Source organism: Somniosus microcephalus, chromosome 28, assembly GCF_052327205.1.
Source record: "Somniosus microcephalus isolate GS21.2 chromosome 28, FLI_Smic_1.0, whole genome shotgun sequence".
Taxonomy (NCBI): Eukaryota; Metazoa; Chordata; class Chondrichthyes; order Squaliformes; family Somniosidae; genus Somniosus; species Somniosus microcephalus.
In genome coordinates this window covers 784,102-928,280 of record NC_141014.1, presented here as the reverse complement: position 1 = coordinate 928,280, position 144,179 = coordinate 784,102, and positions in this window count along the sequence as shown.

Here is a 144,179-nt window from a genome sequence, read left to right as displayed (position 1 = left end):
GAACTGGAGATCGGGGAGTGTGCATACTTTAAATAAAACTGGAGATCGGGGAGTGTGTGTACATTAAATGGAACTGGAGATCGGGGAGTGAGGTTACATTAAATAGAACTTGGGATTGGGGAGTGTGTGTACATTAACTAGAACTGGAGATCAGGGAGTGTGGATACATTAAATAGAACGGGGGATCGGGGAGTGCGTGTACATTAAATAGAACTGGAGATCGGGGCGTGTGTGTACATTAAATAGAGCTGGAGATCGCGGAGTGTGGGTACATTAACTAGAGCTGGAGTTCGGGGAGTGTGTGTACATTAAATAGAACTGGAGATTGGGGAGTGTGTACATTAAATAGAACTGGAGTTCGGGGAGTGTGTGTACATTAAATAGAAGTGGAGATCGTGGAGTGTGGATACATTAAATAGAACTGGAGATCGGGGAGTGTGTGTACATTAAATAGAACTGGAGATCGGGGAGTGTGTGTACATTATATAGAACTGGAGATCAGTGAGTGAGTACATTAAATAGAACTGGCGATCGGGGAGTCTGTGTACATTAAATTGAACTGGAGATCGGGGAGTGTGTGTACATTAAATAGAACTGGAGATCGGGGAATGTGTAGATTAAATAGAACTGGAGATCGGGAAGTCTGTGCACATTAAGTAGAACTGGAGATCGGGCAGTGTGTGTACTTTAAGTAGAACTGGAGATCGGAGAGTGTGTTTACATTAATTGGAACTGGAGAGAGGGGAGTGAGGGTACATTAAATAGAACTGGAGGTCGGGGAGTGTTTGTACAGTAAATACAACTGGAGATCGGGGAGTGTGTGTACATTAAGTAGAACTGGAGATCGGGGAGTGTGTGTACATTAAATAGATCTGGAGATCGGGGAGTGTGTGTACATTAAATAGAACTGGAGATCGGGGAGTGTGTGTACATTAAATAGAACTGGAGATCGCGGAGTGAGGGTACATTAAATAAAACTGGAGATCAGGGAGAGTGTGTACATCAAATAGAACTGGAGATTGGGGAGTGTGTGCACATTAAATAGAACTGGAGATCGCGGAGTGTGGTACATTAACTAGAACTGGAGTTCGGGGAGTGTGTGTACATTAAATAGAACTGGAGATCGGGGAGTGTGTGTACATTAAATCGAACAGGAGATCACGGAGTGTGAATACATAAAATAGAACTTGAGATCGGGGAGTGTGTGTACACTTAATTGAACTGGAGATCACGGAGTGTGTGTGCATTAAATAGAACAGGTGATCGGGGAGTGTGGGTACATTAAATAGAACTGGAGATCGCAGAGTGTGTGTACATTAAATAGAACTGGAGATCGGGGAGTGTGTGTACATTAAGTAGAACTGCAGATCGGAGAGTGCGTACATTAAATAGAACTGGAGATCGGGGAGTGTGTGTACATTAAATAGAACTGGAGATCGGGGAGTGTGTGTACATTAAATAGAACTGGAGATCGGGGAGTGTGTGTACATTAAATACATCTGTAGTTTGGGGAGTGTGTGTACATTAAATAGAACTGGAGATCGGGGAGTGTGTGTACATTAAATAGAACTGGAGATCGGGGAGTGTGTGTACATTAAATAGTACTGGAGATCGGGGTGTGTACATTAAATAGAACAGGAGATCGGGGAGTGTGTGTACATTAAATAGAACTGGAGATCGGGGAGTGTGTGTACATTAAATAGAACTGGAGATCGGGGAGTGTGTGTACATTAAATAGAAGTGGAGATCGGGGAGTGTGTGTACATTAAATAGAACTGGAGATCGGGGAGTGTGTGTACATTAAATAGAACTGGAGATCGGTGAGTGTGTGTACATTAAATAGAACTGGAGATCGGGGAGTGTGTGTACATTAAATAGAACTGGAGATCGGGGAGTGTGGGTACATTAAATAGAACTGGATATCAGGGAGTATGTGTACATTAAAGAGAACTGGTGATCGGGGAGTGTGTGTACATTAAATAGAAGTGGAGATCGGGGAGTGTGTGTACATTAAGTAGAACTGCAGATCGGAGAGTGCGTACATTAAATAGAACTGGAGATCGGGGTGTGTGTGTACATTAAATAGAACTGGAGATCGGGGAGTGTGTGTACATTAAATTGAACTGGAGATCGGGGAGTGTGTGTACATTAAATAGATCTGTAGTTTGGGGAGTGTGTGTACAATTCATAATGAGAGTGTGAAAAAAGCAAGCCTGAAGGCTTTGTATCTTAATGCTAGAAGCATTAGGAACAAGGTGGATGAATTAGTTGTGGAAATAGAGGTAAACAAGTATGATTTGATTGGGATTACAGAAACGTGGCTGCAGGGTGGGCAAGGCTGGGAACTTAACATCCAGGGATATACAATATTTAGGAAGGATCGGCAAAAAGGTAGGGGAGGTGGGGTAGCATTACTGGTAAAGGAGGGGATTAATGCAATGGAAAGGAAGGATATTAACTCGGATGAAACGGAATCTGTATGGGTAGAAATGAGAAATAGCAAGGGGAGGAAAACGTTAGTGGGTGTGATATATAGGCCTCCAAATAGTAATATGGAGGTGAGGGAAGGCATAAAAAGGGAAATTAGAGAAGCGTGCGATAAGAGCACAGCTGTCATCATGGGTGACTTTAATTTACATATTGATTGGACTACCCAAATTAGTAAAAATTCTGAGGAGGAGGAATTCCTGGAATGTTTTCGGGACGGTTATCTGGACCAATATGTCGAGGAGCCGACTCGAGATCAGGCCATTTTAGACTGGGTATTGTGCAATGAGAAGGGACTTATCAGCAATCTTCTTGTACGAGGCCCCTTGGGTCAGAGCGATCATAATATGATCGAGCTCTCAGTCGAGATGGAGAGTGAGGAAATTGAATCAGAGACTAAGGTCCAGAACTTAAATAAAGGGAATTACGAGGGTATGAGACGGGAATTGGGTAAGATTGATTGGGTGGTGTTTCTGGGGGGATTGACAGTGGATAGACAATGGCAAGCATTCAAAGATAGAATGGAAGAATTCCAGAACATGTTTATACCGGTTTGGCATAAAAATAAACCTAAAAAGGTGACTCAACCGTGGATAACGAGGGAAATTAGGGACAGCATAAAATCAAAAAAAAGGGCATATCAACTGGCAAAAAAAAGCACCAGACCGGAAGATTGGGGGCAGTACAGGATACAGCAAAAGAGGACAAAGGGATTAATCAGGAAGGGGAAAATAGAATACGAAAGTAAACTTGCAGCAAACATAAAGACAGACTGCAAAAGCTTTTATCGGTATATCAGGAGGAAAAGACTGGTAAAATCCCAAGTCGGTCCCTTGCAGTCCGATTCGGGAGAATATATAATGGAGAATAAGGAAATGGCAGACCAATTAAACTCATACTTTGGTTCTGTATTCACAAAGGAGGACACAAATAACCTCCCAGGAATATCGGCAAACATAGGGACTAATGAGAGGGAGGAGCTGACAGAAATTAGTATCTCTAGGGATATGGTGTTGGGTAAGTTGAGGGGACTGAAGGCCGACAAATCCCCGGGGCCTGATAAACTACATCCTAGGGTACTTAAGGAGGTGGCCCTGGAGATAGCAGATGCTCTAAGGATCATCTTCCGGAACTCCATTGACTCGGGAACAGTACCCGTGGATTGGAGGGTAGCTAATGTTACCCCAATATTTAAAAAGGGGGGTAGAGAGAAAGCAGGGAATTATAGACCAGTAAGCCTTACATCGGTTGTGGGCAAAATGCTAGAGTCCATTATTAAGGATAAAATAGCGGAGCACTTGACAAATGGGGAAAGGATCGGACAGAGTCAACATGGATTTACAAAGGGTAAATCGTGTTTGACTAATCTGCTGGAATTTTTTGAGGAGGTAACTGGTAGAATAGATGGGGGAGAGCCAGTGGATGTGGTGTACCTTGACTTCCAGAAAGCCTTCGATAAGGTTCCACACAAAAGATTATCATGCAAAATTAAGGCTCATGGGATTGGGGGCAAAGTATTAACGTGGATAGAGAACTGGCTGGCGGATAGAAAACAGAGAGTTGGAATAAACGGCTCGTTTTCGGAGTGGCAGGCAGTGACCAGCGGGGTGCCGCAAGGATCTGTCCTGGGACCCCAGCTGTTCACAATATATATAAATGATCTGGATCAGGGAATTGGATGCAATATTTCCAAATTCGCTGACGACACTAAACTAGGAGGAGGGGTGGGCTCTGATGAGGATGTCAGGAGGCTACAGTGTGATTTGGACAGGTTGGGGGAATGGGCGGATACGTGGCAGATGCACTATAATGTGGATAAATGCGAGGTTATCCACTTTGGGGGTAAAAACAGGAGGGTAGATTATTATCTAAATGGCAATAGATTGGGAGATGGGGAAGTGCAGAGGGACCTGGGTGTTCTTGTGCACCAGTCACTGAAGGAGAGCATGCAGGTGCAACAGGCGATTAAGAAGGCAAATGGTATGTTGGCCTTCATATCAAGGGGGTTCGAGTATAGGAATAGGGATACCTTACTACAGCTGTACAAGGTGCTGGTGAGACCGCATCTGGAGTATTGTGTACAGTTTTGGTCGCCCCATCTGCGGAAGGATGTTCTTGCCATGGAAAGAGTGCAACGGCGATTCACCAGGCTGATACCTGGAATGGCGGGAATGACCTACGAAGAGAGATTAAATAGTTTGGGCTTGTACTCACTGGAGTTTAGAAGATTGAGAGGGGATCTCATCGAAACATATAAAATTATGGCAGGCCTGGACAGGCTGAATTCAGAGAGAATGTTTCCAATGGCCGGGGAGCACAGAACCAGGGGCCACAGTCTAAAAATAGCGGGCAAATCATTTAAAACAGAGATGAGGAAGAATTTCTTCACTCAAAGAGTGGTGAGCCTGTGGAATTCCCTGCCACAGAGGGCTGTGAAGGCTAATTCAATAAATATTTTCAAGAGAGAATTGGATATATTTCTGAAGGCTAAGGGGATTAAGGGTTACGGAGAAAAGGCGGGGACGGGGTACTGAACTGGTAAGATCAGCTATGATCTCAGACGAAGATCAGCCATGATCTCATTGAATGGCGGAGCAGGCTCGAAGGGCTGAATGGCCTACTCCTGTTCCTATCTCTATGTATCTATGTATTAAATAGAACTGGAGATCGGGGAGTGTGTGTACATTAAATAGAACTGGAGATCGGGGAGTGTGTGTACATTAAATAGAACTGGAGATCGGGGTGTGTACATTAAATAGAACAGGAGATCGGGGAGTGTGTGTCCATTAAATAGAACTGGAGATGGGGGAGTGTGTGTACATTAAATATAACTGGAGATCGGGGAGTGTGTGTACATTAAATAGAACTGGAGATCGGGGAGTGTGTGTACATTAAATAGAACTGGAGATCGGGGAGTGTATGTACATTAAATAGAACTGGAGATCGGGGAGTGTGGGTACATTAAATAGAACTGGAAATTGGGGAGTGTGTGTACATTAAATAGAACTGGAGATCGGGGAGTGTGGGTACATTACATAGAACTGGAAATCGGGGAGTGTGTGTCCATTAAATAGAACTGGAGATCGGGGAGTGTGTGTACATTAAATAGAACTGGAGATCGGGGAGTGTGTGTACATTAAATAGAACTGGAGATCACGGAGTGTGTGTACATTAAATAGAACTGGAGATCGGGGAGTGTGCATACTTTAAATAAAACTGGAGATCGGGGAGTGTGTGTACATTAAATGGAACTGGAGATCGGGGAGTGAGGTTACATTAAATAGAACTTGGGATTGGGGAGTGTGTGTACATTAACTAGAACTGGAGATCAGGGAGTGTGGATACATTAAATAGAACGGGGGATCGGGGAGTGCGTGTACATTAAATAGAACTGGAGATCGGGGCGTGTGTGTACATTAAATAGAACTGGAGATCGCGGAGTGTGGGTACATTAACTAGAGCTGGAGTTCGGGGAGTGTGTGTACATTAAATAGAACTGGAGATTGGGGAGTGTGTACATTAAATAGAACTGGAGTTCGGGGAGTGTGTGTACATTAAATAGAAGTGGAGATCGTGGAGTGTGGATACATTAAATAGAACTGGAGATCGGGGAGTGTGTGTACATTAAATAGAACTGGAGATCGGGGAGTGTGTGTACATTATATAGAACTGGAGATCAGTGAGTGAGTACATTAAATAGAACTGGCGATCGGGGAGTCTGTGTACATTAAATTGAACTGGAGATCGGGGAGTGTGGGTACATTAAATAGAACTGGAGATCGGGGAGTGTGTGTACATTAAATAGTAATTGAGATCGGGGAGTGTGTACATTAAATAGAACTGGAGATCAGGGAGTGTGTGTACATTAAATATGACTGGAGATCGGGGACTGTCTGTACATTCAATAGAACTGGAGATCGGGGAGTGTGTACATTAAATAGAATTGGAGATCTGGGAGTGTGTGTACATTAAATGGAACTGGAGATCGGGGAGAGTGTGTACATTAAATAGAACTGGAGATCGGGGACTGTGTGTACATTAAATAGATCTGGAGATCGGGGAGTGTGTGTACACTAAATAGAACTGGAGATCGGGTAGTGTGTGTAGATTAAATAGAACTGGAGATCGCGGAGTGTGTGTACATTAAATAGAAGAGGAGATCGGGGAGTGTGTGTATATTAAATAGAACTGGAGATCGCAGAGTGTGGGTATATTAACTAGAACTGGAGATCGGGGAGTGTGTACATTAAATAGAACTGGAGATCGGGGAGTGTGTGTACATTGAATAGAACTGGAGATCGGGGAGTGTGTGTACATTAAATAGAACTGGAGATCGGGGAATGTGTAGATTAAATAGAACTGGAGATCGGGAAGTCTGTGTCCATTAAGTAGAACTGGAGATCGGGCAGTGTGTGTACTTTAAGTGGAACTGGAGATTGGGGAGTGTGTTTACATTAATTGGAACTGGAGATCGGGGAGTGAGGGTACATTAAATAAAACTGGAGATCGGGGTGTGTGTGTACATTAAATAGAACTGGAGGTCGGGGAGTGTTTGTACAGTAAATACAACTGGAGATCGGGGAGTGTGTGTACATTAAGTAGAACTGGAGATCGGGGAGTGTGTGTACATTAAATAGATCTGGAGATTGGGGAGTGTGTGTACATTAAATAGAACTGGAGATCACGGAGTGTGTGTACATTAAATAGAACTGGAGATCGGGGAGTGTGTGTACATTAAATAGAACTGGAGATCGGGGAGTGTGTGTACATTAAATAGAACTGGAGATCGGGGAGTGTGGGTACATTAAATAGAACTGGAGATCGGGGAGTGTGTGTACATTAAATAGTAATGGAGATCGGGGAGTGTGTACATTAAATAGAACTGGAGATCAGGGAGTGTGTGTACATTAAATATGACTGGAGATCGGGGACTGTCTGTACATTCAATAGAACTGGAGATCGGGGAGTGTGTACATTAAATAGAATTGGAGATCTGGGAGTGTGTGTACATTAAATGGAACTGGAGATCGGGGAGAGTGTGTACATTAAATAGAACTTGAGATCGGGGACTGTGTGTACATTAAATAGATCTGGAGATCGGGGAGTGTGTGTACACTAAATAGAACTGGAGATCGGGTAGTGTGTGTAGATTAAATAGAACTGGAGATCGCGGAGTGTGTGTACATTAAATAGAAGAGGAGATCGGGGAGTGTGTGTATATTAAATAGAACTGGAGATCGCGGAGTGTGGGTATATTAACTAGAACTGGAGATCGGGGAGTGTGTACATTAAATAGAACTGGAGATCGGGGAGTGTGTGTACATTGAATAGAACTGGAGATCGGGGAGTGTGTGTACATTAAATAGAACTGGAGATCGGGGAATGTGTAGATTAAATAGAACTGGAGATCGGGAAGTCTGTGTCCATTAAGTAGAACTGGAGATCGGGCAGTGTGTGTACTTTAAGTGGAACTGGAGATTGGGGAGTGTGTTTACATTAATTGGAACTGGAGATCGGGGAGTGAGGGTACATTAAATAAAACTGGAGATCGGGGTGTGTGTGTACATTAAATAGAACTGGAGGTCGGGGAGTGTTTGTACAGTAAATACAACTGGAGATCGGGGAGTGTGTGTACATTAAGTAGAACTGGAGATCGGGGAGTGTGTGTACATTAAATAGATCTGGAGATTGGGGAGTGTGTGTACATTAAATAGAACTGGAGATCACGGAGTGTGTGTACATTAAATAGAACTGGAGATCGGGGAGTGTGTGTACATTAAATAGAACTGGAGATCGGGGAGTGTGTGTACATTAAATAGAACTGGAGATCGCGGAGTGAGGGTACATTAAATAAAACTGGAGATCAGGGAGTGTGTGTGCATTAAATAGAACTGGAGATCGGGCAGTGTGTGTACATTAAAAAGAACTGGAGATCACGGAGTGTTTGTACATTAAATAGAACTTGAGATCGGGGAGTGTGTGTACATTTAATAGAACTGGAGATCGGGGAGTGTGTGTCCATTAAATAGAACTGGAGATCGGGGAGTGTGTGTACATTAAATAGAACTGGAGATCGGGGAGTGTGTGTACATTAAATAGAACTGGAGATCGGGGAATGTGTAGATTAAATAGAACTGGAGATCGGGAAGTCTGTGTACATTAAGTAGAACTGGAGATCGGGCAGTGTGTGTACTTTAAGTAGAACTGGAGATCGGAGAGTGTGTTTACATTAATTGGAACTGGAGAGAGGGGAGTGAGGGTACATTAAATAGAACTGGAGGTCGGGGAGTGTTTGTACAGTAAATAGATCTGGAGATCGGGGAGTGTGTGTACATTAAATAGAACTGGAGATCGGGGAGTGTGTGTACATTAAATAGAACTGGAGATCGCGGAGTGAGGGTACATTAAATAAAACTGGAGATCAGGGAGAGTGTGTACATCAAATAGAACTGGAGATTGGGGAGTGTGTGCACATTAAATAGAACTGGAGATCGCGGAGTGTGGTACATTAACTAGAACTGGAGTTCGGGGAGTGTGTGTACATTAAATAGAACTGGAGATCGGGGAGTGTGTGTACATTAAATCGAACAGGAGATCACGGAGTGTGAATACATAAAATAGAACTTGAGATCGGGGAGTGTGTGCACACTTAATTGAACTGGAGATCGGGGAGTGTGTGTACATTAAATAGAACTGGTGTTCGGGGAGTGTGTGTACATTAAATAGAACTGGAGATCACGGAGTGTGTGTGCATTAAATAGAACAGGTGATCGGGGAGTGTGGGTACATTAAATAGAACTGGAGATCGCAGAGTGTGTGTACATTAAATAGAACTGGAGATCGGGGAGTGTGTGTACATTAAGTAGAACTGCAGATCGGTGAGTGCGTACATTAAATAGAACTGGAGATCGGGGAGTGTGTGTACATTAAATAGAACTGGAGATCGGGGAGTGTGTGTACATTAAATAGAACTGGAGATCGGGGAGTGTGTGTACATTAAATACATCTGTAGTTTGGGGAGTGTGTGTACATTAAATAGAACTGGAGATCGGGGAGTGTGTGTACATTAAATAGAACTGGAGATCGGGGAGTGTGTGTACATTAAATAGTACTGGAGATCGGGGTGTGTACATTAAATAGAACAGGAGATCGGGGAGTGTGTGTCCATTAAATAGAACTGGAGATGGGGGAGTGTGTGTACATTAAATAGAACTGGAGATCGGGGAGTGTGTGTACATTAAATAGAACTGGAGATCGGGGAGTGTGTGTACATTAAATAGAACTGGAGATCCGGGAGTGTATGTACATTAAATAGAACTGGAGATCGGGGAGTGTGGGTACATTAAATAGAACTGGAAATCTGGGAGTGTGTGTACATTAAATAGAACTGGAGATCGGGGAGTGTGGGTACATTAAATAGAACTGGAGATCGGGGAGTGTGTGTCCATTAAATAGAACTGGAGATCGGGGAGTGTGTGTACATTAAATAGAACTGGAGATCGGGGAGTGTGGGTACATTAAATAGAACTGGAGATCGGGGAGTGTGTATACATTAAAAAGAACTGGAGATCGGGGAGTGTGTGTACATTAAACAGAACTGGAGATCGGGGAGTGTGTGTACATGAAATAGAACTGGAGAGCACGGAGTGTGTGTACATTAAATAGAAGTGGAGATCGGGGAGTGTGTGTACATTAAATAGAACTGGAGATCGGGGAGTGTGTGTACATTAAATAGAACTGGAGATCGGTGAGTGTGTGTACATTAAATAGAACTGGAGATCGGGGAGTGTGTGTACATTAAATAGAACTGGAGATCGGGGAGTGTGGGTACATTAAATAGAACTGGATATCAGGGAGTATGTGTACATTAAAGAGAACTGGTGATTGGGGAGTGTGTGTACATTAAATAGAAGTGGAGATCGGGGAGTGTGTGTACATTAAGTAGAACTGCAGATCGGAGAGTGCGTACATTAAATAGAACTGGAGATCGGGGTGTGTGTGTACATTAAATAGAACTGGAGATCGGGGAGTGTGTGTACATTAAATTGAACTGGAGATCGGGGAGTGTGTGTACATTAAATAGATCTGTAGTTTGGGGAGTGTGTGTACATTAAATAGAACTGGAGATCGGGGAGTGTGTGTACATTAAATAGAACTGGAGATCGGGGAGTGTGTGTACATTAAATAGAACTGGAGATCGGGGTGTGTACATTAAATAGAACAGGAGATCGGGGAGTGTGTGTCCATTAAATAGAACTGGAGATGGGGGAGTGTGTGTACATTAAATATAACTGGAGATCGGGGAGTGTGTGTACATTAAATAGAACTGGAGATCGGGGAGTGTGTGTACATTAAATAGAACTGGAGATCGGGGAGTGTATGTACATTAAATAGAACTGGAGATCGGGGAGTGTGGGTACATTAAATAGAACTGGAAATCGGGGAGTGTGTGTACATTAAATAGAACTGGAGATCGGGGAGTGTGGGTACATTACATAGAACTGGAGATCGGGGAGTGTGTGTACGTTAAATAGAACTGGAGATCGGGGAATGTGTACATTCAATAGAACTGGAGATCGGGAAGTGTGTGTACATTAAATACAACTGGAGATCGGGGAGTGTGTGTACTTTAAATAGAACTGGAGATCACGGAGTATGTGTACATTAAATAGAACTGGAGATCGGGGAGTGTGTGTACATTAAACAGAACTGGAGATGAGGGAGTGTGGATACATTAAATAGAACTGGAGATCGGGGAGTGTGTGTACATTAAATAGAACTGGAGATCGGGGAGTGTGTGTACATTAAATAGAACTGGAGATCGCGGAGTGTGGGTACATTAACTAGAACTGGAGTTCGGGGAGTGTGTGTACATTAAATAGAGCTGGAGATCGGGGAGTGTGTGTACATTAAATAGAACTGGAGATCGGGGAGTGTGTGTACTTTAAATAGAACTGGAGATCGGGGAGTGTGTGTACATTAATTGGAACTGGAGATCGGGGAGTGAGGGTACATTAAATAAAACTGGAGATCGGGGAGTGTGTGTACATTAAATAGAACTGGAGATCGCGGAGTGTGGGTACATTAACTAGAACTGGAGTTCGGGGAGTGTGTGTACATTAAATAGAACAGGAGATCGGGGAGTGTGTGTACATTAAATAGAACTGGAGATCGGGGAGTGTGTGTACATTAAATAGAACTGGAGATCACGGAGTGTGTGTACATTAAATAGAACTGGAGATCGGGGAATGTGTGTACATTCAATAGAACAGGAGATCGCGGAGTGTGAATGCATTAAATAGAACTTGAGATCGGGGAGTGTGTGTACATTTAATTGAGCTGGAGATCGGGGAGTGTGTACATTAAATAGAACTGGTGTTCGGGGAATGTGTGTCCATTAAATAGAACAGGTGATCGGGGATTGTGGGTACATTAAATAGAACTGGAGATCAAGGATTGTGTGTACATTATATAGAACAGGTGATCGGGGATTGTGGGTACATTAAATAGAACTGGAGATCGCAGAGTGTGTGTACATTAAATAGAACTGGAGATCGGGGAGTGTGTGTACATTGAAAAGAACTGGAGATCGGGGAGTGTGTGTACATTAAATAGAACAGGTGATCGGGGACTGTGGGAACATTAACTAGAACTGGAGATCGGGGAGTGTGTGTACATTAAATAGAACTGGAGATCGGGGAGTGTGCGTACATTAAATAGAACTGGAGATCGGGGAGTGTGTGTACATTAAATAGAACTGGAGATCGGGGAGTGTGGGTACATTAAATAGAACTGGATATCAGGGAGTATGTGTACATTAAAGAGAACTGGTGATCGGGGAGTGTGTGTACATTAAATAGAAGTGGAGCTCGGGGAGTGTGAGTACATTAATTAGAACTGGAGATCGGGGAGTGTGTGTACTTTAAATAGAACTGGAGATCGGGGAGTGTGAGTACATTAAATAGAACTGGAGATCGGGGAGTGTGTGTACGTTAAATAGAACTGGAGATCGGGGAATGTGTACATTCAATAGCACTGGAGATCGGGAAGTGTGTGTACATTAAATACAACTGGAGATCGGGGAGTGTGTGTACTTTAAATAGAACTGGAGATCACGGAGTATGTGTACATTAAATAGAACTGGAGATCGGGGAGTGTGTGTACATTAAATAGAATTGGAGATGAGGGAGTGTGGATACATTAAATAGAACTGGAGATCGGGGAGTGTGTGTACATTAAATAGAACTGGAGATCGGGGAGTGTGTGTACATTAAATAGAACTGGAGATCGCGGAGTGTGGGTACATTAACTAGAACTGGAGTTCGGGGAGTGTGTGTACATTAAATAGAGCTGGAGATCGGGGAGTGTGTGTACATTAAATAGAACTGGAGATCGGGGAGTGTGTGTACTTTAAATAGAACTGGAGATCGGGTATTGTGTGTACATTAATTGGAACTGGAGATCGGGGAGTGAGGGTACATTAAATAAAACTGGAGATCGGGGAGTGTGTGTACATTAAATAGAACTGGAGATCGCGGAGTGTGGGTACATTAACTAGAACTGGAGTTCGGGGAGTGTGTGTACATTAAATAGAACAGGAGATCGGGGAGTGTGTGTACATTAAATAGAACTGGAGATCGGGGATTGTGTGTACATTAAATAGAACTGGAGATCACGGAGTGTGTGTACATTAAATAGAACTGGAGATCGGGGAATGTGTGTACATTCAATAGAACAGGAGATCGCGGAGTGTGAATGCATTAAATAGAACTTGAGATCGGGGAGTGTGTGTACATTTAATTGAGCTGGAGATCGGGGAGTGTGTACATGAAATAGAACTGGTGTTCGGGGAATGTGTGTCCATTAAATAGAACAGGTGATCGGGGATTGTGGGTACATTAAATAGAACTGGAGATCAAGGATTGTGTGTACATTAAATAGAACAGGTGATCGGGGATTGTGGGTACATTAAATAGAACTGGAGATCGCAGAGTGTGTGTACATTAAATAGAACTGGAGATCGGGGAGTGTGTGTACATTGAAAAGAACTGGAGATCGGGGAGTGTGTGTACATTAAATAGAACAGGTGATCGGGGACTGTGGGAACATTAACGAGAACTGGAGATCGGAGAGTGTGTGTACATTAAATAGAACTGGAGATCGGGGAGTGTGTGTACATTAAATAGAACTGGAGAGCGGGGAGTGTGTGTATATTAAATAGAACTGGAGATCGGGGAGTGTGTACATTAAATAGAACTGGAGATCGGGGAGTGTGTGTACATTAAATAGAACTGGAGATCGGGGAGTGTGTGTACATTAAGTAGAACTGCAGATCAGAGAGTGTGTACATTAATTAGAACTGGAGATCGGGGAGTGTGTGTACATTAAATAGAACTGGAGATCGGGGAGTGTGAGTACATTAATTAGAACTGGAGATCGGGGAGTGTGTGTACATTAAATAGAACTGGAGATCGGGGAGTGTGAGTACATTAAATAGAACTGGAGATCGGGGAGTGTGTGTACATTAAATAGAACTGGAGATCGGGGAATGTGTACATTAAATAAAAATGGAGATCGGGGAGTGTGTGTACATTAAATAGAACTGGAGATCGGGGAGTGTGTGTCCATTAAATACAACTGGAGATCGGGGAGTGTGTGTACATTAAATAGAACTGGAGATCGGGGAGTGTGTGTATATTAAATAAATCTGGAGATCGGGGAGTGTGTGTACATTAAATAGAACTGGAGATCACGGAGTGTGTGTACATTAAATAGAACTGGATATCGGGGAGTGTGTGTACTTTAAATAAAACTGGAGATCGGGGAGTGTGTGTACATTAAATGGAACTGGAGATCGGGGAGTGAGGGTACATTAAATAGAACTTGGGATTGGGGAGTGTGTGTACTTTAAATAGAACTGGAGATCGGGGAGTGTGTGTACATTAAATAGAACTGGAGTTCGGGGAGTGTGTGTACATTAAATAGAACTGGAGATCGGGGAGTGTGTGTACATTAAATAGATCTGGAGATCGGGGAGTGAGTGTACATTAAATAGAACTGGAGATCACGGAGTGTGTGTACATTAAATAGAACTGGAGATCGGGGAGTGTGTATACTTTAAATAAAACTGGAGATCGGGGAGTGTGTGTACATTAAATGGAACTGGAGATCGGGGAGTGTGGACACATTAAATAGAACTGGGGATCGGGGAGTGTGTGTACATTAAATAGAACTGGAGATCGGGGAGTGTGTGTACATTAAATAGAACTGGAGATCGCGGAGTGTGGGTACATTAACTAGAGCTGGAGTTCGGGGAGTGTGTGTACATTAAATAGAACTGGAGATCGGGGAGTGTGAGTACATTAAATAGAACTGGAGATCGGGGAGTGTGTGTACATTAAATAGAACTGGAGATCGGGGAGTGTGTGTATATTAAATAAATCTGGAGATCGGGGAGTGTGTGTACATTAAATAGAACTGATGATCACGGAGTGTGTGTACATTAAATAGAACTGGATATCGGGGAGTGTGTGTACTTTAAATAAAACTGGAGATCGGGGAGTGTGTGTACATTAAATGGAACTGGAGATCGGGGAGTGAGGGTACATTAAATAGAACTTGGGATTGGGGAGTGTGTGTACTTTAAATAGAACTGGAGATCGGGGAGTGTGTGTACATTAAATAGAACTGGAGTTCGGGGAGTGTGTGTACATTAAATAGAACTGGAGATCGGGGAGTGTGTGTACATTAAATAGATCTGGAGATCGGGGAGTGAGTGTACATTAAATAGAACTGGAGATCACGGAGTGTGTGTACATTAAATAGAACTGGAGATCGGGGAGTGTGTATACTTTAAATAAAACTGGAGATCGGGGAGTGTGTGTACATTAAATGGAACTGGAGATCGGGGAGTGTGGACACATTAAATAGAACTGGGGATCGGGGAGTGTGTGTACATTAAATAGAACTGGAGATCGGGGAGTGTGTGTACATTAAATAGAACTGGAGATCGCGGAGTGTGGGTACATTAACTAGAGCTGGAGTTCGGGGAGTGTGTGTACATTAAATAGAACTGGAGATCGGGGAGTGTGTACATTAAATAGAACTGGAGTTCGGGGAGTGTGTGTACATTAAATAGAAGTGGAGTTCGGGGAGTGTGGATACATTAAATAGAACTGGAGATCGGGGAGTGTGTGTACATTAAATAGAACTGGAGATCGGGGAGTGTGTGTACATTATATAGAACTGGAGATCAGGGAGTGAGTACATTAAATAGAACTGGCGATCGGGGAGTGTGTGTACATTAAATTGAACTGGAGATCGGGGACTGTCTGTACATTCAATAGAACTGGAGATCGGGGAATGTGTACATTAAATAGAATTGGAGAACTGGGAGTGTGTGTACATTAAATGGAACTGGAGATCGGGGATAGTGTGTACATTAAATAGAACTGGAGATCGGGGACTGTGTGTACATTAAATAGATCTGGAGATCGGGGAGTGTGTGTCCACTAAATTGAACTGGAGATCGGGTAGTGTGTGTAGATTAAATAGAACTGGAGATCGCGGAGTGTGTGTACATTAAATAGAAGAGGAGATCGGGGAGTGTGTGTATATTAAATAGAACTGGAGATCGTGGAGTGTGGGTATATTAACTAGAACTGGAGATCGTGGAGTGTGTACATTAAATAGAACTGGAGATCGGGGAGTGTGTGTACATTGAATAGATCTGGAGATCGGGGAGTGTGTGTACATTAAATAGAACTGGAGATCAGGGAATGTGTAGATTAAATAGAACTGGAGATCGGGAAGTCTGTGTACATTAAGTAGAACTGGAGATCGGGCAGTGTGTGTACTTTAAGTAGAACTGGAGATTGGAGAGTGTGTTTACATTAATTGGAACTGGAGATCGGGGAGTGAGGGTACATTAAATAAAACTGGAGATCGGGGTGTGTGTGTACATTAAATAGAACTGGAGGTCGGGGAGTGTTTGTACAGTAAATACAACTGGAGATCGGGGAGTGTGTGTACATTAAGTAGAACTGGAGATCGGGGAGTGTGTGTACATTAAATAGATCTGGAGATCGGGGAGTGTGTGTACAGTAAATAGAACAGGAGATCACGGAGTGTGTGTACATTAAATAGAACTGGAGATCGGGGAGTGTTTACATTGAATATAACTGGAGATCAGTGAGTGTGTGTACATTAAATAGAACTGGAGATCGGGGAGTGTGGGTACATTAAATAGAACTGGAGGTCGGGGAGTGTTTGTACAGTAAATACAACTGGAGATCGGGGAGTGTGTGTACATTAAGTAGAACTGGAGATCGGGGAGTGTGTGTACATTAAATAGATCTGGAGATCGGGGAGTGAGTGTACATTAAATAGAACTGGAGATCACGGAGTGTGTGTACATTAAATAGAACTGGAGATCGGGGAGTGTTTACATTGAATATAACTGGAGATCAGTGAGTGTGTGTACATTAAATAGAACTGGAGATCGGGGAGTGTGGGTACATTAAATAGAACTGGAGGTCGGGGAGTGTTTGTACAGTAAATACAACTGGAGATCGGGGAGTGTGTGTACATTAAGTAGAACTGGAGATCGGGGAGTGTGTGTACATTAAATAGATCTGGAGATCGGGGAGTGAGTGTACATTAAATAGAACTGGAGATCACGGAGTGTGTGTACATTAAATAGAACTGGAGATCGGGCAGTGTGTATACTTTAAATAAAACTGGAGATCGGGGAGTGTGTGTACATTAAATGGAACTGGAGATCGGGGAGTGTGGACACATTAAATAGAACTGGGGATCGGGGAGTGTGTGTACATTAAATAGAACTGGAGATCGGGGAGTGTGTGTACATTAAATAGAACTGGAGATCGCGGAGTGTGGGTACATTAACTAGAGCTGGAGTTCAGGGAGTGTGTGTACATTAAATAGAACTGGAGATCGGGGAGTGTGTACATTAAATAGAACTGGAGTTCGGGGAGTGTGTGTACATTAAATAGAAGTGGAGTTCGGGGAGTGTGGATACATTAAATAGAACTGGAGATCGGGGAGTGAGTGTACATTAAATAGAACTGGAGATCGGGGAGTGTGTGTACATTATATAGAACTGGAGATCAGGGAGTGAGTACATTAAATAGAACTGGCGATCGGGGAGTGTGTGTACATTAAATTGAACTGGAGATCGGGGACTGTCTGTACATTCAATAGAACTGGAGATCGGGGAATGTGTACATTAAATAGAATTGGAGAACTGGGAGTGTGTGTACATTAAATGGAACTGGAGATCGGGGATAGTGTGTACATTAAATAGAACTGGAGATCGGGGACTGTGTGTACATTAAATAGATCTGGAGATCGGGGAGTGTGTGTCCACTAAATTGAACTGGAGATCGGGTAGTGTGTGTAGATTAAATAGAACTGGAGATCGCGGAGTGTGTGTACATTAAATAGAAGAGGAGATCGGGGAGTGTGTGTATATTAAATAGAACTGGAGATCGTGGAGTGTGGGTATATTAACTAGAACTGGAAATCGTGGAGTGTGTACATTAAATAGAACTGGAGATCGGGGAGTGTGTGTACATTGAATAGAACTGGAGATCGGGGAGTGTGTGTACATTAAATAGAACTGGAGATCAGGGAATGTGTAGATTAAATAGAACTGGAGATCGGGAAGTCTGTGTACATTAAGTAGAACTGGAGATCGGGCAGTGTGTGTACTTTAAGTAGAACTGGAGATTGGAGAGTGTGTTTACATTAATTGGAACTGGAGATCGGGGAGTGAGGGTACATTAAATAAAACTGGAGATCGGGGTGTGTGTGCATTAAATAGAACTGGAGGTCGGGGAGTGTTTGTACAGTAAATACAACTGGAGATCGGGGAGTGTGTGTACATTAAGTAGAACTGGAGATCGGGGAGTGTGTGTACATTAAATAGATCTGGAGATCGGGGAGTGTGTGTACAGTAAATAGAACAGGAGATCACGGAGTGTGTGTACATTAAATAGAACTGGAGATCGGGGAGTGTTTACATTGAATATAACTGGAGATCAGTGAGTGTGTGTACATTAAATAGAACTGGAGATCGGGGAGTGTGGGTACATTAAATAGAACTGGAGGTCGGGGAGTGTTTGTACAGTAAATACAACTGGAGATCGGGGAGTGTGTGTACATTAAGTAGAACTGGAGATCGGGGAGTGTGTGTACATTAAATAGATCTGGAGATCGGGGAGTGAGTGTACATTAAATAGAACTGGAGATCACGGAGTGTGTGTACATTAAATAGAACTGGAGATCGGGGAGTGTTTACATTGAATATAACTGGAGATCAGTGAGTGTGTGTACATTAAATAGAACTGGAGATCGGGGAGTGTGGGTACATTAAATAGAACTGGAGGTCGGGGAGTGTTTGTACAGTAAATACAACTGGAGATCGGGGAGTGTGTGTACATTAAGTAGAACTGGAGATCGGGGAGTGTGTGTACATTAAATAGATCTGGAGATCGGGGAGTGAGTGTACATTAAATAGAACTGGAGATCACGGAGTGTGTGTACATTAAATAGAACTGGAGATCGGGCAGTGTGTATACTTTAAATAAAACTGGAGATCGGGGAGTGTGTGTACATTAAATGGAACTGGAGATCGGGGAGTGTGGACACATTAAATAGAACTGGGGATCGGGGAGTGTGTGTACATTAAATAGAACTGGAGATCGGGGAGTGTGTGTACATTAAATAGAACTGGAGATCGCGGAGTGTGGGTACATTAACTAGAGCTGGAGTTCAGGGAGTGTGTGTACATTAAATAGAACTGGAGATCGGGGAGTGTGTACATTAAATAGAACTGGAGTTCGGGGAGTGTGTGTACATTAAATAGAAGTGGAGTTCGGGGAGTGTGGATACATTAAATAGAACTGGAGATCGGGGAGTGAGTGTACATTAAATAGAACTGGAGATCGGGGAGTGTGTGTACATTATATAGAACTGGAGATCAGGGAGTGAGTACATTAAATAGAACTGGCGATCGGGGAGTGTGTGTACATTAAATTGAACTGGAGATCGGGGACTGTCTGTACATTCAATAGAACTGGAGATCGGGGAATGTGTACATTAAATAGAATTGGAGAACTGGGAGTGTGTGTACATTAAATGGAACTGGAGATCGGGGATAGTGTGTACATTAAATAGAACTGGAGATCGGGGACTGTGTGTACATTAAATAGATCTGGAGATCGGGGAGTGTGTGTCCACTAAATTGAACTGGAGATCGGGTAGTGTGTGTAGATTAAATAGAACTGGAGATCGCGGAGTGTGTGTACATTAAATAGAAGAGGAGATCGGGGAGTGTGTGTATATTAAATAGAACTGGAGATCGTGGAGTGTGGGTATATTAACTAGAACTGGAGATCGTGGAGTGTGTACATTAAATAGAACTGGAGATCGGGGAGTGTGTGTACATTGAATAGAACTGGAGATCGGGGAGTGTGTGTACATTAAATAGAACTGGAGATCAGGGAATGTGTAGATTAAATAGAACTGGAGATCGGGAAGTCTGTGTACATTAAGTAGAACTGGAGATCGGGCAGTGTGTGTACTTTAAGTAGAACTGGAGATTGGAGAGTGTGTTTACATTAATTGGAACTGGAGATCGGGGAGTGAGGGTACATTAAATAAAACTGGAGATCGGGGTGTGTGTGCATTAAATAGAACTGGAGGTCGGGGAGTGTTTGTACAGTAAATACAACTGGAGATCGGGGAGTGTGTGTACATTAAGTAGAACTGGAGATCGGGGAGTGTGTGTACATTAAATAGATCTGGAGATCGGGGAGTGTGTGTACAGTAAATAGAACAGGAGATCACGGAGTGTGTGTACATTAAATAGAACTGGAGATCGGGGAGTGTTTACATTGAATATAACTGGAGATCAGTGAGTGTGTGTACATTAAATAGAACTGGAGATCGGGGAGTGTGGGTACATTAAATAGAACTGGAGGTCGGGGAGTGTTTGTACAGTAAATACAACTGGAGATCGGGGAGTGTGTGTACATTAAGTAGAACTGGAGATCGGGGAGTGTGTGTACATTAAATAGATCTGGAGATCGGGGAGTGTGTGTACATTAAATAGAACTGGAGATCACGGAGTGTGTGTACATTAAATAGAACTGGATATCGGGGAGTGTTTGTACAGTAAATACAACTGGAGATTGGGGAGTGTGTGCACATTAAATAGAACTGGAGATCGCGGAGTGTGGGTACATTAACTAGAACTGGAGTTCGGGGAGTGTGTGTACATTAAATAGAACTGGAGATCGGGGAGTGTGTGTACATTAAATAGAACAGGAGATCGGGGAGTGTGTATACATTAAATAGAACTGCAGATCACGGAGTGTGTGCACATTAAATAGAACTGGAGATCGGGGAATGTGTGCACATTAAATAGAACTGGAGATCGGGGAGTGTGTGTACATTAAATCGAACAGGAGATCGCGGAGTGTGAATACATTAAATAGAACTTGAGATCGGGGAGTGTGTGTACACTTAATTGAACTGGAGATCGGGGAGTGTGTGTTCATTAAATAGAACTGGTGTTCGGGGAGTGTGTGTACATTAAATAGAACTGGAGATCACGGAGTGTGTGTGCATTAAATAGAACAGGTGATCGGGGAGTGTGGGTACATTAAATAGAACTGGAGATCGCAGAGTGTGTGTACATTAAATAGAACTGGAGATCGGGGAGTGTGTGTACATTAATAGAACTGCAGATCGGAGAGTGCGTACATTAAATAGAACTGGAGATCGGGGAGTGTGTGTACATTAAATAGAACTGGAGATCGGGGAGTGTGTGTACATTAAATAGAACTGGAGATCGGGGAGTGTGTGTACATTAAATAGATCTGTAGTTTGGGGAGTGTGTGTACATTAAATAGAACTGGAGATCGGGGAGTGTGTGTACATTAAATAGAACTGGAGATCATGGAGTGTGTGTACATTTAATAGTACTGGAGATCGGGGTGTGTACATTAAATAGAACAGGAGATCGGGGAGTGTGTGTACATTAAATAGAACTGGAAATCGGGGAGTGTGTGTACATTAAATAGAACTGGAGATCGGGGAGTGTGGGTACATTAAATAGAACTGGAGATCGGGGAGTGTGGGTACATTAAATAGAACTGGAGATCGGGGAGTGTGTATACATTAAAAAGAACTGGAGATCGGGGAGTGTGTGTACATTAAACAGAACTGGAGATCGGGGAGTGTGTGTACATTAAATTGAACTGGAGAGCACGAGGTGTGTGTACATTAAATAGAAGTGGAGATCGGGGAGTGTGTGTACATTAAATAGAACTGGAGATCGGGGAGTGTGTGTACATTAAATAGAACTGGAGATCGGTGAGTGTGTGTACATTAAATAGAACTGGAGATCGAGGAGTGTGTGTACATTAAATAGAACTGGAGATCGGGGAGTGTGCGTACATTAAATAGAACTGGATATCAGGGAGTATGTGTACATTAAAGAGAACTGCTGATCGGGGAGTGTTAGTACATTAAATAGAAGTGGAGATCGGGGAGTGTGTGTACATTAAGTAGAACTGCAGATCGGAGAGTGCATACATTAAATAGAACTGGAGATCGGGGCGTGTGTGTACATTAAATAGAACTGGAGATCGGGGAGTGTGTGTACATTCAATAGAACTGGAGATCGGGGAGTGTGTGTACATTAAATAGATCTGTAGTTTGGGGAGTGTGTGTACATTAAATAGAACTGGAGATCGGGGAGTGTGTGTCCATTAAATAGAACTGGAGATGGGGGAGTGTGTGTACATTAAATAGAACTGGAGATCGGGGAGTGTGTGTACATTAAATAGAACTGGAGATCGGGGAGTGTGTGTACATTAAATAGAACTGGAGATCGGGGAGTGTATGTACATTAAATAGAACTGGAGATCGGGGAGTGTGGGTACATTAAATAGAACTGGAAATCGGGGAGTGTGTGTACATTAAATAGAACTGGAGATCGGGGAGTGTGTGTCCATTAAATAGAACTGGAGATCGGGGAGTGTGTGTACATTAAATAGAACTGGAGATCGGGGAGTGTGGGTACATTAAATAGAACTGGAGATCGGGGAGTGTGTATACATTAAAAAGAACTGGAGATCGGGGAGTGTGTGTACATTAAACAGAACTGGAGATCGGGGAGTGTGTGTACATTAAATAGAACTGGAGATCACGGAGTGTGTGTACATTAAATAGAAGTGGAGATCGGGGAGTTTGTGTACATTAAATAGAGCTGGAGATCGGGGAGTGTGTGTACATTAAATAGAACTGGAGATCGGGGAGTGTGTGTACATTAAATAGAACTGGAGATCGGGGAGTGTGGGGACATTAAATAGAACTGGATATCAGGGAGTATGTGTACATTAAAGAGAACTGGTGATCGGGGAGTGTGTGTACATTAAATAGAAGTGGAGCTCGGGGAGTGTGAGTACATTCATTAGAACTGGAGATCGGGGAGTGTGTGTACATTCAATAGAACTGGAGATCGGGGAGTGTGAGTACATTAAATAGAACTGGAGATCGGGGAGTGTGTGTACATTAAATAGAACTGGAGATCGGGGAATGTGTACATTAAATAGAACTGGAGATCGGGATGTGTGTTTACATTAAATACAACTAGAGATCGGGGAGTGTGTGTACTTTAAATAGAACTGGAGATCACGGAGTGTGTGTACATTAAATAGAACTGGAGATCGGGGCGTGTGTGTACATTAAATAGAACTGGATATCGGGGAGTGTGTGTACATTAAATAGAACCGGAGATCAGGGAGTGTGTGTACATTAAATAGAACTGGAGATCGGGGAGTGTGTGTACATTAAGTAGAACTGGATATCGGGGAGTGTGTACATTAAATAGAACTGGAGATCGGGGAGTGTGTGTACATTAAATAGAACTGGAGATCGGGGAGTGTGTGTACATTAAATAGAACTGGAGATCGGGGAGTGTGTGTACATTAAATAGATCTGTAGTTTGGGGAGTGTGTGTACATTAAATAGAACTGGAGATCGGGGAGTGTGTGTACATTAAATAGAACTGGAGATCATGGAGTGTGTGTACATTTAATAGTACTGGAGATCGGGGTGTGTACATTAAATAGAACAGGAGATCGGGGAGTGTGTGTACATTAAATAGAACTGGAGATCGGGGAGTGTGTGTACATTAAATAGAACTGGAGATCCGGGAGTGTATGTACATTAAATAGAACTGGAGATCGGGGAGTGTGGGTACATTAAATAGAACTGGAAATCAGGGAGTGTGTGTACATTAAATAGAACTGGAGATCGGGGAGTGTGGGTACATTAAATAGAACTGGAGATCGGGGAGTGTGTGTCCATTAAATAGAACTGGAGATCGGGGAGTGTGTGTACATTAAATAGAACTGGAGATCGGGGAGTGTGGGTACATTAAATAGAACTGGAGATCGGGGAGTGTGTATACATTAAAAAGAACTGGAGATCGGGGAGTGTGTGGACATTAAACAGAACTGGAGATCGGGGAGTGTGTGTACATTAAATTGAACTGGAGAGCACGAGGTGTGTGTACATTAAATAGAAGTGGAGATCGGGGAGTGTGTGTACATTAAATAGAACTGGAGATCGGGGAGTGTGTGTACATTAAATAGAACTGGAGATCGGTGAGTGTGTGTACATTAAATAGAACTGGAGATCGGGGAGTGTGTGTACATTAAATAGAACTGGAGATCGGGGAGTGTGGGTACATTAAATAGAACTGGATATCAGGGAGTATGTGTACATTAAAGAGAACTGCTGATCGGGGAGTGTTAGTACATTAAATAGAAGTGGAGATCGGGGAGTGTGTGTACATTAAGTAGAACTGCAGATCGGAGAGTGCATACATTAAATAGAACTGGAGATCGGGGCGTGTGTGTACATTAAATAGAACTGGAGATCGGGGAGTGTGTGTACATTCAATAGAACTGGAGATCGGGGAGTGTGTGTACATTAAATAGATCTGTAGTTTGGGGAGTGTGTGTACATTAAATAGAACTGGAGATCGGGGAGTGTGTGTCCATTAAATAGAACTGGAGATGGGGGAGTGTGTGTACATTAAATAGAACTGGAGATCGGGGAGTGTGTGTACATTAAATAGAACTGGAGATCGGGGAGTGTGTGTACATTAAATAGAACTGGAGATCGGGGAGTGTATGTACATTAAATAGAACTGGAGATCGGGGAGTGTGGGTACATTAAATAGAACTGGAAATCGGGGAGTGTGTGTACATTAAATAGAACTGGAGATCGGGGAGTGTGTGTCCATTAAATAGAACTGGAGATCGGGGAGTGTGTGTACATTAAATAGAACTGGAGATCGGGGAGTGTGGGTACATTAAATAGAACTGGAGATCGGGGAGTGTGTATACATTAAAAAGAACTGGAGATCGGGGAGTGTGTGTACATTAAACAGAACTGGAGATCGGGGAGTGTGTGTACATTAAATAGAACTGGAGATCACGGAGTGTGTGTACATTAAATAGAAGTGGAGATCGGGGAGTTTGTGTACATTAAATAGAGCTGGAGATCGGGGAGTGTGTGTACATTATATAGAACTGGAGATCGGTGAGTGTGTGTACATTAAATAGAACTGGAGATCGGGGAGTGTGTGTACATTAAATAGAACTGGAGATCGGGGAGTGTGGGGACATTAAATAGAACTGGATATCAGGGAGTATGTGTACATTAAAGAGAACTGGTGATCGGGGAGTGTGTGTACATTAAATAGAAGTGGAGCTCGGGGAGTGTGAGTACATTAATTAGAACTGGAGATCAGGGAGTGTGTGTACATTCAATAGAACTGGAGATCGGGGAGTGTGAGTACATTAAATAGAAGGGGAGATCGGGGAGTGTGTGTACATTAAATAGAACTGGAGATCGGGGAATGTGTACATTAAATAGAACTGGAGATCGGGATGTGTGTTTACATTAAATACAACTGGAGATCGGGGAGTGTGTGTACTTTAAATAGAACTGGAGATCACGGAGTATGTGTACATTAAATAGAAGTGGAGATCGGGGAGTGTGTGTCCATTAAATAGAACTGGAGATGAGGGAGTGTGGGTACATTAACTAGAACTGGAGTTCGGGGCGTGTGTGTACATTAAATAGAACTGGAGATCGGGGACTGTGGGTACATTAAATGGAACTGGAGATCGGGGAGTGAGGGTACATTAAATAAAACTGGAGATCGGGGAGTGTGTGTACATTAAATAGAACTGGAGATCGCGGAGTGTGGGTACATTAACTAGAATTGGAGTTCGGGGAGTATGTGTACATTAAACAGAACAGGAGATGGGGGAGTGTGTGTACATTAAATAGAACTGGAGATCGGGGAGTGTGTGTACATTAAATAGAACTGGAGATCACGGAGTGTGTGTACATTCAATAGAACTGGAGATCGGGGAATGTATGTACATTAAATAGAACAGGAGATCGCGGAGTGTGAATGCATTAAATAGAACTTGAGATCGGGGAGTGTGTGTACATTTAATTGAGCTGGAGATCGGGGAGTGTGTACATTAAATAGAACTGGTGTTCGGGGAATGTGTGTCCATTAAATAGAACAGGTGATCGGGGATTGTGGGTACATTAAATAGAACTGGAGATCACGGAGTGTGTGTACATTAAATAGAACAGGTGATCGGGGATTGTGTGTACATTAAATAGAACTGGAGATCGGGGAGTGTGTGTACATTAAATAGAACTGGAGATCGGGGCGTGTGTGTACATTAAATAGAACTGGAGATCGGGGACTGTGGGTACATTAAATGGAACTGGAGAGCGGGGAGTGTGTGTATATTAAATAGAACTGGAGATCGGGGAGTGTGTACATTAAATAGAACTGGAGATCGGGGAGTGTGTGTACATTAAATAGAACTGGAGATCGGGGCGTGTGTGTACATTAAATAGAACTGGATATCGGGGAGTGTGTGTACATTAAATAGAACCGGAGATCAGGGAGTGTGTGTACATTAAATAGAACTGGAGATCGGGGAGTGTGTGTACATTAAGTAGAACTGGATATCGGGGAGTGTGTGTACATTAAATAGAACTGGAGATCGGGGAGTGTGTGTACATTAAATAGAACTGGAGATCGGGGAGTGTGTGCACATTAAATAGAACTGGAGATCGGGGCGTGTGTGTACATTAAATAGAGCTGGAGATCGGGGCGTGTGTGTACATTAAATAGAACCGGAGATCGGTGTGTGTGTGTACATTAAATAGAACCGGAGTTTGGGGAGTGTGTGTACATTAAATAGAACTGGAGATCGGGGAGTGTGTGTACATTCAATAGAACTGGAGATCGGGGAGTGTGTGTACATTAAATAGATCTGTAGTTTGGGGAGTGTGTGTACATTAAATAGAACTGGAGATCGGGGAGTGTGTGTCCATTAAATAGAACTGGAGATGGGGGAGTGTGTGTACATTAAATAGAACTGGAGATCGGGGAGTGTGTGTACATTAAATAGAACTGGAGATCGGGGAGTGTGTGTACATTAAATAGAACTGGAGATCGGGGAGTGTATGTACATTAAATAGAACTGGAGATCGGGGAGTGTGGGTACATTAAATAGAACTGGAAATCGGGGAGTGTGTGTACATTAAATAGAACTGGAGATCGGGGAGTGTGTGTCCATTAAATAGAACTGGAGATCGGGGAGTGTGTGTACATTAAATAGAACTGGAGATCGGGGAGTGTGGGTACATTAAATAGAACTGGAGATCGGGGAGTGTGTATACATTAAAAAGAACTGGAGATCGGGGAGTGTGTGTACATTAAACAGAACTGGAGATCGGGGAGTGTGTGTACATTAAATAGAACTGGAGATCGGGGAGTGTGTGTATATTAAATAAATCTGGAGATCGGGGAGTGTGTGTACATTAAATAGAACTGGAGATCACGGAGTGTGTGTACATTAAATAGAACTGGAGATCGGGGAGTGTGTGTACTTTAAATAAAACTGGAGATCGGGGAGTGTGTGTACATTAAATGGAACTGGAGATCGGGGAGTGAGGGTACATTAAATAGAACTTGGGATTGGGGAGTGTGTGTACTTTAAATAGAACTGGAGATCGGGGAGTGTGTGTACATTAAATAGAACCGGAGATTGGGGAGTGTGTGTACATTAAATCGAACTGGAGATCGGGGAGTGTGTGTACATTAAATAGAACTGGAGATCGGGGAGTGTGTGTACATTAAATAGAACTGGAGATCGGGGAGTGTGAGTACATTAATTAGAACTGGAAATCGGGGAGTGTGTGTACATTAAATAGAACTGGAGATCGGGGAGTGTGAGTACATTAAATAGAACTGGAGATCGGGGAATGTGTACATTAAATAGAACTGGAGATCGGGAGTGTGTGTACATTAAATAGAACTGGAGATCGGGGAGTGTGTGTACATTAAATACAACTGGAGATCGGGGAGTGTGTGTACATTAAATAGAACTGGAGATCGGGGAGTGTGTGTATATTAAATAAATCTGGAGATCGGGGAGTGTGTGTACATTAAATAGAACTGGAGATCACGGAGTGTGAGTACATTAAATAGAACTGGAGATCGGGGAGTGTGTGTACTTTAAATAAAACTGGAGATCGGGGAGTGTGTGTACATTAAATGGAACTGGAGATCGGGGAGTGAGGGTACATTAAATAGAACTTGGGATTGGGGAGTGTGTGTACTTTAAATAGAACTGGAGATCGGGGAGTGTGTGTACATTAAATAGAACTGGAGTTCGGGGAGTGTGTGTACATTAAATAGAACTGGAGATCGGGGAGTGTGTGTACATTAAATAGATCTGGAGATCGGGGAGTGAGTGTACATTAAATAGAACTGGAGATCACGGAGTGTGTGTACATTAAATAGAACTGAGATCGGGGAGTGTGTATTCTTCAAATAAAACTGGAGATCGGGGAGTGTGTGTACATTAAATGGAACTGGAGATCGGGGAGTGTGGATACATTAAATAGAACTGGGGATCGGGAAGTGTGTGTACATTAAATAGAACTGGAGATCGGGGAGTGTGTGTACATTAAATTGAACTGGAAATCGCGGAGTGTGGGTACATTAACTAGAGCTGGAGTTCGGGGAGTGTGTGTACAATAAATAGAACTGGAGATCGGGGAGTGTGTACATTAAATAGAACTGGAGTTCGGGGAGTGTGTGTACATTAAATAGAACTGGAGATCGGGGAGTGTGTGTACATTGTATAGAACTGGAGATCAGGGAGTGAGTACATTAAATAGAACTGGCGATCGGGGAGTGTGTGTACATTAAATTGAACAGGAGATCGTGGAGTGTGGGTACATTAAATAGAACTGGAGATCGGGGAGTGTGTGTACATTAAATAGTACTGGAGATCGGGGAGTGTGTACATTAAATAGAATTGGAGATCAGGGAGTGTGTGTACATTAAATATGACTGGAGATCGGGGACTGTCTGTACATTCAATAGAACTGGAGATCGGGGAGTGTGTACATTAAATAGAATTGGAGATCTGGGAGTGTGTGTACATTAAATGGAACTGGAGATCGGGGATAGTGTGTACATTAAATAGAACTGGAGATCGGGGACTGTGTGTCCATTAAATAGATCTGGAGATCGGGGAGTGTGTGTACACTAAATAGAACTGGAGATCGGGTCGTGTGTGTAGATTAAATAGAACTGGAGATCGCGGAGTGTGTGTACATTAAATAGAAGAGGAGATCGGGGAGTGTGTGTACATTAAATAGAACTGGAGATCGCGGAGTGTGGGTATATTAACTAGAACTTGAGATCGGGGAGTGTGTACATTAAAAGCACTGGAGATCGGGGAGTGTGTGTACATTAAATAGAACTAGAGATTGGGGAGTGTGTACATTAAATGGAACTGGAGTTTGGGGAGTCTGTGCATTAAATAGAGCCGGAGATCGGGGAGTGTGTGTACATTAAATAACACTGGTGATCGGGGAGAGTGTGTACATTAAATAGAACTGGAGATCGGGGAATGTGTGTACATTAAATAGAACTGGAGATCGGGGAGTGTGTCTACATTTAATTGAACTTGAGATCGGGGAGTGTGTGTGCATTAAATAGAACTGGATATCGGGGAGTGTGTGGACATTAAGTAGAACGGCAGATCGGGGCATGTGTACATTAAATAGAACTGGAGATCGGGGAGTGTGTGCACATTAAATAGAACTGGAGATCGGGGAGTGTGTGTACATTAAATAGAGCTGGAGATCGGGGCGTGTGTGTACATTAAATAGAACCGGAGATCGGTGTGTGTGTGTACATTAAATAGAACCGGAGTTTGGGGAGTGTGTGTACATTAAATAGAACTGGAGATCGGGGAGTGTGTGTACATTCAATAGAACTGGAGATCGGGGAGTGTGTGTACATTAAATAGATCTGTAGTTTGGGGAGTGTGTGTACATTAAATAGAACTGGAGATCGGGGAGTGTGTGTCCATTAAATAGAACTGGAGATGGGGGAGTGTGTGTACATTAAATAGAACTGGAGATCGGGGAGTGTGTGTACATTAAATAGAACTGGAGATCGGGGAGTGTGTGTACATTAAATAGAACTGGAGATCGGGGAGTGTATGTACATTAAATAGAACTGGAGATCGGGGAGTGTGGGTACATTAAATAGAACTGGAAATCGGGGAGTGTGTGTACATTAAATAGAACTGGAGATCGGGGAGTGTGTGTCCATTAAATAGAACTGGAGATCGGGGAGTGTGTGTACATTAAATAGAACTGGAGATCGGGGAGTGTGGGTACATTAAATAGAACTGGAGATCGGGGAGTGTGTATACATTAAAAAGAACTGGAGATCGGGGAGTGTGTGTACATTAAACAGAACTGGAGATCGGGGAGTGTGTGTACATTAAATAGAACTGGAGATCGGGGAGTGTGTGTATATTAAATAAATCTGGAGATCGGGGAGTGTGTGTACATTAAATAGAACTGAAGATCACGGAGTGTGTGTACATTAAATAGAACTGGAGATCGGGGAGTGTGTGTACTTTAAATAAAACTGGAGATCGGGGAGTGTGTGTACATTAAATGGAACTGGAGATCGGGGAGTGAGGGTACATTAAATAGAACTTGGGATTGGGGAGTGTGTGTACTTTAAATAGAACTGGAGATCGGGGAGTGTGTGTACATTAAATAGAACCGGAGATTGGGGAGTGTGTGTACATTAAATCGAACTGGAGATCGGGGAGTGTGTGTACATTAAATAGAACTGGAGATCGGGGAGTGTGTGTACATTAAATAGAACTGGAGATCGGGGAGTGTGAGTACATTAATTAGAACTGGAAATCGGGGAGTGTGTGTACATTAAATAGAACTGGAGATTGGGGAGTGTGAGTACATTAAATAGAACTGGAGATCGGGGAATGTGTACATTAAATAGAACTGGAGATCGGGAGTGTGTGTACATTAAATAGAACTGGAGATCGGGGAGTGTGTGTACATTAAATACAACTGGAGATCGGGGAGTGTGTGTACATTAAATAGAACTGGAGATCGGGGAGTGTGTGTATATTAAATAAATCTGGAGATCGGGGAGTGTGTGTACATTAAATAGAACTGGAGATCACGGAGTGTGAGTACATTAAATAGAACTGGAGATCGGGGAGTGTGTGTACTTTAAATAAAACTGGAGATCGGGGAGTGTGTGTACATTAAATGGAACTGGAGATCGGGGAGTGAGGGTACATTAAATAGAACTTGGGATTGGGGAGTGTGTGTACTTTAAATAGAACTGGAGATCGGGGAGTGTGTGTACATTAAATAGAACTGGAGTTCGGGGAGTGTGTGTACATTAAATAGAACTGGAGATCGGGGAGTGTGTGTACATTAAATAGATCTGGAGATCGGGGAGTGAGTGTACATTAAATAGAACTGGAGATCACGGAGTGTGTGTACATTAAATAGAACTGAGATCGGGGAGTGTGTATTCTTCAAATAAAACTGGAGATCGGGGAGTGTGTGTACATTAAATGGAACTGGAGATCGGGGAGTGTGGATACATTAAATAGAACTGGGGATCGGGAAGTGTGTGTACATTAAATAGAACTGGAGATCGGGGAGTGTGTGTACATTAAATTGAACTGGAAATCGCGGAGTGTGGGTACATTAACTAGAGCTGGAGTTCGGGGAGTGTGTGTACAATAAATAGAACTGGAGATCGGGGAGTGTGTACATTAAATAGAACTGGAGTTCGGGGAGTGTGTGTACATTAAATAGAACTGGAGATCGGGGAGTGTGTGTACATTGTATAGAACTGGAGATCAGGGAGTGAGTACATTAAATAGAACTGGCGATCGGGGAGTGTGTGTACATTAAATTGAACAGGAGATCGTGGAGTGTGGGTACATTAAATAGAACTGGAGATCGGGGAGTGTGTGTACATTAAATAGTACTGGAGATCGGGGAGTGTGTACATTAAATAGAATTGGAGATCAGGGAGTGTGTGTACATTAAATATGACTGGAGATCGGGGACTGTCTGTACATTCAATAGAACTGGAGATCGGGGAGTGTGTACATTAAATAGAATTGGAGATCTGGGAGTGTGTGTACATTAAATGGAACTGGAGATCGGGGATAGTGTGTACATTAAATAGAACTGGAGATCGGGGACTGTGTGTCCATTAAATAGATCTGGAGATCGGGGAGTGTGTGTACACTAAATAGAACTGGAGATCGGGTCGTGTGTGTAGATTAAATAGAACTGGAGATCGCGGAGTGTGTGTACATTAAATAGAAGAGGAGATCGGGGAGTGTGTGTACATTAAATAGAACTGGAGATCGCGGAGTGTGGGTATATTAACTAGAACTTGAGATCGGGGAGTGTGTACATTAAAAGCACTGGAGATCGGGGAGTGTGTGTACATTGAATAGAACTGGAGATCGGGGAGTGTGTGTACATTAAATAGAACTAGAGATTGGGGAGTGTGTACATTAAATGGAACTGGAGTTTGGGGAGTCTGTGCATTAAATAGAGCCGGAGATCGGGGAGTGTGTGTACATTAAATAACACTGGTGATCGGGGAGAGTGTGTACATTAAATAGAACTGGAGATCGGGGAATGTGTGTACATTAAATAGAACTGGAGATCGGGGAGTGTGTCTACATTTAATTGAACTTGAGATCGGGGAGTGTGTGTGCATTAAATAGAACTGGATATCGGGGAGTGTGTGGACATTAAGTAGAACGGCAGATCGGGGCATGTGTACATTAAATAGAACTGGAGATCGGGGAGTGTGTGTACATTAAATAGAACTGGAGATCGGGGAGTGTGTGTACATTAAACAGAACTGGAGATCGGGAAGTGTGTGTACATTAAATAAAACTGGAGATCGGGGCGTGTGTGTACATTAAATAGAACTGGAGATCGGTGTGTGTGTGTACATTAAATAGAACCGGAGATCGGGGAGTGTGTGTACATTAAATAGAACTGGAGATCGGGGAGTGTGTGTCCATTAAATAGAACTGGAGATCGGGGAGTCTGTGTACATTAAATAGAACTGGAGATCGGGGAATGTGTACATTAAATAGAACTGGAGATCGGGGAGTGTGTGTACATTAAATAGAACTGGAGATCGGGGAGTGTGTGTACATTAAATACAACTGGAGATCGGGGAGTGTGTGTACATTAAATAGAACTGGAGATCGGGGTGTGTATATATTAAATAAATCTGGAGATCGGGGAGTGTGTGTACATTAAATAGAACTGGAGATCACGGAGTGTGTGTGCATTAAATAGAACTGGAGATTGGGGAGTGTGTGTACTTTAAATTAAACTGGAGATCGGGGAGTGTGTGTACATTAAATGGAACTGGAGATCGGGGAGTGAGGGTACATTAAATAGAACTTGGGATTGGGGAGTGTGTGTACTTTAAATAGAACTGGAGATCGGGGAGTGTGTGTGCATTAAATAGAACTGGAGATCGGGGAGTGTGTGTACATTAAATAGATCTGGAGATCGGGGAGTGTGTGTACATTAAATAGAACTGGAGATCACGGAGTGTGTGTACATTAAATAGAACTGGAGATCGGGGAGTGTGTATACTTTAAATAAAACTGGAGATCGGGGAGTGTGTGTACATTAAATGGAACTGGTGATCGGGGAGTGAGGTTACATTAAATAGAACTTGGGATTGGGGAGTGTGTGTACATTAACTAGAACTGGAGATCAGGGAGTGTGGATACATTAAATAGAATTGGGGATCTGGGAGTGTGTGTACATTAAGTAGAACTGGAGATCGGGGAGTGTGTGTACATTAATTAGAACTGGAGATCGCGGAGTGTGGGTACATTAACTAGAGCTGGAGTTCGGGGAGTGTGTGTACATTAAATAGAACTGGAGATCGGGGAGCGTGTACATTAAATAGAACTGGAGTTCGGGGAGTGTGTTTACATTAAATAGAAGTGGAGATCGGGGAGTGTGGATACATTAAATAGAACTGGAGATCGGGGAGTGTGTGTACATTAAAAAGAACTGGAGATCGGGGAGTGTGTGTACATTATATAGAACTGGAGATCAGGGAGTGAGTACATTAAATAGAACTGGCGATCGGGGAGTGTGTGTACATTAAATTGAACTGGAGATCGGGGAGTGTGGGTACATTAAATAGAACTGGAGATCGGGGAGTGTGTGTACATTAAATAGTACTGGAGATCGGGGAGTGTGTACATTAAATAGAACTGGAGAGCAGGGAGTGTGTGTACATTAAATATGACTGGAGATCAGGGACTGTCTGTACATTCAGTAGAACTGGAGATCGGGGAGTGTGTACATTAAATAGAATTGGAGATCTGGGAGTGTGTGTACATTAAATGGAACAGGAGATCGGGGAGAGTGTGTACATTAAATAGAACTGGAGATCGGGGACTGTGTGTACATTAAATAGATCTGGAGATCGTGGAGTGTGTGTACACTAAATAGAACTGGAGATCGGGTAGTGTGTGTACATTGAATAGAACTAGAGATTGGGGAGTGTGTACATTAAATGGAACTGGAGTTTGGGGAGTCTGTGCATTAAATAGAGCTGGAGATCGGGGAGTGTGTGTACATTAAATAGAACTGGAGATCACGGAGTGTGTGTACATTAAATAGAACTGGAGATCGGGGAATGTGTGTACATTAAATAGAACTGGAGATCGGGGAGTGTGTCTACATTTAATTGAACTTGAGATCGGGGAGTGTGTGTGCATTAAATAGAACTGGATACCGGGGAGTGTGTGGACATTAAGTAGAACGGCAGATCGGGGCATGTGTACATTAAATAGAACTGGAGATAGGGGAGTGTGTGTACATTAAATAGAACTGGAGATTGGGGAGTGTGTACATTAAATAGAACTGGAGATCGGGGAGTGTGTGTACATTAAATAGAACTGGAGATCGGGGAGTGTGTGTACATTAAATAGAACTGGAGATCGGGGAGTGTGTGTACATTAAATAGAACAGGAGATCGGGGAGTATGTTTACATTAAATAAAACTGGAGATCGGGGAGTGTGTGTACATTAAATAGAACTGGAGATCGGGGAGTGTGTGTACATTAAATAGAACTGGAGATCAGGGAGTGAGTACATTAAATAGAACTGGCGATCGGGGAGTGTGTGTACATTAAATTGAACTGGAGATCGGGGAGTGTGTACATTAAATAGAATTGGAGATCTGGGAGTGTGTGTACATTAAATGGAACTGGAGATCGGGGAGAGTGTGTACATTAAATAGAACTGGAGATCGGGGACTGTGTGTACATTAAATAGATCTGGAGATCGTGGAGTGTGTGTACATTAAATAGAACTGGAGATCGGGGAGTATGTGTACATTAAATAGAACTGGAGATCAGGGAGTGTGTGTACATTAAATAGAACTGGAGATCGGGGAGTATGAGTACATTAAATAGAACTGGAGATCGGGGAGTGTGTGTACATTAAATAGAACTGGAGATTCGGGAGTGTGTGTACATTAAATAGAACTGGAGATCGGGGAGTGTGTTTACATTATAAAGAACTGGAGATCGGGGAGTGTGTGTATATTAAATAGAACTGGAGATCGGGGAGTGTGTGTACATTAAATAGAACAGATGATCGGGGAGTGTGTGTCCATTAAATGGAACTGGAGATCGGGGAGTGTGTGTGCATTAAATCGAACTGGAGATCGGGGAGTGTGCGTACATTAAATAGAACTGGGATCGGGGAGTATGTGGCGGTCCCACTGGTTGTCCCTTACATTGAGATACATAATTCCCTTTAACTTACCTTTGTAGGAGTCTACGTACTCCTTGTAGAAAATACTGAACTCGGAGAGATTCAACAGAATAGGTTTAATTGTTGAGGCTGCATGCTGAACACTAACTGGAGTCAGAGACTACACAAAGTACAACTGCCTTTCAGCAGTGCACAGCTTCGACTGCTCCTCCCCCGCTCTGGGCTTAACTATGTTGCAGATCGAGTTTCTTAAAGGTGTGATCCTTCTTAAAGGCATGACGCCTGATTTATAGTCTACGGACCGGAAAGCGGATTGTGTCCGTTCTGTGCTCGGTACGCCACACAGCTCCCCCCACAATCCACTAGTAGGGAGTGTACGAACCGGTGTGGCGGCTTGATGGCACGGCCGGAACGGCTCTTGGCGGTTGGTGTCGGGTGCGGGGCGGTCGGACGCGTTGGGCTCTTAGGTGGTCTGCCCCGCGGTGGGGGTTGGCCCACTTGAACGGGTTCATCGGGCTCTAGGTGCACCAGCTTGAGCCGGTCGACCGACACCTTGTCAGTTCTGCCGCCCACTTCGAGAAGGAAGAACTTGTTCCCCATCTGGAGTACCTTGTAGGGTCCGTCGTATGGGGGCCGTAGTGGTCCTCGGAGCGCGTCATGGCGCACGAAAACAAATTTGTCCATGTGCAGGCTAGGTGGTACGCGGGTTGCTGGTTCGCCGTGCCGGCTGGTGGGCACCGGAGCGAACTGCTGTGCTCGGTTGGCAAAAGCGTGGCATTGCTGGTCAGCCGACCAGGGGGTCGTGGTGGTGGGCAGGAACTCTCCAGGTACGCGCAGCGGCTGGCCGTACACGAGTTCCGCTGCCGAGGCTTGCAGGTCTTCCTTGACCGCGGAGCGTAGGCTGAGTAGCACCCACGGGAGGCGGTCGATCCAAGCCTCATCCTCGAGGCTGGCGCAGAGGGACGCCTTCATGGACCTGTGGAAACGCTCGCACAGTCCGTTGGCTTGGGGCTGGTAAGCCGTTGTGCGGTGAATGGCCACCCCGAGGTTTCGGGCGATGGCGGCCCACAGATCAGAGGTGAACTGTGGGCCTCTATCCGACGTCATGTCGGAGGGGACGCCGAACCGAGTGACCCAGGTACCGATGAACACCCTCGCGATGTCGGCGGTGGTGGTGGACGTCAGTGGAATGGCCTCGGGCCAGCGGGTGGTACGGTCCACGATTGTCAGCAGGTGCGTGTGACCTTGTGATAGCGGCAGGGGGCCGACGAGGTCGATGTGGACGTGGTCGAACCTTCTTTCTGGCACGGTGAACTCCTCGAGTGGGGCTTTGACGTGCTGGTGGATTTTGGCACGCTGGCAAGCTATGCAGGATCTGGCCCAGACGCGCACATCTTTGCGCAGGCTGCGCCAGACAAATCGGTTGGCCTCCAGTCTAATGGACGCGTGGGTGCCGGGGTGTGAGAGGCCATGGACGATGTCGAACACCCGTTTTCGCCAGGACGCCGGGACTCCGGGGCGGGGTTGCGCCAAGGAGGTGTCGCATTTGACTGTGACCGGGGAACGGGCCGCAGGCGACTTCGGTCAGTCGCAGCCCTGGGAGGGTAGTGGGCGCAGAGAGCAGATCGGGGTCGGTGCGTTGCTCCGCTGCCAGTTGAGCATACTCCACTGCCAGGTGGGCGCCGTGGACGGCGGGGCGGGATCGGCAGTCGGCCACCACGTTGTCTCGACCGGAGACGTGCCGGATGTCCGTGGTGAATTCGGACACCGCGGCGAGCTGGCGTTGTTGCCTGGCTGACCACGGGTCCGCAGATTTCACCATCGCGAATGTCAGGGGTTTGTGGTCGACAAACGCGGTGAAGGGGCGGCCCTCCAGAAGAAATCTAAAATGGCAGACTGCCAGGTACAGTGTGAGGAGCCCGCGGTCAAAGGCGCTGTATTTGGCCTCCGGGGGGCGCAGTTGGCGGCTGAAAAAGACCAGCGGTTGCCAGGCCCCGTCGACCCACTGTTCGTACACGGCGCCGACCGCGTGGTCGGAGGCGTCCGTGGTGAGGGCCACCCTGGCGTTGGGCTGTGGGTGAGCGAGCATGGTGGCGTCGGCGAGCGCCTTTTTGGTCGAGTCGAAAGCGGTCAACATGTCCGTCGACCACTCGATCGACATTCTGTCTTTCTTACCCCGGAGGGCTTCGTATAGGGGCCGCATGAGGGAGGCCGCTCCGGGAATGAAGCAGTTGTAAAAGTTGATCATCCCCAAGAACTCCTGGAGGCCTTTGATGGTGGTAGGCCGGGGGAACTGCTGGACGGCTTGCACCTTGGCGGGCAGGGGAATGGCTCCATCCTGCGTGATGTGGTGGCCGAGGAATTCGATCCTGCTGAGGCCGAATTGGCACTTGGCTGGGCTGATGATGAGCCCGTGCTCACTGAGCCGCTGGAACAGGGTGCGGAGGTGCTCGATGTGTTCCTGCTTGGAGGAACTAGCTACCAGGATGTCATCCAGGTAGACAAAGAGGAACTTCAGGTCCCGGAGGACCGAGTCCATGAGCCGCTGGAAGGCCTGGGCCGCGTTTTTGAGGCTGAAGGGCATTCGGAGGAACTCGAATAGCCCAAAAGGGGTGATTATGGCCGTCTTGGGAACGTCTGTGGGGTGGACTGGCACCTGATGGTAACCGCGCACCAGGTCGACGTTGGAGAAGACTGAGCGGCCGGCCAGTCTAGCCGAGAAGTCTTGAATGTGCGGTATGGGGTACCGATCCGGCGTGGTGGCGTCGTTTAGGCGCCGGTAGTCCCCGAAGGGGTGCCATCCCCCGTTGGGTTTGGTGACGATGTGGAGTGGGGAGGCCCAGGGGCTGTTGGAGCGGCGGATGATGCCGAGCTGTTCCATTGTGGCGAACTCGGCCCGCGCGATCTCCAGCTTGGCCGGGTCCAGCCTGCGGGCGTGGGCATACACCGGTGGGCCTGTGGTGGGGATGAAGGCCTAGAAATTCAGTGGGTTGCGCCAGCCGCTAACGCCATAAAAGGGCTATATTTCCAGCGCTAGACATTTAGCGCCTGAACGCAGTCCGATCTGCGCCGATGCCCAAATTCAGTTGACTTTTAGCGCCGGAGCAAAGTGTTTGCGCCCGCTCAGGTGCGCACGCAGCTTATGACGTCATATCGTCGCGCAACGCTGTTTGTGCGCCCCAAACCGGAAATTCAGTGGCGCCCGCCCAATGTGGGCGTGGCGCTGCTAAGAACTGTGAGGTGGAACGCAAAAGAGGCCCTGTGGGCCTCGGGGAGCGCAAATTAAAGGGCACTTACACTGACCTATAAAGCCCAGCCATTTTGCTGCAATGACTTTACTGCTTTGGATTTCTGGACAGAGACCAAGGGACAGAGGTTACTGATTTGGGACAACATAGGAGAGGTATTTTTGGCTTCTGGCCAGTGCTTTGACATTTGATTCATTGTGATTTATCTGTTCTCAACTTTATTATGGGGGCTGTATGGGGGGCCAACCCTCAGTTGCAGCATTATGTGCGAAGGGCTAGCAGACGCTGTGAGAGAGGGCCAGCCATGCCTAGACACAGAGGGGCCATCAGGCGTCGGCAACGTAGGCCTTACCCACTCAGGCAATACCGGCAGCAGGTGTCCTATCTCACCATGACTGCGGCGCATTGTGTGAAGAGGCTGCGCTTCAGAAGGGAGATGGTTGCAGAGATCTGCCAGCTGCTTCACACAGATCTGCGTCCACAGCTGATGTGCAGGACGTCTCTGTCGGTGGAAGTGAAGGTCACGGTGGCTCTGAACTTTTATGCAAGCGGCTCCTTCCAAGCCGCTGCTGCGGACATAGCGAACATCTCCCAGTTCGCCGCGCATCGCTGCATCCGGCAGGTCACCGATGCACTTTACGCGAGGAGACACCAATTCATTTCCTTCCCCATGACCCGACAGAGGCAGGAGCAGCGTGCAGTCGGATTTGGCAGGATCGCGGGCTTCCCCATGGTGCAGGGCGCCATTGACTGCACGCATGTGGCTATGCGGGCACCTATCCACAATGCCGAGGATTACCGCAACCGGAAGGGCTACCATTCCCTAAATGTACAGCTGGTGTGTGACCACAGGCAACGCATCCTAGCTGTCAATGCCCGCTTCCCAGGAAGCAGCCACGATGCATTTATCCTGCGCCAGACTACTGTGGCTGACATGTTCGAGGCACAGCCTCCACCAAGGGGATGGCTTATCGGGGACAAGGGCTACCCTTTGTGTACATGGCTCATGACCCCGCTCCGCGCGCCCAGGACCCCAGCGGAGGAGGCATACAACGAAAGCCATCAAGCCACAAGGAACATCATAGAGCAAACGATAGGCGTCCTCAAGCAACGGTTCCGCTGCCTGGATCGTTCCGGAGGATCTCTTCAGTATTCACCGGATAGAGTCTCCCAGTTCGTCGTCGTGTGCTGCATGCTGCACAACCTGGCTATCCGCAGGACTCAGGCACTGCCACCTGGCATTGCACCACCACCTCAGGAGGACGAGCAGGAGGAGGAGGAGGAGGAGGACCAGCCCAGGAGGGAGCGACAAGGGCCAAGGGCCGTCTGCCGGGGGCTTATTGATCGACACTTCTAGGCCCCCTGTCAGGGAATGGCCTGTGGCAATGAACGCATCTGAGGCAGCCGCTCCGCAAGCCCTCAGCCGGTTAACGCAACAACCACTTCAAACATGACACCTGGACATGCTGAATAAATCAAAAGCTTTATTTCACAAACTCAGGGCCCTTCCCACATGAAACAGAAAAACAGACAAGACCCCCAAAAAACAGTCAAAAACATCTGTCACCCCCAAAACCTGGGGAAGACTAACAAAACTTGCCCATCCAAAAGGCCTTCAACAGCAGCCTTACAAAAATAAGCCCCCCCCCACAACAGAGACACCCCCATGAGAGCAAAAAATGCCTTGATCCTTGGCCTTAAGAAAATAATGCCCCCCACAACACAAGCCCCCCAATATAAAAGAAACCGCTCTCACCACACTCATTAGAGTGTGCCGAGAGGGCGAGTCCTTAGACAGGCTTCTCTGGCCCCTGGCCGACCTGCTGCTCCACCTCAACCTGGGCCCTGCGGGTGTGGCGAGGCTGGGGGAAGGCTCATGAGGGCCACAAAGCGTGTCAGCAGATGCCCTTGGGGGTCGGCCTAGACGAGGCCTGGCCCGGGAGGGGCCGCCTGCTGACTGCTGCAGCTGTGGCTGGGCAGCATCAGTCTTAGCAGCAGCTCGTCGCACCTTGGCTGGGGGAGTGGCAGTGTCGGCAGCACCATTGGGGGCAAGCTGGCTGATGGCAGGTGCGCGCTGCTCGCCAGAGACACTGGCACTCGGCCGGGCTGGCAGTGTAGCAAGCGCAGCAATCTGGGGGAGGCCAGACCGCTGTGCTGCAGCAGGGCGGCGGGTGCCATGGCGATGCCTCCGTGCCACAGCGAGTGTGGCAGAAGTGAGTGCCCGAACTGCCCTGGTATGTGCCCGCATCAGCTCTGCCAGTGTCTGGACGGCACCACTCATCTCGCGAGTCACGTCCTGCGCTGCCGCCAGTTGCTGCACACCCGCGTCCTGCGCTGCCGCCAGTTGCTGCACACCCGCGTCCTGCGCTGCCGCGAGTTGCTGCACACCCCTGTCGTGCGCTGCGGCCAGTTGCTGGACACCCCTGTCGTGCGCTGCCGTGAGTTGTTCGAACCCCCTGGCCTGTGATTCCCCGAAAGCCACCACACTCTGAGCCAGGGACTCAATGGCGTGAGGCATCTGTTCGACCACCCCCATGAACTCTTGGTGGCGCCGCTCGGACGCCGCCGACATCTCATCGAGGACGCGCACCTCCTGGGCGAGGACCGTGTCCGGACTGGAGGGCGGACTCTCCCTCCGGGGAGAAGGCCGCCGAGCTGGCCGACCCTTCCCGCGTGCGTCGACCCCACTTGGGCCAGGTTGTGCCCTCCCCTCCAACACCTCCCCCCTCTGGGCAGAAGGCCGGCGTGCTGCCGGAGCCTTCCCGCGTGCGTCCACCCTACTGGGACCAGCTTCGGCCCTCCCCTCCAACACCTCCCCCTGGCTCTCCTGCAGGCCAGACGTCTCCCCTCCATTGCCATCCCCTGGCACGGAGGAGGGTTCCCCCGATGGGCCGCCTTCCTCCTGGTCCTCGACGTCCTCCTCCTCCAAGGGCCTGGCTCTCTGCGCTTCAGGGACCACCTCCTCCTCACCAGCTGAAAGCAGGAAGGCACAAGAGTAGCTTTAGAGTGAGGACAGGCCGTCAGCGAGGGAGGCCTGAGTGGTGCATTATGCGCATTTGTCGGTCAGTGGGAAAGGATGTAGATCTGAAGCGCGAGGGCAACGAGAGAGGTGCAACCGGTCATGTCCTTACCAGTGGGTACCAGTACAGGGTCCACCTCGCCGATCGCGACAGGGCCAGTCACCCGGCCACGCATGAGTCGTGCCACGCTCTCCTCCAGATCAGTGAGCGCCTGGTACTCGGGACGGCCTCCACCAGTGACAGCCTGGCTCCTTACATTGCTCGCCAGCTTGGCCTGCAAGAGAAAGGACGGCCTCTAAGTACAGTGTGGTGCCCTGTCGCTGTGTGCACTGCCTCCCATGGTGGAATAGCTTGGCCAGTGTGGTGCCCTGCTGCTGGGTGCACTGCCTCCCATGGTGGAATAGCTTGGCCAGTGTGTTAAGTGCAGAAAGTGCTATTGATGAACATGCAAGCGCCATTCTGCGGGAGGAGGGCTGCCCATTAGGCCTTTGAGGTCCCTTTGCCCATAATGTGAGGTGCACATGCAAGGATGAGGGGGACACTGGAAAGGGTACTCACCTTCACCATCCGAGTGAGGTCGTTGAACTTCTTGCGGCATTGGTCCGCACTCCTGGGGACATCACAGGTGGATGACACCCTGCGGGCGATCTTGCCCCAGGCTCTCCTGTACTGGCTCCTGGGAGCCTTCCTGCCACTGTCCGGGCACAGGATCTCTCTTCTCTTCTCCACACCATGAATGAGCACACTCAGAGCATGCTCTGAGAAGCGCTGCGCTCGCTCACGGGCCCTCTCCATTGCTCCAGGCGCTATTTTGGCACACCAGTAGTGCTGAGGCCTAGCTGCAGGGCTCCAGTATGCAGGGCGTGGCAGCAGTCAAAGTTGACCCTTCCCCCTTTAAGAGCTGGCCGGCGTCAGGGTGTCTGCTGTCAATCAAAACATGACCGCACCTGCGCTGCACCCGGCTTCGGCGTTATTAGGCCGCATCGCCGGCTTAGTGCCGGAACACAGCATTTCAATGCCAGTTTCAGCGCTCGGCCAAACTTAGGGCCAACTCTACTGAATTTCGGCGATGTGGCCTACACTTTCCGGCGGGCGCTAACTTTAGCGAGCGCCCGACTTTAGCGCCCCAAAAGTGTCCAGACTGAATTTCTAGGCCGAAGTGTTCTACCCCGTGCTTAGCAACCTTCGCGGAGAAGGTCGGGTTGGTGAGGGCTGGGAACTCAGCCAGGAGTGCTGAGTAGTCGTTCGTTGAGCGGGCGCGGCACTGCCACGCCATTTCGGCAGGTTGGGGGGGGCCATGGCGCCCGGGACAGGTGACATGGTGTTCATGTCCACGAGGCGGCGCCGAGGCATGTCGACCAGCAGGCCGTGGGTGCACAGGAAATCCGCACCGAGGAGCGGGGAGAGCACCTTGGCGGTGATAAACTCCCAGTGGTAGCGGCGGCCTGCGAGGCGTTGTCCGTAACGTACAGCAGCGCGCCTGCTTGCCCCACGGCCATCGTGTAGGCCGGTGTAGGGGCGGTTGGAAACGTGCAGGGATGGCTGCAGCGGCGTGCCCGTGCGCCGAACCGGGTATGGAAGTAGCAGTAGCCCTGGGTCGGAGGGCTTGGGGGACGTGGGGGCCTGGGGGGCCTCGTGGCCGAGCTGTGTGGCCGCGCGATAGAGGGTGGAGCGCGCGCCGACGCTGCGGAGGCCAGGTCGGGGGTGACGGCGTGGTAGGAGCTGGCGGACAGGAGCTTATTGGCTTCGTCGGCCAGGGCCTCGAGGTCTGTGAGGCTGGACGCCATGATCGCTGGCGGATGCTGGGAGGTAGTTGATGGATAAAGAGCGTGCGGAAGAGGGAGCCGGGTGGTTTCTCATCGGTTAGAGCAAGCATGTGTGAGAGCAAGTCTGACGGCGTGGCGTCACCGAGGCCCGGGAGGTCGAGGAGGTGACAGTTGCGCACGAATTGGGAGGCTGTGAATTTTTTAATGAGCGCGGCCTTGAGATGTGCGTACTTGCCTTCCTCCGGAGGGTTTTGTAGTGTTGTCCAGACTTTCGTGATTGTGGAGCTGCCCAGGGAGGTGAGGAGGTAGTCGTACATCGTTGCGTTGGCGGTGATGCCGTGGAGTCGGAATTGCGATTCGGCTTGACGGAACCAGGCGGTGGCCAGGTTCTCCCAGAACTCCGGCAGCTTCACAGAAACTGCGTTTGTGTCAGCCATGGTTACGCTTAGGAGTCGTCCTGAGCGTCAGGGTCACCAATGTAGGAGTCTATGTACTCCTAGCAAAAAATACTGAACTCGGAGAGGTTCAACAGAAAAAGTTTAATTGTTGAGGCTGCATGCTGAACACAAAATGGAGTCAGAGACTACACAAAGTACAACTGTCTTTCATCAGTGCACAGCTTCAACTGCTCCTCCCTCGCTCTGGGCTTAACTATGTTGCAGATCGAGTTTCTTAAAGGTGTGATCCTTCTTAAAGGCATGACGCCTGATTTATAGTCTATGGACCGGAAAGCGGATTGTGTCCGTTCTGTGCTCGGTACGCCACACCTTACTGTATGTTTAACTTGCCTTTTGGGGCCGTTGCCCTTTTAAATTACCTGTTGGGGCCATTGCCCCTTTAAGACGCGCGCTAGCGCGCTGACGTCACGTCACGTACGACGTGATTTGCGTGCGCCGGCACAGCCCGCCTAGCGTCTTCGGCCTCAACGGCCAGCCGACGGGAGCGATGCGATCTTCCGCTCCCGCGGCAAGCACCGGCACAGCCCGGCCTCCCGACTTCGGCCTCAACGGCCAGCGACGCAACGGCACGCATCACGTGACGCCCTAAGCGCGGGAAACACGAACAACGTGATGACGTCACGACACAAACGCGATGACGTCATCACGGTCCCCACAGGACTGCGAACTCAGTCCTCGTGGAGTCCCCGCTGGCACAAGACCTAAACCACGGAGCTCCTACAGTCAGCCATCTTACCTGCTATCTTACCTGCTGTAATTAGCCTGAACCTGTAAATAAACAACTTATTTATAGTTCGTCGAAGTCAAACTCTCTTATTTAGTGGCGATCTACACGAACCGCTACAAGTGTGTACATTAAATAGAACTGGAGATCGGGGAGTGTGTGTACATTAAATAGAACTGGAGATCGGGGAGTGTGTACATTAAATAGAACTGGAGATCGGGCAGTGTGTGTACATTAAATAGAACTGGAGATCGGGGAGTGTGTGTACATTAAACAGAACTGGAGATCGGGGAGTGTGTGTGCATTTAATAAAGCTGGAGATCGGGGAGTGTGTGTGCATTAAATAGAACTGGAGACCGGGGAGTGTGTGTACATTAAATAGAATTGGGATCGGGGAGTGTGTGTACATTAATAAGAACTGGAGATCGGGGAGTCTGTGTACATTAAATAGAACTGGAGATCGCGGCGTGTGGGTACATTAAGTAGAACTGGATGTCGGGGAGTGTGAACATTAAATAGAACTGGAGAGCGGGGAGTGTGTGTACATTAAATAGAACTGGAGATCGGAGAGTGTGTGCACTTTAAATAGAACTGGAGAGCGGGGAGTGTGTGTACATTAAATGGAACTGCAGTTCGGGGAGCGTGTACATTAAATAGAACTGGAGTTCAGGAGTGTGTGTACATTAAGGAGAACTGGAGATCGGGGCAGGTGTGTACATTAAATAGAACTGGAGATCGGGGCGTGTGTGTACATTAAATAGAACTGGAGATCGGGGATTGTATGTACATTAAATAGAGCTGGAGATCGGGAGTGTGTGTACATTAAATAGAACTGGAGATCGGGGAGTGTGTGTACATTAAATACAACTGCAGTTCGAGGAGTGTGTGTACATTAAATAGAACCGGAGATCGGGGAGTGTGTGTACATTAAATAGAACTGGAGATCGGGGAGTGTGTGTACATTAAATAGAACTGGAGATCGGGGAGTGTGTGTACATTAAATGGAACTGGAGATCGGGGAGTGTGTGTACATTAAATGGAACTGGAGATCAGTGAGTGTGTGTACATTAAATAGAACTGGAGATCGGGGAGTGTGGGTACATTAAATAGAACTGGAGTTCGGGGAGTGTGTGTACATTAAATAGAACTGGAGATCGGGAGAATGTGTACATTAAATAGAACTGGAGATCGGGGAGTGTGGATACATTAAATAGAACTGGAGATCAGGGAGTGTGGGTATGTTAAATCGAACTGGAGATAGGGGAGGGTGTACATTAAATAGAACGGGAGAACACGGAGTGTGTTTACATGAAATAGAACTGGAGATCTGGGAGTGTGTGTACATTAAACTGAACTGGAGATCGGGGAGTGTGTGTACATGAAATTGAAGTGGAGATCGGGGAGTGTGGGTACGTTAAATAGAACTGGAGATCGGGGAGAGTGGGTACATTAAATAGAATTGGAGATCGTGCAGTGTGTGTACATTAAATAGAACTGGAGATCGGGGAGTGTGTGTACATTAAATAGGCCTGGAGATCGGGGAGTGTGTGTACATTCAATAGGACTGGAGTTCGGGGAGTGTGTGTACATTAAATAGAACAGGAGATCGGGGAGTGTGTGTACATTAAATAGAACTGGAGATCGGGGAGTGTGTGTCCATTAAATGGAACTGGAGATTGCGGAGTGTGGGTATATTAACTAGAACTGGAGATCGGGGAGTGTGGGTACATTAACTAGAACTGGAGATCGGGGAGTGTGGGTATATTAACTAGAACTGGAGATTGGGGAGTGTGTTTACATTAAATAGAACTGGAGATCGGGGAGTGTGTGTACATTAAATAGAACTGGAGATAGGGGAGTGTGTACATTAAATAGAACAGGAGATCGCGGACTGTGGGTACATTAACTAGAACTGGAGATCGGGGAGAGAGTGTACATTAAATAGAGCTGGAGATCGGGGAGTGTGTGTACATTGAATAGAACTGGAGATGGGGGAGTGTGTGTACATTAAATAGAACTGGAGACCGGGGTGTGTGTGTACATTAAATAGAACTGGAGATCGGGGAGTGTGGGTACGTTAAATAGTACTGGAGATCGGGGCAGGTGTGTACATTAAATAGAACTGGAGATCGGGGAGTGTGTGTGCATTAAATAGAACTGGAGATCGGGGAGTGTGTGCACATGAAATGGAACTGGAGATCGGGGAGTGTGGCTACATTAAATAGAACTGGAGTTCGGGGAGTGTGTGTACATTAAATAGAACTGGAGATCGGGGAGTGTGTGTACATTGAATAGAACTGGAGATGGGGGAGTGTGTGTACATTAAATAGAACTGGAGACCGGGGAGTGTGTGTACATTAAATAGAACTGGAGATCGGGGAGTGTGGGTACGTTAAATCGAACTGGAGATCGGGGAGGGTGTACATTAAATAGAACTGGAGAACACGGAGTGTGTTTACATGAAATAGAACTGGAGATCTGGGAGTGTGTGTACATTAAACTGAACTGGAGATCGGGGAGTGTGTGTACATGAAATTGAAGTGGAGATCGGGGAGTGTGGGTACGTTCAAAAGAACTGGAGATCGGGGAGAGTGGGTACATTAAATAGAATTGGAGATCGTGCAGTGTGTGTACATTAAATAGAACTGGAGATCGGGGAGTGTGTGTACATTAAATAGGCCTGGAGATCGGGGAGTGTGTGTACATTAAATAGAACTGGAGATCGGGGAGTGTGTGTACATTAAATAGGCCTGGAGATCGGGGAGTGTGTGTACATTAAATAGAGCTGGAGATCGGGGAGTGCGTGTACATTAAATAGAACTGGAGATCGGGGAGTGTGTGTACATTAAATAGAACTGGAGATCGGGGAATGTGTGTACATTAAATAGAACTGGAGATCGGGGAGTGTGTGTACATTAAATAGAGCTGGAGATCGGGGAGTGCGTGTACATTAAATAGAACTGGAGATCGGGGAGTGTGTGTACATTAAATAGAACTGGAGATCGGGGAGTGTGTGTACATTAAATAGAACTGGAGATCGGGGAGTGTGTGTACATTAAATAGATCTGGAGATCAGGGAGTGTGTGTACATTAAATAGAACTGGAGATCGGGGAGTGTGTATATTAAATAGAACTGGAGATCAGGGAGTGTGTGTCCATTAAATAGAACTGGAGATCGGGGAGTGTGTGCACATTAAATAGAGCTGGAGATCGGGGAGTATGTGTACATTAAATAGAACTGGAGATCAGGGAGTGTGTGTACATTAAATAGAACTGGAGATCGGGGAGTGTGTGTACATTAAATAGAACTGGAGATCGGGGAGTGCGTACATTAAATAGAACTAGAGATCAGGGAGTGTGTGTACATTAAATAGAACTGGAGATCGGGGAGTGTGTGTACATTAAATAGAACTGGAGATCAGGGAGTGTGTGTACATTAAATAGAACTGGAGAAAGGGGAGTGTGTGTACATTTAATAAAACTGGAGATCGGGGAGTGTGTGCGCATTAAATAGAACTGGAGATCGGGGACAGTGGGAACATTAACTCGAATGGGAGATCGGGGAGTGTTGTTTACATTAAATAGAACTGGATATCATGGAGTGTGTACATTAAATAGAACTGGATATCGGGGAGTGTGTGTTTATATTAAATAGCACTGGATATCGGGGAGTATGTGTACATTAAATAGAACTGGAGATCGGGGAGTGTGTGTACATTAAATAGAACTGGAGATCGGGGAGTGTGTGTACATTAATTAGAACTGGAGATCGGGGAGTGTGTGTACATTAAATAGAACTGGGGATCAGGGAGTGTGCGTACATCAACTAGAACTGGAGATCGGGGAGTGTGGGTACATTAAATGGAACTGGAGATCGGGGAGTGTGTACATTAAATAGAACTGGAGATCGGGGAGTGTGTACATTAAATAGAACTGGAGATCGGGGAGTGTGTTTTTTCATTAATTAGAACTGGGATCGGGGAGTGTGTGTGCATTAAATAGAGCTGGAGATCGGGGAGTGTGTGTAAATTAAATAGAACTGGAGATCGGGGAGTGTGTGTACATCAAATAGAACTGGAGTTCGAGGAGTGTGTATACATTAAATAGAACTGGAGATCGGGGAGTGTGTGTACATTAAATAGAACTGGAGATCGGGAAGTGTGTGTACATTAAATAGAACTGGAGATCGGGGAGTGTGTGTCCATTAAATAGAACTGGAGATCGGGAAGTGTGTGTACCTTAAATTGAACTGGAGATCGGTGAGTGTGTGTACATTAAATAGAACTGGAGATCGGGGAGTGTGTGTACATTAACTAGAACTGGAGATCGGGGAGTGTGTGTACATTAAATAGAACTGGAGATCGCTGAGTGTGTGTACATTAAATAGATCTGGAGATCGGGGAGTGTGTACATTAAATAGAACTGGAGATCAGGGAGTGTGTGTACATTAAATAGAACTGGAGTTCGGGGAGTGTGTACATTAAATAGAACTGGAGATCGGGGAGTGTGTACATTAAATAGAACTGGAGATCAGGGAGTGTGTGTACATTAAATGGAACTGGAGATCGGGGAGTATGTGTACATTAAATAGAACTGGAGATCGCTGAATGTGTGTACATTAAATAGATCTGGAGATCTGGGAGTGTGTATATTAAATAGAACTGGAGATCAGGGAGTGTGTGTCCAATAAATAGAACTGGAGATCGGGGAGTGTGTGCACATTAAATAGAGCTGGAGATCGGGGAGTGTGTGTACATTAAATAGAAGTGGAGATCGCGGAGTGTGAGTACATTAAATAGAACTGGAGATCGGGGAGTGTGTGTACATTAAATAGAACTGGAGATCGGGGAGTATGTGTACATTAAATAGAACTGGAGATCGGGGAGTGTGTGTACATTAAATAGAACTGGAGGTCGGGGAGTGCGTACATTAAATAGAACTGTAGATCAGGGAGTGTGTGTACATTAAATAGAACTGGAGATCGGGGAGTGTGTGTACATTAAATAGAACTGGATATCAGGGAGTGTGTGTACATTAAATAGAACTGGAGATTGGGGAGTGTGTGTACATTAATTGGAACTGGAGATCGGGGAGTGTTTACATTAAATAGAACTGGAGATCAGGGAGTGTGTGTACATTAAATAGAACTGGAGAAAGGGGAGTGTGTGTACATTTAATAAAACTGGAGATCGGGGAGTGTGTGCACATTAAATAGAACTGGAGATCGGCGAGTGTGTGTTTACATTAAATAGAACTGGAGATCGGGGAATGTGTGTAAATGAAATAGAACTGGAGATCATGGAGTGTATACATTAAATAGAACTGGAGATCGGCGAGTGTGTGTTTACATCAAATAGAACTGGAGATCGGGGAGTGTGTCTACATTAAATAGAACTGGAGATCGGGGAGTGTGTGTACATTAAATAGAACTGGAGATCGGGAAGTGTGCGTACATTAAATAGAACTTGGATCGGGAAGTGTGTGTACATTAAAGAGAACTGGAGATCAGCGAGTGTGTGTTTACATCAAATAGAACTGGAGATCGGGGAGTGTGTCTACATTAAATAGAACTGGAGATCGGGAAGTGTGCATACATTAAATTGAACTGGGATCGGGGAGTGTGTGTACATTAAAGAGAACTGGAGATCGGGGAGAGTGGGTACATTAAATTGAACTGGAGATCGCGGAGTGTGTGTGCATGAAATAGAACTGGAGATCGGGGAGTGTGTGTACATTAAGTAGAACTGGAGATCGCGGAGTGTGTGTACATAAAATAAAACTGCAGATCGGGGAATGTGTGTACAGTTAATAGAACTGGAGATCGGGGAGTGTGTGTACATTACATAGAACTGGAGATCGGGGAGTGTGTGTACATTAAATAGAACTGGAGATCGGGGAGTGTGTTTTTTCATTAAATAGAACTGGGATCGGGGAATGTGGGTACATTAAATGGAATTGGAGATCGGGGAGTGTGTGTACATTAAATAGAACTGGAGATCGGGGAGTGTGTGTACATTAAATGGAACTGGTGATCGGGGAGTGTGTGTGCATTAAATAGAGCTGGAGATCGGGGAGTGTGTGTAAATTAAACAGAACTGGAGATCGGGGAGTGTGTGTACATTAAATAGAACTGGAGTTCGAGGAGTGTGTGCACATTAAATAGAACTGGAGATCGGGGAGTGTGTGTACATTATATAGAACTGGAGATCGTGGATTGTATGCACATTAAATGGAACTGGTGATCGGGGAGTGTGTGTGCATTAAATAGAGCTGGAGATCGGGGAGTGTGTGTAAATTAAATAGAACTGGAGATCGGGGAGTGTGTGTACATTAAATAGAACTGGAGTTCGAGGAGTGTGTGTACATTAAATAGAACTGGAGATTGGGGAGTGTGTGTACATTAAATAGAACTGGAGATCGGGGAGTGTGGGTACATTAAATAGAACTGGAGATCGGGGAGTGTGTGTACATTAAATAGAACTGGAGATTGGGGAGAGTGTGTACATTAAATAGAACTGGAGATCGGGGAGTGTGTGTACATTAAATAGAACTGGAGATCGGGGAGTGTGTGTACCTTAAATTGAACTGGAGATCGGGGAGTGTGTGTACATTAAATAGAACTGGAGATCGGGGCGTGTGTGTACATTAAATAGAACTGGAGATCGGGGAGTGTGTGTACCAAAAATAGAACTGGAGATCGGGGAGTGTGTGGACATTAAATAGAACTGGAGATCGGGGAGTGTGTGTACATTAAATAGAACTGGAGATCGGGGAGTGTTTATATTAAATAGAACTGGAGATCAGGGAGTGTGTGTACATTAAATAGAACTGGAGATCAGGGAGTGTGTGTACATTAAATAGAGCTGGAGATCGGGGAGTATGTGCACATTAAATAGAACTGGAGATCGCGGAGTGTGTGTACATTAAATAGATCTGGAGCTCGGGGAGTGTGTGTACAGTAAATAGAACTGGAGATCGGGGAGTGTGTGTACATTAAATAGATCAGGAGATCAGGGAGTGTGTGTACATGAAATAGAACTGGAGATCAGGGAGTGTGAATATTAAATAGAACTGGAGATCAGGGAGTGTGTGTCCATTAAATAGAACTGGAGATCGGGGAGAGTGTGTACATTAAATAGAGCTGGAGATCGGGGAGTATGTGTACATTAAATAGAACTGGAGATCGCGGAGTGTGGGTACATTAACTAGAACGGGAGATCGGGGAGTGTGTGTACCTTAAATAGAGCTGGAGATCGGGGCGTGCCTACCTTGAATAGAACTGGAGATCAGGGAGTGTGTGCACATTAAATAGAACTGGAGATCGGGGAGTGTGTGTACATTAAATAGAACTGGAGATCGGGGAGTGTGTTTACATTAAATGGAACTGGAGATCAGGGAGTGTGTGTACATTAAATAGAACTGGAGATCGGGGAGTGTGTACATTAAATAGAACTGGAGATCGGGGAGTGTGGGTACTTTAAATGGAACTGGAGATCGGGGAGTGTGGATACATTAAATAGAACTGGAGTTCGAGGAGTGTGTGTACATTAAATAGAACTGGAGATCGGGGAGTGTGTGTACATTATATAGAACTGGAGATCGTGGATTGTATGTACATTCATTAGAACTGGAGATCGGGGAGTGTGTACATTAAATAGAACTGGAGTTTGGGGAGTGTGTGTACATTAAATAGAACTGGAGATCGGGGAGTGTGTGTACATTAAATAGAACTGGAGATCGGAGAGTGGGTACATTAAATAGAACTGGAGATCGGGGAGTGTGTGTACATTAAATAGAACTGGAGATCGGGGAGTGTGTGTACCTTAAATTGAACTGGAGATCGGGGAGTGTGTGTACATTAAATAGAACTGGAGATCGGGGAGTGTGTGTACATTAAATAGAACTGGAGATCGGGGAGTGTGTGTACATTAAATAGAACTGGAGATCGGGGAGTGTGTACATTAAATAGAACTGGAGATCGGGGAGTGTGTGGACATTAAATAGATCAGGAGATCAGGGAGTGTGTGTATATTAAATAGAACTGGAGATCGGGGAGTGTGTATATTAAATAGAACTGGAGATCAGGGAGTGTGTGTCCATTAAATAGAACTGGAGATCGGGGAGTGTGTGTACATTAAATAGAGCTGGAGATCGTGGAGTATGTGTACATTAAATAGAACTGGAGATCGCAGAGTGTGAGTGCATTAAATAGAACTGGAGATCGGGGATTGTGTGTACATTAACTAGAACGGGAGATCGGGGAGTGTGTGCATTAACTAGAACTGGATGTCGGGGAGTGTGTGTACCTTAAATAGAACTGGAGATCGGGGCGTGCTTACCTTGAATAGAACTGGAGATCAAGGAGTGTGTGCACATTAAATAGAACTGGAGATACTGGAGTGTGTGTACATTAAATAGAATTGGAGATCGGGGAGTGTGTTTACATTAAATGGAACTGGAGATCAGGGAGTGTGTGTACATTAAATAGCACTGGAGATCGGGGAGTGTGTACATTAAATAGAGCTGGAGATCGGGGAGTGTGTGTACATTAAATAGAAGTGGAGATCGCGGAGTGTGAGTACATTAAATAGAACTGGAGATCGGGGAGTGTGTGTACATTAAATAGAACTGGAGATCGGGGAGTATGTGTACATTAAATAGAACTGGAGATCGGGGAGTGTGTGTACATTAAATAGAACTGGAGGTCGGGGAGTGCGTACATTAAATAGAACTGTAGATCAGGGAGTGTGTGTACATTAAATAGAACTGGAGATCGGGGAGTGTGTGTACATTAAATAGAACTGGATATCAGGGAGTGTGTGTACATTAATTGGAACTGGAGATCGTGGAGTGTTTACATTAAATAGAACTGGAGATCAGGGAGTGTGTGTACATTAAATAGAACTGGAAAAAGGGGAGTGTGTGTACATTTAATAAAACTGGAGATCGGGGAGTGTGTGCACATTAAATAGAACTGGAGATCGGCGAGTGTGTGTTTACATTAAATAGAACTGGAGATCGGGGAATGTGTGTAAATTAAATAGAACTGGAGATCATGGAGTGTATACATGAAATAGAACTGGAGATCGGCGAGTGTGTGTTTACATCAAATAGAACTGGAGATCGGGGAGTGTGTCTACATTAAATAGAACTGGAGATCGGGGAGTGTGTGTACATTAAATAGAACTGGAGATCGGGGAGTGTGTGTACATTAAATAGAACTGGAGATCGGGAAGTGTGCGTACATTAAATAGACCTGGGATCGGGAAGTGTGTGTACATTAATTAGAACTGGAGATCGGGGAGTGTGGGTACATTAAATTGAACTGGAGATCGGGAAGTGTGCATACATTAAATAGAACTGGGATCGGGGAGTGTGTGTACATTACATAGAACTGGAGATCGGGGAGTGTGTGTACATTAAATAGAACTGGAGATCGGGGAACGTGGGTACATTAAATAGAACTGGAGATCGGGGAGTGTGTGTACATTAAATAGAACTGGAGATCGGGGAGTGTGTGTACATTAAATAGAACTGGAGATCGGGGAGTGTGTGTACATTAAATAGAACTGGAGATCGGGGAGTGTGGGTACATTAAATAGAACTGGAGATCGGAGAGTGTGTGTACATTAAATAGAACTGGAGATCGGGGAGTGTGTTTTTTCATTAAATAGAACTGGGATCGGGGAATGTGGGTACATTAAATGGAATTGGAGATCGGGGAGTGTGTGTACATTAAATAGAACTGGAGATCGGGGAGTGTGTGTACATTAAATGGAACTGGTGATCGGGGAGTGTGTGTGCATTAAATAGAGCTGGAGATCGGGGAGTGTGTGTAAATTAAATAGAACTGGAGATCGGGGAGTGTGTGTACATTAAATAGGACTGGAGATCGGGGAGTGTGTGTACATTAAATAGAACTGGAGATCGGGGAGTGTGTACATTAAATAGAACTGGAGATCAGGGAGTGTGTGTACATTAAATAGAACTGGAGATCGGGGAGTGTGTGTACATTAAATAGAGCTGGAGATCGGTGAGTATGTGCACATTAAATAGGACTGGAGATCGCGGAGTGTGTGTACATTAAATAGATCTGGAGCTCGGGTAGTGTGTGTACATTAAATAGAACTGGAGATCGGGGAGTGTGTGGACATTAAATAGATCAGGAGATCAGGGAGTGTGTGTACATTAAATAGAACTGGAGATCGGGGAGTGTGTATATTAAATAGAACTGGAGATCAGGGAGTGTGTGTCCATTAAATAGAACTGGAGATCGGGGAGTGTGTGTACATTAAATAGAGCTGGAGATCGTGGAGTATGTGTACATTAAATAGAACTGGAGATCGCAGAGTGTGAGTGCATTAAATAGAACTGGAGATCGGGGAGTGTGTGTACATTAAATAGAACTGGAGATCGGGGAGTGTGTACATGAAATAGAACTGGAGATCGCTAAGTGTGGGTACATTAACTAGAACGGGAGATCGGGGAGTGTGTGCATTAGCTAGAACTGGATGTCGGGGAGTGTGTGTACCTTAAATAGAACTGGAGATCGGGGCGTGCTTACCTTGAATAGAACTGGAGATCAAGGAGTGTGTGCACATTAAATAGAACTGGAGATACTGGAGTGTGTGTACATTAAATAGAATTGGAGATCGGGGAGTGTGTTTACATTAAATGGAACTGGAGATCAGGGAGTGTGTGTACATTAAATAGCACTGGAGATCGCGGAGTGTGAGTACATTAAATAGAACTGGAGATCGGGGAGTGTGTGTACATTAAATAGAACTGGAGATCGGGGAGTATGTGTACATTAAATAGAACTGGAGATCGGGGAGTGTGTGTACATTAAATAGAACTGGAGGTCGGGGAGTGCGTACATTAAATAGAACTGTAGATCAGGGAGTGTGTGTACATTAAATAGAACTGGAGATCGGGGAGTGTGTGTACATTAAATAGAACTGGATATCAGGGAGTGTGTGTACATTAATTGGAACTGGAGATCGGGGAGTGTTTACATTAAATAGAACTGGAGATCAGGGAGTGTGTGTACATTAAATAGAACTGGAAAAAGGGGAGTGTGTGTACATTTAATAAAACTGGAGATCGGGGAGTGTGTGCACATTAAATAGAACTGGAGATCGGCGAGTGTGTGTTTACATTAAATAGAACTGGAGATCGGGGAATGTGTGTAAATTAAATAGAACTGGAGATCATGGAGTGTATACATGAAATAGAACTGGAGATCGGCGAGTGTGTGTTTACATCAAATAGAACTGGAGATCGGGGAGTGTGTCTACATTAAATAGAACTGGAGATCGGGGAGTGTGTGTACATTAAATAGAACTGGAGATCGGGGAGTGTGTGTACATTAAATAGAACTGGAGATCGGGAAGTGTGCGTACATTAAATAGAACTGGCATCGGGAAGTGTGTGTACATTAATTAGAACTGGAGATCGGGGAGTGTGGGTACATTAAATTGAACTGGAGATCGGGAAGTGTGCATACATTAAATAGAACTGGGATCGGGGAGTGTGTGTACATTAAAGAGAACTGGAGATCGGGGAGAGTGGGTACATTAAATTGAACTGGAGATCGCGGAGTGTGTGTGCATGAAATAGAACTGGAGATCGGGGAGTGTGTGTACATTAAGTAGAACTGGAGATCGCGGAGTGTGTGTACATTAAATAAAACTGCAGATCGGGGAGTGTGTGTACAGTTAATAGAACAGGAGATCGGGGAGTGTGTGTACATTACATAGAACTGGAGATCGGGGAGTGTGTGTACATTAAATAGAACTGGAGATCGGGGAACGTGGGTACATTAAATAGAACTGGAGATCGGGGAGTGTGTGTACATTAAATAGAACTGGAGATCGGGGAGTGTGTGTACATTAAATAGAACTGGAGATCGGGGAGTGTGTGTACATTAAATAGAACTGGAGATCGGGGAGTGTGGGTACATTAAATAGAACTGGAGATCGGAGAGTGTGTGTACATTAAATAGAACTGGAGATCGGGGAGTGTGTTTTTTCATTAAATAGAACTGGGATCGGGGAATGTGGGTACATTAAATGGAATTGGAGATCGGGGAGTGTGTGTACATTAAATAGAACTGGAGATCGGGGAGTGTGTGTACATTAAATGGAACTGGTGATCGGGGAGTGTGTGTGCATTAAATAGAGCTGGAGATCGGGGAGTGTGTGTAAATTAAATAGAACTGGAGATCGGGGAGTGTGTGTACATTAAATAGAACTGGAGTTCGAGGAGTGTGTGCACATTAAATAGAACTGGAGATCGGGGAGTGTGTGTACATTATATAGAACTGGAGATCGTGGATTGTATGCACATTAAATGGAACTGGTGATCGGGGAGTGTGTGTAAATTAAATAGAACTGGAGATCGGGGAGTGTGTGTACATTAAATAGAACTGGAGTTCGAGGAGTGTGTGTACATTAAATAGAACTGGAGATTGGGGAGTGTGTGTACATTAAATAGAACTGGAGATCGGGGAGTGTGGGTACATTAAATAGAACTGGAGATCGGGGAGTGTGTGTACATTAAATAGAACTGGAGATCGGGGAGAGTGTGTACATTAAATAGAACTGGAGATCGGGGAGTGTGTGTACATTAAATAGAACTGGAGATCGGGGAGTGTGTGTACCTTAAATTGAACTGGAGATCGGGGAGTGTGTGTACATTAAATAGAACTGGAGATCGGGGCGTGTGTGTACATTAAATAGAACTGGAGATCGGGGAGTGTGTGTACCAAAAATAGAACTGGAGATCGGGGAGTGTGTGTACATTAAATAGAACTGGAGATCGGGGAGTGTGTGTACATTAAATAGAACTGGAGATCGGGGAGTGTTTATATTAAATAGAACTGGAGATCAGGGAGTGTGTGTACATTAAATAGAACTGGAGATCAGGGAGTGTGTGTACATTAAATAGAGCTGGAGATCGGGGAGTATGTGCACATTAAATAGAACTGGAGATCGCGGAGTGTGTGTACATTAAATAGATCTTGAGCTCGGGGAGTGTGTGTACAGTAAATAGAACTGGAGATCGGGGAGTGTGTGTACATTAAATAGATCAGGAGATCAGGGAGTGTGTGTACATGAAATAGAACTGGAGATCAGGGAGTGTGAATATTAAATAGAACTGGAGATCAGGGAGTGTGTGTCCATTAAATAGAACTGCAGATCGGGGAGTGTGTGTACATTAAATAGAGCTGGAGATCGGGGAGTATGTGTACATTAAATAGAACTGGAGATCGCGGAGTGTGGGTACATTAACTAGAACGGGAGATCGGGGAGTGTGTGTACCTTATATAGAGCTGGAGATCGGGGCGTGCTTACCTTGAATAGAACTGGAAATCAGGGAGTGTGTGCACATTAAATAGAACTGGAGATCGGGGAGTGTGTGTACATTAAATAGAACTGGAGATCGGGGAGCGTGTTTACATTAAATGGAACTGGAGATCAGGGAGTGTGTGTACATTAAATAGAACTGGAGATCGGGGAGTGTGTACATTAAATAGAACTGGAGATCGGGGAGTGTGGGTACTTTAAATGGAACTGGAGATCGGGGAGTGTGGATACATGAAATAGAACTGGAGTTCGAGGAGTGTGTGTACATGAAATAGAACTGGAGATCGGGGAGTGTGTGTACATTATATAGAACTGGAGATCGTGGATTGTATGTACATTCATTAGAACTGGAGATCGGGGAGTGTGTACATTAAATAGAACTGGAGTTTGGGGAGTGTGTGTACATTAAATAGAACTGGAGATCGGGGAGTGTGTGTACATTAAATAGAACTGGAGATCGGAGAGTGGGTACATTAAATAGAACTGGAGATCGGGGAGTGTGTGTACATTAAATAGAACTGGAGATCGGGGAGTGTGTGTACCTTAAATTGAACTGGAGATCGGGGAGTGTGTGTACATTAAATAGAACTGGAGATCGGGGAGTGTGTGTACATTAAATAGAACTGGAGATCGGGGAGTGTGTGTACCATAAATAGAACTGGAGATCGGGGAGTGTGTGTACATTAAATAGGACTGGAGATCGGGGAGTGTGTGTACATTAAATAGAACTGGAGATCGGGGAGTGTGTACATTAAATAGAACTGGAGATCAGGGAGTGTGTGTACATTAAATAGAACTGGAGATCGGGGAGTGTGTGTACATTAAATAGAGCTGGAGATCGGTGAGTATGTGTACATTAAATAGAACTGGAGATCGCGGAGTGTGTGTACATTAAATAGAACTGGAGATCGGGGAGTGTGTGTACATTAAATAGAGCTGGAGATCGTGGAGTATGTGTACATTAAATAGAACTGGAGATCGCAGAGTGTGAGTGCATTAAATAGAACTGGAGATCGGGGAGTGTGTGTACATTAAATAGAACTGGAGATCGGGGAGTGTGTACATTAAATAGAACTGGAGATCGGGGAGTGTGGGTACTTTAAATGGAACTGGAGATCGGGGAGTGTGGATACATTAAATAGAACTGGAGTTCGAGGAGTGTGTGTACATTAAATAGAACTGGAGATCGGGGAGTGTGTGTACATTATATAGAACTGGAGATCGTGGATTGTATGTACATTCATTAGAACTGGAGATCGGGGAGTGTGTACATTAAATAGAACTGGAGTTTGGGGAGTGTGTGTACATTAAATAGAGCTGGAGATCGTGGAGTATGTGTACATTAAATAGAACTGGAGATCGCAGAGTGTGAGTGCATTAAATAGAACTGGAGATCGGGGAGTGTGTGTACATTAAATAGAACTGGAGATCGGGGAGTGTGTACATTAAATAGAACTGGAGATCGCGGAGTGTGGGTACATTAACTAGAACGGGAGATCGGGGAGTGTGTGCATTAACTAGAACTGGATGTCGGGGAGTGTGTGTACCTTAAAAAGAACTGGAGATCGGGGCGTGCTTACCTTGAATAGAACTGGAGATCAAGGAGTGTGTGCACATTAAATAGAACTGGAGATACTGGAGTGTGTGTACATTAAATAGAATTGGAGATCGGGGAGTGTGTTTACATTAAATGGAACTGGAGATCAGGGAGTGTGTGTACATTAAATAGCACTGGAGATCGGGGAGTATGTGTACATTAAATAGAACTGGAGATCGGGGAGTGTGTGTACATTAAATAGAACTGGAGGTCGGGGAGTGCGTACATTAAATAGAACTGTAGATCAGGGGGTGTGTGTACATTAAATAGAACTGGAGATCGGGGAGTGTGTGTACATTAAATAGAACTGGATATCAGGGAGTGTGTGTACATTAATTGGAACTGGAGATCGGGGAGTGTTTACATTAAATAGAACTGGAGATCAGGGAGTGTGTGTACATTAAATAGAACTGGAGAAAGGGGAGTGTGTGTACATTTAATAAAACTGGAGATCGGGGAGTGTGTGCACATTAAATAGAACTGGAGATCGGCGAGTGTGTGTTTACATTAAATAGAGCTGGAGATCGGGGAATGTGTGTAAATTAAATAGAACTGGAGATCATGGAGTGTATACATTAAATAGAACTGGAGATCGGCGAGTGTGTGTTTACATCAAATAGAACTGGAGATCGGGGAGTGTGTCTACATTAAATAGAACTGGAGATCGGGGAGTGTGTGTACATTAAATAGAACTGGAGATCGGGGAGTGTGTGTACATTAAATAGAACTGGAGATCGGGATGTGTGCGTACATTAAATAGAACTGGGATCGGGAAGTGTGTGTACATTAATTAGAACTGAAGATCGGGGAGTGTGGGTACATTAAATTGAACTGGAGATCGGGAAGTGTGCATACATTAAATAGAACTGGGATCGGGGAGTGTGTGTACATTAAAGAGAACTGGAGATCGGGGAGAGTGGGTACATTAAATTGAACTGGAGATCGCGGAGTGTGTGTGCATGAAATAGAACTGGAGATCGGGGAGTGTGTGTACATTAAGTAGAACTGGAGATCGCGGAGTGTGTGTACATTAAATAAAACTGGAGATCGGGGAGTGTGTGTACAGTTAATAGAACTGGAGATCGGGGAGTGTGTGTACATTACATAGAACTGGAGATCGGGGAGTGTGTGTACATTAAATAGAACTGGAGATCGGGGAACGTGGGTACATTAAATAGAACTGGAGATCGGGGAGTGTGTGTACATTAAATAGAACTGGAGATCGGGGAGTGTGTGTACATTAAATAGAACTGGAGATCGGGGAGTGTGTGTACATTAAATAGAACTGGAGAGCGGGGAGTGTGTGTACATTAAATGGAACTGCAGTTCGGGGAGCGTGTACATTAAATAGAACTGGAGTTCAGGAGTGTGTGTACATTAAGGAGAACTGGAGATCGGGGCAGGTGTGTACATTAAATAGAACTGGAGATCGGGGCGTGTGTGTACATTAAATAGAACTGGAGATCGGGGATTGTATGTACATTAAATAGAGCTGGAGATCGGGAGTGTGTGTACATTAAATAGAACTGGAGGTCGGGGAGTGCGTACATTAAATAGAACTGTAGATCAGGGAGTGTGTGTACATTAAATAGAACTGGAGATCGGGGAGTGTGTGTACATTAAATAGAACTGGATATCAGGGAGTGTGTGTACATTAAATAGAACTGGAGATCGGGGAGTGTGTGTACATTAAATGGAACTGGAGATCGGGGAGTGTGTGTACATTAAGTAGAACTGGAGATCGCGGAGTGTGTGTACATTAAATAAAACTGGAGATCGGGGAGTGTGTGTACAGTTAATAGAACTGGAGATCGGGGAGTGTGTGTACATTACATAGAACTGGAGATCGGGGAGTGTGTGTACATTAAATAGAACTGGAGATCGGGGAACGTGGGTACATTAAATAGAACTGGAGATCGGGGAGTGTGTGTACATTAAATAGAACTGGAGATCGGGGAGTGTGTGTACATTAAATAGAACTGGAGATCGGGGAGTGTGTGTACATTAAATAGAACTGGAGAGCGGGGAGTGTGTGTACATTAAATGGAACTGCAGTTCGGGGAGCGTGTACATTAAATAGAACTGGAGTTCAGGAGTGTGTGTACATTAAGGAGAACTGGAGATCGGGGCAGGTGTGTACATTAAATAGAACTGGAGATCGGGGCGTGTGTGTACATTAAATAGAACTGGAGATCGGGGATTGTATGTACATTAAATAGAGCTGGAGATCGGGAGTGTGTGTACATTAAATAGAACTGGAGATCGGGGAGTGTGTGTACATTAAATACAACTGCAGTTCGAGGAGTGTGTGTACATTAAATAGAACCGGAGATCGGGGAGTGTGTGTACATTAAATAGAACTGGAGATCGGGGAGTGTGTGTACATTAAATAGAACTGGAGATCGGGGAGTGTGTGTACATTAAATGGAACTGGAGATCGGGGAGTGTGTGTACATTAAATGGAACTGGAGATCAGTGAGTGTGTGTACATTAAATAGAACTGGAGATCGGGGAGTGTGGGTACATTAAATAGAACTGGAGTTCGGGGAGTGTGTGTACATTAAATAGAACTGGAGATCGGGAGAATGTGTACATTAAATAGAACTGGAGATCGGGGAGTGTGGATACATTAAATAGAACTGGAGATCAGGGAGTGTGGGTATGTTAAATCGAACTGGAGATAGGGGAGGGTGTACATTAAATAGAACTGGAGAACAAGGAGTGTGTTTACATGAAATAGAACTGGAGATCTGGGAGTGTGTGTACATTAAACTGAACTGGAGATCGGGGAGTGTGTGTACATGAAATTGAAGTGGAGATCGGGGAGTGTGGGTACGTTCAATAGAACTGGAGATCGGGGAGAGTGGGTACATTAAATAGAATTGGAGATCGTGCAGTGTGTGTACATTAAATAGAACTGGAGATCGGGGAGTGTGTGTACATTAAATAGGCCTGGAGATCGGGGAGTGTGTGTACATTAAATAGGACTGGAGTTCGGGGAGTGTGTGTACATTAAATAGAACAGGAGATCGGGGAGTGTGTGTACATTAAATAGAACTGGAGATCGGGGAGTGTGTGTCCATTAAATGGAACTGGAGATCGGGGAGTGTGTGCACATTAAATAGAACTGGAGATCGGGGAGTGTGTGTACATTAAATAGAACTGGAGATTGCGGAGTGTGGGTATATTAACTAGAACTGGAGATCGGGGAGTGTGGGTACATTAACTAGAACTGGAGATCGGGGAGTGTGGGTATATTAACTAGAACTGGAGATTGGGGAGTGTGTTTACATTAAATAGAACTGGAGATCGGGGAGTGTGTGTACATTAAATAGAACTGGAGATAGGGGAGTGTGTACATTAAATAGAACAGGAGATCGCGGACTGTGGGTACATTAACTAGAACTGGAGATCGGGGAGAGAGTGTACATTAAATAGAACTGGAGATCGGGGAGTGTGTGTACATTGAATAGAACTGGAGATGGGGGAGTGTGTGTACATTAAATAGAACTGGAGACCGGGGAGTGTGTGTACATTAAATAGAACTGGAGATCGGGGAGTGTGGGTACGTTAAATAGTACTGGAGATCGGGGCAGGTGTGTACATTAAATAGAACTGGAGATCGGGGAGTGTGTGTGCATTAAATAGAACTGGAGATCGGGGAGTGTGTGTACATGAAATGGAACTGGAGATCGGGGAGTGTGGCTACATTAAATAGAACTGGAGTTCGGGGAGTGTGTGTACATTAAATAGAACTGGAGATCGGGGAGTGTGTGTACATTGAATAGAACTGGAGATGGGGGAGTGTGTGTACATTAAATAGAACTGGAGATCGGGGAGGGTGTACATTAAATAGAACTGGAGAACACGGAGTGTGTTTACATGAAATAGAACTGGAGATCTGGGAGTGTGTGTACATTAAACTGAACTGGAGATCGGGGAGTGTGTGTACATGAAATTGAAGTGGAGATCGGGGAGTGTGGGTACGTTCAAAAGAACTGGAGATCGGGGAGAGTGGGTACATTAAATAGAATTGGAGATCGTGCAGTGTGTGTACATTAAATAGAACTGGAGATCGGGGAGTGTGTGTACATTAAATAGGCCTGGAGATCGGGGAGTGTGTGTACATTAAATAGGACTGGAGTTCGGGGAGAGCGTGTACATTAAATAGAACTGGAGATCGGGGAGTGTGTGTACATTAAATAGAACTGGAGATCGGGGAGTGTGTGTCCATTAAATGGAACTGGAGATCGGGGAGTGTGTGTACATTAAATAGAACTGGAGATCGGGGAGTGTGTGTACATTAAATAGAACTGGAGATTGCGGAGTGTGGGTATATTAACTAGAACTGGAGATCGGGGAGTGTGGGTACATTAACTAGAACTGGAGATCGGGGAGTGTGGGTATATTAACTAGAACTGGAGATAGGGGAGTGTGTACATTAAATAGAACAGGAGATCGCGGACTGTGGGTACATTAACGAGAACTGGAGATCGGGGAGAGAGTGTACATTAAATAGAACTGGAGATCGGGGAGTGTGTGTACATTGAATAGAACTGGAGATGGGGGAGTGTGTGTATATTAAATAGAACTGGAGACCGGGGAGTGTGTGTACATTAAATAGAACTGGAGATCGGGGAGTGTGGGTACGTTAAATAGTACTGGAGATCGGGGAGTGTGTGTACATTAAATAGAACTGGAGATCGCGGTGCGTGTGTACATTAAATAGAACTGGAGATCGGGGAGTGTGGGTGCGTTAAATAGTACTGGAGATCGGGGAGTGTGTGTACATTAAATAGAACTGGAGATCGTGGAGTGTGTGTACATTAAATAGAACTGGAGATCGCGGAGTGTGTGTACATTAAATAGAACTGGAGATCGGGGAGTGTGTGTACATTAAATAGAAGTGGTTTTCGGGGAGTGTCTGTACATTAAATTGAACTGGAGATCGGGGAGTGTGTGTACATTAAATACAACTGGAGATCGGGGAGTGTGTGTACATTAAATAGAACTGGAGATCGGGGAGTGTGTGTACATCAAATAGAACTGGAGATCGGGGAGTGTGTGCACATTAAATAGAGCTGGAGATCGGGGAGTGTGTGTACCTTAAATAGAACTGGAGATCGGGGAGTGTGTGTACGCTAAATAGAAGTGGAGATCGGGGAGTTTGTGTACATTAAATAGACATGGAGATCGGGGAGTGTGTACATTAAATAGAACTGGAGATCAGGGAGTGTGTGTACATTAAATAGAACTGGAGGTCGGGGAGTGTGTACATTAAATAGAGCTGGAGATCGGGGAGTCTGTGTACATTAAATAGAACTGGAGATCGGGGAGTGTGTGTACATTAAATAGAACTGGAGATCGGGGAGTGTGTGTACATTAAATAGAACTGGAGATCGGGGAGTGTGTGTACATTAAATAGATCTGGAGATCAGGGAGTGTGTGTACATTAAATAGAACTGGAGATCGGGGAGTGTGTATATTAAATAGAACTGGAGATCAGGGAGTGTGTGTCCATTAAATAGAACTGGAGATCGGGAAGTGTGTGCACATTAAATAGAGCTGGAGATCGGGGAGTATGTGTACATTAAATAGAACTGGAGATCAGGGAGTGTGTGTACATTAAATAGAACTGGAGATCGGGGAGTGTGTGTACATTAAATAGAACTGGAGATCGGGGAGTGCGTACATTAAATAGAACTAGAGATCAGGGAGTGTGTGTACATTAAATAGAACTGGAGATCGGGGAGTGTGTGTACATTAAATAGAACTGGAGATCAGGGAGTGTGTGTACATTAAATAGAACTGGAGAAAGGGGAGTGTGTGTACATTTAATAAAACTGGAGATCGGGGAGTGTGTGCACATTAAATAGAACTGGAGATCGGGGACAGTGGGAACATTAACTCGAATGGGAGATCGGGGAGTGTTGTTTACATTAAATAGAACTGGAGATCATGGAGTGTGTACATTAAATAGAACTGGATATCGGGGAGTGTGTGTTTATATTAAATAGCACTGGATATCGGGGAGTGTGTGTACATTAAATAGAACTGGAGATCGGGGAGTGTGTGTACATTAATTAGAACTGGAGATCGGGGAGTGTGTGTACATTAAATAGAACTGGAGATCGGGGAGTGTGTGTACATTAATTAGAACTGGAGATCGGGGAGTGTGTGTACATTAAATAGAACTGGGGATCAGGGAGTGTGCGTACATCAACTAGAACTGGAGATCGGGGAGTGTGGGTACATTAAATGGAACTGGAGATCGGGGAGTGAGTACATTAAATAGAACTGGAGATCGGGGAGTGTGTACATTAAATAGAACTGGAGATCGGGGAGTGTGTTTTTTCATTAATTAGAACTGGGATCGGGGAGTGTGTGTGCATTAAATAGAGCTGGAGATCGGGGAGTGTGTGTAAATTAAATAGAACTGGAGATCGGGGAGTGTGTGTACATCAAATAGAACTGGAGTTCGAGGAGTGTGTATACATTAAATAGAACTGGAGATCGGGGAGTGTGTGTACATTAAATAGAACTGGAGATCGGGAAGTGTGTGTACATTAAATAGAACTGGAGATCGGGGAGTGTGTGTCCATTAAATAGAACTGGAGATCGGGGAGTGTGTGTACCTTAAATTGAACTGGAGATCGGTGAGTGTGTGTACATTAAATAGAACTGGAGATCGGGGAGTGTGTGTACATTAAATAGAACTGGAGATCGGGGAGTGTGTGTACATTAAATAGAACTGGAGATCGCTGAGTGTGTGTACATTAAATAGATCTGGAGATCGGGGAGTGTGTACATTAAATAGAACTGGAGATCAGGGAGTGTGTGTACATTAAATAGAACTGGAGATCGGGGAATGTGTACATTAAATAGAACTGGAGATCGGGGAGTGTGTACATTAAATAGAACTGGAGATCAGGGAGTGTGTGTACATTAAATGGAACTGGAGATCGGGGAGTATGTGTACATTAAATAGAACTGGAGATCGCTGAATGTGTGTACATTAAATAGATCTGGAGATCTGGGAGTGTGTATATTAAATAGAACTGGAGATCAGGGAGTGTGTGTCCAATAAATAGAACTGGAGATCGGGGAGTGTGTGCACATTAAATAGAGCTGGAGATCGGGGAGTGTGTGTACATTAAATGGAAGTGGAGATCGCGGAGTGTGAGTACATTAAATAGAACTGGAGATCGGGGAGTGTGTGTACATTAAATAGAACTGGAGATCGGGGAGTATGTGTACATTAAATAGAACTGGAGATCGGGGAGTGTGTGTACATTAAATAGAACTGGAGGTCGGGGAGTGCGTACATTAAATAGAACTGTAGATCAGGGAGTGTGTGTACATTAAATAGAACTGGAGATCGGGGAGTGTGTGTACATTAAATAGAACTGGATATCAGGGAGTGTGTGTACATTAAATAGAACTGGAGATTGGGGAGTGTGTGTACATTAATTGGAACTGGAGATCGGGGAGTGTTTACATTAAATAGAACTGGAGATCAGGGAGTGTGTGTACATTAAATAGAACTGGAGAAAGGGGAGTGTGTGTACATTTAATAAAACTGGAGATCGGGGAGTGTGTGCACATTAAATAGAACTGGAGATCGGCGAGTGTGTGTTTACATTAAATAGAACTGGAGATCGGGGAATGTGTGTAAATTAAATAGAACTGGAGATCATGGAGTGTATACATTAAATAGAACTGGAGATCGGCGAGTGTGTGTTTACATCAAATAGAACTGGAGATCGGGGAGTGTGTCTACATTAAATAGAACTGGAGATCGGGGAGTGTGTGTACATTAAATAGAACTGGAGATCGGGAAGTGTGCGTACATTAAATAGAACTTGGATCGGGAAGTGTGTGTACATTAAAGAGAACTGGAGATCGGCGAGTGTGTGTTTACATCAAATAGAACTGGAGATCGGGGAGTGTGTCTACATTAAATAGAACTGGAGATCGGGAAGTGTGCATACATTAAATAGAACTGGGATCGGGGAGTGTGTGTACATTAAAGAGAACTGGAGATCGGGGAGAGTGGGTACATTAAATTGAACTGGAGATCGCGGAGTGTGTGTGCATGAAATAGAACTGGAGATCGGGGAGTGTGTGTACATTAAGTAGAACTGGAGATCGCGGAGTGTGTGTACATAAAATAAAACTGCAGATTGGGGAATGTGTGTACAGTTAATAGAACTGGAGATCGGGGAGTGTGTGTACATTACATAGAACTGGAGATCGGGGAGTGTGTGTACATTAAATAGAACTGGAGATCGGGGAGTGTGTTTTTTCATTAAATAGAACTGGGATCGGGGAATGTGGGTACATTAAATGGAATTGGAGATCGGGGAGTGTGTGTACATTAAATAGAACTGGAGATCGGGGAGTGTGTGTACATTAAATGGAACTGGTGATCGGGGAGTGTGTGTGCATTAAATAGAGCTGGAGATCGGGGAGTGTGTGTAAATTAAACAGAACTGGAGATCGGGGAGTGTGTGTACATTAAATAGAACTGGAGTTCGAGGAGTGTGTGCACATTAAATAGAACTGGAGATCGGGGAGTGTGTGTACATTATATAGAACTGGAGATCGTGGATTGTATGCACATTAAATGGAACTGGTGATCGGGGAGTGTGTGTGCATTAAATAGAGCTGGAGATCGGGGAGTGTGTGTAAATTAAATAGAACTGGAGATCGGGGAGTGTGTGTACATTAAATAGAACTGGAGTTCGAGGAGTGTGTGTACATTAAATAGAACTGGAGATTGGGGAGTGTGTGTACATTAAATAGAACTGGAGATCGGGGAGTGTGGGTACATTAAATAGAACTGGAGATCGGGGAGTGTGTGTACATTAAATAGAACTGGAGATCGGGGAGAGTGTGTACATTAAATAGAACTGGAGATCGGGGAGTGTGTGTACATTAAATAGAACTGGAGATCGGGGAGTGTGTGTACCTTAAATTGAACTGGAGATCGGGGAGTGTGTGTACATTAAATAGAACTGGAGATCGGGGCGTGTGTGTACATTAAATAGAACTGGAGATCGGGGAGTGTGTGTACCAAAAATAGAACTGGAGATCGGGGAGTGTGTGTACATTAAATAGAACTGGAGATCGGGGAGTGTGTGTACATTAAATAGAACTGGAGATCGGGGAGTGTTTATATTAAATAGAACTGGAGATCAGGGAGTGTGTGTACATTAAATAGAACTGGAGATCAGGGAGTGTGTGTACATTAAATAGAGCTGGAGATCGGGGAGTATGTGCACATTAAATAGAACTGGAGATCGCGGAGTGTGTGTACATTAAATAGATCTGGAGCTCGGGGAGTGTGTGTACAGTAAATAGAACTGTAGATCGGGGAGTGTGTGTACATTAAATAGATCAGGAGATCAGGGAGTGTGTGTACATGAAATAGAACTGGAGATCAGGGAGTGTGAATATTAAATAGAACTGGAGATCAGGGAGTGTGTGTCCATTAAATAGAACTGGAGATCGGGGAGAGTGTGTACATTAAATAGAGCTGGAGATCGGGGAGTATGTGTACATTAAATAGAACTGGAGATCGCGGAGTGTGGGTACATTAACTAGAACGGGAGATCGGGGAGTGTGTGTACCTTAAATAGAGCTGGAGATCGGGGCGTGCTTACCTTGAATAGAACTGGAGATCAGGGAGTGTGTGCACATTAAATAGAACTGGAGATCGGGGAGTGTGTGTACATTAAATAGAACTGGAGATCGGGGAGTGTGTTTACATTAAATGGAACTGGAGATCAGGGAGTGTGTGTACATTAAATAGAACTGGAGATCGGGGAGTGTGTACATTAAATAGAACTGGAGATCGGGGAGTGTGGGTACTTTAAATGGAACTGGAGATCGGGGAGTGTGGATACATTAAATAGAACTGGAGTTCGAGGAGTGTGTGTACATTAAATAGAACTGGAGATCGGGGAGTGTGTGTACATTATATAGAACTGGAGATCGTGGATTGTATGTACATTCATTAGAACTGGAGATCGGGGAGTGTGTACATTAAATAGAACTGGAGTTTGGGGAGTGTGTGTACATTAAATAGAACTGGAGATCGGGGAGTGTGTGTACATTAAATAGAACTGGAGATCGGAGAGTGGGTACATTAAATAGAACTGGAGATCGGGGAGTATGTGTACATTAAATAGAACTGGAGATCGGGGAGTGTGTGTACCTTAAATTGAACTGGAGATCGGGGAGTGTGTGTACATTAAATAGAACTGGAGATCGGGGAGTGTGTGTACATTAAATAGAACTGGAGATCGGGGAGTGTGTGTACATTAAATAGAACTGGAGATCGGGGAGTGTGTACATTAAATAGAACTGGAGATCGGGGAGTGTGTGGACATTAAATAGATCAGGAGATCAGGGAGTGTGTGTACATTAAATAGAACTGGAGATCGGGGAGTGTGTATATTAAATAGAACTGGAGATCAGGGAGTGTGTGTCCATTAAATAGAACTGGAGATCGGGGAGTGTGTGTACATTAAATAGAGCTGGAGATCGTGGAGTATGTGTACATTAAATAGAACTGGAGATCGCAGAGTGTGAGTGCATTAAATAGAACTGGAGATCGGGGATTGTGTGTACATTAAATAGAACTGGAGATCGGGGAGTGTGTACATTAAATAGAACTGGAGATCGCTAAGTGTGGGTACATTAACTAGAACGGGAGATCGGGGAGTGTGTGCATTAACTAGAACTGGATGTCGGGGAGTGTGTGTACCTTAAATAGAACTGGAGATCGGGGCGTGCTTACCTTGAATAGAACTGGAGATCAAGGAGTGTGTGCACATTAAATAGAACTGGAGATACTGGAGTGTGTGTACATTAAATAGAATTGGAGATCGGGGAGTGTGTTTACATTAAATGGAACTGGAGATCAGGGAGTGTGTGTACATTAAATAGCACTGGAGATCGGGGAGTGTGTACATTAAATAGAGCTGGAGATCGGGGAGTGTGTGTACATTAAATAGAAGTGGAGATCGCGGAGTGTGAGTACATTAAATAGAACTGGAGATCGGGGAGTGTGTGTACATTAAATAGAACTGGAGATCGGGGAGTATGTGTACATTAAATAGAACTGGAGATCGGGGAGTGTGTGTACATTAAATAGAACTGGAGGTCGGGGAGTGCGTACATTAAATAGAACTGTAGATCAGGGAGTGTGTGTACATTAAATAGAACTGGAGATCGGGGAGTGTGTGTACATTAAATAGAACTGGATATCAGGGAGTGTGTGTACATTAATTGGAACTGGAGATCGGGGAGTGTTTACATTAAATAGAACTGGAGATCAGGGAGTGTGTGTACATTAAATAGAACTGGAAAAAGGGGAGTGTGTGTACATTTAATAAAACGAGATCGGGGAGTGTGTGCACATTAAATAGAACTGGAGATCGGCGAGTGTGTGTTTACATTAAATAGAACTGGAGATCGGGGAATGTGTGTAAATTAAATAGAACTGGAGATCATGGAGTGTATACATGAAATAGAACTGGAGATCGGCGAGTGTGTGTTTACATCAAATAGAACTGGAGATCGGGGAGTGTGTCTACATTAAATAGAACTGGAGATCGGGGAGTGTGTGTACATTAAATAGAACTGGAGATCGGGGAGTGTGTGTACATTAAATAGAACTGGAGATCGGGAAGTGTGCGTACATTAAATAGAACTGGCATCGGGAAGTGTGTGTACATTAATTAGAACTGGAGATCGGGGAGTGTGGGTACATTAAATTGAACTGGAGATCGGGAAGTGTGCATACATTAAATAGAACTGGGATCGGGGAGTGTGTGTACATTAAAGAGAACTGGAGATCGGGGAGAGTGGGTACATTAAATTGAACTGGAGATCGCGGAGTGTGTGTGCATGAAATAGAACTGGAGATCGGGGAGTGTGTGTACATTAAGTAGAACTGGAGATCGCGGAGTGTGTGTACATTAAATAAAACTGCAGATCGGGGAGTGTGTGTACAGTTAATAGAACAGGAGATCGGGGAGTGTGTGTACATTACATAGAACTGGAGATCGGGGAGTGTGTGTACATTAAATAGAACTGGAGATCGGGGAACGTGGGTACATTAAATAGAACTGGAGATCGGGGAGTGTGTGTACATTAAATAGAACTGGAGATCGGGGAGTGTGTGTACATTAAATAGAACTGGAGATCGGGGAGTGTGTGTACATTAAATAGAACTGGAGATCGGGGAGTGTGGGTACATTAAATAGAACTGGAGATCGGAGAGTGTGTGTACATTAAATAGAACTGGAGATCGGGGAGTGTGTTTTTTCATTAAATAGAACTGGGATCGGGGAATGTGGGTACATTAAATGGAATTGGAGATCGGGGAGTGTGTGTACATTAAATAGAACTGGAGATCGGGGAGTGTGTGTACATTAAATGGAACTGGTGATCGGGGAGTGTGTGTACATTAAATAGAACTGGAGATCGGGGAGTGTGGGTACATTAAATAGAACTGGAGATCGGAGAGTGTGTGTACATTAAATAGAACTGGAGATCGGGGAGTGTGTTTTTTCATTAAATAGAACTGGGATCGGGGAATGTGGGTACATTAAATGGAATTGGAGATCGGGGAGTGTGTGTACATTAAATAGAACTGGAGATCGGGGAGTGTGTGTACATTAAATGGAACTGGTGATCGGGGAGTGTGTGTGCATTAAATAGAGCTGGAGATCGGGGAGTGTGTGTAAATTAAATAGAACTGGAGATCGGGGAGTGTGTGTACATTAAATAGAACTGGAGTTCGAGGAGTGTGTGCACATTAAATAGAACTGGAGATCGGGGAGTGTGTGTACATTATATAGAACTGGAGATCGTGGATTGTATGCACATTAAATGGAACTGGTGATCGGGGAGTGTGTGTAAATTAAATAGAACTGGAGATCGGGGAGTGTGTGTACATTAAATAGAACTGGAGTTCGAGGAGTGTGTGTACATTAAATAGAACTGGAGATTGGGGAGTGTGTGTACATTAAATAGAACTGGAGATCAGGGAGTGTGTGTACATTAAATAGAACTGGAGATCGGGGAGTGTGTGTACATTAAATAGAACTGGAGATCGGGGAGTGCGTACATTAAATAGAACTAGAGATCAGGGAGTGTGTGTACATTAAATAGAACTGGAGATCGGGGAGTGTGTGTACATTAAATAGAACTGGAGATCCGGGAGTGTGTGTACATTAAATAGAACTGGAGAAAGGGGAGTGTGTGTACATTTAATAAAACTGGAGATCGGGGAGTGTGTGCACATTAAATAGAACTGGAGATCAGGGACAGTGGGAACATTAACTCGAATGGGAGATCGGGGAGTGTTGTTTACATTAAATAGAACTGGAGATCATGGAGTGTGTACATTAAATAGAACTGGATATCGGGGAGTGTGTGTTTATATTAAATAGCACTGGATATCGGGGAGTGTGTGTACATTAAATAGAACTGGAGATCGGGGAGTGTGTGTACATTAATTAGAACTGGAGATCGGGGAGTGTGTGTACATTAAATAGAACTGGAGATCGGGGAGTGTGTGTACATTAATTAGAACTGGAGATCGGGGAGTGTGTGTACATTAAATAGAACTGGGGATCAGGGAGTGTGCGTACATCAACTAGAACTGGAGATCGGGGAGTGTGGGTACATTAAATGGAACTGGAGATCGGGGAGTGAGTACATTAAATAGAACTGGAGATCGGGGAGTGTGTACATTAAATAGAACTGGAGATCGGGGAGTGTGTTTTTTCATTAATTAGAACTGGGATCGGGGAGTGTGTGTGCATTAAATAGAGCTGGAGATCGGGGAGTGTGTGTAAATTAAATAGAACTGGAGATCGGGGAGTGTGTGTACATCAAATAGAACTGGAGTTCGAGGAGTGTGTATACATTAAATAGAACTGGAGATCGGGGAGTGTGTGTACATTAAATAGAACTGGAGATCGGGAAGTGTGTGTACATTAAATAGAACTGGAGATCGGGGAGTGTGTGTCCATTAAATAGAACTGGAGATCGGGGAGTGTGTGTACCTTAAATTGAACTGGAGATCGGTGAGTGTGTGTACATTAAATAGAACTGGAGATCGGGGAGTGTGTGTACATTAAATAGAACTGGAGATCGGGGAGTGTGTGTACATTAAATAGAACTGGAGATCGCTGAGTGTGTGTACATTAAATAGATCTGGAGATCGGGGAGTGTGTACATTAAATAGAACTGGAGATCAGGGAGTGTGTGTACATTAAATAGAACTGGAGATCGGGGAGTGTGTGTACATTAATTAGAACTGGAGATCGGGGAGTGTGTGTACATTAAATAGAACTGGAGATCGGGGAGTGTGTGTACATTAATTAGAACTGGAGATCGGGGAGTGTGTGTACATTAAATAGAACTGGGGATCAGGGAGTGTGCGTACATCAACTAGAACTGGAGATCGGGGAGTGTGGGTACATTAAATGGAACTGGAGATCGGGGAGTGAGTACATTATATAGAACTGGAGATCGGGGAGTGTGTACATTAAATAGAACTGGAGATCGGGGAGTGTGTTTTTTCATTAATTAGAACTGGGATCGGGGAGTGTGTGTGCATTAAATAGAGCTGGAGATCGGGGAGTGTGTGTAAATTAAATAGAACTGGAGATCGGGGAGTGTGTGTACATCAAATAGAACTGGAGTTCGAGGAGTGTGTATACATTAAATAGAACTGGAGATCGGGGAGTGTGTGTACATTAAATAGAACTGGAGATCGGGAAGTGTGTGTACATTAAATAGAACTGGAGATCGGGGAGTGTGTGTCCATTAAATAGAACTGGAGATCGGGGAGTGTGTGTACCTTAAATTGAACTGGAGATCGGTGAGTGTGTGTACATTAAATAGAACTGGAGATCGGGGAGTGTGTGTACATTAAATAGAACTGGAGATCGCTGAGTGTGTGTACATTAAATAGATCTGGAGATCGGGGAGTGTGTACATTAAATAGAACTGGAGATCAGGGAGTGTGTGTACATTAAATAGAACTGGAGATCGGAGAATGTGTACATTAAATAGAACTGGAGATCGGGGAGTGTGTACATTAAATAGAACTGGAGATCAGGGAGTGTGTGTACATTAAATGGAACTGGAGATCGGGGAGTATGTGTACATTAAATAGAACTGGAGATCGCTGAATGTGTGTACATTAAATAGATCTGGAGATCTGGGAGTGTGTATATTAAATAGAACTGGAGATCAGGGAGTGTGTGTCCAATAAATAGAACTGGAGATCGGGGAGTGTGTGCACATTAAATAGAGCTGGAGATCGGGGAGTGTGTGTACATTAAATGGAAGTGGAGATCGCGGAGTGTGAGTACATTAAATAGAACTGGAGATCGGGGAGTGTGTGTACATTAAATAGAACTGGAGATCGGGGAGTATGTGTACATTAAATAGAACTGGAGATCGGGGAGTGTGTGTACATTAAATAGAACTGGAGATCGGGGAGTGTGTGTACATTAAATAGAACTGGATATCAGGGAGTGTGTGTACATTAAATAGAACTGGAGATTGGGGAGTGTGTGTACATTAATTGGAACTGGAGATCGGGGAGTGTTTACATTAAATAGAACTGGAGATCAGGGAGTGTGTGTACATTAAATAGAACTGGAGTTCGGGGAGTGTGTGTACATTTAATAAAACTGGAGATCGGGGAGTGTGTGCACATTAAATAGAACTGGAGATCGGCGAGTGTGTGTTTACATTAAATAGAACTGGAGATCGGGGAATGTGTGTAAATTAAATAGAACTGGAGATCATGGAGTGTATACATTAAATAGAACTGGAGATCGGCGAGTGTGTGTTTACATCAAATAGAACTGGAGATCGGGGAGTGTGTCTACATTAAATAGAACTGGAGATCGGGGAGTGTGTGTACATTAAATAGAACTGGAGATCGGGAAGTGTGCGTACATTAAATAGAACTTGGATCGGGAAGTGTGTGTACATTAAAGAGAACTGGAGATCGGCGAGTGTGTGTTTACATCAAGTAGAACTGGAGATCGGGGAGTGTGTCTACATTAAATAGAACTGGAGATCGGGAAGTGTGCATACATTAAATAGAACTGGGATCGGGGAGTGTGTGTACATTAAAGAGAACTGGAGATCGGGGAGAGTGGGTACATTAAATTGAACTGGAGATCGCGGAGTGTGTGTGCATGAAATAGAACTGGAGATCGGGGAGTGTGTGTACATTAAGTAGAACTGGAGATCGCGGAGTGTGTGTACATAAAATAAAACTGCAGATCGGGGAATGTGTGTACAGTTAATAGAACTGGAGATCGGGGAGTGTGTGTACATTACATAGAACTGGAGATCGGGGAGTGTGTGTACATTAAATAGAACTGGAGATCGGGGAGTGTGTTTTTTCATTAAATAGAACTGGGATCGGGGAATGTGGGTACATTAAATGGAATTGGAGATCGGGGAGTGTGTGTACATTAAATAGAACTGGAGATCGGGGAGTGTGTGTACATTAAATGGAACTGGTGATCGGGGAGTGTGTGTGCATTAAATAGAGCTGGAGATCGGGGAGTGTGTGTACCTTAAATTGAACTGGAGATCGGTGAGTGTGTGTACATTAAATAGAACTGGAGATCGGGGAGTGTGTGTACATTAAATAGAACTGGAGATCGGGGAGTGTGTGTACATTAAATAGAACTGGAGATCGCTGAGTGTGTGTACATTAAATAGATCTGGAGATCGGGGAGTGTGTACATTAAATAGAACTGGAGATCAGGGAGTGTGTGTACATTAAATAGAACTGGAGATCGGAGAATGTGTACATTAAATAGAACTGGAGATCGGGGAGTGTGTACATTAAATAGAACTGGAGATCAGGGAGTGTGTGTACATTAAATGGAACTGGAGATCGGGGAGTATGTGTACATTAAATAGAACTGGAGATCGCTGAATGTGTGTACATTAAATAGATCTGGAGATCTGGGAGTGTGTATATTAAATAGAACTGGAGATCAGGGAGTGTGTGTCCAATAAATAGAACTGGAGATCGGGGAGTGTGTGCACATTAAATAGAGCTGGAGATCGGGGAGTGTGTGTACATTAAATGGAAGTGGAGATCGCGGAGTGTGAGTACATTAAATAGAACTGGAGATCGGGGAGTGTGTGTACATTAAATAGAACTGGAGATCGGGGAGTATGTGTACATTAAATAGAACTGGAGATCGGGGAGTGTGTGTACATTAAATAGAACTGGAGATCGGGGAGTGTGTGTACATTAAATAGAACTGGATATCAGGGAGTGTGTGTACATTAAATAGAACTGGAGATTGGGGAGTGTGTGTACATTAATTGGAACTGGAGATCGGGGAGTGTTTACATTAAATAGAACTGGAGATCAGGGAGTGTGTGTACATTAAATAGAACTGGAGTTCGGGGAGTGTGTGTACATTTAATAAAACTGGAGATCGGGGAGTGTGTGCACATTAAATAGAACTGGAGATCGGCGAGTGTGTGTTTACATTAAATAGAACTGGAGATCGGGGAATGTGTGTAAATTAAATAGAACTGGAGATCATGGAGTGTATACATTAAATAGAACTGGAGATCGGCGAGTGTGTGTTTACATCAAATAGAACTGGAGATCGGGGAGTGTGTCTACATTAAATAGAACTGGAGATCGGGGAGTGTGTGTACATTAAATAGAACTGGAGATCGGGAAGTGTGCGTACATTAAATAGAACTTGGATCGGGAAGTGTGTGTACATTAAAGAGAACTGGAGATCGGCGAGTGTGTGTTTACATCAAGTAGAACTGGAGATCGGGGAGTGTGTCTACATTAAATAGAACTGGAGATCGGGAAGTGTGCATACATTAAATAGAACTGGGATCGGGGAGTGTGTGTACATTAAAGAGAACTGGAGATCGGGGAGAGTGGGTACATTAAATTGAACTGGAGATCGCGGAGTGTGTGTGCATGAAATAGAACTGGAGATCGGGGAGTGTGTGTACATTAAGTAGAACTGGAGATCGCGGAGTGTGTGTACATAAAATAAAACTGCAGATCGGGGAATGTGTGTACAGTTAATAGAACTGGAGATCGGGGAGTGTGTGTACATTACATAGAACTGGAGATCGGGGAGTGTGTGTACATTAAATAGAACTGGAGATCGGGGAGTGTGTTTTTTCATTAAATAGAACTGGGATCGGGGAATGTGGGTACATTAAATGGAATTGGAGATCGGGGAGTGTGTGTACATTAAATAGAACTGGAGATCGGGGAGTGTGTGTACATTAAATGGAACTGGTGATCGGGGAGTGTGTGTGCATTAAATAGAGCTGGAGATCGGGGAGTGTGTGTAAATTAAACAGAACTGGAGATCGGGGAGTGTGTGTACATTAAATAGAACTGGAGTTCGAGGAGTGTGTGCACATTAAATAGAACTGGAGATCGGGGAGTGTGTGTACATTATATAGAACTGGAGATCGTGGATTGTATGCACATTAAATGGAACTGGTGATCGGGGAGTGTGTGTGCATTAAATAGAGCTGGAGATCGGGGAGTGTGTGTAAATTAAATAGAACTGGAGATCGGGGAGTGTGTGTACATTAAATAGAACTGGAGTTCGAGGAGTGTGTGTACATTAAATAGAACTGGAGATTGGGGAGTGTGTGTACATTAAATAGAACTGGAGATCGGGGAGTGTGTGTACATTAAATAGAACTGGAGATCGGGGCGTGTGTGTACATTAAATAGAACTGGAGATCGGGGAGTGTGTGTACCAAAAATAGAACTGGAGATCGGGGAGTGTGTGTACATTAAATAGAACTGGAGATCGGGGAGTGTGTGTACATTAAATAGAACTGGAGATCGGGGAGTGTTTATATTAAATAGAACTGGAGATCAGGGAGTGTGTGTACATTAAATAGAACTGGAGATCAGGGAGTGTGTGTACATTAAATAGAGCTGGAGATCGGGGAGTATGTGCACATTAAATAGAACTGGAGATCGCGGAGTGTGTGTACATTAAATAGATCTGGAGCTCGGGGAGTGTGTGTACAGTAAATAGAACTGTAGATCGGGGAGTGTGTGTACATTAAATAGATCAGGAGATCAGGGAGTGTGTGTACATGAAATAGAACTGGAGATCAGGGAGTGTGAATATTAAATAGAACTGGAGATCAGGGAGTGTGTGTCCATTAAATAGAACTGGAGATCGGGGAGAGTGTGTACATTAAATAGAGCTGGAGATCGGGGAGTATGTGTACATTAAATAGAACTGGAGATCGCGGAGTGTGGGTACATTAACTAGAACGGGAGATCGGGGAGTGTGTGTACCTTAAATAGAGCTGGAGATCGGGGCGTGCTTACCTTGAATAGAACTGGAGATCAGGGAGTGTGTGCACATTAAATAGAACTGGAGATCGGGGAGTGTGTGTACATTAAATAGAACTGGAGATCGGGGAGTGTGTTTACATTAAATGGAACTGGAGATCAGGGAGTGTGTGTACATTAAATAGAACTGGAGATCGGGGAGTGTGTACATTAAATAGAACTGGAGATCGGGGAGTGTGGGTACTTTAAATGGAACTGGAGATCGGGGAGTGTGGATACATTAAATAGAACTGGAGTTCGAGGAGTGTGTGTACATTAAATAGAACTGGAGATCGGGGAGTGTGTGTACATTATATAGAACTGGAGATCGTGGATTGTATGTACATTCATTAGAACTGGAGATCGGGGAGTGTGTACATTAAATAGAACTGGAGTTTGGGGAGTGTGTGTACATTAAATAGAACTGGAGATCGGGGAGTGTGTGTACATTAAATAGAACTGGAGATCGGAGAGTGGGTACATTAAATAGAACTGGAGATCGGGGAGTGTGTGTACATTAAATAGAACTGGAGATCGGGGAGTGTGTGTACCTTAAATTGAACTGGAGATCGGGGAGTGTGTGTACATTAAATAGAACTGGAGATCGGGGAGTGTGTGTACATTAAATAGAACTGGAGATCGGGGAGTGTGTGTACATTAAATAGAACTGGAGATCGGGGAGTGTGTACATTAAATAGAACTGGAGATCGGGGAGTGTGTGGACATTAAATAGATCAGGAGATCAGGGAGTGTGTGTACATTAAATAGAACTGGAGATCGGGGAGTGTGTATATTAAATAGAACTGGAGATCAGGGAGTGTGTGTCCATTAAATAGAACTGGAGATCGGGGAGTGTGTGTACATTAAATAGAGCTGGAGATCGTGGAGTATGTGTACATTAAATAGAACTGGAGATCGCAGAGTGTGAGTGCATTAAATAGAACTGGAGATCGGGGATTGTGTGTACATTAAATAGAACTGGAGATCGGGGAGTGTGTACATTAAATAGAACTGGAGATCGCTAAGTGTGGGTACATTAACTAGAACGGGAGATCGGGGAGTGTGTGCATTAACTAGAACTGGATGTCGGGGAGTGTGTGTACCTTAAATAGAACTGGAGATCGGGGCGTGCTTACCTTGAATAGAACTGGAGATCAAGGAGTGTGTGCACATTAAATAGAACTGGAGATACTGGAGTGTGTGTACATTAAATAGAATTGGAGATCGGGGAGTGTGTTTACATTAAATGGAACTGGAGATCAGGGAGTGTGTGTACATTAAATAGCACTGGAGATCGGGGAGTGTGTACATTAAATAGAGCTGGAGATCGGGGAGTGTGTGTACATTAAATAGAAGTGGAGATCGCGGAGTGTGAGTACATTAAATAGAACTGGAGATCGGGGAATGTGTGTACATTAAATAGAACTGGAGATCGGGGAGTATGTGTACATTAAATAGAACTGGAGATCGGGGAGTGTGTGTACATTAAATAGAACTGGAGGTCGGGGAGTGCGTACATTAAATAGAACTGTAGATCAGGGAGTGTGTGTACATTAAATAGAACTGGATATCAGGGAGTGTGTGTACATTAATTGGAACTGGAGATCGGGGAGTGTTTACATTAAATAGAACTGGAGATCAGGGAGTGTGTGTACATTAAATAGAACTGGAAAAAGGGGAGTGTGTGTACATTTAATAAAACGAGATCGGGGAGTGTGTGCACATTAAATAGAACTGGAGATCGGCGAGTGTGTGTTTACATTAAATAGAACTGGAGATCGGGGAATGTGTGTAAATTAAATAGAACTGGAGATCATGGAGTGTATACATGAAATAGAACTGGAGATCGGCGAGTGTGTGTTTACATCAAATAGAACTGGAGATCGGGGAGTGTGTCTACATTAAATAGAACTGGAGATCGGGGAGTGTGTGTACATTAAATAGAACTGGAGATCGGGGAGTGTGTGTACATTAAATAGAACTGGAGATCGGGAAGTGTGCGTACATTAAATAGAACTGGCATCGGGAAGTGTGTGTACATTAATTAGAACTGGAGATCGGGGAGTGTGGGTACATTAAATTGAACTGGAGATCGGGAAGTGTGCATACATTAAATAGAACTGGGATCGGGGAGTGTGTGTACATTAAAGAGAACTGGAGATCGGGGAGAGTGGGTACATTAAATTGAACTGGAGATCGCGGAGTGTGTGTGCATGAAATAGAACTGGAGATCGGGGAGTGTGTGTACATTAAGTAGAACTGGAGATCGCGGAGTGTGTGTACATTAAATAAAACTGCAGATCGGGGAGTGTGTGTACAGTTAATAGAACAGGAGATCGGGGAGTGTGTGTACATTACATAGAACTGGAGATCGGGGAGTGTGTGTACATTAAATAGAACTGGAGATCGGGGAACGTGGGTACATTAAATAGAACTGGAGATCGGGGAGTGTGTGTACATTAAATAGAACTGGAGATCAGGGAGTGTGTGTACATTAAATAGAACTGGAGATCGGGGAGTGTGTGTACATTAAATAGAACTGGAGATCGGGGAGTGTGGGTACATTAAATAGAACTGGAGATCGGAGAGTGTGTGTACATTAAATAGAACTGGAGATCGGGGAGTGTGTTTTTTCATTAAATAGAACTGGGATCGGGGAATGTGGGTACATTAAATGGAATTGGAGATCGGGGAGTGTGTGTACATTAAATAGAACTGGAGATCGGGGAGTGTGTGTACATTAAATGGAACTGGTGATCGGGGAGTGTGTGTGCATTAAATAGAGCTGGAGATCGGGGAGTGTGTGTAAATTAAATAGAACTGGAGATCGGGGAGTGTGTGTACATTAAATAGAACTGGAGTTCGAGGAGTGTGTGCACATTAAATAGAACTGGAGATCGGGGAGTGTGTGTACATTATATAGAACTGGAGATCGTGGATTGTATGCACATTAAATGGAACTGGTGATCGGGGAGTGTGTGTAAATTAAATAGAACTGGAGATCGGGGAGTGTGTGTACATTAAATAGAACTGGAGTTCGAGGAGTGTGTGTACATTAAATAGAACTGGAGATTGGGGAGTGTGTGTACATTAAATAGAACTGGAGATCGGGGAGTGTGGGTACATTAAATAGAACTGGAGATCGGGGAGTGTGTGTACATTAAATAGAACTGGAGATCGGGGAGAGTGTGTACATTAAATAGAACTGGAGATCGGGGAGTGTGTGTACATTAAATAGAACTGGAGATCGGGGAGTGTGTGTACCTTAAATTGAACTGGAGATCGGGGAGTGTGTGTACATTAAATAGAACTGGAGATCGTGGCGTGTGTGTACATTAAATAGAACTGGAGATCGGGGAGTGTGTGTACCAAAAATAGAACTGGAGATCGGGGAGTGTGTGTACATTAAATAGAACTGGAGATCGGGGAGTGTGTGTACATTAAATAGAACTGGAGATCGGGGAGTGTTTATATTAAATAGAACTGGAGATCAGGGAGTGTGTGTACATTAAATAGAACTGGAGATCAGGGAGTGTGTGTACATTAAATAGAGCTGGAGATCGGGGAGTATGTGCACATTAAATAGAACTGGAGATCGCGGAGTGTGTGTACATTAAATAGATCTGGAGATCGGGGAGTGTGTGTACATTAAATAGATCAGGAGATCAGGGAGTGTGTGTACATGAAATAGAACTGGAGATCAGGGAGTGTGAATATTAAATAGAACTGGAGATCAGGGAGTGTGTGTCCATTAAATAGAACTGGAGATCGGGGAGTGTGTGTACATTAAATAGAGCTGGAGATCGGGGAGTATGTGTACATTAAATAGAACTGGAGATCGCGGAGTGTGGGTACATTAACTAGAACGGGAGATCGGGGAGTGTGTGTACCTTATATAGAGCTGGAGATCGGGGCGTGCTTACCTTGAATAGAACTGGAAATCAGGGAGTGTGTGCACATTAAATAGAACTGGAGATCGGGGAGTGTGTGTACATTAAATAGAACTGGAGATCGGGGAGTGTGTTTACATTAAATGGAACTGGAGATCAGGGAGTGTGTGTACATTAAATAGAACTGGAGATCGGGGAGTGTGTACATTAAATAGAACTGGAGATCGGGGAGTGTGGGTACTTTAAATGGAACTGGAGATCGGGGAGTGTGGATACATGAAATAGAACTGGAGTTCGAGGAGTGTGTGTACATGAAATAGAACTGGAGATCGGGGAGTGTGTGTACATTATATAGAACTGGAGATCGTGGATTGTATGTACATTCATTAGAACTGGAGATCGGGGAGTGTGTACATTAAATAGAACTGGAGTTTGGGGAGTGTGTGTACATTAAATAGAACTGGAGATCGGGGAGTGTGTGTACATTAAATAGAACTGGAGATCGGAGAGTGGGTACATTAAATAGAACTGGAGATCGGGGAGTGTGTGTACATTAAATAGAACTGGAGATCGGGGAGTGTGTGTACCTTAAATTGAACTGGAGATCGGGGAGTGTGTGTACATTAAATAGAACTGGAGATCGGGGAGTGTGTGTACATTAAATAGAACTGGAGATCGGGGAGTGTGTGTACCATAAATAGAACTGGAGATCGGGGAGTGTGTGTACATTAAATAGGACTGGAGATCGGGGAGTGTGTGTACATTAAATAGAACTGGAGATCGGGGAGTGTGTACATTAAATAGAACTGGAGATCAGGGAGTGTGTGTACATTAAATTGAACTGGAGATCGGGGAGTGTGTGTACATTAAATAGAGCTGGAGATCGGTGAGTATGTGTACATTAAATAGAACTGGAGATCGCGGAGTGTGTGTACATTAAATAGATCTGGAGCTCGGGTAGTGTGTGTACATTAAATAGAACTGGAGATCGGGGAGTGTGTGGACATTAAATAGATCAGGAGATCAGGGAGTGTGTGTACATTAAATAGAACTGGAGATCGGGGAGTGTGTATATTAAATAGAACTGGAGATCAGGGAGTGTGTGTCCATTAAATAGAACTGGAGATCGGGGAGTGTGTGTACATTAAATAGAGCTGGAGATCGTGGAGTATGTGTACATTAAATAGAACTGGAGATCGCAGAGTGTGAGTGCATTAAATAGAACTGGAGATCGGGGAGTGTGTGTACATTAAATAGAACTGGAGATCGGGGAGTGTGTACATTAAATAGAACTGGAGATCGGGGAGTGTGGGTACTTTAAATGGAACTGGAGATCGGGGAGTGTGGATACATTAAATAGAACTGGAGTTCGAGGAGTGTGTGTACATTAAATAGAACTGGAGATCGGGGAGTGTGTGTACATTATATAGAACTGGAGATCGTGGATTGTATGTACATTCATTAGAACTGGAGATCGGGGAGTGTGTACATTAAATAGAACTGGAGTTTGGGGAGTGTGTGTACATTAAATAGAGCTGGAGATCGTGGAGTATGTGTACATTAAATAGAACTGGAGATCGCAGAGTGTGAGTGCATTAAATAGAACTGGAGATCGGGGAGTGTGTGTACATTAAATAGAACTGGAGATCGGGGAGTGTGTACATTAAATAGAACTGGAGATCGCGGAGTGTGGGTACATTAACTAGAACGGGAGATCGGGGAGTGTGTGCATTAACTAGAACTGGATGTCGGGGAGTGTGTGTTCCTTAAAAAGAACTGGAGATCGGGGCGTGCTTACCTTGAATAGAACTGGAGATCAAGGAGTGTGTGCACATTAAATAGAACTGGAGATACTGGAGTGTGTGTACATTAAATAGAATTGGAGATCGGGGAGTGTGTTTACATTAAATGGAACTGGAGATCAGGGAGTGTGTGTACATTAAATAGCACTGGAGATCGGGGAGTGTGTACATTAAATAGAGCTGGAGATCGGGGAGTGTGTGTACATTAAATAGAAGTGGAGATCGCGGAGTGTGAGTACATTAAATAGAACTGGAGATCGGGGAGTGTGTGTACATTAAATAGAACTGGAGATCGGGGAGTATGTGTACATTAAATAGAACTGGAGATCGGGGAGTGTGTGTACATTAAATAGAACTGGAGGTCGGGGAGTGCGTACATTAAATAGAACTGTAGATCAGGGAGTGTGTGTACATTAAATAGAACTGGAGATCGGGGAGTGTGTGTACATTAAATAGAACTGGATATCAGGGAGTGTGTGTACATTAATTGGAACTGGAGATCGGGGAGTGTTTACATTAAATAGAACTGGAGATCAGGGAGTGTGTGTACATTAAATAGAACTGGAGAAAGGGGAGTGTGTGTACATTTAATAAAACTGGAGATCGGGGAGTGTGTGCACATTAAATAGAACTGGAGATCGGCGAGTGTGTGTTTACATTAAATAGAGCTGGAGATCGGGGAATGTGTGTAAATTAAATAGAACTGGAGATCATGGAGTGTATACATTAAATAGAACTGGAGATCGGCGAGTGTGTGTTTACATCAAATAGATCTGGAGATCGGGGAGTGTGTCTACATTAAATAGAACTGGAGATCGGGGAGTGTGTGTACATTAAATAGAACTGGAGATCGGGGAGTGTGTGTACATTAAATAGAACTGGAGATCGGGATGTGTGCGTACATTAAATAGAACTGGGATCGGGAAGTGTGTGTACATTAATTAGAACTGAAGATCGGGGAGTGTGGGTACATTAAATTGAACTGGAGATCGGGAAGTGTGCATACATTAAATAGAACTGGGATCGGGGAGTGTGTGTACATTAAAGAGAACTGGAGATCGGGGAGAGTGGGTACATTAAATTGAACTGGAGATCGCGGAGTGTGTGTGCATGAAATAGAACTGGAGATCGGGGAGTGTGTGTACATTAAGTAGAACTGGAGATCGCGGAGTGTGTGTACATTAAATAAAACTGGAGATCGGGGAGTGTGTGTACAGTTAATAGAACTGGAGATCGGGGAGTGTGTGTACATTACATAGAACTGGAGATCGGGGAGTGTGTGTACATTAAATAGAACTGGAGATCGGGGAGTGTGTGTACATTAAATAGAACTGGAGATCGGGGAGTGTGTGTACATTAAATAGAACTGGAGATCGGGGAGTGTGGGTACATTAAATAGAACTGGAGATCGGAGAGTGTGTGTACATTAAATAGAACTGGAGATCGGGGAGTGTGTTTTTTCATTAAATAGAACTGGGATCGGGGAATGTGGGTTCATTAAATGGAATTGGAGATCGGGGAGTGTGTGTACATTAAATAGAACTGGAGATCGGGGAGTGTGTGTACATTAAATGGAACTGGTGATCGGGGAGTGTGTGTGCATTAAATAGAACTGGAGATCGTGGATTGTATGCACATTAAATGGAACTGGTGATCGGGGAGTGTGTGTGCATTAAATAGAGCTGGAGATCGGGGAGTGTGTGTAAATTAAATAGAACTGGAGATCGGGGAGTGTGTGTACATTAAATAGAACTGGAGTTCGAGGAGTGTGTGTACATTAAATAGAACTGGAGATTGGGGAGTGTGTGTACATTAAATAGAACTGGAGATCGGGGTGTGTGGGTACATTAAATAGAACTGGAGATCGGGGAGTGTGTGTACATTAAATAGAACTGGAGATCGGGGAGAGTGTGTACATTAAATAGAACTGGAGATCGGGGAGTGTGTGTCCATTAAATAGAACTGGAGATCGGGGAGTGTGTGTACCTTAAATTGAACTGGAGATCGGGGAGTATGTGTACATTAAATAGAACTGGAGATCGGGGCGTGTGTGTACATTAAATAGAACTGGAGATCGGGGAGTGTGTGTACCAAAAATAGAACTGGAGATCGGGGAGTGTGTGTACATTGAATAGAACTGGAGATCGGGGAGTGTGTGTACATTAAATAGAACTGGAGATCGGGGAGTGTTTATATTAAATAGAACTGGAGATCAGGGAGTGTGTGTACATTAAATAGAACTGGAGATCAGGGAGTGTGTGTACATTAAATAGAGCTGGAGATCGGGGAGTATGTGCACATTAAATAGAACTGGAGATCGCGGAGTGTGTGTACATTAAATAGATCTGGAGCTCGGGGATTGTGTGTACAGTAAATAGAACTGGAGATCGGGGAGTGTGTGTACATTAAATAGATCAGGAGATCAGGGAGTGTGTGTACATGAAATAGAACTGGAGATCAGGGAGTGTGAATATTAAATAGAACTGGAGATCAGGGAGTGTGTGTCCATTAAATAGAACTGGAGATCGGGGAGTGTGTGTACATTAAATAAAGCTGGAGATCGGGGAGTATGTGTACATTAAATAGAACTGGAGATCGCGGAGTGTGGGTACATTAACTAGAACGGGAGATCGGGGAGTGTGTGTACCTTAAATAGAGCTGGAGATCGGGGCGTGCTTACCTTGAATAGCACTGGAGATCAGGGAGTGTGTGCACATTAAATAGAACTGGAGATCGGGGAGTGTGTGTACATTAAATAGAACTGGAGATCGGGGAGTGTGTTTACATTAAATGGAACTGGAGATCAGGGAGTGTGTGTACATTAAATAGAACTGGAGATCGGGGAGTGTGTACATTAAATAGAACTGGAGATCGGGGAGTGTGGGTACTTTAAATGGAACTGGAGTTCGAGGAGTGTGTGTACATTAAATAGAACTGGAGATCGGGGAGTGTGTGTACATTATATAGAACTGGAGATCGTGGATTGTATGTACATTCATTGGAACTGGAGATCGGGGAGTGTGTACATTAAATAGAACTGGAGTTTGGGGAGTGTGTGTACATTAAATAGAACTGGAGATCGGGGAGTGTGTGTACCTTAAATTGAACTGGAGATCGGGGAGTGTGTGTACATTAAATAGAACTGGAGATCGGGGAGTGTGTGTACATTAAATAGAACTGGAGATCGGGGAGTGTGTGTACCATAAATAGAACTGGAGATCGGGGAGTGTGTGTACATTAAATAGAACTGGAGAACGGGGAGTGTGTGTACATTAAATAGAGCTGCAGATCGGTGAGTATGTGTACATTAAATAGAACTGGAGATCGCGGAGTGTGTGTACATTAAATAGATCTGGAGCTCGGGTAGTGTGTGTACATTAAATAGAACTGGAGATCGGGGAGTGTGTGGACATTAAATAGATCAGGAGATCAGGGAGTGTGTGTACATTAAATAGAACTGGAGATCGGGGAGTGTGTATATTAAATAGAACTGGAGATCAGGGAGTGTGTGTCCATTAAATAGAACTGGAGATCGGGGAGTGTGTGTACATTAAATAGAGCTGGAGATCGTGGAGTATGTGTACATTAAATAGAACTGGAGATCGCAGAGTGTGAGTGCATTAAATAGAACTGGAGATCGGGGAGTGTGTGTACATTAAATAGAACTGGAGATCGGGGAGTGTGTACATTAAATAGAACTGGAGATCGCGGAGTGTGGGTACATGAACTAGAACGGGAGATCGGGGAGTGTGTGCATTAACTAGAACTGGATGTCGGGGAGTGTGTGTACCTTAAATAGAACTGGAGATCGGGGCGTGCTTACCTTGAATAGAACTGGAGATCAAGGAGTGTGTGCACATTAAATAGAACTGGAGATACTGGAGTGTGTGTACATTAAATAGAATTGGAGATCGGGGAGTGTGTTTACATTAAATGGAACTGGAGATCAGGGAGTGTGTGCACATTAAATAGCACTGGAGATCGGGGAGTGTGTACATTAAATAGAACTGGAGATCGGGGAGTGTGGGTACTTTAAATTGAACTGGAGATCGGGGAGTGTGTGTACATTAAATAGAACTGGAGTTCGGGGAGTGTGTGTACATTAAATAGAAATGGAGATCGGGGAGTGCGTGTACATTAAGTAGAACTGGAGATCGGGGAGTGTGGGCAGATTAAATAGAGCTGGAGATCGGGGAGTGTGTGTACATTAAATAGAACTGGAGATCGCGGAGTGTGAGTGCATTGAATAGAACTGGAGATCGGGAGGTGCGTGTACATTAAGTAGAACTGGAGATCGGGGAGTGTGGGCAGATTAAATAGAGCTGGAGATCGGCGAGTGTGTGTGCATTAAATAGAACTGGAGATCGGGGAGTGTGAGTGCATTGAATAGAACTGGAGTTCGGGGAGTGTGGGTACATTAAATAGAACTGGAGATCGCGGAGTGTGGGTACATTAACTAGAACGGGAGATCGGGGAGTGTGTGTACCTTAAATAGAACTGGAGATCGGGGCGTGCTTACCTTGAATAGAACTGGAGATCAGGGAGTGTGTGCACATTAAATAGAACTGGAGATCGGGGAGTGTGTGTACATTAAATAGAACTGGAGATCGGGGAGTGTGTTTACATTAAATGGAACTGGAGATCAGGGAGTGTGTGTACATTAAATAGAACTGGAGATCGGGGAGTGTGTACTTTAAATAGAACTGGAGATCGGGGAGTGTGGGTACTTTAAATGGAACTGGTGATCGAGGAGTGTGGGTACATTAAATAGAACTGGAGTTCGAGGAGTGTGTGTACATTAAATAGAACTGGAGATCGGGGAGTGTGTGTACATTATATAGAACTGGAGATCGGGGAGTGTGTGTACATTGAATAGAACTGGAGATCGGGGAGTGTGTGTACCTTAAATTGAACTGGAGATCGGGGAGTGTGTGTACATTAAATAGAACTGGAGAACGGGGAGTGTGTGTACCATAAATAGAACTGGAGATCGGGGAGTGTGTGTACATTAAATAGAACTGGAAATCGGGGAGTGTGTGTACATTAAATAGAACTGGAGATCGGGGAGTGTGTACATTAAATGGAACTGGAGATCAGGGAGAGTGTGTACATTAAATAGAACTGGAGATCGGGGAGTGTGTACATTAAATAGAACTGGAGATCGGGGAGTGTGGGTACTTTAAATGGAACTGGAGATCGGGGAGTGTGGGTACATTAAATAGAACTGGAGTTCGAGGAGTGTGTGTACATTAAATAGAACTGGAGATCGGGGAGTGTGTGTACATTATATAGAACTGGAGATCGTGGATTGTATGTACATTCAATAGAACTGGAGATCGGGGAGAGTGTACATTAAATAGAACTGGAGATTGGGGTGTGTGTGTACATTAAATAGAACTGGAGATCGGGGAGTGTGTGTACATTAAATAGAACTGGAGATCGGAGAGTGGGTACATTTAATAAAACTGGAGATCGGGGAGTGTGTGCACATTAAATAGAACTGGAGATCGGCGAGTGTGTGTTTACATTAAATAGAACTGGAGATCGGGGAATGTGTGTACATTAAATAGAACTGGAGATCATGGAGTGTATACATTAAATAGAACTGGAGATCGGCGAGTGTGTGTTTACAGTAAATAGAACTGGAGATCGGGGAGTGTGTGTACATTAAATAGAACTGGAGATCGGGAAGTGTGCGTACATTAAATAGAACTGGGATCGGGAAGTGTGTGTACATTAATTAGAACTGGAGATCGGGGAGTGTGGGTACATTAAATTGAACTGGAGATAGGGAAGTGTGCATACATTAAGTAGAACTGGGATCGGGGAGAGTGGGTACATTAAATTGAACTGGAGATCGCGGAGTGTGTGTGCATGAAATAGAACTGGAGATCGGGGAGTGTGTGTACATTAAGTAGAACTGGAGATCGCGGAGTGTGTGTACATTAAATAAAACTGGAGATCGGGGAGTGTGTGTACAGTTAATAGAACTGGAGATCGGGGAGTGTGTGTACATTAAATAGGACTGGAGATCGGGGAGTGTGTGTACATTAAATAGAACTGGAGATCGGGGAATGTGGGTACATTAAATAGAACTGGAGATCGGGGAGTGTGTGTACATTAAATAGAACTAGAGATCAGGGAGTGTGTGTACATTAAATAGAACTGGAGATCGGGGAGTGTGTGTGCATTAAATAGAACTGGAGATCGGGGAGTGTGGGTACATTAAATAGAACTGGAGATCGGGGAGTGTGTACGTTAAATAGAACTGGAGATCGGGGAGTGTGTTTTTTCATTAAATAGAACTGGGATCGGGGAATGTGGGTACATTAAATGGAATTGGAGATCGGGGAGTGTGTGTACATTAAATAGAACTGGAGATCGGGGAGTGTGTGTACATTAAATGGAACTGGTGATCGGGGAGTGTGTGTGCATTAAATAGAGCTGGAGATCGGGGAGTGTGTGTAAATTAAATAGAACTGGAGATCGGGGAGTGTGGGTACATTAAATAGAACTGGAGATCGGGGAGTGTGTGTACATTAAATAGAAGTGGAGATCGGGGAGTGTGTGTACATTAAATAGAACTGGAGATCGGGGAGTGTGAGTACTTTAAATATAACTGGAGATCGGGGCGTGTGTGTACATTAAATAGAACTGGAGTTCGAGGAGTGTGTGTACATTAAATGGAACTGGAGATCAGGGAGTGTGTGTAAATTAAATAGAACTGGAGATCGGGGAGTGTGTGTACATTAAATAGAACTGGAGTTCGAGGAGTGTGTGCACATTAAATAGAACTGGAAATCGGGGAGTGTGTGTACATTATATAGAACTGGAGATCGTGGATTGTATGCACATTAAATGGAACTGGTGATCGGGGAGTGTGTGTGCATTAAATAGAGCTGGAGATCGGGGAGTGTGTGTAAATTAAATAGAACTGGAGATCGGGGAGTGTGTGTACATTAAATAGAACTGGAGTTCGAGGAGTGTGTGTACATTAAATAGAACTGGAGATTGGGGACTGTGTGTACATTAAATAGAACTGGAGATCGGGGAGTGTGGGTACATTAAATAGAACTGGAGATCGGGGAGTGTGTGTACATTAAATAGAACTGGAGATCGGGGAGAGTGTGTACATTAAATAGAACTGGAGATCGGGGCGTGTGTGTACATTAAATAGAACTGGAGATCGGGGAGTGTGTGTACCAAAAATAGAACTGGAGATCGGGGAGTGTGTGTACATTAAATAGAACTGGAGATCGGGGAGTGTGTGTACATTAAATAGAACTGGAGATCGGGGAGTGTTTATATTAAATAGAACTGGAGATCAGGGAGTGTGTGTACATTAAATAGAACTGGAGATCGCGGAGTGTGTGTACATTAAATAGATCTGGAGCTCGGGGAGTGTGTGTACATTAAATAGATCAGGAGATCAGGGAGTGTGTGTACATGAAATAGAACTGGAGATCAGGGAGTGTGAATATTAAATAGAACTGGAGATCAGGGAGTGTGAGCACATTAAATAGAACTGGAGATCGGGGAGTGTGTGTACATTAAATAGAACTGGAGATCGGGCAGTTTGTTTACATTAAATGGAACTGGAGATCAGGGAGTGTGTGTACATTAAATAGAACTGGAGATCGGGGAGTGTGTACATTAAATAGAACTGGAGATCGGTGAGTGTGGGTACTTTAAATGGAACTGGAGATCGGGGAGTGTGGATACATTAAATGGAACTGGAGTTCGAGGAGTGTGTGTACATTAAATAGAACTGGAGATCGGGGGGTGTGTGTACATTATATAGAACTGGAGATCGTGGATTGTATGTACATTCATTAGAACTGGAGATCGGGGAGTGTGTACATTAAATAGAACTGGAGATTGGGGAGTGTGTGTACATTAAATAGAACTGGAGATCGGGGAGTGTGTGTACATTAAATAGAACTGGAGATCGGAGAGTGGGTACATTAAATAGAACTGGAGATCGGGGAGTGTGTGTACATTAAATAGAACTGGAGATCGGAGAGTGGGTACATTAAATAGAACTGGAGATCGGGGAGTGTGTGTACATTAAATAGAACTGGAGAAAGGGGAGTGTGTGTACATTTAATAAAACTGGAGATCGGGGAGTGTGTGCACATTAAATAGAACTGGAGATCGGCGAGTGTGTGTTTACATTAAATAGAACTGGAGATCGGGGAATGTGTGTACATTAAATAGAACTGGAGATCATGGAGTGTATACATTAAATAGAACTGGAGATCGGCGAGTGTGTGTTTACAGTAAATAGAACTGGAGATCGGGGAGTGTGTGTACATTAAATAGAACTGGAGATCGGGGAGTGTGTGTACATTAAATAGAACTGGAGATCGGGGAGTGTGTGTACATTAAATAGAACTGGAGATCGGGAAGTGTGCGTACATTAAATAGAACTGGGATCGGGAAGTGTGTGTACATTAATTAGAACTGGAGATCGGGGAGTGTGGGTGCATTAAATTGAACTGGAGATCGGGAAGTGTGCATACATTAAATAGAACTGGGATCGGGGAGTGTGTGTACATTAAAGAGAACTGGAGATCGGGGAGAGTGGGTACATTAAATTGAACTGGAGATCGCGGAGCGTGTGTGCATGAAATAGAACTGGAGATCGGGGAGTGTGTGTACATTAAGTAGAACTGGAGATCGCGGAGTGTGTGTACATTAAATAAAACTGGAGATCGGGGAGTGTGTGTACAGTTAATAGAACTGGAGATCGGGGAGTGTGTGTACATTAAATAGAACTGGAGATCGGGGAGTGTGTGTACATTAAATAGAACTGGAGATCGGGGAATGTGGGTACATTAAATAGAACTGGAGATCGGGGAGTGTGTGTACATTAAATAGAACTAGAGATCAGGGAGTGTGTGTACATTAAATAGAACTGGAGATCGGGGAGTGTGTGTGCATTAAATAGAACTGGAGATCGGGGAGTGTGGGTACATTAAATAGAACTGGAGATCGGGGAGTGTGTACGTTAAATAGAACTGGAGATCGGGGAGTGTGTTTTTTCATTAAATAGAACTGGGATCGGGGAATGTGGGTACATTAAATGGAATTGGAGATCGGGGAGTGTGTGTACATTAAATAGAACTGGAGATCGGGGAGTGTGTGTACATTAAATGGAACTGGTGATCGGGGAGTGTGTGTGCATTAAATAGAGCTGGAGATCGGGGAGTGTGTGTAAATTAAATAGAACTGGAGATCGGGGAGTGTGGGTACATTAAATAGAACTGGAGATCGGGGAGTGTGTGTACATTAAATAGAAGTGGAGATCGGGGAGTGTGTGTACATTAAATAGAACTGGAGATCGGGGAGTGTGAGTACTTTAAATATAACTGGAGATCGGGGCGTGTGTGTACATTAAATAGAACTGGAGTTCGAGGAGTGTGTGTACATTAAATGGAACTGGAGATCAGGGAGTGTGTGTAAATTAAATAGAACTGGAGATCGGGGAGTGTGTGTACATTAAATAGAACTGGAGTTCGAGGAGTGTGTGCACATTAAATAGAACTGGAAATCGGGGAGTGTGTGTACATTATATAGAACTGGAGATCGTGGATTGTATGCACATTAAATGGAACTGGTGATCGGGGAGTATGTGTGCATTAAATAGAGCTGGAGATCGGGGAGTGTGTGTAAATTAAATAGAACTGGAGATCGGGGAGTGTGTGTACATTAAATAGAACTGGAGTTCGAGGAGTGTGTGTACATTAAATAGAACTGGAGATTGGGGACTGTGTGTACATTAAATAGAACTGGAGATCGGGGAGTGTGGGTACATTAAATAGAACTGGAGATCGGGGAGTGTGTGTACATTAAATAGAACTGGAGATCGGGGAGAGTGTGTACATTAAATAGAACTGGAGATCGGGGCGTGTGTGTACATTAAATAGAACTGGAGATCGGGGAGTGTGTGTACCAAAAATAGAACTGGAGATCGGGGAGTGTGTGTACATTAAATAGAACTGGAGATCGGGGAGTGTGTGTACATTAAATAGAACTGGAGATCGGGGAGTGTTTATATTAAATAGAACTGGAGATCAGGGAGTGTGTGTACATTAAATAGAACTGGAGATCGCGGAGTGTGTGTACATTAAATAGATCTGGAGCTCGGGGAGTGTGTGTACATTAAATAGATCAGGAGATCAGGGAGTGTGTGTACATGAAATAGAACTGGAGATCAGGGAGTGTGAATATTAAATAGAACTGGAGATCAGGGAGTGTGAGCACATTAAATAGAACTGGAGATCGGGGAGTGTGTGTACATTAAATGGAACTGGAGATCAGGGAGTGTGTGTACATTAAATAGAACTGGAGATCGGGGAGTGTGTACATTAAATAGAACTGGAGATCGGTGAGTGTGGGTACTTTAAATGGAACTGGAGATCGGGGAGTGTGGATACATTAAATGGAACTGGAGTTCGAGGAGTGTGTGTACATTAAATAGAACTGGAGATCGGGGAGTGTGTGTACATTAAATAGAACTGGAGATCGGGGAGTGTGTGTACATTAAATAAAAATGGAGATAGGGGAGTGCGTGTACATTAAGTAGAACTGGAGATCGGGGAGTGTGGGCAGATTAAATAGAGCTGGAGATCGGGGAGTGTGTGTACATCAAATAGAACTGGAGATCGCGGAGTGTGAGTGCATTGAATAGAACTGGAGATCGGGGAGAGCGTGTACATTAAGTAGAACTGGAGATCGGGGAGTGTGGGCAGATTAAATAGAGCTGGAGATCGGGGAGTGTGTGTACATTAAATAGAACTGGAGATCGGGGAGTGTGAGTGCATTGAATAGAACTGGAGATCGGGGACTGTGGGTACATTAAATAGAACTGGAGATCGCGGAGTGTGGGTACATTAACTAGAACGGGAGCTCGGGGAGTGTGTGTACCTTAAATAGAACTGGAGATCGGGGCGTGCTTACCTTGAATAGAACTGGAGATCGGGGAGTGTGTGCACATTAAATAGAACTGGAGATCGGGGAGTGTGTGTACATTAAATAGAACTGGAGATCGGGGAGTGTGTTTACATTAAATGGAACTGGAGATCAGGGAATGTGTGTACATTAAATAGAACTGGAGATTGGGGAGTGTGTACTTTAAATAGAACTGGAGATCGGGGAGTGTGGGTACTTTAAATGGAACTGGAGATCGGGGAGTTTGGGTACATTAAATAGAACTGGAGTTCGAGGAGTGTGTGTACATTAAATAGAACTGGAGATCGGGGAGTGTGTGTACATTATATAGAACTGGAGATCGTGGATTGTATGTACATTCAATAGAACTGGAGATCGGGGAGTGTGTACATTAAATAGAACTGGAGATTGGGGAGTGTGTATACATTAAATAGAACTGGAGATCGGGGAGTGTGTGTACATTAAATAGAACTGGAGATCGGTGAGTGTGAGTGCATTGAATAGAACTGGAGATCGGGGACTGTGGGTACATTAAATAGAACTGGAGATCGCGGAGTGTGGGTACATTAACTAGAACGGGAGCTCGGGGAGTGTGTGTACCTTAAATAGAACTGGAGATCGGGGCGTGCTTACCTTGAATAGAACTGGAGATCAGGGAGTGTGTGCACATTAAATAGAACTGGAGATCGGGGAGTGTGTGTACATTAAATAGAACTGGAGATCGGGGAGTGTGTGTACATTATATAGAACTGGAGATCGTGGATTGTATGTACATTCAATAGAACTGGAGATCGGGGAGTGTGTACATTAAATAGAACTGGAGATTGGGGAGTGTGTGTACATTAAATAGAACTGGAGATCGGGGAGTGTGTGTACATTAAATAGAACTGGAGATCGGAGAGTGTGTACATTAAATAGAACTGGAGATCGGGGAGTGTGTGTACATTAAATAGAACTGGAGATCGGGGAGTGTGTGTACCTAAAATTGAACTGGAGATCGGGGAGTGTGTGTACATTAAATAGAACTGGAGATCGGGGAGTGTGTGTACATTAAATAGAACTGGAGATCGGGGAGTGTGTGTACCATAAATAGAACTGGAGATCGGGGAGTGTGCGTACATTAAATAGAACTGGAGATCGGGGAGTGTGTGTACATTAAATAGAACTGGAGATCGGGGAGTGTGTACATTACATAGAACTGGAGATCAGGGCATGTGTGTACATTAAATAGAACTGGAGATCGGGGAGTGTGTGGACATTAAATAGATCAGGAGATCAGGGAGTGTGTGTACATTAAATAGAACTGGAGATCGGGGAGTGTGTATATTAAATAGAACTGGAGATCAGGGAGTGTGTGTCCATTAAATAGAACTGGAGATCGGGGAGTGTGTGTACATTAAATAGAACTGGAGATCGGGGAGTGTGGGTACATTAAATAGAACTGGAGATCGGGGAGTGTGTACGTTAAATAGAACTGGAGATCGGGGAGTGTGTTTTTTCATTAAATAGAACTGGGATCGGGGAATGTGGGTACATTAAATGGAATTGGAGATCGGGGAGTGTGTGTACATTAAATAGAACTGGAGATCGGGGAGTGTGTGTACCATAAATAGAACTGGAGATCGGGGAGTGTGTGTACATTAAATAGAACTGGAGATCGGGGAGTGCGTGTACATTAAATAGAACTGGAGATCGGGGAGTGTGTGTACATTAAATAGAACTGGAGATCGGGGAGTGTTTATATTAAATAGAACTGGAGATCAGGGAGTGTGTGTACATTAAATAGAACTGGAGATCAGGGAGTGTGTGTACATTAAATAGAGCTGGAGATCGGGGTGTATGTGCACATTAAATAGAACTGGAGATCGCGGAGTTTGTGTACATTAAATAGATCTGGAGCTCGGGGAGTGTGTGTCCATTAAATAGAACTGGAGATCGGGGAGTATGTGTACATTAAATAGAACTGGAGATCACAGAGTGTGAGTACATTAAATAGAACTGGAGATCGGGGAGTGTGTGTACATTAAATAGAACTGGAGATCGGGGAGTGTGTGTACCTTAAATAGAACTGGAGATCGGGGAGTGTGTTTACATTAAATGGAACTGGAGATCAGGGAGTGTGTGTGCATTAAATAGAACTGGAGATCGGGGAGTGTGTACATTAAATAGAACTGGAGATCGGGGAGTGTGGGTACTTTAAATGGAACTGGAGATCGGGGAGTGTGGGTACATTAAATAGAACTGGAGTTCGAGGAGTGTGTGTACATTAAATAGAACTGGAGATCGGGGAGTGTGTGTACATTATATAGAACTGCAGATCGTGGATTGTATGTACATTCAATAGAACTGGAGATCGGGGAGTTTGTACATTAAATAGAACTGGAGATTGGGGAGTGTGTGTACATTAAATAGAACTGGAGATCGGGGAGTGTGTGTACATTAAATAGAACTTGAGATCGGAGAGTGTGTACATTAAATAGAACTGGAGATCGGGGAGTGTGTGTACATTAAATAGAACTGGAGATCGGGGAGTGTGTGTACCTTAAATTGAACTGGAGATCGGGGAGTGTGTGTACATTAAATAGAACTGGAGATCGGGGAGTGTGTGTACATTAAATAGAACTGGAGATCGGGGAGTGTATGTACCATAAATAGAACTGGAGATCGGGGAGTGTGTGTACATTAAATAGAACTGGAGATCGGGGAGTGTGTGTACATTAAATAGAACTGGAGATCGGGGAGTGTGTACATTAAATAGAACTGGAGATCGCGGAGTGTGTGTACATTAAATAGAACTGGAGATCGGGGAGTGTGTGTACATTAAATAGAACTGGCGATCAGGGAGTGTGTGTACATTCAATAGAACTGGAGATCGGGGAGTATGTGTACATTAAATAGAACTGGAGATCGCGGAGTGTGTGTACATTAAATAGATCTGGAGCTCGGGTAGTGTGTGTACATTAAATAGAACTGGAGATCGGGGAGAGTGTGGACATTCAATAGAACTGGAGATCGGGGAGTATGTGTACATTAAATAGAACTGGAGATCGCGGAGTGTGTGTACATTAAATAGAACTGGAGATCGGGGAGTGTGTATATTAAATAGAACTGGAGATCAGGGAGTGTGTGTCCATTAAATAGAACTGGAGATTGGGGAGTGTGTGTACATTAAATAGAGCTGGAGATCGGGGAGTATGTGTACATTAAATAGAACTGGAGATCGCAGAGTGTGAGTACATTAAATAGAACTGGAGATCGGGGAGTGTGTGTATATTAAATAGAACTGGAGATCGGGGAGTGTGTCCATTAAATAGAACTGGAGATCGCGGAGTGTGGGTACATTAACTGGAACGGGAGATCGGGGAGTGTGTGCATTAACTAGAACTGGATGTCGGGGAGTGTGTGCACATTAAATAGAACTGGAGATCGGGGAGTGTGTGTACATTAAATAGAATTGGAGATCGGGGAGTGTGTGTACATTAAATGGAACTGGAGATCAGGGAGTGTGTGTACATTAAATAGCACTGGAGATCGGGGAGTGTGTACATTAAATAGAACTGTAGATCGGCGCGTGTGGGTACTTTAAATGGAACTGGAGATCGGGGAGTGTGGGTTCATTAAATAGAACTGGAGATCGGGGAGTGTGTGTACATTAAATAGAAGTGGAGATCGGCGAGTGTGTGTGCATTAAATAGAACTGGATATCGGGGAGTGTGAGTACATTAAATATAACTGGAGATCGGGGAGTGTGTGTACATTAAATAGAACTAGAGATCGGGGAGTGTGTGTACATTAAATAGAACTGGAGATCGGGGAGTGTGTGTACATTAAATAGAACTGGAGATCGGGGAGTGCGTGTACATTAAGTAGAACTGGGGATCGGGGAGTGTGGGCAGATTAAATAGAGCTGGAGATCGGGGAGTGTGTGTACCTTAAATAGAACTGGAGATCGCGGAGTGTGAGTGCATTGAATAGAACTGGAGATCGGGGAGTGCGTGTACATTAAGTAGAACTGGAGATCGGGGAGTGTGGGCAGATTAAATAGAGCTGGAGATCGGGGAGTGTGTGTACATTAAATAGAACTGGAGATCGGGGAGTGTGAGTGCATTGAATAGAACTGGAGATCGGGGAGTGTGGGTACATTAAATAGAACTGGAGATCGGGGCGTGCTTACCTTGAATAGAACTGGAGATCAGGGAGTGTGTGCACATTAAATAGAACTGCAGATCGGGGACTGTGGGTACATTAAATAGAAGTGGAGATCGCGGAATGTGGGTACATTAACTAGAACCGGAGATCGGGGAGTGTGTGTACCTTAAATAGAACTGGAGATCGGGGCGTGCTTACCTTGAATAGAACTGGAGATCAGGGAGTGTGTGCACATTACATAGAACTGGAGATCGGGGAGTGTGTGTACATTAAATAGAACTGGAGATCGGGGAGTGTGTTTACATTTAATGGAACTGGAGATCAGGGAGTGTGTGTACATTAAAAAGAACTGGAGATCGGGGAGTGTGTGTACATTAAATAGAACTGGAGATCGGGGAGTGTGGGTACTTTAAATGGAACTGGAGATCGGGGAGTGTGGGTACATTAAATAGAACTGAAGTTCGAGGAGTGTGTGTACATGAAGTAGAACTGGAGATCGTGGAGTGTGTGTACATTATATAGAACTGGAGATCGTGGATTGTATGTACATTCAATAGAACTGGAGATCGGGGAGTGTGTACATTAAATAGAACTGGAGATTGGGGAGTGTGTGTACATTAAATAGAACTGGAGATCGGGGAGTGTGTGTACATTAAATAGATCTGGAGATCGGAGAGTGTGTACATTAAATAGAACTGGAGATCGGGGAGTGTGTGTACATTAAATAGAACTGGAGATCGGGGAGTGTGTGTACCTTAAATTGAACTGGAGATCGGGGAGTGTGTGTACATTAAATAGAACTGGAGATCGGGGAGTGTGTGTACCATAAATAGAACTGGAGATCGGGGAGTGTGTGTACATTAAATAGAACTGGAGATCGGGGAGTGTGTGTACATTAAATAGAATTGGAGATCGGGGAGTGTGTACATTAAATAGAACTGGAGATCAGGGAGTGTGTGTACATTAAATAGAACTGGAGATCGGGGAGTGTGTGGATATTAAATAGATCAGGAGATCAGGGAGTGTGTGTCCAGTAAATAGAACTGGAGATCGGGGAGTGTGTGTACATTAAATAGAGCTGGAGATCGGGGAGTATGTGTACATTAAATAGAACTGGAGATCGCAGAGTGTGAGTACATTAAATAGAACTGCAGATCGGGGAGTGTGTGTACATTAAATAGAACTGGAGATCGGGGAGTGTGTACATTAAATAGAACTGGAGATCGCGGAGTGTGGGTACTTTAAATGGAACTGGAGATCGGGGAGTTTGGGTACATTAAATAGAACTGGAGTTCGAGGAGTGTGTGTACATTAAATAGAACTGGAGATCGGGGAGTGTGTGTACATTATATAGAACTGGAGATCGTGGATTGTATGTACATTCAATAGAACTGGAGATCGGGGAGTGTGTACATTAAATAGGACTGGAGATTGGGGAGTGTGTATACATTAAATAGAACTGGAGATCGGGGAGTGTGTGTACATTAAATAGAACTGGAGATCGGTGAGTGTGAGTGCATTGAATAGAACTGGAGATCGGGGACTGTGGGTACATTAAATAGAACTGGAGATCGCGGAGTGTGGGTACATTAACTAGAACGGGAGCTCGGGGAGTGTGTGTACCTTAAATAGAACTGGAGATCGGGGCGTGCTTACCTTGAATAGAACTGGAGATCAGGGAGTGTGTGCACATTAAATAGAACTGGAGATCGGGGAGTGTGTGTACATTAAATAGAACTGGAGATCGGGGAGTGTGTGTACATTATATAGAACTGGAGATCGTGGATTGTATGTACATTCAATAGAACTGGAGATCGGGGAGTGTGTACATTAAATAGAACTGGAGATTGGGGAGTGTGTGTACATTAAATAGAACTGGAGATCGGGGAGTGTGTGTACATTAAATAGAACTGGAGATCGGAGAGTGTGTACATTAAATAGAACTGGAGATCGGGGAGTGTGTGTACATTAAATAGAACTGGAGATCGGGGAGTGTGTGTACCTAAAATTGAACTGGAGATCGGGGAGTGTGTGTACATTAAATAGAACTGGAGATCGGGGAGTGTGTGTACATTAAATAGAACTGGAGATCGGGGAGTGTGTGTACCATAAATAGAACTGGAGATTGGGGAGTGTGCGTACATTAAATAGAACTGGAGATCGGGGAGTGTGTGTACATTAAATAGAACTGGAGATCGGGGAGTGTGTACATTACATAGAACTGGAGATCAGGGCATGTGTGTACATTAAATAGAACTGGAGATCGGGGAGTGTGTGGACATTAAATAGATCAGGAGATCAGGGAGTGTGTGTACATTAAATAGAACTGGAGATCGGGGAGTGTGTATATTAAATAGAACTGGAGATCAGGGAGTGTGTGTCCATTAAATAGAACTGGAGATCGGGGAGTGTGTGTACATTAAATAGAACTGGAGATCGGGGAGTGTGGGTACATTAAATAGAACTGGAGATCGGGGAGTGTGTACGTTAAATAGAACTGGAGATCGGGGAGTGTGTTTTTTCATTAAATAGAACTGGGATCGGGGAATGTGGGTACATTAAATGGAATTGGAGATCGGGGAGTGTGTGTACATTAAATAGAACTGGAGATCGGGGAGTGTGTGTACCATAAATAGAACTGGAGATCGGGGAGTGTGTGTACATTAAATAGAACTGGAGATCGGGGAGTGTGTGTACATTAAATAGAACTGGAGATCGGGGAGTGTGTGTACATTAAATAGAACTGGAGATCGGGGAGTGTTTATATTAAATAGAACTGGAGATCAGGGAGTGTGTGTACATTAAATAGAACTGGAGATCAGGGAGTGTGTGTACATTAAATAGAGCTGGAGATCGGGGAGTATGTGCACATTAAATAGAACTGGAGATCGCGGAGTTTGTGTACATTAAATAGATCTGGAGCTCGGGGAGTGTGTGTCCATTAAATAGAACTGGAGATCGGGGAGTATGTGTACATTAAATAGAACTGGAGATCACAGAGTGTGAGTACATTAAATAGAACTGGAGATCGGGGAGTGTGTGTACATTAAATAGAACTGGAGATCGGGGAGTGTGTGTACCTTAAATAGAACTGGAGATCGGGGAGTGTGTTTACATTAAATGGAACTGGAGATCAGGGAGTGTGTGTGCATTAAATAGAACTGGAGATCGGGGAGTGTGTACATTAAATAGAACTGGAGATCGGGGAGTGTGGGTACTTTAAATGGAACTGGAGATCGGGGAGTGTGGGTACATTAAATAGAACTGGAGTTCGAGGAGTGTGTGTACATTAAATAGAACTGGAGATCGGGGAGTGTGTGTACATTATATAGAACTGCAGATCGTGGATTGTATGTACATTCAATAGAACTGGAGATCGGGGAGTTTGTACATTAAATAGAACTGGAGATTGGGGAGTGTGTGTACATTAAATAGAACTGGAGATCGGGGAGTGTGTGTACATTAAATAGAACTTGAGATCGGAGAGTGTGTACATTAAATAGAACTGGAGATCGGGGAGTGTGTGTACATTAAATAGAACTGGAGATCGGGGAGTGTGTGTACCTTAAATAGAACTGGAGATCGGGGAGTGTGTGTACATTAAATAGAACTGGAGATCGGGGAGTGTATGTACCATAAATAGAACTGGAGATCGGGGAGTGTGTGTACTTTAAATGGAACTGGAGATCGGGGAGTGTGGGTTCATTAAATAGAACTGGAGATCGGGGAGTGTGTGTACATTAAATAGAAGTGGAGATCGGCGAGTGTGTGTGCATTAAATAGAACTGGATATCGGGGAGTGTGAGTACATTAAATATAACTGGAGATCGGGGAGTGTGTGTACATTAAATAGAACTAGAGATCGGGGAGTGTGTGTACATTAAATAGAACTGGAGATCGGGGAGTGTGTGTACATTAAATAGAACTGGAGATCGGGGAGTGCGTGTACATTAAGTAGAACTGGGGATCGGGGAGTGTGGGCAGATTAAATAGAGCTGGAGATCGGGGAGTGTGTGTACCTTAAATAGAACTGGAGATCGCGGAGTGTGAGTGCATTGAATAGAACTGGAGATCGGGGAGTGCGTGTACATTAAGTAGAACTGGAGATCGGGGAGTGTGGGCAGATTAAATAGAGCTGGAGATCGGGGAGTGTGTGTACATTAAATAGAACTGGAGATCGGGGAGTGTGAGTGCATTGAATAGAACTGGAGATCGGGGAGTGTGGGTACATTAAATAGAACTGGAGATCGGGGCGTGCTTACCTTGAATAGAACTGGAGATCAGGGAGTGTGTGCACATTAAATAGAACTGCAGATCGGGGACTGTGGGTACATTAAATAGAAGTGGAGATCGCGGAATGTGGGTACATTAACTAGAACCGGAGATCGGGGAGTGTGTGTACCTTAAATAGAACTGGAGATCGGGGCGTGCTTACCTTGAATAGAACTGGAGATCAGGGAGTGTGTGCACATTACATAGAACTGGAGATCGGGGAGTGTGTGTACATTAAATAGAACTGGAGATCGGGGAGTGTGTTTACATTTAATGGAACTGGAGATCAGGGAGTGTGTGTACATTAAAAAGAACTGGAGATCGGGGAGTGTGTGTACATTAAATAGAACTGGAGATCGGGGAGTGTGGGTACTTTAAATGGAACTGGAGATCGGGGAGTGTGGGTACATTAAATAGAACTGAAGTTCGAGGAGTGTGTGTACATGAAGTAGAACTGGAGATCGTGGAGTGTGTGTACATTATATAGAACTGGAGATCGTGGATTGTATGTACATTCAATAGAACTGGAGATCGGGGAGTGTGTACATTAAATAGAACTGGAGATTGGGGAGTGTGTGTACATTAAATAGAACTGGAGATCGGGGAGTGTGTGTACATTAAATAGAACTGGAGATCGGAGAGTGTGTACATTAAATAGAACTGGAGATCGGGGAGTGTGTGTACATTAAATAGAACTGGAGATCGGGGAGTGTGTGTACCTTAAATTGAACTGGAGATCGGGGAGTGTGTGTACATTAAATAGAACTGGAGATCGGGGAGTGTGTGTACCATAAATAGAACTGGAGATCGGGGAGTGTGTGTACATTAAATAGAACTGGAGATCGGGGAGTGTGTGTACATTAAATAGAATTGGAGATCGGGGAGTGTGTACATTAAATAGAACTGGAGATCAGGGAGTGTGTGTACATTAAATAGAACTGGAGATCGGGGAGTGTGTGGATATTAAATAGATCAGGAGATCAGGGAGTGTGTGTCCAGTAAATAGAACTGGAGATCGGGGAGTGTGTGTACATTAAATAGAGCTGGAGATCGGGGAGTATGTGTACATTAAATAGAACTGGAGATCGCAGAGTGTGAGTACATTAAATAGAACTGCAGATCGGGGAGTGTGTGTACATTAAATAGAACTGGAGATCGGGGAGTGTGTACATTAAATAGAACTGGAGATCGCGGAGTGTGGGTACATTAACTAGAACGGGAGATCGGGGAGTGTGTGCATTAACCAGAACTGGATGTCGGGGAGTGTGTGTACCTTAAATAGAACTGGAGATCGGGGCGTGCTTACCTTGAATAGACTGGAGATCAAGGAGTGTGTGCACATTACATAGAACTGGAGATCGGGGAGTGTGTGTACATTAAATAGAATTTGAGATCGGGGAGTGTGTTTACATTAAATGGAACTGGAGATCAGGGAGTGTGTGTACATTAAATAGCACTGGAGATCGGGGAGTGTGTACATTAAATAGAACTGGAGATCGGGGAGTGTGGGTACTTTAAATGGAACTGGAGATCGGGGAGTGTGGGTACATTAAATAGAACTGGAGATCAGGGAGTGTGTGTACATTAAATGGAACTGGAGATCGGGGAGTGTGAGTACATTAAATAGAACGGGAGATTGGGGAGTGTGTGTACATTAAATAGAACTGGAGATCGGGGAGTGTGTGTACATTAAATAGAACTGGAGATCGGGGAGTGCGTGTACATTAAGTAGAACTGGAGATCGGGGAGTGTGGGCAGATTAAATAGAGCTGGAGATCGGGAAGTGTGTGTACATTAAATAGAACTGGAGATCGCGGAGTGTGAGTGCATTGAATAGAACTGGAGATCGGGGAGTGCGTGTACATTAAGAAGAACTGGAGATCGGGGAGTGTGGGCAGATTAAATAGAGCTGGAGATCGGGGAGTGTGTGTACATTAAATAGAACTGGAGATCGGGGAGTGTGAGTGCATTGAATAGAACTGGAGATCGGGGAGTGTGGGTACATTAAATAGAACTGGAGATCGCGGAGTGTGGGTACATTAACTAGAACGGGAGATCGGGGAGTGTGTGCATTAACTGGAACTGGAGGTCGCGGAGTGTGGGTACATTAAATAGAACTGGAGATCGGTGCGTGTTTACATTGAATAGAACTGGAGATCAGGGAGTGTGTGCACATTAAATAGAACTGGAGATCGGGGAGTGTGTGTACACTTAATAGAACTGGAGATCGGGGAGTGTGTGTACATTAAATAGAACTGGAGATCGGGGAGTGTGGATACATTTAATAGAACTGGAGATCGGGGCGTGTTGACATTGAATAGAACTGGAGATCGGGGAGTGTGTGTGCATTAAATAGAACTGGAGATCGCGGAGTGTGTGTACATTAAATAGAACTGGAGATCGTGGAGTGTGTACATTAAATAGAAGTGGTTTTCGGGGGGTGTCTGTACATTAAATAGAACTGGAGGTCGGGGAGTTTGGGTACATTAAATGCAACTGGAGTTCGGGGAATGTGTGTACATTAAATAGAACTGGAGATCGGGGAGTGTGGGTACATTAAATAGAACTGGAGATCGGGGAGTGTGTGCACATTAAATAGAACTGGATATCGGGGAGTGTGTGTTTACATTAAATAGCACTGGCTATCGGGGAGTGTGTGTACATTAAATAGAACTGGAGATCGGGGAGTGTGCGTACATTAAATAGAACTGGGATCGGGGAGAGTGTGTACAATTAATAGAACTGGAGATCGGCGTGTGTGTGTTTACATTAAATAGAACTGGAGATCGGGGAGTGTGTGTACATTAAATAGAACTGGAGATCGGGAAGTGTGCGTACATTAAATAGAACTGGAGATCGGGGAGTGTGCGTACATTAAATAGAACTGGGATCGGGGAGAGTGTGTACAATTAATAGAACTGGAGATCGGCGTGTGTGTGTTTACATTAAAGAGAACTGAAGATCGGGGAGTGTGGGTACATTAAATTGAACTGGAGATCGGGGAGTGTGTGTACATTAAATAGAACTGGAGATTGGGGAGTGTGTGTACATTAAATAGAAGTGGAGATCGCGGAGTGTGTGTACATTAAATATAACTGGAGATCGGGGAGTGTGTGTACATTTAATTGAACTGGAGATCGGGGAGTGTGTGTACATTAAATAGAACTGGAGATCGGGGAGTGTGTGTACATTAAATAGAACTGGAGATCGGGGAGTGCGGGTACATTAAATAGAACTGGATATCGGGGAGTGTGTACATTAAATAGAACTGGAGATCGGGGACTGTGTTTTTTCATTAAATAGAACTGGAGATCGGGGAGTGTGTGTGCATTAAATAGAACTGGAGATCGCGGAGTGTGTGTACATTAAATAGAACTGGAGATCGTGGAGTGTGTACATTAAATAGAAGTGGTTTTCGGGGTGTGTCTGTACATTAAATAGAACTGGAGGTCGGGGAGTTTGGGTACATTAAATGCAACTGGAGTTCGGGGAATGTGTGTACATTAAATAGAACTGGAGATCGGGGAGTGTGGGTACATTAAATAGAACTGGAGATCGGGGAGTGTGTGCACATTAAATAGAACTGGATATCGGGGAGTGTGTGTTTACATTAAATAGCACTGGCTATCGGGGAGTGTGTGTACATTAAATAGAACTGGAGATCGGGGAGTGTGCGTACATTAAATAGAACTGGGATCGGGGAGAGTGTGTACAATTAATAGAACTGGAGATCGGCGTGTGTGTGTTTACATTAAATAGAACTGGAGATCGGGGAGTGTGTGTACATTAAATAGAACTGGAGATCGGGAAGTGTGCGTACATTAAATAGAACTGGAGATCGGGGAGTGTGCGTACATTAAATAGAACTGGGATCGGGGAGAGTGTGTACAATTAATAGAACTGGAGATCGGCGTGTGTGTGTTTACATTAAAGAGAACTGAAGATCGGGGAGTGTGGGTACATTAAATTGAACTGGAGATCGGGGAGTGTGTGTACATTAAATAGAACTGGAGATTGGGGAGTGTGTGTACATTAAATAGAAGTGGAGATCGCGGAGTGTGTGTACATTAAATATAACTGGAGATCGGGGAGTGTGTGTACATTTAATTGAACTGGAGATCGGGGAGTGTGTGTACATTAAATAGAACTGGAGATCGGGGAGTGTGTGTACATTAAATAGAACTGGAGATCGGGGAGTGCGGGTACATTAAATAGAACTGGGTATCGGGGAGTGTGTACATTAAATAGAACTGGAGATCGGGGACTGTGTTTTTTCATTAAATAGAACTGGGATCGGGGAATGTGGGTACATTAAATGGAATTGGAGATCGGGGAGTGTGTGTACATTAAATAGAACTGGAGATCGGGGAGTGTATGTACATTAAATGGAACTGGTGATCGGGGAGTGTGTGTGCATTAAATAGAGCTGGAGATCGGGGAGTGTGTGTAAATTAAATAGAACTGGAGATCGGGGAGTGTGTGTACATTAAATAGAACTGGAGTTCGAGGAGTGTGTGTACATTAAATAGAACTGGAGGTCGTGGATTGTATGTACATTCAATAGAACTGGAGATCGGGGAGTGTGGGTACATTAAATGCAACTGGACATCGGGGAATGTGTGTACATTAAATAGAACTGGAGATTGGGGAGTGTGTGTACATTAAATAGAACTGGAGATCGGGGAGTGTGTGTACATTAAATAGAACTGGAGATCGGGGAGAGTGTGTACATTAAATAGAACTGGAGATCGGGGAGTGTGTGTACATTAAATAGAACTGGAGATCGGGGAGTGTGTGTACCTTAAATTGAACTGGAGTTCGGGGAGTGTGTGCACATTAAATAGAACTGGAGATCGGGGAGTGTGTGTACATTAAATAGAACTGGAGATCGGGGAGTGTGTGCACCATAAATAGAACTGGAGATCGGGGAGTGTGTGTACATCAAATAGAACTGGAGATCGGGGAGTGTGTGTACATTAAATAGAACTGGAGATTGAGGAGAGTGTACATTAAATGGAACTGGAGATCAGGGAGTGTGTGTACATTAAATAGAACTGGAGATCGGGGAGTGTGTGTACATTAAATAGAGCTGGAGATCGGGGAGTATGTGTACATTAAATAGAACTGGAGATCGCGGAGTGTGTGTACATTAAATTGATCTGGAGATCGGGGAGTGTGTGTACATTTAATAGAACTAGAGATCGGGGAGTGTGTTTACATTAAATGGATCAGGAGATCAGGGAGTGTGTGTACATTAAATAGAACTGGAGATCGGGGAGTGTGTATATTAAATAGAACTGGAGATCAGGGAGTGTGTGTCCATTAAATAGAACTGGAGATCGGGGAGTGTGTGTACATTAAATAGAGCTGGAGATCGGGGAGTATGTGTACATTAAATAGAACTGGAGATCGCGGAGTGTGAGTACATTAAATAGAACTGGAGTTCGGGGAGTGTGTGTACATTATATAGAACTGGAGATCGGGGAGTGTGTACATTAAATAGAACTGGAGATCGCGGAGTGTGGGTACATTAACTAGAACGGGAGATCGGGGAGTGTGTGCATTAACTAGAACTGGATGTCGGGGAGTGTGTGTACCTTAAATAGAACTGGGGATCGGGGCGTGCTTACCTTGAATAGAACTGGAGATCAGGGAGTGTGTGCACATTAAAAGAACTGGAGATCGGGGAGTGTGTGTACATTAAATAGAACTGGAGATCGGGGAGTGTGTTTACATTAAATGGAACTGGAGATCAGGGAGGTTGTGTACATTAAATAGAACTGGAGATCGGGGAGTGTGTACATTAAATAGAACTGGAGATCGGGGAGTGTGGGTACTTTAAATGGAACTGGAGATCGGGGAGTGTGGGTACATTAAATAGAACTGAAGATCGGGGAGTGTGTGTACATTAAATAGAAGTGGATATCAGGGAGTGTGTGTACATTAAATAGAACTGGAGATCGGGGAGTGTGTGTACATTAAATAGAACTGGAGATCGGGGAGTGTGTGCACATTAAATAGAACTGGAGATCGGGGAGTGTGTGTACATTAAATAGAACTGGAGATCGGGGAGTGCGTGTACATTAAATAGAACTGGAGATCGGGGAGTGTGGGCAGATTAAATAGAGCTGGAGATCGGGGAGTGTGTGTACATTAAATAGAACTGGAGATCGCGGAGTGTGGGTACATTAAATGGAGCTGGAGATCGGGGAGTGTGTGTACATTAAATAGAACTGGAGATCGGGGCGTGTGGGTACATTAAATAGAACTGGAGATCAGGGAGTGTGTGCAGATTAAATAGAACTGGAGATCGGGGAGTGTGTGTACATTTAATAGAACTGGCGATAGGGGAGTGTGTGTACATTAAATAGAACTGGAGATCGCGGAGTGTGTGTATATTAAATAGAACTGGAGATCGGGGCGTGCGTGTACATTAAAAAGAACTGGAGATCAGGGCGTGTTTACATTGAATAGAACTGGAGATCAGGGAGTGTGTGTACATTTACTAGAACTGGAGATCGGGGAGAGTGGATACATTAAATAGAACTGGAGATCGCGGAGTGTGTGTACATTAAATAGAGCTGGAGATCGGGGAGTGTGTGTGCATTAAATAGAACTGGAGATCGGGGAGTGTGTGTACATTAAATAGGAGTGGTTTTCGGGGAGTGTCTGTGCATTAAATTGAACTGGAGATCGGGGAGTGTGTGTACATTAAATAGAACTGGAGATCGGGGAGTGTGTGTACATTAAATAGAACTGGAGATCGCGGAGTGTGTGTACATTAAATAGAGCTGGAGATCGCGGAGTGTGAGTACATTAAATAGAACTGGAGTTCGGGGAGTGTGTGTCCATTAAATAGAACTGGAGATCGGGGAGTGTGTACATTAAATTGAACTGGAGATCGCGGAGTGTGGGTACATTAACGAGAACGGGAGATCGGGGAGTGTGTGCATTAACTAGAACTGGATGTCGGGGAGTGTGTGTACATTAAATAGAACTGGAGATCGGGGCGTGCTTACCTTGAATAGAACTGGAGATCAGGGAGTGTGTGCACATTAAATAGAACTGGAGATCGGGGAGTGTGTGTACATTAAGTAGAACTGGAGATCGGGGAGTGTGTTTACATTAAATGGAACAGGAGATCAGGGAGTGTGTGTACATTAAATAGAACTGCAGATCGGGGAGTGTGGACATTAAATAGAACTGGAGATCGGGGAGTGTGGGTACTTTAAATGGAACTGGAGATCGGGGAGTGTGGGTGCATTAAATAGAACTGAAGATCGGGGAGTGTGTGTACATTAAATAGAAGTGGAGATCGGTGAGTGTGTGTACATTAAATAGAACTGGAGATCGGGGAGTGTGAGCACATTAAATAGAACTGGAGTTCGGGGCGTGTGGATACATTCAATAGAACTGGAGATCGGGGAGTGTGTGTACATTAAATAGAACTGGAGATCGGCGAGTGTGTGTACATTAAATAGAACTGGAGATCGGGGAGTGTGGATACATTTAATAGAACTGGAGATCGCGGAGTGTGTGTATATTAAATAGAACTGGAGATCGGGGCGTGCGTGTACATTAAATAGAACTGGAGATCGGGGCGTGTTTACATTGAATAGAACTGGAGATCAGGGAGTGTGTGTAGATTTACTAGAACTGGAGATCGGGGAGTGTGTGTACATTAAATAGAACTGGAGATCGGGGAGTGTGGATACATTAAATAGAACTGGAGATCGCGGAGTGTGTGTACATTAAATAGAGCTGGATATCGGGGAGTGTGTGTGCATTAAATAGAACTGGAGATCGGGGAGTGTGTGCACATTAAATAGGAGTGGTTTTCGGGGAGTGTCTGTGCATTAAATAGAACTGGAGATCGGGGAGTGTGTGTACATTAAATAGAACTGGAGATCGGGGAGTGTGTGTACATTAAATAGAACTGGAGATCGCGGAGTGTGTGTACATTAAATAGAGCTGGAGATCGGGGAGTGTGTGTACATTAAATAGAAGTGGTTTTCGGGGAGTGCCTGTACATTAAATAGAACTGGAGATCGTGGAGTGCGTGTACATTAAATAGAACTGGAGATCGGGGAGTGTGGGCAGATTAAATAGAGCTGGAGATCGGGGAGTGTGTGTACATTAAATAGAACTGAGATCGCGGAATGTGGGTACATTAAATGGAGCTGGAGATCGGGGAGTGTGTGTACATTAAATAGAACTGGAGATCGGGGCGTGTGGGTACATTAAATAGAACTGGAGATCAGGGAGTGTGTGCACATTAAATAGAACTGGAGATCGGGGAGTGTGTGTACATTTAATAGAACTGGCGATCGGGGAGTGTGTGTACATTAAATAGAACTGGAGATCGGGGAGTGTGGATACATTTAATAGAACTGGAGATCGCGGAGTGTGTGTATATTAAATAGAACTGGAGATCGGGGCGTGCGTGTACATTAAATAGAACTGGAGATCAGCGTGTGTTTACATTGAATAGAACTGGAGATCAGGGAGTGTGTGTACATTTACTACAACTGGAGATCGGGGAGTGTGTGTACATTAAATAGAACTGGAGATCGGGGAGTGTGGATACATTAAATAGAACTGGAGATCGCGGAGTGTGTGTACATTAAATAGAACTGGAGATCGGGGAGTGTGTGTACATTAAATAGAACTGGAGATCGGGGAGTGTGGATACATTAAATAGAACTGGAGATCGGGGAGTGTGTGTGCATTAAATAGAACTGTAGATCGGGGAGTGTGTGTACATTAAATAGGAGTGGTTTTCGGGGAGTGTCTGTGCATTAAATAGAACTGGAGATCGGGGAGTGTGTGTACATTAAATAGAACTGGAGATCGGGGAGTGTGTGTACATTAAATAGAACTGGAGATCGCGGAGTGTATGTACATAAATACAGCTGGAGATCGCGGAGTGTGAGTACATTAAATAGAACTGGAGTTTGGGGAGTGTGTGTACATTAAATAGAACTGGAGATCGGGGAGTGTGTACATTAAATCGAACTGGAGATCGCGGAGTGTGGGTACATTAACTAGAACGGGAGATCGGGGAGTGTGTGCATTAACTAGAACTGGATGTCGGGGAGTGTGTGTACCTTAAATAGAACTGGAGATCGGGGCGTGCTTACCTTGAATAGAACTGGAGGTCAGGGAGTGTGTGCACATTAAATAGAACTGGAGATCGGGGAGTGTGTGTACATTAAATAGAACTGGAGATCGGGGAGTGTGTTTACATTAAATGGAACTGGAGATCAGGGAGTGTGTGTACATTAAATAGAACTGGAGATCGGGGAGTGTGTGTACATTAAATAGAAGTGGAGATCGGGGAGTGTGTGTACATTAAATAGAACTGGAGATCGGGGTGTGTGAGCACATTAAATAGAACTGGAGTTAGGGGCGTGTGGATACATTAAATAGAACTGGAGATCGGGGAGTGTGTGTACATTAAATAGAACTGTAGATCGGGGAGTGTGTGTACATTAAATAGAAATGGAGATGGGGGAGTGTGTGTACATTAAATAGAACTGGAGATCGGGGAGTGCGTGTACATTAAATAGAACTGGAGATCGGGGAGTGTGGGCAGATTAAATAGAGCTGGAGATCGGGGAGTGTGTGTATATTAAATAGAACTGGAGATCGGGGCGTGCGTGTACATTAAATAGAACTGGAGATCGGGGCGTGTTTACATTGAATAGAACTGGAGATCAGGGAGTGTGTGTACATTTACTAGAACTGGAGATCGGGGAGTGTGTGTACATTAAATAGAACTGGAGATCGGGGAGTGTGGATACATTAAATAGAACTGGAGATCGCGGAGTGTGTGTACATTAAATAGAGCTGGAGATCGGGGAGTGTGTGTGCATTAAATAGAACTGGAGATCGGGGAGTGTGTATACATTAAATAGGAGTGGTTTTCGGGGAGTGTCTGTGCATTAAATAGAACTGGAGATCGGGGATTGTGTGTACATTAAATAGAACTGGAGATCGGGGAGTGTGTGTACATTAAATAGAACTGGAGATCGCGGAGTGTGTGTACATTAAATAGAGCTGGAGATCGGGGAGTGTGTGTACATTAAATAGAACTGGAGATCGGGGAGTGTGTGTACATTAAATAGAAGTGGTTTTTGGGGAGTGTCTGTACATTAAATAGAACTGGAGATCGGGGAATTTGGGTACATTAAATGCAACTGGAGATCATGGAATGTGTGTACATTAAATAGAACTGGAGATCGGCGAGTGTGGGTACATTAAATAGAACTGGAGATCGGGGAGTGTGTATACATTAAATAGAACTGTAGATCGGGGATTGTGTGTACATTAAATAGAGCTGGAGATCGGGGAGTGTGTGTACATTAAATAGAACTGGAGATCGGGGAGTGTGTGTACCTTAAATAGAACTGGAGATCGGGGAGTGTGTGTAAATTAAATAGAACTGGAGATCGGGGAGTGTGTGTACATTAAATAGAAGTGGTTTTCTGGGCGTGTCTGTAAATTAAATAGAACTGGAGATCGGGGAGTGTGGGTACTTTAAATGGAACTGGAGATCGGGGAGTGTGGGTACATTAAATAGAACTGAAGATCGGGGAGTGTGTGTACATTAAATAAAAGTGGAGATCGGGGAGTGTGTGTACATTAAATAGAACTGGAGATCGGGGAGTGTGAGCACATTAAATAGAACTGGAGTTCGGGGCGTGTGGATACATTAAATAGAACTGGAGATCGGGGAGTGTGTGTACATTAAATAGAACTGGAGATCGGGGAGTGTGTGTACATTAAATAGAAATGGAGATGGGGGAGTGTGTGTACATTAAATAGAACTGGAGATCGGGGAGTGCGTGTACATTAAATAGAACTGGAGATCGGGGAGTGTGGGCAGATTAAATAGAGCTGGAGATCGGGGAGTGTGTGTATATTGAATAGAACTGGAGATCGGGGCGTGTGGGTACATTAAATAGAACTGGAGATCAGGGAGTGTGTGCACATTAAATAGAACTGGAGATCGGGGAGTATGTGTACATTTAATAGAACTGGCGTTCGGGGAGTGTGTGTACATTAAATAGAACTGGAGATCGGGGAGTGTGGATACATTTAATAGAACTGGAGATCGCGGAGTGTGTGTATATTAAATAGAACTGGAGATCGGGGCATTCGTGTACATTAAATAGAACTGGAGATCGGGGCGTGTTTACATTGAATAGAACTGGAGATCAGGGAGTGTGTGTACATTTACTAGAACTGGAGATCGGGGAGTGTGTGTACATTAAATAGAACTGGAGATCGGGGAGTGTGGATACATTAAATAGAACTGGAGATCGCGGAGTGTGTGTACATTAAATAGAGCTGGAGATCGGGGAGTGTGTGTGCATTAAATAGAACTGGAGATCGGGGAGTGTGTGTACATTAAATAGAACTGGAGATCGGGGAGTGTCTGTGCATTAAATAGAACTGGAGATCGGGGAGTGTGTGTACATTAAATAGAACTGGGATCGGGGAGTGTGTGTACAATTAATAGAACTGGAGATCGGCGTCTGTGTGTGTACATTAATTAGAACTGGAGATCGGGGAGTGTGGGTACATTAAATTGAACTGGAGATCGGGAAGTGTGCATACATTAAATAGAACTGGGATCGGGGAGTGTGTGCACATTAAAGAGAACTGGAGATCGGGGAGTGTGGGTACATTAAATTGAACTGGAGATTGGGGAGTGTGTGTACATTAAATAGAAGTGGAGATCGCGGAGTGTGTGTACATTAAATAAAACTGGAGATCGGGGAGTGTGTGTACATTTAATTGAACTGGAGATCGGGGAGTGTGTGTACATTAAATAGAACTGGAGATCGGGGAGTGTGTGTACATTAAATAGAACTGGAGATCGGGGAGTGCGGGTACATTAAATAGAACTGGAGATCGGGGAGTGTGTACATTAAATAGAACTGGAGATCGGGGACTGTTTTTTCAATAAATAGAACTGGGATCGGGGAATGTGGGGACATTAAATGGAATTGGAGATCGGGGAGTGTGTGTACATTAAATGGAACTGATGATCGGGGAGTGTGTGTGCATTAAATAGAGCTGGAGATCGGGGAGTGTGTGTACATTAAATAGAACTGGAGATCGGGGAGTGTGTGTACATTAAATGGAACTGATGATCGGGGAGTGTGTGTGCATTAAATAGAGCTGGAGATCGGGGAGTGTGTGTAAATTAAATTGAACTGGAGATCGGGGAGTGTGTGTACATGAAATAGAACTGGAGTTCGAGGAGTGTGTGTACTTTAAATAGAACTGGAGATCGTGGATTGTATGTACATTCAATAGAACTGGAGATCGGGGAGTGTGGGTACATTAAATGGAACTGGACATCGGGGAATGTGTGTACATTAAATAGAACTGGAGATTGGGGAGTGTGTGTACATTAAATAGAACTGGAGATCGGGGAGAGTGTGTACATTAAATAGAACTGGAGATCGGGGATTGTGTGTACATTAAATAGAACTGGAGATCGGGGAGAGTGTGTACCTTAAATTGAACTGGAGTTCGGGGAGTGTGTGCTCATTAAATAGAACTGGAGATCGGGGAGTGTGTGTACATTAAATAGAACTGGAGATCGGGGAGTGTGTGCACCATAAATAGAACTGGAGATCGGGGAGTGTGTGTACATTAAATAGAACTGGAGATCGGGGAGTGTGTGTACATTAAATAGAACTGGAGATCGGGCAGTGTGTGTACATTAAATAGAACTGGAGATCGTGGAGTGTGTGTACATTAAATTGATCTGGAGATCGGGGAGTATGTGTACATTTAATAGAACTGGAGATCGGGGAGTGTGTTTACATTAAATGGATCAGGAGATCAGGGAGTGTGTGTACATTAAATAGAACTGGAGATCGGGGAGTATGTATATTAAATAGAACTGGAGATGAGGGAGTGTGTGTCCATTAAATAGAACTGGAGATCGGGGAGTGTGTGTACATTAAATAGAGCTGGAAATCGGGGAGTATGTGCACATTAAATAGAACTGGAGATCGCGGAGTGTGAGTACATTAAATAGAACTGGAGATCGGGGAGTGTGTGTACATTAAATAGAACTGGAGATCGGGGAGTGCGTGTACATTAAATAGAACTGGAGATCGGGGAGTGTGGACAGATTAAATAGAGCTGGAGATCGGGGAGTGTGTGTACATTAAATAGAACTGGAGATCGCGGAGTGTGGGTACATTAAATGGAGCTGGAGATCGGGGAGTGTGTGTACATTAAATAGAACTGGAGATCGGGGCGTGTGGGTACATTAAATAGAACTGGAGATCAGGGAGTGTGAGCACATTAAATAGAACTGGAGATCGGGGAGTGTGGATACATTTAATAGAACTGGAGATCGCGGAGTGTGTATATATTAAATAGAACTGGAGATCGGGGCGTGCGTGTACATTAAATAGAACTGGAGATCAGGGCGTGTTTACATTGAATAGAACTGGAGATCAGGGAGTGTGTGTACATTTACTAGAACTGGAGATCGGGGAGTGTGTGTACATTAAATAGAACTGGAGATCGGGGAGTGTGGATACATTAAATAGAACTGGAGATCGCGGAGTGTGTGTACATTAAATAGAGCTGGAGATCGGGGAGTGTGTGTGCATTAAATAGAAGTGGAGATCGGGGAGTGTGTGTACATTAAATAGGAGTGGTTTTCGGGGAGTGTCTGTGCATTAAATTGAACTGGAGATCGCGGAGTGTGTGTACATTAAATAGAGCTGGAGATCGCGGAGTGTGAGTACATTAAATAGAACTGGAGTTCGGGGAGTGTGTGTACATTAAATAGAACTGGAGATCGGGGAGTGTGTACATTAAATAGAACTGGAGATCGGGGAGTGTGGGTACATTAACTAGAACGGGAGATCGGGGAGTGTGTGTACATTAAATAGAACTGGAGATCGGGGAGTGCGTGTACATTAAATAGAACTGGAGATCGGGGAGTGTTTGCAGATTAAATAGAGCTGGCGATCGGGGACTGTGTGTACATTAAATAGAACTGGAGATCGGGGCGTGTGGGTACATTAAATAGAACTGGAGATCAGGGAGTGTGTGCACATTAAATAGAACTGGAGATCGGGGAGTGCGTGTACATTTAATAGAACTGGCGATCGGGGAGTGTGTGTACATTAAATAGAACTGGAGATCGGGGAGTGTGGATACATTTAATAGAACTGGAGATCGCGGAGTGTGTGTATATTAAATAGAACTGGAGATCGGGGCGTGCGTGTACATTAAATAGAACTGGAGATCGGGGCGTGTTTACATTGAATAGAACTGGAGATCAGTGAGTGTACATTTACTAGAACTAGAGATCGGGGAGTGTGTGTACAATAAATAGAACTGGAGATCGGGGAGTGTGGATACATTAAATAGAACTGGAGATCGCGGAGTGTGTGTACATTAAATAGAGCTGGATATCGGGGAGTGTGTGTGCATTAAATAGAACTGGAGATCGGGGAGTGTGTGTACATTAAATAGGAGTGGTTTTCGGGGAGTGTCTGTGCATTAAATAGAACTGGAGATCGGGGAGTGTTTGTACATTAAATAGAACTGGAGATCGGGGAGTGTGTGTACATTAAATAGAACTAGAGATCGCGGAGTGTGTGGACATTAAATAGAGCTGGAGATCGGGGAGTGTGTGTACATTAAATAGAACTGGAGATCGGGGAGTGTGTGTACATTAAATAGAAGTGCTTTTCGGGGAGTGTCTGTACATTAAATAGAACTGGAGATCGGGGAGTGCGTGTACATTAAATAAAACTGGAGATCGGGGAGTGTGGGCAGATTAAATAGAGCTGGAGATCGGGGAGTGTGTGTACATTAAATAGAACTGGAGATCGCGGAGTGTGGGTACATTAAATGGAGCTGGAGATCGGGGAGTGTGTGTACATTAAATAGAACTGGAGATCGGGGCGTGTGGGTACATTAAAAAGAACTGGAGATCAGGGAGTGTGTGCACATTAAATAGAACTGGAGATCGGGGAGTGTGTGTACATTTAATAGAACTGGCGATCGGGGAGTGTGTGTACATTAAATAGAACTGGAGATCGGGGAGTGTGGATACATTTAATAGAACTGGAGATCGCGGAGTGTGTGTATATTAAATAGAACTGGAGATCGGGGCGTGCGTGTACATTAAATAGAACTGGAGATCAGCGTGTGTTTACATTGAATAGAACTGGAGATCAGGGAGTGTGTGTACATTTACTAGAACTGGAGATCGGGGAGTGTGTGTACATTAAATAGAACTGGAGATCGGGGAGTGTGGATACATTAAATAGAACTGGAGATCGCGGAGTGTGTGCACATTAAATAGAACTGGAGATCGGGGAGTGTGTGTACATTAAATAGAACTGGAGATCGGGGAGTGTGGATACATTAAATAGAACTGGAGATCGGGGAGTGTGTGTGCATTAAATAGAACTGGAGATCGGGGAGTGTGTGTACATTAAATAGGAGTGGTTTTCGGGGAGTGTCTGTGCATTAAATAGAACTGGAGATCGGGGAGTGTGTGTACATTAAATAGAACTGGAGATCGGGGAGTGTGTGTACATTAAATAGAGCTGGAGATCGCGGAGTGTGAGTACATTAAATAGAACTGGAGTTCGGGGAGTGTGTGTACATTAAATAGAACTGGAGATCGGGGAGTGTGTACATTAAATAGAACTGGAGATCGCGGAGTGTGGGTACATTAACTAGAACGGGAGATCGGGGAGTGTGTGCATTAACTGGAACTGGATGTCGGGGAGTGTGTGTACCTTAAATAGAACTGGAGATCGGGGCGTGCTTACCTTGAATAGAACTGGAGGTCAGGGAGTGTGTGCACATTAAATAGAACTGGAGATCGGGGAGTGTGTTTACATTAAATGGAACTGGAGATCAGGGAGTGTGTGTACATTAAATAGAACTGGAGATCGGGGAGTGTGGACATTAAATAGAACTGGAGATCGGGGAGTGTGGGTACTTTAAATGGAACTGGAGATCGGGGAGTGTGGGCACATTAAATAGAACTGAAGATCGGGGAGTGTGTGTACATTAAATAGAAGTGGAGATCGGGGAGTGTGTGTACATTAAATAGAACTGGAGATCGGGGAGTGTGAGCACATTAAATAGAACTGGAGTTCGGGGCTTGTGGATACATTAAATAGAACTGGAGATCGGGGAGTGTGTGTACATTAAATAGAACTGGAGATCGGGGAGTGTGTGTACATTAAATAGAAATGGAGATGGGGGAGTGTGTGTACATTAAATAGAACTGGAGATCGGGGAGTGCGTGTACATTAAATAGAACTGGAGATCGGGGAGTGTGGGCAGATTAAATAGAGCTGGAGATCGGCGAGTGTGTGTATATTAAATAGAACTGGAGATCGGGGCGTGTGGGTACATCAAATAGAACTGGAGATCAGGGAGTGTGTGCACATTAAATAGAACTGGAGATCGGGGAGTGTGTGTACATTTAATAGAATTGGCGATCGGGGAGTGTGTGTACATTAAATAGAACTGGAGATCGGGGAGTGTGGATACATTTAATAGAACTGGAGATCGCGGAGTGTGTGTATATTAAATAGAACTGGAGATCGGGGCGTGCGTGTACATTAAATAGAACTGGAGATCGGGGCGTGTTTACATTGAATAGAACTGGAGATCAGGGAGTGTGTGTACATTTACTAGAACTGGAGATCGGGGAGTGTGTGTACATTAAATAGAACTGGAGATCGGGGAGTGTGGATACATTGAATAGAACTGGAGATCGCGGAGTGTGTGTACATTAAATAGAGCTGGAGATCGGGGAGTGTGTGTGCATTAAATAGAACTGGAGATCGGGGAGTGTGTGTACATTAAATAGGAGTGGTTTTCGGGGAGTGTCTGTGCATTAAATAGAACTGGAGATCGGGGAGTGTGTGTACATTAAATAGAACTGGAGATCGGGGATTGTGTGTACATTAAATAGAACTGGAGATCGCGGAGTGTGTGCACATTAAATAGAGCTGGAGATCGGGGAGTGTGTGTACATTAAATAGAACTGGAGATCGGGGAGTGTGTGTACATTAAATAGAAGTGGTTTTCGGGGAGTGTCTGTACATTAAATAGAACTGGAGATCGGGGATTTTGGGTACATTAAATGCAACTGGAGATCGGGGAATGTGTGTACATTAAATAGAACTGGAGATCGGCGAGTGTGGGTACATTAAATAGAACTGGAGATCGGGGAGTGTGTGTACATTAAATAGAACTGTAGATCGGGGAGTGTGTGTACATTAAATAGAGCTGGAGATCGGGGAGTGTGTGTACATTAAATAGAACTGGAGATCGGGGAGTGTGTGTACCTTAAATAGAACTGGAGATCGGGGAGTGTGTGTAAATTAAATAGAACTGGAGATCGGGGAGTGTGTGTACATTAAATAGAAGTGGTTTTCTGGGAGTGTCTGTAAATTAAATAGAACTGGAGATCGGGGAGTGTGGGTACTTTAAATGGAACTGGAGATCGGGGAGTGTGGGTACATTAAATAGAACTGAAGATCGGGGAGTGTGTGTACATTAAATAGAAGTGGAGATCGGGGAGTGTGAGCACATTAAATAGAACTGGAGTTCGGGGCGTGTGGATACATTGAATAGAACTGGAGATCGGGGAGTGTGTGTACATTAAATAGAACTGGAGATCGGGGAGTGTGTGTACATTAAATAGAAGTGGAGATGGGGGAGTGTGTGTACATTAAATAGAACTGGAGATCGGGGAGTGCGTGTACATTAAATAGAACTGGAGATCAGGGAGTGTGTGCACATTAAATAGAACTGGAGATCGGGGAGTGTGTGTACATTTACTAGAACTGGAGATCGGGGAGTGTGTGTACATTAAATAGAACTGGAGATCGGGGAGTGTGGATACATTAAATAGAACTGGAGATCGCGGAGTGTGTGTACATTAAATAGAGCTGGAGATCGAGGAGTGTGTGTGCATTAAATAGAACTGGAGATCGGGGAGTGGGTGTACATTAAATAGGCGTGGTTTTCGGGGTGTGTCTGTGCATTAAATTGAACTGGAGATCGGGGAGTGTGTGTACATTAATTAGAACTGGAGATCGCGGAGTGTGAGTACATTAAATAGAACTGGAGTTCGGGGAGTGTGTGTACATTAAATAGAACTGGAGATCGGGGAGTGTGTGTACATTAAATAGAACTGGAGATCGGGGAGTGTGTGTACATTAAATAGAACTGGAGATCGCGGAGTGTGTGTACATTAAATAGAGCTGGAGATCAGGGAGTGTGTGTACATTAAATAGAACTGGAGATCGGGGAGTGTGTGTACATTAAATAGAAGTGGTTTTCGGGGAGTGTCTGTACATTAAATAGAACTGGAGATCGGGGATTTTGGGTACATTAAATGCAACTGGAGATCGGGGAATGTGTGTACATTAAATAGAACTGGAGATCGGCGAGTGTGGGTACATTAAATAGAACTGGAGATCGGGGAGTGTGTGTACATTAAATAGAACTGTAGATCGGGGAGTGTGTGTACATTAAATAGAGCTGGAGATCGGGGAGTGTGTGTACATTAAATAGAACTGGAGATTGGGGAGTGTGTGTACCTTAAATAGAACTGGAGATCGGGGAGTGTGTGTAAATTAAAAAGAACTGGAGATCGGGGAGTGTGTGTACATTAAATAGAAGTGGTTTTCTGGGAGTGTCTGTAAATTAAATAGAACTGGAGATCGCGGAGTGTGGATACATTAAATAGAGCAGGAGATCGCGGAGTGTGTGTCCATTAAATAGAACTGGAGATCGGGGAGTGTGTGTACATGAAATAGAACTGGCGATCGGGGAGTGTGTACATTAATTAGAACTGGAGATCGGGGAATGTGTACATTAAATAGAACTGGAGATCAGGGAGTGTGTACATTAAATAGAACTGGAGATGAGGGAGTGCGGGTAAATTAAATCGAGCTGGAGATCGGGGAGTGTGTGTACATTAAATTGAACTGGCAATCGGGGAGTGTGGGTACATTAAATAGAACTGGAGATCGGGGAGTGTGTGTACATTAAATAGAACTGGAGATCGCGGAGTGTTGGTACATTAAATAGAACTGGAGATCGGGGAGTGTGGGCTGATGAAATAGAACTGGAGATCGGGTAGTGTGTGTACATTAAATAGAACTGGAGATCGGGGAGTGTGGGCAGATTAAATAGAGCTGGAGATCGGCGAGTGTGTGTACATTAAATATAAGTGGAGATCGGGGAGTGTGTGTATATTAAATAGACTGGAGATCGGGGAGTGCGTGTACATTAAATAGAACTGGAGATCGGGGAGTGTGGGCAGATTAAATAGAGCTGGAGATCGGGGAGTGTGTGTACATTAAATAGAACTGGAGATCGCGGAGTGTGGGTGCATTAAATGGAGCTGGAGATCGGGGAGTGTGTGTACATTAAATAGAACTGGAGATCGGGGCGTGTGGGTACATTAAATAGAACTGGAGATCAGGGAGTGTGTGCACATTAAATAGAACTGGAGATCGGGGAGTGTGTGTACATTTAATAGAACTGGCGATCGGGGAGTGTGTGTACATTAAATAGAACTGGAGATCGGGGAGTGTGGATACATTTAATAGAACTGGAGATCACGGAGTGTGTGTATATTAAATAGAACTGGAGATCGGGGCGTGCGTGTACATTAAATAGAACTGGAGATCGGGGCGTGTTTACATTGAATAGAACTGGAGATCAGGGAGTGTGTGTACATTTACTAGAACTGGAGATCGGGGAGTGTGTGTACATTAAATAGAACTGGAGATCGGGGAGTGTGGATACATTAAATAGAACTGGAGATCGCGGAGTGTGTGTACATTAAATAGAGCTGGAGATCGGGGAGTGTGTGTGCATTAAATAGAACTGGAGATCGGGGAGTGTGTGTACATTAAATAGGAGTGGTTTTCGGGGAGTGTCTGTGCATTAAATAGAACTGGAGATCGGGGAGTGTGTGTACATTAAATAGAACTGGAGATCGGGGAGTGTGTGTACATTAAATAGAACTGGAGATCGCGGAGTGTGTGTACATTAAATAGAGCTGGAGATCGCGGAGTGTGAGTACATTAAATAGAACTGGAGTTCGGGGAGTGTGTGCACATTAAATAGAACTGGAGATCGCGGAGTGTGTACATTAAATAGAACTGGAGATCGCGGAGTGTGGGTACATTAACTAGAACGGGAGATCGGGGAGTGTGTGCATTAACTAGAACTGGATGTCGGGGAGTGTGTGTACCTTAAATAGAACTGGAGACCGGGGCGTGCTTACCTTGAATAGAACTGGAGATCAGGGAGTGTGTGCACATTAAATAGAACTGGAGATCGGGGAGTGTGTACATTAAATAGAACTGGAGATCGGGGAGTGTGGGTACTTTAAATGGAACTGGAGATCGGGGAGTGTGGGTACATTAAATGGAGCTGAAGATCGGGGAGTGTGTGTACATTAAATAGAACTGGAGATCGCGGAGTGTGTGTACATTAAATAGAACTGGAGATCGGGGAGTGTGGATACATTAAATAGAACTGGAGTTCGGGGCGTGTGTGTACATTAAATAGAACTGGAGATCGGGGAGTGTGTGTACATTAAATAGAACTGGAGATCGGGGAGTGTGTGTACATTAAATAGAACTGGAGATCGGGGAGTGTGTGTACATTAAATAGAACTGGAGATCGGGGAGTGCGTGTACATTAAATAGAACTGGAGATCGGGGAGTGTTGGCAGATTAAATAGAGCTGGAGATCGGGGAGTGTGTGTACATTAAATAGAACTGGAGATCGCGGAGTGTGGCAACATTAAATGGAGCTGGAGATGGGGGAGTGTGTGTACATTAAAAAGAACTGGAGATCGCGGAGTGTGAGTACATTAAATAGAACTGGAGTTCGGGGAGTGTGTGTACATTAAATAGAACTGGAGATCGGGGAGTGTCTACATTAAATAGAACTGGAGATCGCGGAGTGTGGGTACATTAACTAGAACTGGAGATCCGGGCGTGCTTACCTTGAATAGAACTGGAGATCAGGGAGTGTGTGCACATTAAATAGAACTGGAGATCGGGGAGTGTGTGTACATTAAATAGAACTGGAGATCGGGGAGTGTGTTTACATTAAATGGATCTGGAGATCAGGGAGTGTGTGTACATTAAATAGAACTGGAGATCGGGGAGTGTGGACATTAAATAGAACTGGAGATCGGGGAGTGTGGGTACTTTAAATGGAACTGGAGGTCGGGGAGTGTGTGTACATTAAATAGAAGTGGAGATCGGGGAGTGTGTGTACATTAAATAGAAGTGGAGATCGGGGAGTGTGTGTACATTAAATAGAACTGGAGATCGGGGAGTGTGAGCACATTAAATAGAACTGGAGATCGGGGCGTGTGGATACATTAAATAGAACTGGAGATCGGGGAGTGCGTGTACATTAAATAGAACTGGAGATCGGGGAGTGTGGGCAGATTAAATAGAGCTGGAGATCGGGGAGTGTGTGTACATTAAATAGAACTGGAGATCGCGGAGTGTGGGTACATTAAATGGAGCTGGAGATCGGGGAGTGTGTGTACATTAAATAGAACTGGAGATCGGGGCGTGTGGGTACATTAAATAGAACTGGAGATCAGGGAGTGTGTGCAGATTAAATAGAACTGGAGATTGGGGAGTGTGTGTACATTTAATAGAACTGGCGATCGGGGAGTGTGTGTACATTAAATAGAACTGGAGATCGGGGAGTGTGGATACATTTAATAGAACTGGAGATCACGGAGTGTGTGTATATTAAATAGAACTGGAGATCGGGGCGTGCGTGTACATTAAATAGAACTGGAGATCGGGGCGTGTTTACATTGAATAGAACTGGAGATCAGGGAGTGTGTGTACATTTACTAGAACTGGAGATCGGGGAGTGTGTGTACATTAAATAGAACTGGAGATCGGGGAGTGTGGATACATTAAATAGAACTGGAGATCGCGGAGTGTGTGTACATTAAATAGAGCTGGAGATCGGGGAGTGTGTGTGCATTAAATAGAACTGGAGATCGGGGAGTGTGTGTACATTAAATAGGAGTGGTTTTCGGGGAGTGTCTGTGCATTAAATAGAACTGGAGATCGGGGAGTGTGTGTACATTAAATAGAACTGGAGATCGGGGAGTGTGTGTACATTAAATAGAACTGGAGATCGCGGAGTGTGTGTACATTAAATAGAGCTGGAGATCGCGGAGTGTGAGTACATTAAATAGAACTGGAGTTCGGGGAGTGTGTGTACATTAAATAGAACTGGAGATCGCGGAGTGTGGGTACATTAACTAGAACGGGAGATCGGGGAGTGTGTGCATTATCTAGAACTGGATGTCGGGGAGTGTGTGTACCTTAAATAGAACTGGAGACCGGGGCGTGCTTACCTTGAATAGAACTGGAGATCAGGGAATGTGTGCACATTAAATAGAACTGGAGATCGGGGAGTGTGTACATTAAATAGAACTGGAGATCGGGGAGTGTGGGTACTTTAAATGGAACTGGAGATCGGGGAGTGTGGGTACATTAAATGGAGCTGAAGATCGGGGAGTGTGTGTACATTAAATAGAACTGGAGATCGCGGAGTGTGTGTACATTAAATAGAACTGGAGATCGGGGAGTGTGAGCACATTAAATAGAACTGGAGTTCGGGGCGTGTGGATACAATAAATAGAACTGGAGATCGGGGAGTGTGTGTACATTAAATAGAACTGGAGATCGGGGAGTGTGTGTACATTAAATAGAACTGGAGATCGGGGAGTGTGTGTACATTAAATAGAACTGGAGATCGGGGAGTGCGTGTACATTAAATAGAACTGGAGATCGGGGAGTGTTGGCAGATTAAATAGAGCTGGAGATCGGGGAGTGTGTGTACATTAAATAGAACTGGAGATCGCGGAGTGTGGCAACATTAAATGGAGCTGGAGATGGGGGAGTGTGTGTACATTAAAAAGAACTGGAGATCGCGGAGTGTGAGTACATTAAATAGAACTGGAGTTTGGGGAGTGTGTGTACATTAAATAGAACTGGAGATCGGGGAGTGTGTACATTAAATAGAACTGGAGATCGCGGAGTGTGGGTACATTAACTAGAACGGGAGATCGGGGAGAGTGTGCATTAACTAGAACTGGATGTCGGGGAGTGTGTGTACCTTAAATAGAACTGGAGATCCGGGCGTGCTTACCTTGAATAGAACTGGAGATCAGGGAGTGTGTGCACATTAAATAGAACTGGAGATCGGGGAGTGTGTGTACATTAAATAGAACTGGAGATCGGGGAGTGTGTTTACATTAAATGGATCTGGAGATCAGGGAGTGTGTGTACATTAAATAGAACTGGAGATCGGGGAGTGTGGACATTAAATAGAACTGGAGATCGGGGAGTGTGGGTACTTTAAATGGAACTGGAGGTCGGGGAGTGTGTGTACATTAAATAGAAGTGGAGATCGGGGAGTGTGTGTACATTAAATAGAAGTGGAGATCGGGGAGTGTGTGTACATTAAATAGAACTGGAGATCGGGGAGTGTGAGCACATTAAATAGAACTGGAGATCGGGGCGTGTGGATACATTAAATAGAACTGGAGATCGGGGAGTGTGTGTACATTAAATAGAACTGGAGATCGGGGAGTGTGTGTACATTAAATAGAACTGGAGATCGGGGAGTGTGTGTACATTAAATAGAACTGGAGATCGGGGAGTGCGTGTACATTAAATAGAACTGGAGATCGGGGAGTGTGGGCAGATTAAATAGAGCTGGAGATCGGGGAGTGTGTGTACATTAAATAGAACTGGAGATCGGGGCGTGTGGGTACATTAAATAGAACTGGAGATCAGGGAGTGTGTGCACATTAAATAGAACTGGAGATCGGGGAGTGTGTACATTTAATAGAACTGGCGATCGGGGAGTGTGTGTACATTAAATAGAACTGGAGATCGGGGAGTGTGGATACATTTAATAGAACTGGAGATCGCGGAGTGTGTGTATATTAAATAGAACTGGAGATCGGGGCGTGCGTGTACATTAAATAGAACTGGAGATCGGGGCGTGTTTACATTGAATAGAACTGGAGATCAGGGAGTGTGTGTACATTTACTAGAACTGGAGATCGGGGAGAGTGTGTACATTAAATAGAACTGGAGATCGGGGAGTGTGGATACATTAAATAGAACTGGAGATCGCGGAGTGTGTGTACATTAAATAGAGCTGGAGATCGGGGAGTGTGTGTGCATTAAATAGAACTGGAGATCGGGGAGTGTGTGTACATTAAATAGAACTGGAGATCGGGGAGTGTGTGTACATTAAATAGAACTGGAGATCGCGGAGTGTGTGTACATTAAATAGAGCTGGAGATCGCGGAGTGTGAGTACATTAAATAGAACTGGAGTTCGGGGAGTGTGTGTACATTAAATAGAACTGGAGATCGGGGAGTGTGTACATTAAATAGAACTGGAGATCGCGGAGTGTGGGTACATTAACTAGAACGGGAGATCGGGGAGAGTGTGCATTAACTAGAACTGGATGTCGGGGAGTGTGTGTACCTTAAATAGAACTGGAGATCGGGGCGTGCTTACCTTGAATAGAACTGGAGATCAGGGAGTGTGTGCACATTAAATAGAACTGGAGATCGGGGAGTGTGGATACATTAAATAGAACTGGAGATCGCGGAGTGTGTGTACATTAAATAGAGCTGGAGATCGGGGAGTGTGTGTGCATTAAATAGAACTGGAGATCGGGGAGTGTGTGTACATTAAATAGAACTGGAGATCGGGGAGTGTGGATACATTGAATAGAACTGGACATCGCGGAGTGTGTGTACATTAAATAGAGCAGGAGATCGCGGAGTGTGTGTACATTAAATATAGCTGGAGATCGGGGAGTGTGTGTACATGAAATGGAACTGGCGATCGGGGAGTGTGTACATTAATTAGAACTGGAGATCGGGGAGTGTGTACATTAAATAGAACTGGAGATCAGGGAGTGTGTACATTAAATAGAACTGGAGATGAGGGAGTGCGGGTAAATTAAATCGAACTGGAGATCGGGGAGTGTGTGTACATCAAATTGAACTGGTAATCGGGGAGTGTGGGTACATTAAATAGAACTGGAGATCGGGGAGTGTGTGTACATTAAATACAAGTGGAGATCGGGGAGTGTGTGTACATTAAATAGAACTGGAGATCGCGGAGTGTTGGTACATTAAATAGAACTGGAGATCGGGGAGTGTGGGCTGATTAAATAGAACTGGAGATCGGGGAGTGCATGTACATTAAATAGAACTGGAGATCGGGGAGTGTGGGCAGATTAAATAGAGCTGGAGATCGGGGAGTGTGTGTACATTAAATAGAACTGGAGATCGCGGAGTGTGGGTACATTAAATGGAGCTGGAGATCGGGGAGTGTGTGTACATTAAATAGAACTGGAGATTGGGGCGTGTGGGTACATTAAATAGAACTGGAGATCAGGGAGTGTGGGTACATTAAATGGAGCTGGAGATGGGGGAGTGTGTGTACATTAAAAAGAACTGGAGATCGGGGCGTGTGGGTACATTAAATAGAACTGGAGATCAGGGAGTGTGTGCACATTAAATAGAACTGGAGATCGGGGAGTGTGTGTACATTTAATAGAACTGGCGATCGGGGAGTGTGTGTACATTAAATAGAACTGGAGATCGGGGAGTGTGGATACATTTAATAGAACTGGAGATCGCGGAGTGTGTGTATATTAAATAGAACTGGAGATCGGGGCGTGCGTGTACATTAAATAGAACTGGAGATCGGGGCGTGTTTACATTGAATAGAACTGGAGATCAGGGAGTGTGTGTACATTTACTAGAACTGGAGATCGGGGAGAGTGTGTACATTAAATAGAACTGGAGATCGGGGAGTGTGGATACATTAAATAGAACTGGAGATCGCGGAGTGTGTGTACATTAAATAGAGCTGGAGATCGGGGAGTGTGTGTGCATTAAATAGAACTGGAGATCGGGGAGTGTGTGTACATTAAATAGAACTGGAGATCGGGGAGTGTGTGTACATTAAATAGAACTGGAGATCGCGGAGTGTGTGTACATTAAATAGAGCTGGAGATCGCGGAGTGTGAGTACATTAAATAGAACTGGAGTTCGGGGAGTGTGTGTACATTAAATAGAACTGGAGATCGGGGAGTGTGTACATTAAATAGAACTGGAGATCGCGGAGTGTGGGTACATTAACTAGAACGGGAGATCGGGGAGAGTGTGCATTAACTAGAACTGGATGTCGGGGAGTGTGTGTACCTTAAATAGAACTGGAGATCGGGGCGTGCTTACCTTGAATAGAACTGGAGATCAGGGAGTGTGTGCACATTAAATAGAACTGGAGATCGGGGAGTGTGGATACATTAAATAGAACTGGAGATCGCGGAGTGTGTGTACATTAAATAGAGCTGGAGATCGGGGAGTGTGTGTGCATTAAATAGAACTGGAGATCGGGGAGTGTGTGTACATTAAATAGAACTGGAGATCGGGGAGTGTGGATACATTGAATAGAACTGGAGATCGCGGAGTGTGTGTACATTAAATAGAGCAGGAGATCGCGGAGTGTGTGTACATTAAATATAGCTGGAGATCGGGGAGTGTGTGTACATGAAATGGAACTGGCGATCGGGGAGTGTGTACATTAATTAGAACTGGAGATCGGGGAGTGTGTACATTAAATAGAACTGGAGATCAGGGAGTGTGTACATTAAATAGAACTGGAGATGAGGGAGTGCGGGTAAATTAAATCGAACTGGAGATCGGGGAGTGTGTGTACATTAAATTGAACTGGTAATTGGGGAGTGTGGGTACATTAAATAGAACTGGAGATCGGGGAGTGTGTGTACATTAAATACAAGTGGAGATCGGGGAGTGTGTGTACATTAAATAGAACTGGAGATCGCGGAGTGTTGGTACATTAAATAGAACTGGAGATCGGGGAGTGTGGGCTGATTAAATAGAACTGGAGATCGGGGAGTGCGTGTACATTAAATAGAACTGGAGATCGGGGAGTGTGGGCAGATTAAATAGAGCTGGAGATCGGGGAGTGTGTGTACATTAAATAGAACTGGAGATCGCGGAGTGTGGGTACATTAAATGGAGCTGGAGATCGGGGAGTGTGTGTACATTAAATAGAACTGGAGATTGGGGCGTGTGGGTACATTAAATAGAACTGGAGATCAGGGAGTGTGTGCACATTGAATAGAACTGGAGATCGGGGAGTGTGTGTACATTTAATAGAACTGGCGATCGGGGAGTGTGTGTACATTAAATAGAACTGGAGATCGGGGAGTGTGGATACATTTAATAGAACTGGAGATCGGGGCGTGTTTACATTGAATAGAACTGGAGATCAGGGAGTGTGTGTACATTTACTAGAACTGGAGATCGGGGAGTGTGTGTACATTAAATAGAACTGGAGATCGGGGAGTGTGGATACATTAAATAGAACTGGAGATCGCGGAGTGTGTGTACATTAAATAGAGCTGGAGATCGGGGAGTGTGTGTGCATTAAATAGAACTGGAGATCGGGGAGTGTGTGTACATTAAATAGGAGTGGTTTTCGGGGAGTGTCTGTGCATTAAATAGAACTGGAGATCGGGGAGTGTGTGTACATTAAATAGAACTGGAGATCGGGGAGTGTGTGTACATTAAATAGAACTGGAGATCGCGGAGTGTGTGTACATTAAATGGAGCTGGAGATCGCGGAGTGTGAGTACATTAAATAGAACTGGAGTTCGGGGAGTGTGTGTACATTAAATAGAACTGGAGATCGGGGAGTGTGTACATTAAATAGAACTGGAGATCGCGGAGTGTGGGTACATTAACTAGAACGGGAGATCGGGGAGTGTGTGCATTAACTAGAACTGGATGTCGGGGAGTGTGTGTACCTTAAATAGAACTGGAGATCGGGGCGTGCTTACCTTGAATAGAACTGGAGATCAGGGAGTGTGTGCACATTAAATAGAACTGGAGATCGGGGAGTGTGTGTACATTAAATAGAACTGGAGATCGGGGAGTGTGTTTACATTAAATGGAACTGGAGATCAGGGAGTGTGTGTACATTAAATAGAACTGGAGATCGGGGAGTGTGGACATTAAATAGAACTGGAGATTGGGGAGTGTGGGTACTTTAAATGGAACTGGAGATCGGGGAGTGTGGGTACATTAAATAGAACTGAAGATCGGGGAGTGTGTGTACATTAAATAGAAGTGGAGATCGGGGAGTGTGTGTACATTAAATAGAACTGGAGATCGGGGAGTGTGAGCACATTAAATAGAACTGGAGTTCGGGGCGTGTGGATACATTAAATAGGACTGGAGATCGGGGAGTGTGTGTACATTAAATAGAACTGGAGATTGGGGAGTGTGTGTACATTTAATAGAACTGGCGATCGGGGAGTGTGTGTACATTAAATAGAACTGGAGATCGGGGAGTGTGGATACATTTAATAGAACTGGAGATCACGGAGTGTGTGTATATTAAATAGAACTGGAGATCGGGGCGTGCGTGTACATTAAATAGAACTGGAGATCGGGGCGTGTTTACATTGAATAGAACTGGAGATCAGGGAGTGTGTGTACATTTACTAGAACTGGAGATCGGGGAGTGTGTGTACATTAAATAGAACTGGAGATCGGGGAGTGTGGATACATTAAATAGAACTGGAGATCGCGGAGTGTGTGTACATTAAATAGAGCTGGAGATCGGGGAGTGTGTGTGCATTAAATAGAACTGGAGATCGGGGAGTGTGTGTACATTAAATAGGAGTGGTTTTCGGGGAGTGTCTGTGCATTAAATAGAACTGGAGATCGGGGAGTGTGTGTACATTAAATAGAACTGGAGATCGGGGAGTGTGTGTACATTAAATAGAACTGGAGATCGCGGAGTGTGTGTACATTAAATAGAGCTGGAGATCGCGGAGTGTGAGTACATTAAATAGAACTGGAGTTCGGGGAGTGTGTGTACATTAAATAGAACTGGAGATCGCGGAGTGTGGGTACATTAACTAGAACGGGAGATCGGGGAGTGTGTGCATTAACTAGAACTGGATGTCGGGGAGTGTGTGTACCTTAAATAGAACTGGAGACCGGGGCGTGCTTACCTTGAATAGAACTGGAGATCAGGGAATGTGTGCACATTAAATAGAACTGGAGATCGGGGAGTGTGTACATGAAATAGAACTGGAGATCGGGGAGTGTGGGTACTTTAAATGGAACTGGAGATCGGGGAGTGTGGGTACATTAAATGGAGCTGAAGATCGGGGAGTGTGTGTACATTAAATAGAACTGGAGATCGCGGAGTGTGTGTACATTAAATAGAACTGGAGATCGGGGAGTGTGAGCACATTAAATAGAACTGGAGTTCGGGGCGTGTGGATACAATAAATAGAACTGGAGATCGGGGAGTGTGTGTACATTAAATAGAACTGGAGATCGGGGAGTGTGTGTACATTAAATAGAACTGGAGATCGGGGAGTGTGTGTACATTAAATAGAACTGGAGATCGGGGAGTGCGTGTACATTAAATAGAACTGGAGATCGGGGAGTGTTGGCAGATTAAATAGAGCTGGAGATCGGGGAGTGTGTGTACATTAAATAGAACTGGAGATCGCGGAGTGTGGCAACATTAAATGGAGCTGGAGATGGGGGAGTGTGTGTACATTAAAAAGAACTGGAGATCGCGGAGTGTGAGTACATTAAATAGAACTGGAGTTTGGGGAGTGTGTGTACATTAAATAGAACTGGAGATCGGGGAGTGTGTACATTAAATAGAACTGGAGATCGCGGAGTGTGGGTACATTAACTAGAACGGGAGATCGGGGAGAGTGTGCATTAACTAGAACTGGATGTCGGGGAGTGTGTGTACCTTAAATAGAACTGGAGATCCGGGCGTGCTTACCTTGAATAGAACTGGAGATCAGGGAGTGTGTGCACATTAAATAGAACTGGAGATCGGGGAGTGTGTGTACATTAAATAGAACTGGAGATCGGGGAGTGTGTTTACATTAAATGGATCTGGAGATCAGGGAGTGTGTGTACATTAAATAGAACTGGAGATCGGGGAGTGTGGACATTAAATAGAACTGGAGATCGGGGAGTGTGGGTACTTTAAATGGAACTGGAGGTCGGGGAGTGTGTGTACATTAAATAGAAGTGGAGATCGGGGAGTGTGTGTACATTAAATAGAAGTGGAGATCGGGGAGTGTGTGTACATTAAATAGAACTGGAGATCGGGGAGTGTGAGCACATTAAATAGAACTGGAGATCGGGGCGTGTGGATACATTAAATAGAACTGGAGATCGGGGAGTGTGTGTACATTAAATAGAACTGGAGATCGGGGAGTGTGTGTACATTAAATAGAACTGGAGATCGGGGAGTGTGTGTACATTAAATAGAACTGGAGATCGGGGAGTGCGTGTACATTAAATAGAACTGGAGATCGGGGAGTGTGGGCAGATTAAATAGAGCTGGAGATCGGGGAGTGTGTGTACATTAAATAGAACTGGAGATCGGGGCGTGTGGGTACATTAAATAGAACTGGAGATCAGGGAGTGTGTGCACATTAAATAGAACTGGAGATCGGGGAGTGTGTACATTTAATAGAACTGGCGATCGGGGAGTGTGTGTACATTAAATAGAACTGGAGATCGGGGAGTGTGGATACATTTAATAGAACTGGAGATCGCGGAGTGTGTGTATATTAAATAGAACTGGAGATCGGGGCGTGCGTGTACATTAAATAGAACTGGAGATCGGGGCGTGTTTACATTGAATAGAACTGGAGATCAGGGAGTGTGTGTACATTTACTAGAACTGGAGATCGGGGAGAGTGTGTACATTAAATAGAACTGGAGATCGGGGAGTGTGGATACATTAAATAGAACTGGAGATCGCGGAGTGTGTGTACATTAAATAGAGCTGGAGATCGGGGAGTGTGTGTGCATTAAATAGAACTGGAGATCGGGGAGTGTGTGTACATTAAATAGAACTGGAGATCGGGGAGTGTGTGTACATTAAATAGAACTGGAGATCGCGGAGTGTGTGTACATTAAATAGAGCTGGAGATCGCGGAGTGTGAGTACATTAAATAGAACTGGAGTTCGGGGAGTGTGTGTACATTAAATAGAACTGGAGATCGGGGAGTGTGTACATTAAATAGAACTGGAGATCGCGGAGTGTGGGTACATTAACTAGAACGGGAGATCGGGGAGAGTGTGCATTAACTAGAACTGGATGTCGGGGAGTGTGTGTACCTTAAATAGAACTGGAGATCGGGGCGTGCTTACCTTGAATAGAACTGGAGATCAGGGAGTGTGTGCACATTAAATAGAACTGGAGATCGGGGAGTGTGGATACATTAAATAGAACTGGAGATCGCGGAGTGTGTGTACATTAAATAGAGCTGGAGATCGGGGAGTGTGTGTGCATTAAATAGAACTGGAGATCGGGGAGTGTGTGTACATTAAATAGAACTGGAGATCGGGGAGTGTGGATACATTGAATAGAACTGGACATCGCGGAGTGTGTGTACATTAAATAGAGCAGGAGATCGCGGAGTGTGTGTACATTAAATATAGCTGGAGATCGGGGAGTGTGTGTACATGAAATGGAACTGGCGATCGGGGAGTGTGTACATTAATTAGAACTGGAGATCGGGGAGTGTGTACATTAAATAGAACTGGAGATCAGGGAGTGTGTACATTAAATAGAACTGGAGATGAGGGAGTGCGGGTAAATTAAATCGAACTGGAGATCGGGGAGTGTGTGTACATCAAATTGAACTGGTAATCGGGGAGTGTGGGTACATTAAATAGAACTGGAGATCGGGGAGTGTGTGTACATTAAATACAAGTGGAGATCGGGGAGTGTGTGTACATTAAATAGAACTGGAGATCGCGGAGTGTTGGTACATTAAATAGAACTGGAGATCGGGGAGTGTGGGCTGATTAAATAGAACTGGAGATCGGGGAGTGCATGTACATTAAATAGAACTGGAGATCGGGGAGTGTGGGCAGATTAAATAGAGCTGGAGATCGGGGAGTGTGTGTACATTAAATAGAACTGGAGATCGCGGAGTGTGGGTACATTAAATGGAGCTGGAGATCGGGGAGTGTGTGTACATTAAATAGAACTGGAGATTGGGGCGTGTGGGTACATTAAATAGAACTGGAGATCAGGGAGTGTGGGTACATTAAATGGAGCTGGAGATGGGGGAGTGTGTGTACATTAAAAAGAACTGGAGATCGGGGCGTGTGGGTACATTAAATAGAACTGGAGATCAGGGAGTGTGTGCACATTAAATAGAACTGGAGATCGGGGAGTGTGTGTACATTTAATAGAACTGGCGATCGGGGAGTGTGTGTACATTAAATAGAACTGGAGATCGGGGAGTGTGGATACATTTAATAGAACTGGAGATCGCGGAGTGTGTGTATATTAAATAGAACTGGAGATCGGGGCGTGCGTGTACATTAAATAGAACTGGAGATCGGGGCGTGTTTACATTGAATAGAACTGGAGATCAGGGAGTGTGTGTACATTTACTAGAACTGGAGATCGGGGAGAGTGTGTACATTAAATAGAACTGGAGATCGGGGAGTGTGGATACATTAAATAGAACTGGAGATCGCGGAGTGTGTGTACATTAAATAGAGCTGGAGATCGGGGAGTGTGTGTGCATTAAATAGAACTGGAGATCGGGGAGTGTGTGTACATTAAATAGAACTGGAGATCGGGGAGTGTGTGTACATTAAATAGAACTGGAGATCGCGGAGTGTGTGTACATTAAATAGAGCTGGAGATCGCGGAGTGTGAGTACATTAAATAGAACTGGAGTTCGGGGAGTGTGTGTACATTAAATAGAACTGGAGATCGGGGAGTGTGTACATTAAATAGAACTGGAGATCGCGGAGTGTGGGTACATTAACTAGAACGGGAGATCGGGGAGAGTGTGCATTAACTAGAACTGGATGTCGGGGAGTGTGTGTACCTTAAATAGAACTGGAGATCGGGGCGTGCTTACCTTGAATAGAACTGGAGATCAGGGAGTGTGTGCACATTAAATAGAACTGGAGATCGGGGAGTGTGGATACATTAAATAGAACTGGAGATCGCGGAGTGTGTGTACATTAAATAGAGCTGGAGATCGGGGAGTGTGTGTGCATTAAATAGAACTGGAGATCGGGGAGTGTGTGTACATTAAATAGAACTGGAGATCGGGGAGTGTGGATACATTGAATAGAACTGGAGATCGCGGAGTGTGTGTACATTAAATAGAGCAGGAGATCGCGGAGTGTGTGTACATTAAATATAGCTGGAGATCGGGGAGTGTGTGTACATGAAATGGAACTGGCGATCGGGGAGTGTGTACATTAATTAGAACTGGAGATCGGGGAGTGTGTACATTAAATAGAACTGGAGATCAGGGAGTGTGTACATTAAATAGAACTGGAGATGAGGGAGTGCGGGTAAATTAAATCGAACTGGAGATCGGGGAGTGTGTGTACATTAAATTGAACTGGTAATTGGGGAGTGTGGGTACATTAAATAGAACTGGAGATCGGGGAGTGTGTGTACATTAAATACAAGTGGAGATCGGGGAGTGTGTGTACATTAAATAGAACTGGAGATCGCGGAGTGTTGGTACATTAAATAGAACTGGAGATCGGGGAGTGTGGGCTGATTAAATAGAACTGGAGATCGGGGAGTGCGTGTACATTAAATAGAACTGGAGATCGGGGAGTGTGGGCAGATTAAATAGAGCTGGAGATCGGGGAGTGTGTGTACATTAAATAGAACTGGAGATCGCGGAGTGTGGGTACATTAAATGGAGCTGGAGATCGGGGAGTGTGTGTACATTAAATAGAACTGGAGATTGGGGCGTGTGGGTACATTAAATAGAACTGGAGATCAGGGAGTGTGTGCACATTGAATAGAACTGGAGATCGGGGAGTGTGTGTACATTTAATAGAACTGGCGATCGGGGAGTGTGTGTACATTAAATAGAACTGGAGATCGGGGAGTGTGGATACATTTAATAGAACTGGAGATCGGGGCGTGTTTACATTGAATAGAACTGGAGATCAGGGAGTGTGTGTACATTTACTAGAACTGGAGATCGGGGAGTGTGTGTACATTAAATAGAACTGGAGATCGGGGAGTGTGGATACATTAAATAGAACTGGAGATCGCGGAGTGTGTGTACATTAAATAGAGCTGGAGATCGGGGAGTGTGTGTGCATTAAATAGAACTGGAGATCGGGGAGTGTGTGTACATTAAATAGGAGTGGTTTTCGGGGAGTGTCTGTGCATTAAATAGAACTGGAGATCGGGGAGTGTGTGTACATTAAATAGAACTGGAGATCGGGGAGTGTGTGTACATTAAATAGAACTGGAGATCGCGGAGTGTGTGTACATTAAATGGAGCTGGAGATCGCGGAGTGTGAGTACATTAAATAGAACTGGAGTTCGGGGAGTGTGTGTACATTAAATAGAACTGGAGATCGGGGAGTGTGTACATTAAATAGAACTGGAGATCGCGGAGTGTGGGTACATTAACTAGAACGGGAGATCGGGGAGTGTGTGCATTAACTAGAACTGGATGTCGGGGAGTGTGTGTACCTTAAATAGAACTGGAGATCGGGGCGTGCTTACCTTGAATAGAACTGGAGATCAGGGAGTGTGTGCACATTAAATAGAACTGGAGATCGGGGAGTGTGTGTACATTAAATAGAACTGGAGATCGGGGAGTGTGTTTACATTAAATGGAACTGGAGATCAGGGAGTGTGTGTACATTAAATAGAACTGGAGATCGGGGAGTGTGGACATTAAATAGAACTGGAGATTGGGGAGTGTGGGTACTTTAAATGGAACTGGAGATCGGGGAGTGTGGGTACATTAAATAGAACTGAAGATCGGGGAGTGTGTGTACATTAAATAGAAGTGGAGATCGGGGAGTGTGTGTACATTAAATAGAACTGGAGATCGGGGAGTGTGAGCACATTAAATAGAACTGGAGTTCGGGGCGTGTGGATACATTAAATAGGACTGGAGATCGGGGAGTGTGTGTACATTAAATAGAACTGGAGATCGGGGAGTGTGTGTACATTAAATAGAACTGGAGATCGGGGAGTGTGTGTACATTAAATAGAAATGAAGATCGGGGAGTGCGTGTACATTAAATAGAACTGGAGTACGGGGAGTGTGGGCAGATTAAATAGAGCTGGAGATCGGGGAGTGTGTGTACATTAAATAGAACTGGAGATCGCGGAGTATGGGTACATTAAATAGAGCTGGAGATCGGGGAGTGTGTGTACATTAAATAGAACTGGAGATCGGGGCGTGTGGGTACATTAAATAGAACTGGAGATCAGGGAGTGTGTGCACATTAAATAGAACTGGAGATCGGGGAGTGTGGATACATTTAATAGAACTGGAGATCGCGGAGTGTGTGTATATTAAATAGAACTGGAGATCGGGGCGTGCGGGTACATTAAATAGAACTGGAGATCGGGGCGTGTTTACATTGAATAGAACTGGAGATCAGGGAGTGTGTGTACATTTACTAGAACTGGAGATCGGGGAGTGTGTGTACATTAAATAGAACTGGAGATCGGGGAGTGTGGATACATTAAATAGAACTGGAGATCGCGGAGTGTGTGTACATTAAATAGAGCTGTAGATCGGGGAGTGTGTGTGCATTAAATAGAACTGGAGATCGGGGAGTGTGTGTACATTAAATAGGAGTGGTTTTCGGGGAGTGTCTGTGCATTAAATAGAACTGGAGATCGGGGAGTGTGTGTACATTAAATAGAACTGGAGATCGGGGAGTGTGTGTACATTAAATAGAACTGGAGATCGCGGAGTGTGTGTACATTAAATAGAGCTGGAGATCGGGGAGTGTGTGTACATTAAATAGAACTGGAGATCGGGGAGTGTGTGTACATTAAATAGAAGTGGTTTTCGGGGAGTGTCTGTAGATTAAATAGAACTGGAGATCGGGGATTTTGGGTACATTAAATGCAACTGGAGATCGGGGAATGTGTGTACATTAAATAGAACTGGAGATCGGCGAGTGTGGGTACATTAAATAGAACTGGAGATCGGGGAGTGTGTGTACATTAAATAGAACTGTAGATCGGGGAGTGTGTGTACATTAAATAGAACTGGAGATCGGGGAGTGTGTGTACATTACATAGAACTGGAGATCGGGGAGTGTGTGTACCTTAAATAGAACTGGAGATCGGGGAGTGTGTGTAAATTAAATAGAACTGGAGATCGGGGTGTGTGTGTACATTAAATAGAAGTGGTTTTCTGGGAGTGTCTGTAAATTAAATAGAACTGGAGATCTGGGAGTGTGTGTACATTAAATAGAACTGAAGATCGGGGAGTGTGGATACATTGAATAGAACTGGAGATCGCGGAGTGTGTCTACATTAAATAGAGCAGGAGGGCAGCACGGTGGCATAGTGGTTAGCACTGTTGCCTCACAGCGCCAGGGACCCGGGTTCGAATCCGGCCTCGGGTGACTGTCTGTGTGGAGTTTGCACATTCTCCCCGTGTTTGCGTGCGTTTCCTACGGGTGCTCCGGTTTCCTCCCACAGTCCAAAGATGTGCGAGTTTGGTTGATTGGCTATGATAAATTGACCCTTAGTGTTAGGGGGATTAAATACGTGGGGTTACGGGGATATGTGTTGGTGTAGGGATTACGGGGATCGGGTGGGATATGTGTCGGTGCAGGCTCGATGGGCCGAAATGGCCTCTATCTGCACTGTGGGGTTTCTGTGATTCTGTGATTCTGTGATCGCGGAGTGTGTGTCCATTAAATAGAACTGGAGATCGGGGAGTGTGGATACATTGAATAGAACTGGAGATCGCGGAGTGTGTGTACATTAAATGGAGCAGGAGATCGCGGAGTGTGTGTACATTAAATATAGCTGGAGATCGGGGAGTGTGTGTACATGAAATAGAACTGGCGATCGGGGAGTGTGTACATTAATTAGAACTGGAGATCGGGGAGTGTGTACATTAAATAGAACTGGAGATCAGGGAGTGTGTACATTAAATAGAACTGGAGATGAGGGAGTGCGGGTAAATTAAATCGAACTGGAGATCGGGGAGTGTGTGTAAATTAAATACAAGTGGAGATCGGGGAGTGTGTGTACATTAAATAGAACTGGAGATCGCGGAGTGTTGGTACATTAAATAGAACTGGAGATCGGGGAGTGTGGGCTGATTAAATAGAACTGGAGATCGGGGAGTGTGTGTACATTAAATAGAACTGGAGATCGGGGAGTGTGGGCAGATTAAATAGAGCTGGAGATCGGCGAGTGTGTGTACATTAAATACAAGTGGAGATCGGGGAGTGTGTGTACATTAAATAGAACTGGAGATCGCGGAGTGTTGGTACATTAAATAGAACTGGAGATCGGGGAGTGTGGGCTGATTAAATAGAACTGGAGATCGGGGAGTGTGTGTACCTTAAATAGAACTGGAGATCGGGGAGTGTGTGTACATTAAATAGAACTGGAGATCGGGGAGTGTGTACATTAAATAGAACTGGAGATGGCGGAGTGTGGGTACATTAACTAGAACGGGAGATCGGGGAGTGTGTGCATTAACTAGAACTGGAGATCGGGGAGTGTGTACATTAAATAGAACTGGAGATCAGGGAGTGTGTACATTAAATAGAACTGGAGATGAGGGAGTGCGGGTAAATTAAATCGAACTGGAGATCGGGGAGTGTGTGTAAATTAAATACAAGTGGAGATCGGGGAGTGTGTGTACATTAAATAGAACTGGAGATCGCGGAGTGTTGGTACATTAAATAGAACTGGAGATCGGGGAGTGTGGGCTGATTAAATAGAACTGGAGATCGGGGAGTGTGGGTACATTAAATAGAACTGGAGATCGGGGAGTGTGTGTATATTAAATAGAACTGGAGATCGGGGAGTGCGTACATTAAATAGAATTGGCGGTCAGGGAGTGTGTATACATTAAATAGAACTGGAGAGCGGGGAGTGTGTATACATTAAATAGAACTGGAGATCAGGGAGTGTGTGTACATTAAATAGAACTGGAGATCGGGGAGTGCGTAAATTAAATAGAACTGGAGATCAGGGAGTGTGTGTACATTAAATAGAACTGGAGATAGGGGAGTGTGTGTACATTTAATAAAACTGGAGATCGGGGAGTGTGTGCACATTAAATAGAACTGGAGATCGGCGAGTGTGTGTTTACATTAAATAGAACTGGAGATCGGGGAGTGTGTGTACATTAAATAGAACTGGAGATCGGGGAGTGTGTGTACATTAAATAGAACTGGAGATCAGGGAGTGTGTGTACCTTAAATTGAACTGGAGATCGGGGAGTGTGTGTACATTAAATAGAACTGGAGATCGTGGAGTGTGTGTACATAAAAAAATAGAACTGGAGATCGGGGAGTGTGTGTACCTTAAATAGAACTGGAGATCGGGGAGTGTGTGTACATTAAATAGAACTGGAGATCGGGGAGTGTGTACATTAAATAGAACTGGAGATGGCGGAGTGTGGGTACATTAACTAGAACGGGAGATCGGGGAGTGTGTGCATCAACTAGAACTGGATGTCGGGGAGTGTGTGTACCTTCAATAGAACTGGAGATCGGGGCGTGCTTACCTTGAATAGAACTGGAGATCAGGGAGTGTGTGCACATTAAATAGAACTGGAGATCGGGGAGTGTGTGTACATTAAATAGAACTGGAGAGCGGGGAGTGTGTTTACATTAAATAGAACTGGAGATCAGGGAGTGTGTGTACATTAAATAGAACTGGAGATCGGGGAGTGTGTACATTAAATAGAACTGGAGATCGGGGAGTGTGGGTACTTTAAATGGAACTGGAGATCGGGGAGTGTGAGCACATTAAATAGAACTGGAGATCGGGGAGTGTGTGTACATTAAATAGAACTGGAGATCGGGGCGTGTGGATACATTAAATAGAACTGGAGATCGGGGAGTGTGTGTACATTTAATAGAACTGGAGATCGGGGAGTGTGTGTACATTAAATAGAACTGGAGATCGGGGAGTGCGTGTACATTAAATCGAACTGGAGATCGGGGAGTGTGGGCAGATTAAATAGAGCTGGAGATCGGGGAGTGTGTGTACATTAAATAGAACTGGAGATCGCGGAGTGTGGGTACATTAAATAGAACTGGAGATCGGGGAGTGTGTGTACATTGAATAGAACTGGAGATCGGGGCGTGTGGGTACATTAAATAGAACTGGAGATCGCGGAGTGTGGGTACATTAAATAGAACTGGAGGTCGGGGATTGTGTGTACATTAAATAGAACTGTAGATCGGGGAGTGTGTACATTAAATAGAACTGGAGATCGGGGTGTGTGTGTACATTAAATAGAACTGGAGATCGGGGAGTGTGTGTACATTAAATAGAAGTGGTTTTCTGGGAGTATCTGTACATTAAATAGAACTGGAGATCGGGGAGTGTGTGTACATTAAATAGAACTGAAGATCGGGGAGTGTGGATACATTGAATTGAACTGGAGATCGCGGAGTGTGTCTACATTAAATAGAGCAGGAGATCGCGGAGTGTGTGTACATTAAATATAGCTGGAGATCGGGGAGTGTGTGTACATGAAATAGAACTGGCGATC